The 144,179-nt window shown below is 35.3% G+C and overlaps 3 protein-coding genes and 3 long non-coding RNA genes across 14 annotated transcripts in view; 1 reads left to right on the top strand and 5 right to left on the bottom strand.

Annotated features, from left to right (window-relative positions):
* Nucleotides 1-142: 142 nt before the first annotated feature.
* Nucleotides 143-2,977, bottom strand: LOC108190637 (uncharacterized). The gene is made up of 2 exons (XR_001799847.4): nucleotides 2,906-2,977; nucleotides 143-380 (listed from the first exon to the last, which is right to left on the bottom strand). It is a non-coding gene; the product is annotated as an uncharacterized lncRNA (long non-coding RNA).
* Nucleotides 2,978-27,131: 24,154 nt separating this feature from the next.
* LOC141375317 (uncharacterized) lies at nucleotides 27,132-36,406 on the bottom strand. 2 transcript variants are annotated; one of them, XR_012383178.1, is made up of 3 exons: nucleotides 36,033-36,406; nucleotides 31,341-31,459; nucleotides 27,132-28,429 (listed from the first exon to the last, which is right to left on the bottom strand). It is a non-coding gene; the product is annotated as an uncharacterized lncRNA (long non-coding RNA). The 2 variants fall into 2 exon arrangements; XR_012383177.1 differs by lacking the exon at nucleotides 31,341-31,459.
* An 11,796-nt stretch (nucleotides 36,407-48,202) lies between these two features.
* Nucleotides 48,203-59,179, bottom strand: rhcga (Rh family, C glycoprotein a). The gene is given in 11 exon segments (NM_001089577.1): nucleotides 48,203-48,893; nucleotides 50,269-50,345; nucleotides 50,474-50,547; nucleotides 52,951-53,075; nucleotides 53,645-53,781; nucleotides 53,860-53,997; nucleotides 55,498-55,664; nucleotides 55,759-55,906; nucleotides 57,098-57,248; nucleotides 57,912-58,104; nucleotides 58,933-59,179. Coding segments are annotated over 11 exon segments (1,470 nt in total). The 5' UTR covers nucleotides 59,159-59,179; the 3' UTR covers nucleotides 48,203-48,859.
* Nucleotides 50,313-75,082, top strand: LOC141375316 (uncharacterized). Of its 5 annotated transcripts, none has more exons than XR_012383172.1 (5): nucleotides 50,848-50,917; nucleotides 51,312-51,381; nucleotides 57,684-57,725; nucleotides 59,679-59,733; nucleotides 72,969-75,082. It is a non-coding gene; the product is annotated as an uncharacterized lncRNA (long non-coding RNA). The 5 variants fall into 5 exon arrangements; XR_012383173.1 differs by having other exon boundaries at nucleotides 57,684-58,138; nucleotides 72,969-73,501; XR_012383175.1 differs by lacking the exons at nucleotides 50,848-50,917; nucleotides 51,312-51,381 and adding an exon at nucleotides 50,313-50,373.
* A 6,726-nt stretch (nucleotides 75,083-81,808) lies between these two features.
* On the bottom strand, nucleotides 81,809-136,967 carry fes (FES proto-oncogene, tyrosine kinase). Of its 3 annotated transcripts, none has more exons than XM_005166381.6 (20): nucleotides 136,849-136,967; nucleotides 131,054-131,116; nucleotides 126,615-126,862; nucleotides 119,128-119,301; nucleotides 113,691-113,787; nucleotides 110,382-110,565; nucleotides 107,043-107,180; nucleotides 104,694-104,813; nucleotides 99,711-99,833; nucleotides 98,682-98,871; nucleotides 97,112-97,192; nucleotides 96,791-97,027; nucleotides 93,381-93,503; nucleotides 90,821-90,874; nucleotides 90,605-90,723; nucleotides 89,893-89,987; nucleotides 87,643-87,766; nucleotides 85,796-85,953; nucleotides 84,866-84,997; nucleotides 81,809-82,294 (listed from the first exon to the last, which is right to left on the bottom strand). In XM_005166381.6, exons 3-20 carry the CDS (start codon nucleotides 126,837-126,839, stop codon nucleotides 82,161-82,163), a joined length of 2,508 nt encoding a protein of 835 aa, XP_005166438.1. In that variant the 5' UTR covers nucleotides 126,840-126,862; nucleotides 131,054-131,116; nucleotides 136,849-136,967; the 3' UTR covers nucleotides 81,809-82,160. The 3 variants fall into 3 exon arrangements, with proteins under 3 accessions (XP_005166438.1, XP_005166440.1, NP_001186798.1); XM_005166383.6 differs by having other exon boundaries at nucleotides 96,791-97,000; NM_001199869.1 differs by having other exon boundaries at nucleotides 81,946-82,294; nucleotides 96,791-97,000; nucleotides 104,694-104,805; nucleotides 107,035-107,180; nucleotides 136,849-136,890.
* A 3,897-nt stretch (nucleotides 136,968-140,864) lies between these two features.
* The window catches only part of furina (furin (paired basic amino acid cleaving enzyme) a), a 218,949-nt gene continuing 215,634 nt past the window's right edge, over nucleotides 140,865-144,179 (bottom strand). For both annotated transcript variants that reach the window (XM_073906893.1, XM_073906892.1), the window contains exon 16: nucleotides 140,865-144,179. This exon is cut by the window's right edge and continues 1,506 nt beyond it. The gene's annotated coding sequence lies outside the window, so the exon portion shown is untranslated.

Below are 144,179 nucleotides of genomic sequence, written 5' to 3'. Positions count from 1 at the left end.
GGGAGGGGGAATGTTATATATTATGAACTCTGAAGTAACATCTGTTTGCATTTATTTAGAAAAATAGTATCTTTCAAAAAGTAAGGTTACAAACATACATGCAACCATGAAATCAGTTATATTGAATTGTTAAGACAAGTGCTATGGTGCAAATAATATCATTTAATCTTAAACATTTTTTATTTCTTTACATAAATATTAATCAGTTTGCATTCCAGCAGTCGGAAAAGTGGACCTCATTGATGCTCTTCAGTGTCATATTTGAAGTTGATGTCAACACTGGTCTCTTGAGGACCAGCCATAGATGACACAGGGGTCAGAGGTGATGTGCTGGGTTCAAGTGGTTTGTCCAGTTATTCCCAAAGGGCCAATCCAATGATCTAAGGGGAAAGAGATGACACGATTTTGCCCCGTGTGCCCCACTAATAATTCATTTGACTCAATTCCACTTACAATACAGCATATTTAGTTGAAAGCATGCAGATGTAAATAAGGTTTAGGCCTCTAGATAATCCAGGCTATCGTGGCAAAACGGATTTATTTTCTGTTCTGATGCGCGATTAATGAATGAACAACAATGAAACTAAAGGCGCATCGAAAGCTTAGTGAATTGAATTAAACGTCGATTTACAAAAATAATAATAAATAATAATAATAATAAATAAATAACATTAGAGGACGCGGTTGTGTGAATTCATATGTACATCCTTGCTCAGAATCTCCCTCTTTATTTTTACATTAGATGGAACTACTGTTCTATAATAAATGGAACTAATGTTCTTTATTAAATGGAACGCTTGAGAACGCAAAAATGCCGGAATTGGCCCACCAAAGTGCGCGCGCTAACTGCAGGTGTTAAGTCACGTGGCGCTGTATGATCGTTTGTATTCATTCATTAATTCTGCTCGGATTTTCTGCTTGTCATAAGCAGATAAATAGCAACTATTGTACAAAGGGGCACTGAGGGTTTACCTATTTAAAAAGCACTGAGAAATTAATCTTTAGCTGTGATGTAAAAGGGAAAAAACTAAACTCTTTTTGTTCGTTATAATGGTCAAAGTTAACAAAGAAAAGAGGAGTTTACATTTAACCGATTAGAATCCAGCGAATGAGCACCACTGTCTCTCAAAATATAAGGTAATATGAGGTATACAGGTTTTAAGGGGAAATAAAATAAAATACAATATTAAAAATAAAGGGTATTTTTAGCATCTATGGTTCCGTGAAAAAAAACTTGAACTTTAATGGCTTTTTAATGACGCAAAAGGTTCCTCACAGTGGAAAAAGTTATTTAGATTGTTAGAACGCTTTTCAGATGAAGACACATTTTTATATGGAATTATTGCAAAAACACAGTTTTAAACCATTACTATAAAGAAATTCCTGAACCAAAATTGAGACATACCCACACTATCATTTTTTTGTTGTTGTTGAAATAGCATGATTTGCCTATAAGTTTGTACAAATGTATTTGCTTAGATTTAATGCATTTTACATTTGAAATTTCTAATAGGTAAAAAATAGGGATTGGTAGTGATAAAATAGAAAATTATTCTGATTAACACACCAAATTGTGCAGCGAATGTAAAGCGTCCGTGTTTTAAATTGGACGACACACTTGACGTTAATTATAATAATCGTAGATTTAAAAATGCTGGAATTTTATATCAACGTTTGAAAAACACAAAGCACGAATAAAACGCAGTCACAGATACAGAAAACGTGTTGCAACACCTTTTCTCCTTTACTCGCGGTCTCCAAAACACTGAAGGATTCGCGGATGGGAAAAAGCTCAGTCTTTCATTAACAGCCAGACGAGCAGCAATTAGCAACAGAGCGGCTCAGCAAAGCCAAGAGCGCCGGGATTATTGTCCAATCATTTATATCTTCCAAACCAGTAAGCATTAGACTCTGTATTGTAAGTTAGCATAAGAATAGGAACAGGTCCTGTGAACTTCCCCGACCTTCTGACCCTCTTTTCCCGAGATGAATAGCACCACTTTCAGACACCCCAGCCTCTTCAACAGGCTTGAACCATGCCTAAATTCCCAATCATGGTAATTTAATATATCTTAAACCCCCCCCCGGCTGCTTGAGTCCAGTTTTTCTATAGTTTGACGCAGGCATCTATGTCGCCTCACCCTGTCATTAGGACTCTTATTTGGGGACTAGATTTCCCTCGTTAACCTAAAAAATCATTGTGAATGATGTTCACATCTTTTTGAGTATCAATTTATATAGCTACAATAAGGAACTTCAGGAAAAATACACCCAACAACAGTACACACATAAATCCGATAAGCACTTGCCTTCGGAAAATCGAATTATTTAATGTACTATTATTGTTTGGACGAAATAGGGTAAAGCAACTTAAAATAACTTAAATGCCAAGTTGAAGCTCAGGACTGGTTTTGTCATTGACTGGCACGTTAGAGGCATTAGGCGCGTGCGCAGGACTCTAACAAAATGCCCCTGCCTCTTTGATGAATGGCGAATATCTAATGAGGCAGATGGGCACCTACTGTACTTTTCATTGTTTGCTGATAATGCATCGATTAAAAAGCCCGGACATGTTGGATTTAAATGTTACATAAATGTTTATTAATGGCTTTCCAATAATAATGAGACATTGAGGATGGGAGAGCTCGATTTTTTTCGCCCCCTTTTTTTTTTGCCCGTCAAGCGCGCGCGCCCCACGCGAGCTGCCTATTCTGTAGAACTAAAGGAAAAAGGCGACATCTTTTGGCTGGAATACCAACAATAGCACCCACAAACCCGCCGAATCATTTGAACAAGGCATTGAACAAGCACTTGAATTCACCCTGAAATAGATGCTTGCATGCTATTATGAAGAACTAACAATGAAAATAAACCCTAAATGATCAATAAAGTATTAACAGCCTACCCCACAATGATCTACGCCTCCATCTAGGGGACGTGCGTTGGTGTACGCAGCTGAGTGGATATTAAACTGTGTGAACATCAAGGCATCAACAACATTAATTATCGCGAGTTAATTTATGCATAGGCTAATTGTGTGTGATGTCACGTTGCACCTCGCTGTATCGCGAGAATAAACAGGCCTTTTAGTCTCGGTGCTACTAATCGGGTAGGGTAGTGGTGGACGTCAGCATCCGTTCTCTTATATGAATTTAAAACATATACTATAATAGCCTACATAATTAAAAAAATATTTAGCAGAGATGGAAATTATGCAACAAAACAAACAGAAAAAAAGACTTAAAGAGCTATTTATTAACACGAATGCACACATTGCATTAAAATTAACTAGAATTATTATAACATGAGCTGAAAATATGCGGTTCCACTATTAAAAGAGGGCGTTAACAACGCGTTAATGGCTTATTGTCCAATAACTTTAACATCTTAGAGGAGAAAGGGAGAGGTATTGACGAAAGCAAGGCCTATATAAATACATGCAGCTTTGCGGTTCATGAGGTCTGCTGTTGTAATTCCATTTTGACTTGGCTTTTAGTGCTTGTGGTGCAGTGTTCAGCACACAGAACAGACCCTTTACACATAATTACAGCTAATGTAACACTTGGCAAGAGGAAGGTGCCACATTTGGCGCGTATCCAACACTAAGAGCTCCAGTACAAAAGCCCGTCAAGATGAATGCATATGCCGTTAATGAAAATGCACACATATATGTCTTTTTATTGGCGACAACATCCATAAGTTTTAACAAACAATTATGTAATTGATTAGATCATGCATGTAGAGAGAATATATCCGAAGTGTCCAACTATAAATGGACACAAACCAGACTTGGTTATCAGAAATAAAGAGGGGAATGTGCCTAATAAACATTATAGATCACTCTGAAATATATTACCATACAAGCATCGTTCATCGTTTGATGCTATTTTAATAGAGGGATTAACGTGTAAGATTAGATGAAATAAGCAAATCACAAGGGGAAAATCGAGCATGACTGAACTGACTGTAACTTGACTGAACGCAACAAATATCTATTGATCTATTAAGCACATATTAAATTGCGTCTTTAAAAATCACATCCAGCCCGAACTAAATTACTAAGACTTTTACGAGTGTTTCATTTTTATTTTTGTAAGATGTGCGCAGTGTTTAACACATAGGCCTAGATTGGTATCTGTTCATTAAATATTATTAGAATTATTATTATAAAGTATTAAAGTAAACGCTTTAATGCAGTACTGTGCTTTTCACTAAGATGAACTACTAAGCTGTTTATTAGAGATGAAAACACATCTTTCGTTCTCATTGAAAATCTCCACTGTTCGTGATGCAAATATTCCCCTAATTTGGCGCACTGCCAAATGGGCCTCTAGTTAATTGCACACTTGTGTTATAGTCTGTGAGCCTTTGTTTCACACATGAGATCAGAAATGTAGCTTAAGCTTACACGCATATTTCGTTGAAGCATGTTCCATTCCTAAGAAAACAAAATATGGAGAAATTAATGCCTTAAATCTATCCAATGAACAGTCAATATTAATCTGAAATTTCTATATAATCTCAAAGTGTTTTGAATGAACGAAACAAATATAAAGGTGCGTTTAAAAATACGTTTATGCATTTCGATTTTAATTATAGAATCATTAGGCTGTCAATATTATTAGCTGTTATGATTACTAAAGCTTTTGAATTCGAATACAACATTGTTAAGTCTTCATTATTGTCACATTTCTACTAAATTTGACAGTGCATTATGAGCATATCCACTTAAAATTACTAAAGCTTCAATACAGGTCATATAATGTCTCATTATCGCTTCAGAAAAATCTGTCGTACCTTGAGACTGAATCCGCAGGGACAAAAGAAGCAGACATTCTGTCCAACTGAAAATCTTTTTATCCATAACCTATAGACATATTTGAAGTCGTTCTAGATACGAGATTTTACTCTAATCTCTGAACTTAAACATGTTATAACAACAACAACAACAACAACCAATTTGAATTAGTAGTAGCAGTAATTGTAGTAATAGTATTTATAATAGGTTAGTAGTAGTAGACTGTTGTTGTATTATGCTTATGCATGTATTGTATAGTTTTATTACACAATAATAATAATAATAATAATAATAATAATAATAGTAGTAATAATCTATTATTATTATTAGTAGTAGTAGTAGTAGTAGTAATAGTAGTAGTGGTAAAAGTAGCGGTATTGGTTACGTTTTTATACAAATAGAACAATTAATTAGCCTTTATACTTGATGATGATGATAATGCTATAACTATAATAACAATAAGCAGTAGTGGTAGTAGCAATGTTGTGTAGCCTATACATTTTATATTAAATAAAATCTTATTAGCCTTTTTACTAGATGATGATTAATAAATATTATTGTGATCATAGTGGTATTGTGTAGCCTATACGTGTATTTTAGGGTTAACCAAAATATTAAATTCGTATTTCTAAAATTAAAAAGTTATGATGTAATCATGTCGTGTGTGCACGTATATTTAATAATAAAAACAAAAAGAAAAGCATATAAAGGATTTAAACAAAAACTAAATCTAGTTTCAGTTCAAGTTCATGCAAGTAAACCAGGGGTCTCCAAACTCAGTCCTGGGTCGGTGTCCTGCTGAGTTTAGCTTCAACTTGCTTTACACACCTGCCTGAAAGTTTCTAGTATATCTAAAAGCTTGAGTGGCTGGCTCAGGTGTGTTTGATTGTGGTTGGAGCTAAACCCTCCAGATCACTGGCCCTCCAAGACCGAGTTGGACTCCGATGTGTAACATATAGGCTACAGTATCAAAACGTATGTTTCCGACTTTCTATCGACTCATAACAAACTCGTCACAGACTTCTTTCTTGTGTCTGTATAGCGCAAAAAATGATGAAAACTACTCGTTAGTGCGAAATCAAGTGCCAGTTAGAGGATGACCAGAAAAACAAAATGATAAAACTCTACACCATGAGTACAAACGCGATCAGATATGAGAGACAGCGTGTTAACGAAGACATTTACTTCGAATAATCTACAGTCTTGGCATCTCTCGAGAATATATATTATGTAAAAGGTTTGAAAAAAGTGTCCTTTATTTCCATTCATTTAAGCTTGCTTCATAACTCATTCAAAATGCGAGATGGCGACGACGAGCAAGAGGAAACCTGAAAAGTTCATCCATTTAGGGCAGATTAATTTTGTGTGTGCGTGGCGAGGGAGTTTTTACTTGTCAAAAGAGGGAAGTTAAGAAAGAGGAAGTCACACAGTGGAGTCATTGTCTGTCAGACCACCACACTCATCCAGAGATTCAGCAGGGTCTTTCAGGGCCCAGAAGCCGGTGCAGGACTAACGCAGAATCTTAATGCGCTCGGGCCGTTGTGAGAGCAAGCGCACACTGCTGTGGCTCTTTTCACATGCATAGGGACGTTGTGATTTGTTGACTGTTTTTTTTCTTTTCGTCCTCTTCTTCCTGTGTTGCATTGAGTAAAGTTTAGCCCATTGAAAGAGGGTCTGCAATGAAACGGATTGGGGGGGGGGGGGGGGTGTTTGAGACTCTGGAGACCCCCAAGGAGGTCAGTTAGTGCCACCCAGGTATGGGGTACGCTATGTTTCTATGCTATTTTTGGTTTGTTTTGAAAAAAATATACGGGCTATGAAAACAATTGTTATGGTTCTGATTTTCAAACTTGTAAGGACACAAGATACCCATATAGGTCTTAATAAAATTATATACTATAAAAATGCTGGGTTACACACTTGGGACGCAACCTTGAGACGACAAAGAAATTAAAAGAAATTAAGGCAACTTAGTTTTTACAAAATCAAGTGGATTTGACATAAAACAATAAAGTTGTTCCCTTAAAAACTCAAGATTTGTTTCAGCTCGTTTTAACTAAAAAAAAAATATTTTTCCACTTGAAAATTTTTTTTTTTTTAGTGCAAGTGTTAATAAATGAACTTACATAAACTGCAGAACTGCTCCAGATATGTAATTTGCTAAATGTTGTTATGTCAGATATTTTCTATTATATGTTTTTGTGTGCAGATCTTTTAAGGGAAAGTACACTCAAAAATGAACATTGCCTCATCATTGGTCATCCCTCATTTGGTTTTAAACCTTTATCGAGTTTCCATAAAAATATATATTTTGAAGAATGCTGGTTGCAGGTATTCATTGACATCCTTAAAAATTTTGCCCTACTATGGAATTCAATGGGTGTCACTGTGCCAGCAACTTGCATTCTTCAAAATACGTGCTTGAGTGAAAGGCAAGTAAATGATGGGTGAAAAAACTCTAACTTCTAAAGGCAGAGATTCAGACTGACTTGTATCATGAATTTCATTTATTCACTCATTTTCTTTTCGGCTTAGTCCCTTTATTAATCTGGGGTTGCCACGGCGGAATGAACCGCCAACTTATCCAGCATATGTTTTACACAACGGATGCCCTTCCAGTTGCAACCCAATACTGGAAATACCCATACACACTCATTCGCACACATACACTACAAACAATTTAGCCTACCCTATTCACATAGCACATGTTTTGAACTTGTGGGGAAAACCGGAGCACCAGGAGGAAAAAGCCAACACGGGGAGAACATGCAAACTCATAGAAACGCAAACTGACCCAGCTGAAGCTCGAACCAGCAACCTTCTTGCTGTGAGGCAAACGTACTACCCACTGTGCCACCATGCAGCATGAAATTCATGCGAAAACAAATTGTACAAGGAAAATGTACTCAAACTTTTATGCTTTCTTGTCAAACCATTGCTGTCGATTTGCAGTTATTTTGGAAATAATATTCATAACTTAAACTCTCTAATTGTTTTACACCATATTTTTATCCATTTCTCATTGAATATAGGCAATGTATGTTGGTGCATTAAAACAAAACAGATCTATTAAACAAATTTATTTATTAAAATAAAATTTTCAGTCTACAAATTACTTAGAAATTGAAAGATAATACAATTAAATTCAAGCAAAATATTGCAAAAAAAAATTACAAACTACAAAATTTAAAAAAATTTTTTTAAATGTTTTGCTTCTCTTGATTTTTACTTTTTTTATTAATTTTTATTTAATACTTTTCTATAACAAATACTATTGGATAATATTGGACTATATGTTTTTTCAAGACACTTCTATACAGCTTAAAGTGACATTTAAAGGCTTAACTAGGTTAATTAGGTTAACTAGGCAGGTTAGGGAAATTAGGCAAGTTATTGTATAATGATGATTTGTTCTGTACTATCGAAAAAAAATTGTCCTTAAAATGGTTTTTCAAAAATTAAAAACTTCTTTTATTCTAGCCGAAATAAAACAAAACTTTCTCCAGAAGAAAAAATATTATCAGTCATACTGTGAAAATTCCTTTGCACTGTTAAACATCACTTGGGAAATATTAAAAAAAAAAAAAAAAAAAAGGGGGGCTAATAATTTAGACTTCAACTGCATATGCACAAATATAATATTGCATAGCTTTCTATTAAAAATATGAATTTTTCAGATTCATGAGGGGTGTACTTATATATGCGGAGCACCAAATATATATATATATATATATATATATATATATATATATATATATATATATATATATATATATATATATATATATATATATATATATATATAAATATATACACATTTTCACAGTATGTCTGATAATATTTTTTCTTCTGGAGAAAGTCTTATTGGTTTTATTTTGGCTAGAATAAAATCAGTTTTTAATTTTTTAAAACGCCATTTTAAGGTTTTAAAATATTAAGTACTAATTTTTTTTAATTATTAGCCCCTTTAAGCTTTAGTTCTTTTCAATATTCAACAGAACAAACCATCATCATACAATAACTTGCCTAATTACCCTAACCAGCCTAATTAACTTAATTAACCTAGTTAAGTCTTTAAATGTCACTTTAAGCTCTAGAAGTGTCTTGAAAAATATCTAGTCAAATATTATTTACTGTCATCATTGCAGAGATAAAAATAAATCAGCTATTAGAGATGAGTTATTAAAACTATTATGTTTAGAAATGTGTTGAAAAAATCTTCCCTTAATTAAACAGAAATTGGGGAAAAAATAAACAGGGGGGTTAATTATTCACCCCGAATAATTCAGGGGGGCTAATAATTCTGACTAATATATATGTAATATATATATATATATATACACACACACACACACACACACATACACATTTATTCATTTATTTGTATTTATTATTTTTATATATAGGATAAAATTAATCAGTTATTAGAAATGAGTTATTAAAACTATTATGGTTAGAAATGTGTGTGTGTGTGTGTGTGTGTGTGTGTGTGTGTGTATTAGGACTGTGTATTATATTGAAAAAAATGTAACATCGTTACATTATATATTTTGATATGAATACAATTTCACCAGATGACCTAATATCTCTGTTTGAAATGAATTTATAATGTTAGATGGATTAGGATGATTCTGTAGTGGGATTGCATCTCCATAAATCTAATAAACATTCTTTAAAACTTTGGGTCCCCTAACACGTTTTTGTTGTTGTCTGAGCTTTTTTGCAGCACCTTTCTGTATTTGCATGCGTTGTGATTATTTTCATGCACATGTTTATTGAGAGATTGAATGAATTTACTATTTGCTTCTCTGACCATCTATAAACTTTTTGGGGTCTCCCGGCACGTTTTTGCTGTGCTATTTGCAGTCCATTTCTGTATTTGCATATTTTTTATATTATGTATTTTTATTTTATTATATTATTTGTATATTATGTTCATGCATGATAATCTATAATAAATACAATCAGCAAAAACATACAACTGAAATAAAGTGTATGGTATAGTTTCCCCGAGTCAACTGTATTCAACACAATGAGATATCAATGTACATATATTCCTCTTCAAGAGACACCTAAATAAACCTACCTGTGATGCTACAGATTTTAGGCACTAGTTAAAAATGCTGTGAAATGAGGATGCTTTCTCGAATAAATCAGTCAAGGCAAATGTGAACTGTGGATTAATTTCCATATAAGGATGCCACAAAAGTCAGTATTTTCCACATTGCATTTAAGTGCAGATTGCTTGTGCAAACACCTATTATGAGTTCTTCTTAAAAAAAAACAACAACTTTGCATACAGCAGTGGTGCATGATAAAGCAGGTAAATAACTTCAAATAAAACAGAATAAATGCAACTGCTAGTGCCCATCTCTGCCATCATTGTGGCACCATCTTGTGGCAACAGGGGCAGTCAAGCTAGTAACAGCAATTGCATCATGCCAGTCAGCAATCCTTTTCAAACCTATACGCAACACCCCACAATTCAGAGAGAGCTGACCTGAAAAAGTCTGGAAACGCGTATAACAAGATCTGCACGGTTGGTTTGCAACAACGAATGAATACAAGAAAACAATTAGTAATCAGGAGGCAAAATCATTTCTTTCTTTTTTCGCTGTTCATCCCGAGCAAAGGCCATTGTTTCAAATTATGGCCAAGTCTAACAGCCTTTGAATGAATGAGGTGGACGAGTCTTTTCACAAGCTCTGTCCTGCAGCAGAGAACAAGGCGCCCAGTCAGGAGCCGAGATGCACCTCGCGGCCTGAGCAGCGTTTACCCCCTCGCTTTGTACGCCACCAACAAAACACTCTCCTCGCTTTGCCCATTTGAAGCTCCCAATTAACACTGAATGTCCTTGGAGAGATCAGATGCCCACAATTATCTGCTTGTGCTTTGATGCTGCAGACTCGCCATCACTTCCAGTGGATGCACATTAAAAACAATCTTTGTGGGTCCACACACGGCACAATGAGGCAGGACAGTGCTTCGTGCGGATTCTTCCGCTGGGCAACCCATAAGTAATGAGTGCTCGATTGGAGGTTTGGGTCAGTTCACTCACATTCCAGGGCACAATGCTGCCAGGGCACGGCTAATGCCCGTCAGAGCTTTGCTGCGTTCAGGAGGATGCCGGTACAGGGCATGTTTTGGCATCCTCCAAAATACGATGCTATCCGTGCATGAAGAAATGAGTGTTCAGGCAGTTGAAGGAATGACAATGGGAGAAAGCTCATAAACAAATGCACACAAACTCTGCCTGTCTGTCTGTCTATCTACCTACCTACCTACGTACGTATCTAGCTATCTATCTATCCGTCAATATATCCATTCATCCGTCTGTCTATCTGTCCAAATAAACTCTTACGAACACTATTCACTGGCTTTTATTATAATGCAAAGGCAAACATATATACCTGCAAAATCAGTCAAAGTAATGGATTGGTTTCCATTTAAGGTTCCCTCAATACTGACCCTTAGCTGGGTCAGTTGGCATTTCTGTTTGGAGTTTGCATATTTTCCCCGTGTTTGGTGAGTTTCCTTTGAGTGCTCCGGTGTCGCCCACAGTCCAAAGACATGTGATACAGGTGAATTGGGTAGGCTAAATTGTCCATTGTGTATAAATGTGAATGAGAGTGTATGGGTGTTTTCCGGTGATGGGTTGCAGCTGGAAGGGCATCCACTGCGTAAAACATGCTGGATAAGTTGGTGGTTCATTCCGCCGTGACAACCCCAGATTAATAAAGGGACTAAGCCTAAAAGAAAACGAACGATTGAAGGTTTTACAATAAATCAAAACCCTAATCAAGCCCCAATAACCAAAACTTACCCAGACAGATTTGAGGAATAATAATAATAATAATAATAATAAAAATAATTACAAAAAAAAGAAATCTAATCAAACACCAATTCACATTCACCAACTTTAGACTTTCAAAGCTTCTTCAATATCTCAATTTTTCAAAAACACCTCCCAGATATCCCAAAACTCTTGATTTGTTTCTTATGTGGGCTTTTCAAGAGCCAAACGTGTTATTAGGTTTTTCAACTACAGTCCAATGGATTAACATTTTCCCAACACAAAGTAATACAAGGTCTTGCTTGTATTAAAGATTAATTCCACATCTTCTTGAGAAGAATCAGTAATTAGTCTTAAAAGGAGTGGTACACTAGGATAGCATTTTCAAAACTTTAGTTGATGTCGATGTATCTAATAAAATATCTGTTGAAAGCAGTTGTTTAGAGTTACAATGCCAAATGTTCTCCTTTTATACAAATTTTACATTAAAGAGCCAACTATAGTTGCCACATATTGAAATACGATTATCTAAATAAAAAAAAAATCTAAAACTTGTTCATATTGGAGACTATTATAGGACACTAAACATTTTAAATCTTTTGTTCCCTTGTTTTCTATGTTTTCTAAATTGAATAATTTCATGAATGATTTACAGACCAATGTACTGTATGTTATAGATTAAGTTATAGCTGTTAACAGTTGTGCAAAGCTCTTTTCAAAGGGAGTTTATGTTTGTTGTAAATAAGGGTGTATTAATTCTTTTTGGGTGTATTTTATTCTTTAGATCTGCAAAGAGCAAATGCAGTAAAAATGTAAAACATACATATTCAGTGTCTTGTACTCAGATACCCCAACAAAATGCAGATATGTCTATTTTTACTATAGTTTTAAATAGGCTGTGCAAATGGTATATAGTGCTGTCTTAAGCATTTTCAGGACGTGTCACCAAAATCTGAGACTTTTTTTTGCATTGGAAAACATGTGTAAACTGTCATAATGAAAACACGACAATTTGACTGCCTTGTTCATAAACAATGGTGTCGGGACAAGCGACTGAGCAAAACTATAACAAGGATACATGCATGAAACCATTTAGAACAATTTGGGCACAAATGGGTTAAATGTTCTAACTGAAGTATGGACAATCCTGACTTGGTCTTCCTTGGCTATGAAACCAGGCCTTAAAAGGATAGTTCACCTAAAAGTAAAAATCTCCTACTTACTCTCCCTCAAGTAATTCCAAACCTTTAGGAGCTTCCATAAAGCTTCTTCCTTCCAATAGAAGATATTTTGAAGAAAACAATTAAACTTCGGCACAATCTAAATTTTACCCCTTAGCCCTTCCTCTTACCCCTTGGTTTAAGCGTTCCTGTGAAGGGGTATTCCAATTTTCTTTAGCTTGAAGGCGTAGGGCTAAGGGGAAGGGGTAGACAGCCCTTTGAAAGAAGATTTTTCAGGACCACACTCGAAACCAAGGAGAACATTTCCCAGAATACACCAGCCACAACGACAGTATAGCTGCACCCCCAAGTAAGGAGATCCACAAATAGTAATATTTTTGTCATTATTACGAATTTTTACAACAAACAAGAATGTTATAATATATATTTATAACCGCATTCGTGTTTTACCGTCATGCTTGAAAAAAACCTGCTAAAATAAAAACTGCTAAATTTCGTGATCTATGATTACAAATAATTACTCCTGTATAGCAGTCCCACAACATTCTGACACTCGATGACACACGAATATCTTGTCAGAAAAGTCTAGTGGCAGGGAATGATCTTTTTACAGTGTCTGCTATAATGTTAATGTTGTTTTTGGTGTGTTTACATAGATGAATATGGCCACTGTGTACGTAAAAGCGCAGTCTAGTAACAATCTTGTTGCCACATTAGATCATTATGATAACATGATATATGCCTTCAGTTATTTCCAGAACATAAATACCAAAAAATAACACAACTGGAATAACTACAGCAGTCGCCATCATCTGATATCATATGAAGCAAGAGATCGCGATGACATATGAGGACATGTGCAGGTGCTGTAGTGCTGTCCCATTTCTTAGGGGTAAATTTTAAAGCCCTTCCCCTTCATACTCTGTTTTAAGGGCCAAAGGGAAGAGGAGGGGGTAGGGGTACAAAAATAGAATTGGGATTGGGCTTTAGCTTAACCCTTTAAGTGCCAAGAAAAATTATTTTTGCATTGCATTTCTTAACTCATATGTCAGTTTATGGTAAAAGTACCAGAATTAATACATATACTATGAAAAATCTAAAAATATGAAGTGTAAGACTAATTTATTTAAAAACTATCAAAACAAAACCTTTTGAAAACTAAATCATCTTTAATTTTTTGTATGCCACAAAACATTTCAGATTCTCATTTAACATGTTTTTTTTTTGTTTCTTGTTTTATTTTTACAACAAAACCAAAATCAAGTGTAGTGCAACAGGATTATAATTTTTTGTAAACCAACAATGCTGTAAACCATTATTTAAAACAGTCATTCTTTTTTAATTGCTTTAACCATCATTTTTAAAACAGTCAAAATATGGTAAACCATTTGGTAGAGAAACCAAAATGGTTACAGGTTTTCAAATTTTTTTTTAAATATCTTTTTTTGTTGTTGTTGTCAATAGAAGGAAACTTATAAAGGTTTGAAACAAATAAAGGGTGAATGATGACAAGCTTTTAGACGAACCATCCCTTTAAATGTCTATTGATGAATAACTGATCAGTAAACAGATTAATCTAGTATATTAACATTAGGGATGTCCCGATCAGATTTTTTGCCCTCGAGTCATTTGATTTGAGTATCAACCGATACCGAAACCTGATCCGGTACTTCAATAATGCATAAAAAGTATAAGAGCAAAAAAAAAAAAAAAAACAGGATGTTCCTTATTCTTTATTTAATTCACCTTATTTTAACATTCAACAACTCTGTTAACAAACAGAGCACTTCTGTGAGGTAGCTTGAACAATCAAGTAATAAATAACAAATTCTTCACTTTTGGACTTTAGTGCAACAAATATAAAAAAAAATCTAATATAAAAACAAATATCACCTCAACTTAAAATACCTGTCAGGCAATCCCAAGTTTACATATCTCAAATCAAATCAAATCCCTTTTATTGTCACATCATCAGCAGCATGTGTGCTTTGATGAGTGAAAAGCTTAGGTGCTGGCTCCAGACAGTGCAAAATACAGACAGTGCAAATACAATGACAATGTGAAATTGACAGCGATATGTACAATGAACAGGTGTCCACTTAGTTGTAGGCAGTATTGTTTCAAGTATAGATTGGTTAAAGTGCACTGCATGCAACATATTGATGGTGTGCAGTGAGGGGTATGGATGAGTCTGTGTGGGGTGTGTTAAGTGTTCATCAGCCTGATAGTCTGAGGGAAGAAACTATCCTTCAGCCGGCTGGTGCGTGATCGGATGCTGCAGAACCGTCTGCTGGAGGATAGCAGAGAGAAAAGTCTATGGCTTGGGTGGCTGTAGCGCTGATAATTTTCTTAGCTTTCCTCATGCACCGCCTGGTGTAGATGTCCTGGAAGGAGGGAAGCTCACCTCCTACTACACGTCCCACAGTTCGCACAATCCTATTTGTTTGCTATGGAAATGTTTGCTATGGAAATGTTGCTATGGAAAAACTCACAGTTTGCTATGGAAATGTTGTCGTCATCGACTTTATAATATCTCCAGACTGCAGACATACTCGTGCCTTTGACTTCAAGCTGTTTTCGTGATCTTGTTTGCTGTTTGTTGTTGCTGTTTGAACTTGTTGCATTTAACCAATAGAGTCGCTGCAACAAAGTGATGTCATGCCGCATGCATTGCTGTTTCTGTGTGAAGTCTAGAACGAGGTCTAACTCTGTGCCACCGCATAACTATAGATGTGCTTAATAATAAGGAGAATATTTACCCTTATCCTGTTCGGGAGGTAACATCTAATTCCAATAGAGTCTGAAACTGCGTAATCGGGCTTGATTTCTGAACATGTAATTTGATCTGGACATCCCTATTTAACATGTATCAACCCATCCCCAATCCATTATCAATTGATCCATCCATGCATCTAATTAAATATCTGTCTGTAATATTTAAGAAATCCAAACCCTTACCTCTCAAAAGCAAACACATGGCCTTTTATGTTCACCAAGAGAAGTTTTGCCAGATTTAACCAACTTGTAAGAATCATTGTCCACACACACACACACACACACACACACACACACACACACACACACAGTATCTTTGCCAGCGGCGAGGAGGATCATTCTCGCCCTCTTTTTTGATGTCCCAATACAAGCCTGGAGTTACAGAACTGAGAATATAGTAAATCACAGGGGTACAGTGTCTCTCCGAGGGCAGGGCTGTTTGCATTTGGACATCACTATTTGTGGGCTCCTGACAAGATGTGACAGCCCAACTATAACTCACCAAACCCGGCATTTTGGTGCATTTTCCAGCATTACCCATTTACAATGGTTCAGTGGAGATTTCTTTATTTCAGCACAGACAATGGTCCCTTTCTTTATGGCTGCCTCGTTCGCTCTTTCTCTCTCTCACACACACACGCACATACACTCGCGAGCAGACTCACACACTCTCGCTCGCTGTCGCACGCATTTTGATGGTAATTAATGACATCACTGCAAAGCGAGGGGAAGAAAGGCTGAGGTGCGTTTGTTTGCTGTGCGGACCGTGGGAACCCCGAGCCTCTTGAGAGTGGCGAGTCAGGCGCTGGGACAATACTCACGCTGTCGCCTCTCACCCAAACACCCCCTCACACACACACACACACACACACACTCCCAGACCCTCACGGTGCTCCTCCTGCCTCCTCCTCCACAATGATCGGCCTCTATCCTGCAGCGCTGGGCTAGGAAGCGGCTGCCCTCTTTCTGCCTGGTGCTGCAGCGCAACATTGGCATTCATGCACATGTGATGAGAGAGTTTGAATATGAAGAAACAAGCCTTTAAGCTCACTCTACTAGGACTGGGCTGATAAACATTATTATATCGAATCGCAATAAAATTATATGTTGATAACAATGATAAGCTCTGGACTTTCTTATTCTATATTGGCCGAAGAGCCAATCACACAGCAGAAATGTGCAACAATGAGATCTAGAAGTAGGCATAGGACGATAAACGTTTTCAAGGTTTACTGTGGATTGGAAACGTCAAGGTTGTAATAGCGCCAACATTTGCTGTTATACCATTCCTACGGTGTGTACAAGTTTGTTTTTTGCGGGGGTTTGTATGACTATTTTATTTAGTTTGTTAGGGCAACAGTACCTCCAGCACAAAAGAACCCTCCACATCAAAAGCTACTGTTTCAAAATTGTGTAAATGTTTCTTTATAATAAATAAAATATAATATGCTCAATGGGGGAAATAGTTGTTGTTTTTTTACTCAGAAAGAACATATTTTAGAGAAGTATTTACAATACTATTATATTTACAATATAACAGAGATATTTTTATCCAAGCGAGTTGATATTAGAGATGCGTGTGTATTTGTAAGCATTCAGGCACAATTAATGTACCAATTTTATCTTTATTCATTTTATTTTTAAACTTAGTCCATTTATTAATCAGGGGTCACCCCAGCAGAATGGACCGCCAACTTATCCAGCATATGTTTTATGCAGGAGATGCCCTTCCAGCCTCAACCCAGTACTGAGAAACCCATACACTCTCGCATTCACTCACATACACTACGGTCAATTTAGTTTACTCAATTCACCTATACTGCATTTCTTTGGAATGTGGGGGAAACCAGAGCACCTGGAGGAAACCCATGCAAATTTATATCTTTAACAGATTTTTTTTTTTATTGAATTATTTTTACAATGAAGATACACAGGGTTTTTACATTTTGATTATTCAATTACCGTGCCTGAATATTGTTAGATTACCCAGAGAAGCACAAAGCACTGTCTATTTCACATTTATCTGTGCTTTTATTTTGTTTATATTATATTATGCATGATTCTCTCCTCTACAGAATCATCCAAATCAATCTTACTGAATTCTTTCTGTTCAAGCTGGCTGGTAAAATTGTCCATGTTGCAATATAGCAGAAAAACAGAATATTCACAATGTCATATTTGTCCAATATCATGCAGCCCTAGCTTAAGGTGCAATTTAAAGGCTTAACTAAATTAATTAGGTAAGTTAGGGTAATTAAGTAAGTCAGGGGCTAACAGGGGCTAATAATATTAAGTTTAAAATGTTTTTTTTTTTAATTAAAAACTACTTTTATTCTAGCTGAAGTAACACAAATAAGACTTTCTCCAGAAGAACAAATATTACAGGAAATACTGTGAAAAAAAAATCCTTGCTCTGTAATATAAAAAATTGTAAATAGCTCATTTTAAATGGCAACAACATTAATAATGGCAACACCCTAGCAACTAAACAATTTAGCAACTGCATAGCAATACCCTAACAACCACCTTTCATTTGAACATCCTGAGAACCACTCAGGCCACTAAGATCATTCAATTCAATTAAATTGAATTAGATTTGTCGGCTGCACATCCATGATGTGAATCTCCTGTTTCATTACATCCCAAAGGTGCTCTATTGGATTGAGATCTGGTGACTGTGGAGGTCATAAAGGGATGGACATGGTCAGCAACAATACTTAGGGAGGCCGTGGTATTGACACAATGCTCAATTGGTACAAATTGGCCCAAAGTGTGCCATGATTACATGCCCCACACCCTTACACCGCCACCAGCCTGAACAGTTGATACAAGGCAAGATGTATCCATGCTTTTATGTTGTTGACCCCACATTCTGTTCCTACCATCCGAATGTTGCAGCAGAAATAGAGACTCGTCAGACCAGGCAACTTTTGTCCAATCTTGGTGAGCCTGTGCAATTGTAGCATCAATCTCCTGTTCTCCGCTGATAGGAGTGGCACCCAGTGTGGTCTTCTGCTGCTGTATCTCATTCGCCTCAAGGTTCGACATGTTGTGTGTTCAGAGATGCTCTTCTGCGATAAAAGATTGGATAATAGAAGATTGGAAGAAGTTGCCTGGTCTGATGAGTCTCTCAATTTCTACTGTGACATGCGGATGGTGGGGAAAGCATGGATCCATCCTGCATTGTATCAACAGATCAGGCTGCTGATGGTGGTGTAATGGTGTGGGGGATATTTTCTTGGCACACTTTGGGCCCATTAGTACCAATTGAGCATTGTGTCAACACCACAGCCTGCCTGAGTATTGTTGCAAACCATGTCCATCCTTTTATGACCACAGTGTACCCATCTTCTGATGGCTACTTCACACGCAAAGCGTGAATCATCTCAGACGGGTTTCTTGAACATGACAATGAGTTCACTGTACTCAAATGGCCTCCACAGTCACAAGACCACAATCCAATAAAGCACCTTTGTGATGTGGTGGAACGGGAGATTCACATCATGGATGTGCAGCCGACAAATCTGCAGCAACTGTGTGATGCTATCATGTCAATATGGACCAAAATCTTAGAGGAATATTTCCAGTACCTTGTTGAATCTATGCCTCAAAGGATTAAGGCAGTTCTGGGGGGTCCAACCAGGTACTAGTATAGTGTACCTATTAAAGTGGCCGGTGAGTGTATTTTGACTAACATTTACTAATGGATCATTATTAAGTGTTACCAGATCTTTAACAAGCAGATCACATGACCATTTTTTTTGTAGGTTTTGTACTTATAAAACTAGATGACTAAAACGTTTTTTTTTTTTTTTGGGATTAACTCTCCTCAGTTCCCTCTGTATGGTTCCTTCTCTATGCTCAGCTGTGATGTCCTGCTACATCTGTCAAGGCACACCATGCAAGGTCCCATTTAGTGGGCAACAGTAGGAAAAACTGAGCTGGCTGTCAATCAGCAGCCGACCAGCGGCCAGAGGTTAGTAATCAACCCTCATTTGACGTTAAGGCTGGCAGAGATGAGTGGACACTCTCCATAGGTCATGCTCTTTAATAGTATAGTCTGTGCTCTGCAACATGGCACCTGTGTAATCACCAACTACTACACCCTAATGGGACGTCCTAGTGTTATGTCCATAACCATAATTACACCCTTTCAAATGCTGTGCCACTGAGCTAAGAAAAAAAATATGCCGGAGAGCCATTTTTTATGACAGGATTTTAAAAAGGATCTTTAAAAAGCAGGTTTTAGGCATTTTGGTTTTCTCTGAGCACATGGCTTGGCGGACTCATCAGTAGTGGGGGTATAGGTGATAACAATGACATTTAAAAATGAAGAATACACACATATGATTAAATTGATTAAAAACAGTCAATAAAAAAAGCTATGGGAAAAAATATCTTTAAGGCCCTGGTTGTAAGCCAGTAAAATAGGGAGTAAGTAAATTACAATAACTTTATTTTTTGGATTTTAGGAAATTTAAATAATGGAAAAAATAATTTTGGAAAGGCAGATTGTTTTGCATAAAATAATAATGCATTAAATTCAGCGGTATAAAGTATTGAATTACAAATACTTAAAAAGTAGTTTTAAAACTGTGAACGTTTTTAGTGATGTGTCAGCACTTTTACTCCATTATTTTCCTTCAACCTGCAGTCACTACATTTGTTTAGTAAAATAAAAGTATATTATTTCCTGTACATGGTGATTGTCTAAAAATAATTGGTCCTGGGATTCCAGTCCAATTAAATAGTGCATATTAAAATTTATCAGAAAACCACCTCAAAATGCAAACACTTTATACATTAAATGCAGCAAACATGTACAATGTGGAAGTAGGCTGGTCACAATAATCAATATATTGACTTATCGCACAGCTCATGGACATGATCGTTTTTGGTGATGCAATATATAATCGGCGCATACATAAACACCAACTCCAGCAACATTGTAGCTAATCGCGCAACATCTGATGATTGAAATCGCCAAATGGCCCTAAATAATGTGTTTAAATGTACTACAGAATGTTACGTTTTCAAACACATGAACAAATTGTATGTTTTCTATCAGTGCTTTACGAGCTTGGGTTTTAGTGCCAACTGCAGAAAATTCTTAGCTTGTTAGTACAAATTCCATGACCAAACATGTCAAAGCATGTCATGTCAAACATGTCATATTGTTGCCCCCATTGTTTTAAGATAATTAGGTTTCACAGATTTCACTTAGTATGTAAAATATTTTAGTAGATAATTTCGGAATATATGAATATCTATATCAATATAAATATATATATATATAAGTCCTGCAAGAGTGCTTTCTTTGCCGTTCCAGATGACTTTATAATAAGTTATTTGAGTCATTGCAGAGATGTATGGATGCAGTCCTCCAAGCTCATGGGAGTCAGACACAATATGAACTCTTTTTCCACTGCAGCATGACTTTATGCTATACTGTACATTATTTCTGTTAAGTGACAAGACTTTTGTCTCAGCAAAGTCAGACCTTACTGTCCCAATTAAGTAATTAAAAATCAAGGCATGATCATATTTTATTTTGGTAAAGTAAGCGTAATCTAGAGGCCTTTGCCTTTCATATAAGCCACTTCTAATACCAAATGATCAAATAGAAGTTAAATTGTTCTTAAATATGGATAGGCAACAAGACTTTTGTTAGGTAGTGTATCGCTCAGGAGTACTTTATATGGGCTACTTTTTACTTAAACTTTGAGTACCTACTTTTACTCTACTTGCATTATATTTTGGCAAGTGACAGTACTTTTACTTACTAATTAAATAAGCTTTGCATCACATAAACAATGAACAAAACTAGATTTACCAATGGCCATTCAGTATAGCAAACAACTGTATACAAAATGTCCTTGCAACTTAGTAGCTGCATAGCAACACTCCAACAACCACCCAGAATATACCTTATACATGCATAGGAACATCCCATAATAATAATAATAATAATAATAATAATAATAAAAACAGATAAACCAATGTCTATTCAAAACAAGTGATCTTGCAGTTAGAATAAATTCACAATGCAATGTTCTGGCAACCACCCAGAAAGCCAGAAAATGTATAGCATAGCAACTGTATACAAAATATCCTAGCAACTATTAACTGCATAGCATCACCCTAGAAACCACTTAGAATATCTTACATTTGCATGGGAACATCCCATAACAATAGTAAAAAAAAAAACGGATGAACCAATGTTTTTGATGACACGTTATGTGCTAAAACTTTTAATAAAGGCTGTTACAAACACTTTCAGGTCTTCATTAGTTAAACAAGACCTACTGTAGATAGAAATAAAAAGCATCTTGTGTTTTAAGAAAAGCAAACACTTGAACTCCACAACACTCGCCCTTTCAGAGTTCCTCGTGAAGGTCTGTTGATTATGAAGGGCATGAAAGGCACTTGACTCCATACCGCTGTTCGTGTAGCCACTCTGGAATTTGTTTGGCAGTATATGAGAGCGTCGACGGGGCCAATAATGCTTCCTTGCCTTCGCAATGCAAAGCAATCATTACACCAAATGAGTCCCACAAGTAATCATTACAGACACCTCAACAGCTAGCAATAGTGAATAACAGTGTATCGCAGACGCAAACCATCAGCACGGTAAAAGGTATGAGCAAGGTTAAAACGACTCATTATGCCGTATAGGTTCGTTCCATTGCTCAGGGTCAATGTATTAAGCTTCTTACAGTAGCATGATCCATTTTTACAAAGCCTAAGGATACCAATGATTTTGAAAATCCTTACAGTAGGAAATTGATGTGCTCCCGGGCCCGTCTTAGTGTTTCTGTCACACACTTGTGATGTATAACGTCTGAAGGAGAGATTAAATGCTCTGTCATAGAGAATACAATCGCGCACATGAATTATTGCAATTGCAGCAATGTCAGGAATCTTTAGACACCATAACCTGAAACGCTCGAGGGATTAGACTGTATCGACGGCTTCATTTTGATGGTTTAATTTCAGCCGGCGTGTGAGAATTCCCAAGGATTGAACACAATAGATGGCGCATCTGAAATGCAGTCTAGTCTACGAAAGTGGCAGATTAGTTGCCTCAGACTGACTTTTTGACCTTAGTGTCTGGGAATTGCGTCCTCCAATGGTAGTGGGAGGCAAAAGCATGCATTTCTGAAAATCAAAAATGGTTTAAATCAATGGAGGGCCGTGACTCCACCCCTGGAGCTCCACCCATCCTCGTCTGGTATTCTTGAACTTCAACGTGGCTCAGTCTAAGTCCAGACAAGGCTCTGTCTGGGACGGTGCCTATTAAATGGCTCTCGGGGGGCGTTTCTTCTCATGCGCAACCTATGTAGTGCTGTCATGCTGAAGCAAGACTCTGGGAACCCCAGGACGGCTCCCAGGGGCCCCACGTGCTCTTTGGTTCTCAGCGCCGCATGCAGAGATATGAATATGCATGCTTTAATGGAGTCTGGCTGGGTTGTGATTGTGCATTAGCTGTTCTGCTTTATGTCCTGTAAAGTTAGTATGTAGAGGCCCCGTTGACCATTCTCAGGACCCCAGTTTAGATGCAAGAGACTGTCTGGGGGCCCTCGTTGAGCAGGATATTGTCTGTTTTTACCTGAGAGGCTTAAGATAAATTAGGCGGCAAATTGGACCTATGGAAGCTTGTTTTTTTATGAAAGAAAACAACATATTTTAAAGTATTTGTAACTTTATTTTAATTTTTTTCTCTTTATTACATTTTTTTACATCAGTACAAATTATAACTTTTAAATATGTGCACTTTTTTTCCTTTTAAAGAAAAAGTTGTAATATCATGTGAATAATATATGTATAAAAGAACTAAAAATACTGAAAAAAAAGTGGGGGGAAGAGCACTAAAGGGGGGGATTTGAGGTGTTTCTACTAGGGTTCAATCACTGCTATCTTGTTAAAGTACTCAATGAATTATTTCCATATTACGTGGAAATTCTTAGTTTTGTTTTTAAGGGAAAGTCTGAGCTTCTCAAGTTGCAGGAAGAACATTCCATTTTTTATCAATATTGAGCAGCATGGAGTATCTTTTCATGTCCGACTCAGTAAAATCAATCCACGTGCCAAAGGGTTATAAATCTAAACACTGTATGTTGATTCTTAGATAATTCTGCATCATCACTGACACCAAATATAGCTAAAATAGACACAGGGTATTACTGGGAAATTATAGAAATTCTTTGGGAAAAACTGCAAGCTTGTAGATATTTAAAAAAAGGTACTCAGTAGATAAAATATCTGCTGTAATTGTTGAAATGTTGAAAAACAATTATCAACGACAAGATCATTAAAGGAGTGTATCCCTTTACTTGACTAGACCTGAAATAGAGAGTCAGTTTGAGAAGGGAGAAATGAATGATTCTCTGTCAGTGAGCTTAAGACAGAACATGTTTGCCACAAAGTGTTTTCTAACCTGTTTCCAAATTTTAAATAAATTATAAACCACAGGATTGTTTAATTGAGATGTGGGGAGAGCAATTAATGACTTTTTTTTAGTTCATGTCCAACATTTCTGATTGTGACTCTTTCAATTTTTCTCAGATTTGAAACAAGCAAAATGTAATTGTCACTTTTTAAACTTGTAACTCATCACAATTTTATTTTACCAATTTAGACTTTTGCGTTGCAATTTAGACTTTTTTCTCTCTTAATTCTCATGAGTTCTCATTTTGTAATAAAGATTTTGCAGTGATGACTCAGAAAACCACATTGAAAAATATTATTTATTGGATTTTGATACATTTTTTAGGGTAAGTTGTTGCTAACAATTTATATGGGTTGAATTTAAACTAAAACAATATAGTTAGTAATGTTCAACTTAATTTATTTGTTTAAATTTAGCCCATTGTTTACAATCACTTAGCATAAAAGAATGTAAGTAAATGCAATGCTTTTTTCAGTATATCTGGTTCCTCAAAAAACCTTTAGGTCAACAGTTCTTAAAAATATATTTCGTAGTGTAAAGGTTATTAAAAAAATCGACTGTACTTTAAACAACCTTTAATGGAATTAGGAGTTTCATGGATATTGAATGTTCCCCATGGAACCACTGATGTCAAAAAATAAATATTACTTTTAAGAGTGTCGAATGAATTTGTGCATTATAATTTATATAATTTATAGTAGAAAAAGTTTCTTTAGTTTAAAATCTAAGAAATTTAAGTACTTTATTTAAAGGATCTTTTGGAAGAAACTAAAATTCTTCAATGGTATCACTGTGAAAACCACAGGTTCTTCTGATCTATTTAAAAAAAAATGTAATGTAGTGCAAGTTAAAATTAATTTGATTTTCTCTACTTTTTAAATTGATAACAGCAACGCAACTGGCTAAAACCTCAAATATGGCATTCTAAATGTAATATACAGTGCTCAGCAAAACTCTGTACACCCAATTTTGAAAATAAATATTTTTATCCATTTCTCAGTGAAACAGATTTATTAAACAGATATATTTATGAAAATAACATTTTAGTCACCATATTTAGTCAACATATTAGTCAACATATTTAGAAATTTAAATACAATAAAATTCAAGCTAAATATTGCAAAAACAATTATAACCTACACATTTTTTTGCTTCTCTTGAATTTTCCTCTTTTTTAAACTTGTATTTAATATTTTTTATAACATAAATGTGGGTGTACTAGTTTTTGGATCGCTATTATAAGTTATCTTGTTAGATAAACTCCAGATTTGGCTTCAGTACTGACTAATCTAATGTATATGCACAAATGTAATATTGTATAGCTTTCTATTAAAAATATGAATTTAAAAGACATTTATGAGGGGTGTACTTACTGTACATATGCTGAGCACTGTATAATAGGACAAATTGAATTATATGTATGAATCTCATTATCTTTAACATCCAAACCTTACATTCCACAAAAGCTTCTTCAAAATGGAAATAAGAAAATAAAATATTCTTTTGAGAACTGTTTACAAATAGAATAGCTCTTTCAGGGTTTCTGCAGGTTTCACCAAGTTAAATTTAGGAATTTAAGACATTTTTAAGACTGTTTAGAATGAAATTTATATTAGACTAGGCTTGTCACATAATCAATATATCAACTTATGGACATGACCTCAATAATTTTTGGTGAAGCAATCTATATCACCCATACAAACCAATTATAGCAACATTGTGCTAGCTGCAACATCTCTATCTCTATTGGAGGTGTCAGTGTAAGTATGGTTTAAAAAAAACACTAAAATATTCACTATAAATTACAATAGTATATTTTTATGTGGGTGTCTGGCAGCTGAAAATAGATCAGCAGATATCACAGCCTTTGTTACTTTGTACCTTGCACTTTTTTGTAAACATTTATCATTATTTGTTTAGGTTATGCGCTTTCACATTCTGATTTCAATGCCTGATTATTAAACTGTTAAAATGACTATAATTAAGTGAAACATTCTTAAAGAGAACAATAGGATGTGTTCTTTGGAAGAGTGTACTATTTTGATGCTATTATATTGTCATTCTGGCATTATAATGAATGGCATAAAATTGTCTTACAATGACAATGACATAATTTATTGCAATATATTTTGGTTCAATATCCGCTTGTTAAGTGTGATGTCACGCGAAGCGGCTTTCGGGTTCAAGCAATCTATTCAATATGTATGGGGAAACTCATGAAATGGTAAAAATAAACGTTTACAAAGAGATTTAATACTTTCGAAAATCACAATTGCAATTTATACGTCCATGCCTAATATCCGATGGCCAGAAAGTAATTCATTTTTTTATAAATTGTTAAAATTTTGGTATTTGTGATGCAGCAGCCCAGAGATTGTTGTGTACACTATGACTTTATATAAAAATTTACTTTAATGTGTGATATGAATTAAAAGTGATCATAAACAAATAATTTCTCAACTCAAATGAGTGGCGGCTTGGACCCGGAAACAATATTACATACGTCACCAACACGTCACCACTTAACAAGCGGATATCTTACAACAAAAAATAAATATCGTGACAGGCTTATATTAGACTCATAAAGAGCTAAAGGATTTTTTAAATGGCCATGATAGAAAATATTTTTAATTTTCCCTGTCCAAAAATGCTTAATTTAATGTATTTAATAATACAATAATAAATTAGTTGAAAAAAAATATGTCAGATATTTCTTAGCAAAATATTTCTAATATAGTGTAAAAACAAGCAAGCTCTTTGTCTTCATGCACCTAAAATAAATGGTAAAATACGAACAAATATTTTAAAGTTTTAAAAACTTTAATAAACTAAATCTTTGCACAGCAATCTTTCCAGGTTGGTGTCCTTAGCAGTAAATTCATGGAGCACTTTTAAACAAATGTTATTGCAAGGACAATAATTAAAACATTATGATAAATAGAAGTAAAAATTACCTTTTAAATAAAAAGTTTCAAGTTTTATTGAGATTAATGATTATATGGGTTTTGGCCAGATTGGGTAGCAAAGCATGAACAAAGGAAAGACCTGTTTAAAAAAAAGATTCAAGACCTACAACAAAACATTATTTCAAATTTAGGACATTTTAAGTCGCAGGACAATTACAGGGTCATTTGGTGATTTTCAAAAGTCAAATAAATTTGATTAAACTATTAGAATATTATTATTACTATTTAGACATATTTTAACCATAACCCAAAGAAGATAGAAATAGTAGATTTTAATATTAAAAAACAACATGCAAATGAAAAACTATCAGCCTTTCAATTATTTTTTTTCACAGGAATGGTGCGTTTACATTAGATTAACAACACAGCAATAACAGCAGCAGCAGCAGATTGATTTTACAGCACCAGGTTAAACTTTCGGACCCCTTACCGGCAATCAAATACATAAAAAAATAAAAAATAAATACAGGCCACAACTGAACATTGAGAATGATCTCTGATTGGCAGTCTCTAAAATTAAACTAATAATAGATGTGCTGAAAACATTGTTTCCACCACTCTTATTAGGTGAAGTTTATATTAAATAAACAAATTAATGAATGGCTATAAAAATGAAATGGTTGTTAGACTGTTGCACTTTTTTGTGTTGCCAATATGCTCGGGTTTATATTGTATGTGCAAGAATTGTATATTTATAACCACCTCCAAAAAACTTGGGGGTCGTGAGTTACTGGCATTGTAAATTTAGGGATCGTGGGCTGTAGAGTTTGGGAACCCCTGATTTACAGGTCCATATCACAAACAGTTTTAAAATATGTTTTTTAGGAGGCCTTTTGCCCAAGTAATAATAAAAGGAATCCTCCTCTGTATAGACATACAGTGGAAATCAGCCAGAGAGCAATCAGGGAAATCTGCCCTGCCCATATTCAACCCACTGCATTCAAAGCGATTTTTTCCACGGTACCACCCAGTAAGTCTGGGGTCCCTCCATAAGGAATCAGGTCCCACATGAGGTGTGCGAACCGACCTGTCATTCAGCAGCCATCAGGAGAAAGAGATGTTTCAGCCGAGACAACAATGCTGCCAGACGGCATAGCGTTCACTCCTCCACTTTCTGCCCTGCCTAGCAACCGCTGTCCACTGACAGAGAGGCTTCATCCCCAGCAACAAGAGCGCAAAGATGGAGAGGCCTTCCACCTTAGCAACTGAGAAGGGCGACTGAAAAGACGTCCCTCTCCCCCCGTCGCCCACCTCCTTTTCTGGTGTAAAGTTCATCTGATGGCTCTGAAAAGCAGGCCCTCCCCCTCGCAGACACTTGTCAGATGGAGAAAAGAAAGGGGCAGATACTTGGTGGATAAGATCATGACTAATCTGTTGTTTTTTGCTTCCAAGATCCGACGGGGCCTCTGAAAAAAACACACAAGGACCGCTGGCAGCAGCGCATACAGATGACGCTCGGCCTCTGCCCTAGACCAGGGGGTGGGAAGGAGGATACAAGGGGTTAGCGAAACTTTATTTGGGCGGGAAACAACTTTCTGGCGGGACACAGCTTTTATTTTTTTGCTTGTTTTCTTTGTTTTGCATATATGTTCAATCCGAATATTAAAATCTGAGAAGAAAATATTGTGATTTTTTTTATTTTTAGCTATTGTGATAACTAAAATAATATTTTTTCATTTATTTTTGTGCATCTCAGCTTTGCTAATACTGGAATAAATTACATTAAAAAATAATAAAATAGAAACAGTGCTGTTTTGCACTGTTGAAAATCTTTTTGAATGAAGAACTACTTTCCTCCATCATTCATTTACATCTGCAGCTGACGTCAGAACAGCAGAAATCGTTGCTCATTCACTAACTAGCTCACTTTAGAGCTAGTGTTAGAATGATTCTCTAGCGTAATGTCTAAAGTGATGAGAAAAATAGGTAATTTTACTGACATTTTAAGATTATAAGGCTGAATGGCATGAAATGCCATCAGTCTACAGAGATTTCCCAGTATTTCTCTGTTGCAGTCGGGAGATCACAATAATTAACCTGAAAATGTCAAAGCAAACACTACCAGATTACTGTTGTGTTTGCACTAAGGAAAAATGCTAAACACATGCAGGCATTTCTTCTTTCTTTCCGTTTACTTAACTAGTCTGCAGTAACAAAAACAGGAGACTCATTAGAAACAAACCAAAAAGTAACTCAGGGTTACACAAAGAGTGGCCAACATAAAATACATACATTCATGATATGCAAGTGCCATCTCACACTCAACACACTACAATTATATGGTATAAACACAGCGCAGCAACATACAAAAGACAGAGATCGACTTAGAATTTAATTTACCAGTTTTATAATGATTTGATCAACTGTATAGTTTAAAATTACAAGTTTCAGTTTTTCTCCTTTAAGGGCTTATTATGCTGTCTCTGTCGCCATCTAGTGTATGGACAATGTCAACAGTCTTTGCTCATGCTGATGGATGCCGACGCGCTGTATCTCCGAAATTATAAATATTTAAAATAGACACTATCCTTGTAAATAAACTGCATTGTTGAAATCTCAACAACTATTCTCACCTAAAAAGCACATTTTGTTCAACAGCTGCAATGTTTGTCAAACTGTAGTGAGTTTATTGATCTGCTGTCACTCTATGTGGGTGGAGTAATACACAAGATTAAAGAGGTTGTATAGAGTTCTGATATTGCAGGATATCACATGGCTATTCGCCAATCACATCTAATAACTGAACAGAATGTATAAATATATATACATACCTTTAATTTTTCTGAAAGATTGATGATATATGGTAATGAAAATTTTAACACCTTTCATCACATGAAAGTTGCCCTAAAACTTTTGAATTATTAAACATTAAAGAATCTTATCTTAGGAAAATTGGAAATTTGATCAAACTTTTTTGATGATCTTCCACATAAATATCTTTTAAAATATGTTAGAATTAGTTGATATGATATGATATAAGAGGCGTCATGGTGGCGCAGTGGGTAGAACAATTGTCTCACAGCAAAAAGGTCGCTGGTTCGAGCCTTGGCTGAGTCAGTTTGGAATTTCTGTGTGGAATTTAAATTTAGTTATTTATTAATTTCAAAACACATCTGCACTTTCTTCAGAATCAAAATAATGAAGAATAAAAAAGTATAGCTTTTTTAGTTAGCATTTACTATTGTAGTTTTAGTTTTTGGTTTTAATTTAAAATGTTCTGTTTTCTTCAATTTTGAAGTTTTAACATTTGATCTTTTTTACTTTATTTTTTATTTAGCAAATTCACTTGTAAAATTTTAATACATTTATTTATATGACTTTATTACTTTTTTGTTATTTTCTACAAATTAAAATAAAACACTTGCAGCAAAGAGCATATTTGTATTTGAAAAGACAACTATATTGCTTGACAATATTAGCAGGTCTGGCATTATGTCCCAGGACAGAATCCTAAGGTCGGAGTTAATTGAGCCCAGGGGTCCCGCCTGGTCAATAAGCATATAAGGGGGTAAAAGATCAGATAGGTCTCGAGAGCCGCCACTTGTAAAAGGAGGAAAAAGAGGAGATGGGGTGGAAGGGGGGATTCTTCCAAAATGAAGATAGGCAGTTGGGTAAAATCAGTCTATTTATTGTAGGCTTGGATTAATCTGATTGTATATCTGCAACTCTTGTCAGTTACAGATAAGAGGCCAGCCGCGATCAGTCATATCACATGCTCTCCTGACAATTAGTTTGTTAAACTTCACTTCTTTTTGACCAAACACAACAGTTTTTGTATTTAAATTCTATTCTATATATATGATATGCAGCCATGACGCAAGGCTGCGAGTGTGATATTGCGTTTATACAACAGTTCAACAGCATAATTGTATATATAAAAATAAAATCAAACACGGAGAGTCTAAATGTCCTTTTGTAATAGGAACTACTTTCTTCCGCCATTCATTCACATCTGCAACTGATGTCAGAACAGCAGAAGCTGTTACTAATTCACCAACGTCACTTTACAGATAGCATTTGAATAATTCTCTAGCGCAAAACAGGTTTAAGATTACATTTTAAGATTCTAGGCAAAACGTGACATGAGATGTCATGTAATATGCAATGAGATATCTCCCTGCAGTATTAAAGTCTAAAGTATTTCTCTGTTGAAATCGGATTAATCACAATAATTACCCCCCAAAATAACAGCACAATCACTACCAGATTGTTGTTGTGTTTACAATAAGGAAAAACGGTGAACACATGCGGGCATTTCTTCTTTCTGCCAACACAACACAGATTCCAGATTTGCGAGTCCTATTTCACACTCAATAAACTACAATTATATGGTATAAATACAGCACTACAACATACAAAAGAGAGAGATAACACTTACCGGTATAATAATGATTTGATCCGCTTTAGATGGAAATTACGCTGTTCAATCGTCTAAAAGCTTATTATGAGGTCTCTGTCGCCATCTTGTGGATAGACAACAGCTGATGGCCGCAGACACTGTCTCTCAGAAATGATAAATATTTTAAAATAGGCACTGTCCTTATAAATAAACTGCATAGCTGCAATCTAAACAAATACATTCTCGACTAAAAAATAGAAACTTTACATAAGAAACTTGTAATAATGCATCTAATGACTATACGTTTGTAAATATTTTATATTTTTTTATAAAATTATTATTTTTTTCGCAAGCAATAAAAAAAAATGTTTCAATTCTTTGTCATTTTAAATATTTCAGTTTAAGTAAATCCATTAGTGAAGATTTTTAGTAAATTAATTTATTTGTATAATATTGCTCAATTTGAGTTATTTTACTTTGAATGAAAATACCTTCAATAGAAAACTAGTTACATATGAAATAAAAAACTGCTTGATGTGAACAGGCCTCGACTGTGCTTCTCTTCATTAACACGTTCATCTCACCTTACAATTGGCCAGTCCTCTTTTTCCCAGCTCTCCCATCAGCTGTGCGTCGCTCAATATGGAGTAAGGATGTAATCAATAGACGAACACATCTGCCGTGTTTAAGCAGAGGAAAAAGCCTTTCCCGTTCTCTGTGCTCATCCCGCCCCCAGAGTGACAAGCCTTCTAAATGAGGATCTTAAGCCGTGTCAGCGACTAGAATTACAACTAATTATCAGGTAGAGCCGATGATTATGGTCAGCTCCTTTAAGCCAATGCTCAGGGCCAAAAAGGGGACTAATTGGTCGGAATAAACCGATTGGCTCCTTTGATCGATTCCTGTGTTGAGTGACACAGACAGGGACAGATTATTTTCCCTCAGTAGACATGGAAAAAGGCTTGCTATACCTGACCAAGAAGAAAAGCAAAAGAAAGCCCTAAAGAAGGTGTATTTACAAGGCAAGCTGTCAAACAAAAGGAAACACCTCTCTCTCTGTTCTACCATCTGCTGCTGTTTAACAGGGGTTTAAGCTGATGTGAAATGTAGTCATTGAAGGCATTATTGCAAGTTTCTTATGTAAAGTTTCTATTTGGTTGACATGTTGACTGGAGAACATGATATTTTCTGGGTCAAATTGAGCAGAGTTTTGTTTATAAAGTATATAGTAACTTTTTTTTATACAGTACCAAGGTGATACTACGCTAACGTTAAGGGATTCATCTGGTATATTCATATATATTTGGAGTGCTGGACAATAATAAAAATCATATAAAATAAAAATATAAAATTATTGGGTTTGATCAAATTCTGGATTTATTCAGACAAAAATACAACAGAAAATTGTAAAAGCCATTTAAGTTACTCGTAAAGAAAATAAAATCAAAGTGCATCAGTTTATAGCAAAATAACTAGAGTTGAATAATATTATACTAATAAATTAATTTGTTTAAAATCTTTACTAAAGGATTTGATTTTAAAAAAAGGAAAAACTAAAACATGTGAAATGACAAAAATGATTTAAAAAATATTAAAATTACTAGTAAAGAAAATAAAAACTAAAATCAAATACATTGTATTGCATTTCATTCATAGTACATTGAATGAAAGTTCTCCAAAGGTGGCTCAGTAAACTTAAACATGTCTATGTAATAAAAAAATGACAGCATGTCAACCAATAAAGACGGAAATTTTTCTAAAGAGGTGGAAATTATATTGCAACATATTTAAATATCTACATTTAAAGGTTAATTAACCTATCATCAATGTAATCTGAGGTAATTTCAATGTAAAACAAACGTAACTTGATGTACAAATGTATCTCTTGAAAAGTTTTTATGATGGCAGTACTTTTATTTATTTATTTTTTATTATTTTTCTTATTTTATTTTTACCATCAACTTTATGAATCACCAAAGACTTAAGATTTAATGTTCTACTTTAATGTTCCAACCCACCTACATCTTGTATGGCCTGAGGATGAGTAAATCAACAGTAAATCTTTCTTTATTATGTGAATCTTTTTAAGGAAATCCACACTCAACCCATTATTATTCAACCTAATCTCAAAAATAAAAAGCTAAACCTCTTTTTTGCAGCATAATCCCAAAAAGTTTTTTTTCACCAATCAAGAACAGAGGGTGACAGAAAAGCCAAATAATCAGTTTTCAAAAGAACTGCCATTACATGGACTCGCGCTCCATCCCTCCCACCTCCTTTCACGCGTTTCCCAATGCAGGTGGATCCTCTAATTAGAAGAACGTTTTATTTTGAGCAGCTCGTGCTCCATCTTTATTGTCCCACCACCATCAGTTTCAATCCCGACTCGTTCCCTCTTGTGTCCGAATCAAAGAGCCGGACTGGCGTAAATGAACCACTATATTTATTGTCCATGGGGTCATATTCTCCCAGACCTGACCCCTTGACCCATGCGAACGGATTCATGTCGCACTGAGAAAGCCTGATTGAGTTTTAACGAGGCGTAATGCGCTCGCTAGTAGAAATCCATGAATACGTATAAAGGAACGGCCCGACATGAGAAGCAGTTTGGGAAAACCAACATATGAGAGAAGGAAGGTCCTCTAACAAGGGAACAAAATAATGAAGATTAGCATGACAAGCAGGGCCAGGTTTTGAAGGCTCATGATGCCACAGACTTGCCTCTACACTTAAGAGAAGCTGAACTATGAATGTCTGATTTGCATTCACACGCTTTTTAATGCAACAAGAGAAATGGAGGAGAATAATGCAGAATTTCACATCAGTAATAGTGCAACAGTTGGTGAATGAAAGGTAAAAATTGATTAGCAGATTATAGAGCAACTGAAATGGAAAACTATATTAGAGAGGCAATTATGTATTTATTAGTGAGCTATGTAAAAGTTCAGAAAGAAAGATGGATGAATGGATGTATATACACACAATCAGTGTAGGGGGTAACGCATTACAAGTAACTCAAATTACGCAATGATTTTACTTTCTTCGTAATGAGTAAAGCAATGCACTACTTTGAAAAATTAGGTAATAATATTTAAGTTACTTTTTAGTTTAGTTACTTTGCTTTAAAAAAATGCTGTATTTAAATGAACGTAGTCACGTTAAATCCTGCACACATTGTAGGAACAGACAGAAGTCAAGATGGAATTATTCTCATTATTTCGAACACATTGGAGAAAAGGTAAAGAAGATTGATTATCTGATGAACAGTGATTTTACTTTTTAATAAGGCAAAAAGTACAAAAGTACAAACACGTTGCTTTAAACTTTCATAATCTGTATACAGCATGTAAAGCTCTATAGGGTCAGGAATTTCTCAGAAGATAACATACATGTTTTCTTTGGGTTTTTTTATGGTAAATGAAGGTTAAACAGTGTGGTGTTCATTGCAGAGTTCCTCTATTAAAAAGAAAAAGAAGAAGAAGAAAAAGAAGAAAAAAAACCCTACAAGTTCTGAAAGAGATCAAGCCTCAGCCAGGTCAAAAAAAAGTAACATAAAAGTAACTAAGAGTAACGTAGCAGATTACTTACCATAAAAATAGGGCTGGGCGATACGGCAAAAATTATTTTCCATACTGAATGATAACAATATATATTTATATATGTTGGTAATGCTTACAGATTTAAAAGAGTCCCTCAACAATGACTCAAGCGTCAAAAATTAGAGGGTCCATTAAATGCCATAACATATATTTTGCTGATAAATTTTTGGTGGCCGATAATTCGATACATCTCGAATCTCTACATTGCAGTGGCTGAAAATTCAATATCAACACACTTTTAGATTCCCAATATTGCACATATCTGCTTAGATCAATGTAAAGTAAAACAAAAAAGTCCAGACCTTATCATTGTTATAAATTTTATCACGTTTCAATATTATATAATTTATCTGCCCAGCCCAAAAGAAGAAGAAAAAAAAGGAAAAAATATATATGAGCTACTATATATATATATATATATATATATATATATATATATATATATATATATATATATATATATATATATATATATATTTAGATCACCTGTTTATTTTTTCCCCAAATTTTTGTTTAACAGAGAGCAGATTTGTTTTAACACATTTCTAAACATATTAGTTTTAATAACTCATTTCTATTTTATCTTTGCCATGATGACAGTGAATAATATTTTACTAGATATTTTTCAAGACACTTCTATACAGGCTTAAAGTGACATTTAAAGACTTAACTAGGTTAATTTGGTTAACTAGGCAGGTTAGGGTAATTAGGCAAGTTATTGTGTAACTGTGGTTTGTTCTGTAGACTATTGAAAAAAATATATAGCTTAAAGGGGCTAATAATTTTGACCTTAAAATGGTGTTAAATAAACTGCTTTTATTCTAGCCGAAATAAAACAAATATGACTTTTTCCAGAAGAAAAAATATTATCAGACATACTGTGAAAATGTCCTTGCTCTGTTAAACATCATTTAGGAAATATATATTTTAAAAAAATAAATTCAAAGGTGGGCTAATAATTCTGACTTTAATTGTACACACACACACAAACACATACAAGTACACATACATGTTTACAAAATAAATATCTTAGTTTTGTGGATTAGAGCTGTTTTGGGGGGTTATACAATCAGAAATCTGGCAACCAAAATGACCACAAAATAAAATAAAAATATTAAATGTTATTTCTTACCTCGACAGTCGTGAAGCTCACAGCTGTTTTATGCCACACGACTCCAACAAAATGAGTGGTTCAACTTCTTGCAACAGTGCGCACAGATCGAAATCTGATTAACTCATAGAACACGAATTCATAGACGATGTCGTTCGTATGAAAATGTGAGTTTTCTTTTGGTGAGGGTAATCAAATCATAGTAAACTGTAGGCCTACGAATAAGATCGTACAGTGTATCAAAAACTGATAAAAGTTACCAATTGGCGTGAGCATGCGTTGTAAATGCCGGTTAAAAATTTTCAGAAGGCGCGACGCCATGTCACTGTCACGTGTGGCATCATCAAAGTACCGCGATGTTGATTTAGCCGGTTGTTGCTAGAAGGGATACAGCTGCGGCCGGAAGTAACCGAAAAGTATGTATATGATTCAATAAATTACCCAATAGTTGTATTTTATTACCGTCTGCTTCTAAAACCAACCCTCACAATAATGTAAAAACAGCAATTTTGTGTATTATTCATATGAATAAACAGCAATTTTGTGTTTTAGCCTATTTATACTAATAATTAAATTAGACCCATTAAATTGCATTTTTTACAACCTTGCCTAATCCCAACCTTCACAGTAACACAAAAATAGTAAGTAGTATTATTGTCCAGTGTCCCAAAATTTATGCTATTTTGGTGTGAGTGTGTGTGTGTGTGTGTGTGTGTGTGTGTGTGTGTGTGTGTGTGTGTGTGTGTGTGTGTGTGTGTGTGTGTGTGTGTGTGTGTGTGTGTGTGTGTGTGTGTGTGTGTGTGTGTGTGTGTGTGTCCGGCTGCACAGTGGCGCAGTGGGTATACGTTCGCCTCACAGCATAGTTCGCTGGTTCAAGCCTCGGCTGGGTCAGTTGGCATTTCTGTGTGGAGTTTGCATGTTCTTTCCATGTTCACGTGGGTTTCCTCCAGGTGCTTCGGTTCCCCCACAGTCTATAGGTGAATTGGATAGGCTAAACTATGTAGTGTATGTGTGTGAATGAGAGTGTATGGATGCTTCCCAGTGATGTGTTGCAGCTGGAAGGGCATCCGCTGCGTAAAACATATGATGGATAAGTTAGCAGTTCATCTCGCTGTGGTGACCCCAGATTATCAAAGAGACTAAGCTGTAAAGAAAATAAATGAACGAATGGTGTGTGTGTTCATAGCTGTATCCCTTCTAAATATTTACCAGGATTCATCACCAATGATCATGTGTTATGCGTTTATACAACAACTTTAGAACTACTAATGGGGTATATACACAGCTAGTGTTTTTCAGGATAAACTTCTGGTGAAAGCTTAATATGGTCCCTTTTACAGCATCAATGTTGTAATGTAGGCCTAAAATACAATCAGTTAAATAATCAGCATTTATTCGTTCAAGAATAAAACTAGATGACAGAGTTTAAAATTCAGTTCTGTGGCATTGTTTACATTTTTCTCTCCAATGTGGCAGACTGGTGTACTGTAAATAACAGTACATTGTTGATCTTTTTTAATCTTTTCGGCTTAGCCCCTTTATAAATCAGGGGTCACCACAGCGGAATGAACCTTCAACTTATCTAGCACATATTTTACGCAGCAGATGCCCTTCCAGCCTCAACCCAACACTGGGAAACACCCATAACACAATTTTACCTAATACACTACAGCCAATTTAACTTATTTATTTCACCTATCCTGCATGTATTTGGATTGTGGGGGCAACCGGAGCACCTGTAGGAAACCCAAGCAAACAGGGAGAACATGCAAGCTCCACACAAAAATGTCAACTGACCCAGCCGAGGCTCGAACCAGCGACTTTCTTGCAGTGAGGTGATTGTGCTACCCACTGCACCACCATGACACCCGATCTTTTGCTTTTTCATATATATTTTATCTGGGTTATAGTTGTTGTTTTTTTTAATTTTGTTTACAAAATAACTTAAATGTAAAAACCTAATTCTCACATCTATGAAAAAGGCGAAAAATGCTGAGTATGAATCCTTGCAGTGACATGTTGCAATCCTGGATTAACATCTATGTTGATCCTGGAACATCTTTTTTGTTCGAAAATATAATCCATACCTATTCCCTACCCCTAAACCCAACCATAACTGTGAATTATTCTAAATATCAGAGGGGAACAATACATCACCTTGGAATTAAAAGGTTCTATCTGTGTTATGAATTATCTGGAGATAATGAGCTTTAAAGTTTTTTCATTTAATTTTATTTAATTTGCACATAATGTAAATAGGTTGTCATTTAATAAGAATATGTCAATAACTCAATTTTGACAAAAATATCAGATAGAACCTTATAAATCTAAGGTGACGAATAGTTGGAAAACAATCATGTGGAGATGCATAAACCTAACCATAAGCTAAAGATAACATAAACTGTTCTGATTGGCTTATTAGAATGTTCTTCCAGGATCAACATAGAAGTTAATCTAGGAACATGTCCTACTTGGTAAAATCAGGTTGCTGATAGTGTCTGTATTTGTCTTGTTGTCAGGGCCGGAGCATGATGATCACGCCACCCTCAACCCGAAAGTGAAAACGGAAGTGACCGGTTCAGGAAGTGAAGGGGTTGGCAGTGTCTTCTGGGTCGTCTCAATGGATGTGTCAGCCCTGCTTGCAGTCCATCATTGTTATTTTGGTTGTCAGGTACTCGCTCATGCCTATTGGCTTTATTCTGCGATGCGGAAGTGCGCTGGTTTTTGTGATTATTTTAGAACTTCCAATTCAGTTGTCTTGAATTATATTTAAAAAATTGCCAAAAGCTAGCTCTCTACAACTCTCGCCTGGTCAGTGCCTGAAGACCTGGAAGTACCTGGAAGACCTCATGGAAGCTAGGTTGCTGCCGGAAGTGGCGCTCAACCTCCAGTCTGTGTGGGTCCTAACGCCCCAGTATATTGATAGAGACTCTATACTGCTCAGTGAGTGCTGTCTTTCAGCTGAGATGTTAATTGGAGGTCCTGACTGTCTGTAGTCATTAAAAATCACAGGATGTCCTTTAAAAAAAAGTATAGGGGTATCCTGGCCAAATGTGACCATCAAATTTGTCCATCATGACCTCCTAACCATCCTAACCATATCATAATTGGCTTCATCACTCTGTCTCCTCTCCAACAATCAGCTGGTGTGTGGTGTGCGGTCTGGCACAATATGGCTCCCGTCGCATCATCCAGGTGGATGCTGCACACTGGTGGTGGATGAGAAAGTTCCCCCATTGTGTAAAGCACTTTGAGTGTCTAGAAAAGCTCTGTATAAATGGAAGGAATTTCCACCACAGTCCAAATACATGCACTATAGATGAATTGAATAGACTAAATTCACTGTAGTGTATGTGTTTGAATGAGTGTGTATGGATGTTTCCCAGTACTGGGTTGCAGCTGGAAGGGCAATCGCTGTGTAAAACATATGTTGGATAAGTTGGTGGTTCATTCCTCTGTGGTGACCCCTAATAGATAAAGGGACTAAATTAAAGGACAATAAATGAAATAAAATGAAATAATCACTTTTCAGTTTTTAGGCTGGTCCTAAATCCTCTACAATTCATTGAGAAACCTTTTTCAACCTTTAAACAACACCTTCATCACCGAGACCCCAAGCAAAATAACAGGTTTCTCCCCCTCCCAGCCACAAGTAACGAAGGATTCAGTGACAGATCGTGGCTAAAAAGGTCTATCAGCACAGATGTACCAATCAGCCAGTGCCAATCAGGCCTTAAGAGTGATATAATTATCAGGTCAGGAGGGGAAAGAGCGCTGAATGAAAGACACCACCTTTCCTCCAGCGCACCCCCCCACTCACTGCCCACCATTATACCCAAGCAACAACAGGCCAATTTGTCCATGAGGCCCTTGTACCCACACTCCCTGCCGAGTTATTTAGCTCCTCTCCTGCTCTTCAATGGCAGGTACTGATTAGAGGGGCTGAAATCTCCCTCCCCGCTCCCTTGCAGAAAGAGAAAGAAAAACTAGCCCCCTTCATCCTGGCAATCTTTAATCTGATTACAGGCTTTCAGACGTGCGGGACAATGGCAGGCCAAGTGGTTCCACACACAGCCTCTGAGCTATGTGATCCAAGTGCAGATCTGTGGGCGCTCCAGCTCCTCTGGCAGGTCTTTTCAGAGTAAACTAAGGCCGGGTCGTCCCACCTGCCCGCCTGCGTCCCGCTTGCCTTCACACAGGGGATTAAAGCAGGACATCTCTGTTACAGGAGCGACACCCCGACCCCCCGTCCCATGCAGACTTGTTTGATTAGAGAGGAGAAGGGATTTGACCTCGGCTCTCCTGCTTTCAGACCATTGGCTCAATTGCAATTGTGGTGGTCGGTTCTCAACTCCAGGCTCCACCTCTCGTTTCTCTTCTCTATGGGAAAGTAACAATTTTAATAATTTAAATATTGCATTACAAGATAAGACAACAGTTAATATTTTGGTAACTGAATCAGATTGTTATAAAATACACAGATGAACTCAAAAATACAAATAATAAAAATGTAAAATACAGTAATAGCATACTTGTACACTACCTGATAAATGTCTTGTCACCTATCCAAGTTTTAAAAACAATAAATAATAACTTGACCGTTTAGTTAATCATTAGTATCAGAAGTGGCTTCTATGAAAGGCAAAGGCCTCTAGATTACGCTTATTTTACCCAAATAAAATATGATCATGCCTTGATTTTTAATTATTTAATTGGGACAGCAAGGTCTGACTTTGCTTAGACAAAAGTCTTGTCACTTAACAGAAATAATGTACAGTATAGAATATAAAGACATACTGCAGTGGCAAAATAATTAATATTGTGTATGACTCCCATGAGCTTGGAGGACTGCATCTATAAATCTCTCCAGTGACTCAAATCACTGATTAATAAAGTCATCTGGAATGGCAAAGAAAGCGCTCTTGCAGGACTCTCAGAGTTCATCAAGATTCTTTGAATTCATCTTTAATGCCTCCTCCTTCATCTTACCCCAGACATGCTCAATAATGTTCATGTCTGGTGACTGTGCTGGCCAATCCTGGAGCACCTTCACTTTCTTTGCTTTCAGGAACTTTGATGTGGAGGATGAAGTATGATAAGGAGCGCTATCCTGCTGAAGAATTTGCCCTCTCCTGTGTTTTGTAATGTAATGGGCAGCACAAATGTCTTGATACCTCAGGCTGTTGATGTTGCCATCCACTCTGCAGATCTCTCGCACACCCCCATACTGAATGTAACCCCAAACCATGATTTTTCCTTTATCAAATTTAACTGAGTCTATGCTGGTTCAGGTCTTTTGCAGTATTTGTGATGGTCGGGATGCAGTTCAACAGATGATTCATCTGAAAAATCGACCTTCTGACACTTTTCATTATGATCAACTAGAAGTCAAGGTATTATTTGTTGCTCTTACAACTGACGACGACAGGACTTTTGTTAGGTAGTGTGCAGTGTCCATCAATTCTACAGAAGAGTCACCATTTATACCTGATACCACATGTACATCATGTAGACATCCATTTGAGGTGTGTGTTTACACCTGGAAGTAGTACAGTATTTATTAGAGACTTTTCTAATATTCAAAATATCTAGACATCTATTTTCAGACATTAAATGCAACACAGCAGACCTTTTAAAGAGGATTATAAGATCTTTGAACAGCAGATGTTTTCAAGACACTGTCTAAAAAAGACTATAGATTATGGTTTGTTTTTTATGTTGTTATTATGGGTCATTATTTTTGGGGTGTTGGTTAAAATCGGGTGGCATAGTGTCTCAGTGGTAAGCACTGTCGCCTCAAGCAAGAAGGTTGATGATTGGAATCCTGGCTGAGCCAGTTGGCATTTCTTTGTGGAGTTTGCATGTTCTCCCTGAGTTGGCGTGTGTTTTCTTTGGGTGCTCCTGTTTTCCCCACAGTCCAAAGACATACAGTATAGGTGAATTGAATAAACTAAATTGGCTGTAGAATCTAAATGTCAGAGTGTATGGGTGTTTCCCAGTACTGGGTTGCGGCTGGAAGGGCATCTGCTGCGTATAACATAGGCCGGAATGGTAGCCGGTTCATTCCGCTGTGGCGACCTCTGAAATAGAGACTAATAAGCCGAAGAAAAATTACCAAAGTATTGGTCTTGGATATAATCAGTGGCGCTGCGTGGTCTGAGGATCCCGGGATGAGTATCCTCAGGTGGAAATAGAGAATAAAGAGAATAATTAGTGTAGCTGCTGTTCATAGTGTAAATAAACGAGATGAAGAAACCCGTGTAGGCATGTTCATGCATCATACCGTTAAGTGATGCACTGACTGTATGCTTTACTAAACAGATACTAAACAGGTTTTTAATCTAGTTTTGAACTGCGAGAGTGTGTCTGAGCCTCGGACATTATCAGGAAGGCTATTCTAGAGTTTAGGAGCCATAAATGAGAAGGCTCGACCTCCTTTACTCGACTTTGCTATTCTAGGTACTACCAGAAGCCCTGAGTTTTGAGATCTTAAAGAGTGAGTTGGATTGTAACGAAACAGAAGGTTGGTTAGATAAACAGGAGCTAGATTATTTAAAGCTTTATATGTAAGAACAATATTTTAAATTCAATACGAAACTTAACAGGTAGCCAGTGTAATAGAATAAAATTGGGGTGATATGATCATATTTTCTAGACCTGGTCAGAACTCTGGCAGCTGCATTTTGTACTAATTGAAGTTTGTTAATAGAGGATGTTGGGCAGCCAACAAATAGAGCATTACAGTAATCCAGCTTAGAAGTCATAAAAGCATGGACTAGCTTTTCTGCATCTGAGATGGATAGCATACTTCGTAACTTAGCGATATTTCTGATGAAAGAAGGCAGTTTTTGTGATATGGGATATATTTTAAAAAGTTAAATTGCTGTCTAGTATGACACCCAGACATTTTATAGTAGAGCTAAAGGTAAGTTTTCCTCTAATTGTAGGTCTCATCTCATCCGAAAGATGGCATTCACTGAGTAGTATAGAGTCCTCTTCACTATACTGGGGCATTAGGACCCACACAGACCACAGGTTAAGTGCCGTCTGTTGGCCTCACTAACACCACTTCCGGCAGCAACCTAACTTTCCCATGTGGTCTCCTATCCAGATACTGACCGAGTGCAGCCCTGCTTAGCTTCAGTAGGCGGCCATGTGAGAGTTGCAGTGAGCTAGCTGCCGGCTGACATGCACAGAACACATTTAAAATAGAGTTCCTTACTACCATCGTTTGCAACTTTATTTGGGGGATTTATTGTATTTTAAAATTTACCAATTATAAAATTTCACTGGAATGGAAAAAACACATTTTTCTAAATATAATTTGAAAAAGACACAGGTAACATGGCAATTTCATAACAATACTATAACGCTTATGTTATACACAACATGGTATTACAAGCGAGTAGGTCTACGTTACATTAATAATTTAAATGTTGAATTTCAGGGGCGACGCAGTGGCGCAGTAGGTAGTGCTGTCTCCTCACAGCAAGAAGGTCGCTGGTTTGAGCCTTGGCTGGGTCAGTTGGCGTATCTGTGTGGAGTTTGCATGTTCTCCCTGCGTTCACGTAGATTTCCTCCGGGTGCTCCGGTTTCCCCCACAGTCCAAAGACATGCGGTACAGGTGAATTGGGTATGCTAAATTGTACGTAGTGTATGAGTGTGAATAAGTGTGTGTGGATGTTTTCCAGACATGGGTTGAAAGGGCATCTGCTGCATAAAAACATATGCTGGATAAATTGGCAGTTATTCTGCTGTGGCTACCCCGGATTAATAAAGGGACTAAGCTGAAAAGAAAATGAATGAATGAATGTTGAATTTCACCTGTGTGTCCACATTGAGGAAACTTTCTGTGCACTTTTTAAATTTGTACTGTAATCTTTATCTTTTTATTCATATATGATGAGAGCAATTGTTGTGGTGTGAATCCTGTGTTGTTTTAAAACTGCACATGTGCAGATATTACCAAAGAGCTTAGAATGACCAAGAGGCGACACTCAATAGAACGTTCCATTGCAACAGCAGCGCCCATCAACAGCCCTGGATTCTGCCATTTTGGAGTGAAAGTGATCAGCCGTCCATTGGATCTCATTACTGTCGAGATAGCAAGCAGCTGCTTTGTTTTTTATTTATTTATTTAAAAAGCGCATTAAAGATGAGATACAACCTGAAAGACAACAATACAACACTTATTATCACGATCATCAGCACTTTTAATAGTTTATTTTACAGACTTATAATATGCTGTTGTTCTATTGGAGTTTTCATTCCAAAATGGCCCTAACGCCCTCTAGTGGCTGTTTCCCAAATTACACTAGAGTGTCGCCTCTTGGTCATTCTAAGCTCTTTGATATTACTCCACCTATTGACCAAAATGCAGTACTGCAGAAGCAACACAGCTCCCTTTCATTCATTTTAATTAAGCGAGCTGTTTAAATTTTAAAAATTTACTTTTTACATTTTTTTTCCAACACGACTCTTTTGGTTTTAATAGACAAACATAAGTGAATTGTTTAATTTAAACATAGTTACATTCAGTGCTCTTGACATTGGTGGGGACATACATTCCTAGAGCGCATGCATTGAACAGCACAAATTCTGTTTCGCGCTTTTGAAACCATGAATTAAGTACTTAATTATTTAAAAAAAAAACACTTAATAATACAAATACAATCACAGCCCATGCTGCAAAAGTCAATTTACATGATTTTATTACAGTCTGGCTTTGAGAAGGAATGAATGTGCAGAAATTTAGAGAGCTTTGTGACACAATTTAACTATCCTCATTATTTTTTGTCATATTCATAGAGTCCAAAATCAAAACCAAACTTCGATTAGTTGCACAGTCTTGGTTAATAGTATTATGGTGAACTCGTCGCGAACTTGATTTGAATTGTTTTATTTTGAAGTCGATTAAATTATTCCTAGGGACACTTCAGTAATTGGTGGATACTGGTGGGGACTTTTACCCCCCCCCCCCCCCCCCCCCCCCAATCCATGCCTATTCTACACCCTTGCTTTGGACCAACTAAAGCCATGATACATTTTTTAAGTGAATTTTTTTTTTGGAAATTTGGACTAGAAACAAAACCTTTAAAAACAAAACAAAAACTCTAAGTTAGAAAACATATATATATTTTTCGAAAGGTGAAAATGTCTCAGAACAAATATTGTGCCAAAAAAAGGGGGGTTTAATGCAATTTGTGGTCAGGTGATTTAGTTTGTAGGTCATCTTTTTATGCAATACATTATATGCAACCCACATCAACAATATATACTTCAGAAATGGTATAAGTAAGCTCCTTTTAACACCGAGTCACAGACTATTTTTGTCTTTTGTCAGGTTTGAGTACAGACACTCAGGATTAATAGTGGCCCACCTATTAAACTGATGAAGATGAAATCACACACAAACTGCAGTCATTGACAGAAAAGTGAAATCTCTCAATAGCATCATCGGCGTCTTGCTGTGCTCATTGACAAAAGCTCAGAGTATGTGAAGTTCATTAAACGTCATGCTGATTGATCAGGAAATGACCCAATTGACCCAGTTTGACCCTCTACAAGCAGTGGATTTGCATGAGAATGGAGGAGTTTGGCCTGAGGCTGACCAGAACACACTGAACAGATGACCAGCAGATCCCATTCAACCGTGCTTTTTACCTCATAATCACCAGTTCAACCATTACACACTTCTCCGCCACAATGAGACCAAATTCAGCTTCTCAAGAATGCTTTTAATAAGGGGAAAAGGGGGGAAATGTTGATCCTGCAGAAATCACTGGTTTTACTATTGGTAATGAAACAATTTTCTTTTAAAAATTTTATTTGTTTAATCTTCATTATGCAAAGGATTTCTTTTAAAAATGCAGTTATAGTAACAAAATAATACAATAAAAACGGATTATTATTATTATTTTTTTGTTTATTTAACAACATATATTAGAATCAATATTTTGTCACACTTTACAATGAGGTTCCATTAATTTTTTGCTAAATTATACAGTACTTGCATACAGTGTATAATTGTAGTTAATTTCATCATTTATTAATTATAATAAAATCAGCATTTATTAGGCATTATTAAATCCTGTTGTGCTTGATAACATTAGAAAAAGTATTGCATGGTCCTGCAGAAGTCCCAGGTTTAACTACTGGTAATGAAAGATTTATTCGTGAACAGTGTTATTTGTTTAATCTTCATAATACAAATGATTTCTTTTAAAAATGCAGTTATAGTGAGGGAATAATGCAATAGAAATGCTTTAAGATCCTAGAAATACCTTATTATTATTATTATTAATTTAATTATTTATTAAAATATATTAGAATCAAAAACACTTTACAATGAGGTTCCGTTAGTTTATGTATTTACTAAATTGAACAATACTTGCATACAGTGTATTAATTGTAGTTCATTTCAGTATATGTATATATATATATATATATATATATATATATATATATATATATATATATATATATATATATATATATATGTATGTATGTATATATAGTACACATTGTAAAATTGTGAAATGTTATTGCACTATAAACTGTTCAAGAGTAGTTTATATCATTAGTAAGATTATTATTAATAATGGTAATAGTAATAAAATAATAATGACTGGAATAATAATTTTATTTAAAACTATGTGCAATAAGAAAGCAGTTATTTAAAATTGTAACAAATATTTAACATATTAACTTGTTTTTTTACATTTACAGGGATAAATGCTGCCTTGATAAACAGCATAATTTTCTTAAAAATAATTATGAAAAATACAGACCCCAAACCGGTAGTGTATAAATATATGTGAATATACAGTATGCACCTATTTATCAACTAGAGACGCCTGAAACACTGATCACTTTTACTGACAGTAAAATTAATTTGTTCTGAAAACAAATATACTACTATATAAAAAATACTATTCTTATACAGTCAAAAGATTAACGTTTGCTGTTTGTTCAAACTACTTATATAAAATGAGCAGAAACAATACAATTCTTGAGTTTTTACAACTTAATTATTTCATGTTAAATCGACTTAAATAACAATTTAATTCCGTCATGTTGTCCCAACACAAATTGATTGTGTGGAATCCAGCATTTTTGTGTGTGTTTCAAGAGTTCACACTTAGCTGATTATTAATTAAAAACATGTTTGGCATGCTGTCCTGGGAGAGAGCCCTGAGCTTATAATATCCTTGAGCTTGGGGCTCCCTTCCAGTTGTAGGGCGAGAGGGGAGTTTGAGCTCAGGTAGATCTCGAGAACCCCCCTGCTGTTTATGGCTAATGACAAATTAGGGATTGCTATGAAGAAATATACTGCTGGTTAAGAGCTCATCTGTGGCACCATTTTTAGCTTAGTCAGTTTAGTTATGTCACATGTCTTTGAACGGTAAGAGGAAACCGGGGAACCTGGGGGAAACACAGGAGAACATCTCCACAAAGAAACTCTTCATTTTATTATATCATAATTTTTCTAATTTATTATAAACTTGTTAAAACATATCATGAGATTGATCAGTATTAGGGCTAATACTGATTATTCTCATTACATATTGTTATAAATTGCATACGTATTGCATATAATGGACCCAGCTTACTGAAAACTGTTTAATAATGTAATGAGTCTTCAGGTCAGATGGACCCGGGAGGTGCAAATAGTTAACAGATTGCATTATAAGGCCAAACAAAAGCCCTGTAATATCAAAAAACAAAAGTATTTTAAGAGCATGTCATAACATCTTTATATGTACGTTTATACACAATTAAATAAAAAAAAAGATTTGTTAAAGAATAGATTTAAGGGCTGTTGGCTTCATTTGTATTAGAAAAAAGGTCACACTTTATAATAAGGTTTCATTAGTTAATGTATGAACCAACATAAATGAAGTATTACTTGTAGAGAATTTTTTATCATAATTCAACATTTACTAATGCATTATTAAAATACAAATTCGTGTTTGTTAACATTGGTTAATGCAGTATGAGTTAACACAAACTAACAATGAATCACTTTTTAATTTTACTAACTTTAACTAACATGAACAAATAAATGTGATGCTCATTGTATGTTCATGTTACTTAATGCATTAACTAACAATAACTAATACAACCTTATTGTAAAGTGGTACCAGGAAGAATAAAAGCAACAATTAGTAAAAGTAAAAAACCGAAGCTTGTTTAGGTGTTTAAGTATTTAATATATCTCAACATAAAGTATTGGCTTCAATATGTTTTTTATAACATGGTTCAAACAAACAAAAGATCAAACATATTTTATAATAAAAAAAATGTGTTTAAAGACACATAAGACTCAAAAGTCATCATACAATCCTTCACATATTAAAATAACACATCACTGTACAATAAAATAACTACAGATAAATAATGAACACATTCATAATATTAAAAGTGTAATAATCTACAATCACACAGCATCAAACACAACAGAGAATAATGATAATAATAATTATTATTTCATTCTTTTCCAGAATGATTAAAACTTAACATAATTTAAGTCTAGAACTAGTAGGACAAGTGGATTATAAAATCTATAGAAGTTTTAGAAACCAGATATGCATAAACGTCTTGATTAATTAATTTGAGGACTCTCTATATGAAATTGAAGTAAGAGCTGCAGATCCTTAAAGACTCTACTGAGTCTCTTCTCTGTTTGGCAGGTCAGTACCGCACACAGGGTTTCCAGGGACTATATTGAGCGCAGACTTGGTCTGAACATTCATTCTGTCTCTTCAGTTCTTTTATTGTCTCAAACTGATGTTATTATGAGGCTCATTTTTCGTCATTAAGACATTGTGCTTTGATTCATTCTGGCATTATCTGTGCTCCACTGTGAAGTTTGACTCTGACCTAAATGGTGAAAAAATGAGGAAAATATTAAAGAACAACTCATTGCTTAATTTAAAAGTGTAAATAAATTTTAAATAACTGTAAATAAACATCAAAAAAGGTTGTAAGTTTGTAATAAAAGATGTAATTTGTCATTTATTTCTCTACTAAGATGCAACAAGTATTGATGATCATTATGTTTTTGTGTTGAAGAGCAAGCTAAGCCGTAAATCGAGCCGTAATGTGGTTTTGTACTGCCATCTCATGGTCATCTTCTATAATACAACAAACACTGGATGCTGTTTTGTGGCTTTTACATCACCAGTCAGACAAAACGTGCTATTTTTGTGTCAGCAAAAAAAACTGTATATACATAGAAAACATTAAAAACTAGTGTTTACTTTAATATTTATAAAATAACTTTTGTTAAACTCGGCGATATGGATATATTCCTGAATCAATTTACTTACAAAAAATACATAAGTGATTTAAATTGAGTATTTATTAAGTTAATTAAAACTTCTTGCTGACCCATGGTTTTGAAGGATGCAAGGTCACAAAGTAAAAACAATTATATGACATTTTTAAATGAAAATGAATGTGTATTTGGGGGCTGCACACTGAATTATTAATAGTCTTTTAGTCTTTCATGAAATGCTTATTGTACTATATATGCAAGATTTTTTTGTGGTATGAACTACTGTTACACTGAATCACTTTTTAGTGGTTTCTAATTCACTAAAAACGAATGATAGTCATTATTTTATGCTCAGAAAAATGTAAACAGGACACATTCTGTTTGTTTGAAGTGTTCTATGTTTGGGGTCAGTGTTCTACGTTTACATTTCTATGTTTCTGTTTGTGCAGATGAGTCTTTTATATTGTTATACGTTGTACTTTTTTCTGCAGCCACTAAATATTGAAAGTCTTAATATTTGTTTATTTTTTAACTTTTATTTTCTATTGAATTTATATTTCTCCAAGAATCTTATAATTATTATGTTTGCTATTTGTTGTAATTATTCTAAGGTCACAAGTGGTTGTGAAAGCATTTCACTGCATGTCATACTATGTATGACTTTATTTGTGACAAATACATTTTGAAATTGATTTGATTGTAATGGATACACTATTTGTAATTTTAAAATTATTTTTAATTATTACAATTATTAATATATTACATATTATACATATTATTATTGTTGTTGTTGTTGTTGTTGTATTATTATATTATATTTTAATATTAGCCTATACTTTTTTTAATTAATTGAAAATGTATTAAATACAAGAAAGGTATAACTGCTCAAACGCAATTATATTTTGATAAATAGTCCATTCTACACTTAAAACTTTGAATATTTAACACGTTAAAGAGAATTAAGTAGTAAATACTTACATCATGTCTGGGTTTTTTCCGACCATGTGACTGCTGTACTCTAGAACGGGAGGAATACTCTCTTCATCTTCAGGTACCTGCAGAAGACCATCAAGAACAAACACGGTGAGAAATGTTGTCTGTTGTCTTATTAATGTTTGAGAGTGACTATGTTGTCATTTGATTACTACAGTGCCATCTAGTGGCAAAACATACGGAAACTCACCTCCCAATAAACCTCGTCGTCAAAGCAATTCTCATCAGACGGATCTCCCCATATCGGAAGTCTCAGGATACAACCTACAGCAAACACACACATATATTTTAACTTCACTAAACTAGGATTTATTTAATTAATTAGGATGTAACTTCAGATTCTTACATCCTAACCAAGGTGCGAATTACAAGGGGGTTTGGTAGGATTGACCCCTGTAATTAATGCTTAATTTCCCATGATGGACGTCAAAACAAGATGTATGTGGGGGGCCAGGTCTTTAATTGTGAGAAATAGTTTTATCTAATAATAATAATAATTAAAATAACAGATAATATAAAAATACATTTGACCACCCCTATAAAGGCTCGTACCATTGTGAAATCATAATCAGGGTATGTGAGGGAGGGGAAACATTCAGCAGTCTGAAAGCGGCAGATCTAGAACACCGACATCGTAAGTGTTCACAAGACACTTTTCTAATAAAATTGGTGTTTGTGTTTACATATAGCCAAAAAAGTAAAGTCAAATTAGACACATGATTTTTATAGTTTGACCTAAAGTTACATCTGAATAACCATTCAGTTGTTTAAAGTCTCTAAAAACGTAAATTCGTTTTATCAATTGTTTAGTTACATAAATATGATTCACTGAAGCATGTATTACAAGAACTAACATTACCGAAAAAGCTCATTAATGTACAGTATATTCTCACCCTGATCTCAACGTGAATCAATTTTTGTGCAAAAAACAGAGTGGCTAACTGGAATAACGTTATTTCTATAGTAACCAACTGTAAACAAGTCAAGTGCGTTATAACCTTACCACTCTTTCTTAACTAACGTTACAGAACAAGATTCAAGCCAAGAAATCAGTCTATCTGCACCACATGGCAGAAATATTTGCACTCCAACGAAAGGGTAAGGTTTATAATAAACATTAAACCTTCAACATCAATAAATGTAGGCCTATGCTGAGTGACTGACCTTAGGTGATTGTTTTTTTTAGTAGTTTATGCTGTTGTTCAGCTGCGACGTCGCAGAAATAGAAACCGTTTCTAAACTAGACATTTCATGTGTCATGTAATGGATGGTCAAGACACAAAAACTCCTTTAACATGTAAAAGATGGGAATGTGGTTTGCATGTATTTATTAACCTACATGGTGTTATGCCTATAGTGTACGCTGTAACAAAAGCAAATGCGTTTTCAATTCCCATTATCCGCATCAACCCTTTTTCCAGACGTACAAAATCACCTTAAAGCAAGCGTAAAACTTTTTTTGTTGTTAAAAAAGCGATTTTAAATCGAAATTTGGCATTTCCATCACTTATTTCTCATGCGATAGTTTAAAATGTGCATTAATACAGTGTAATGGAATCCCAGATAATGATGATACTATCTTAATTGTTGTTTTAACAGTGTATGAGTTGACACTTTTCATTATGTCACTCACTTTACAAAGAAAACTAACAAAGACATGAATTTGGTATGTGTAATGAATCTAATTATTAGTGTAATAACATACTGTAGACCTTTTCAACATGGTGATGTCATTAGCCCATGAAAATTTCCTGCTTGTTGTCAAACTATTTCATAACTGTAACAAAAGGCAGTACAATGATAAATGTATGTTAAAACACCTGTCATATAGGATTATTAATCAATATTTGGACTTTTTTAGATTCTCTGAGGCTATGGTGATTAAAACAGTAAAACAGGAAATACGTCAGGACCATTGTTTTTGTTTACATCCCTCAAAATGGCCTATAATTAAAATGATGGGTTTTTATTTTTAGGATATGATATAGTGAACTAATATCCCACGTTTCATGCATCATTCGCAAATGTGATGCTGATTTTGTACTATAACAAAGTATATAACTGTACTATATACTATAACAAAGTATAGATGATTTTGAGGGATTTAAACAAAAACAATGGCCCCAACGTATTTCCTTTTTTACATTTTTTATTTCTATAGCTTCCGAGAATCCAAAAAGAGCTACATGTTGATAAATAATGTTATGATAGCTGTTTTAACATTAAGTTTGTTATGACTGAATTGCCTCTGGTTACAGTTATGAAATAGTTTGATAACAAGCAGGAAATGTTCATGGGCCAATCATATGACCACATTGAAATGGTTTATAATATTATGAGTTACAATCTAACCACAAAATTGGCCAAATTTAGTCTTTCATTATTAAAAATAGTTTTAAAATAAACTAATACAAATCAGAGCAGAATATTTTTGCATATTAAAAAAACTCTGTGGCATTTTATTACTGAACAACTCATTTTTGAATGACGCGATGCAGTGATTTTTTCATAAAAACAGACACTAAACAACAGACCTAAATCAACCATGGTACCAGCACAAAAATGCACTCAGGAAATTTAGTTGTAAAAATCCCCTGTTTATAAAATCGCATGACAGACCAACACAAGAATGCACCCATGAAAATAACTTTTTTTTTGGATGCTCACCAACAATAATTCCACCAACGATTCCAAAAGCGAGAGCGACAGCGATTCCAGCAGCCTGGTATCCTCCCTGTGTAGCAGGAGACCTGTTAGCGTAATCCCCTGTAAAACCAAACAAGTTCACCAGCCTGTGGAAAGACAAAGATTTGCATTAGCAACATTTACAAACCTTTATTACTCCAAAAGGAAAATAAGCTTTAATAGCAAATATTATGTTTATATTTTAGTATTTCATAATATATTAACTAAATATATAAATCAATAAATATCTGAAAATAAAAAGTCACTTTTTTAATTGTTAATATTTTAATTTGTCTTTATATGTGACTTTTTATTTTTAGTTGTTTTACTCTAAACTTTTATAATATACAATTTTGGAAAATCTAATTAATTAACTAAACAAATGTTTTTGTTTCGTTAATTAATTCAATGCAATTATTTATTTATTTGTATAATGTTTTTATTTTGTTTCTCCAAAAACAATTTATAGTTTATAAATGTATTTTAGTTGATTAATTAAATTAAGCCATTTATTACTATTATTATTAAACTATTCATTAATTACTTAAGTTACATTTAAAACCCAGTTTAAAAACCCTATATATTAATAAATGCGACTTGACTTTCACAAATTAAACACTTTGTGTGAACTCAAACTCAAACTTAAGTGTCACACTAATACAGTTGTCAGACTCACCCCTCCTGCCCATAAACAGTCGGGCTGGCAGCAGCAGCTGTTATTGCACCCACGATTCCTCCGATGAGACCGGGCATCGCATGCAGATTGTGGACGCCACACGTGTCTTGAATCTTCAGGTACTTTTCCATAAAGGGCTGCATGGAAAAACCCACAGAAATGAATGTATTTATCTTCACAAATGCTTATCTTGTGCTGATGGATCATTCACTCACAGTGATCACCACGTAGCCGAATGTGGAGATTATCCCGCAGCAGAAGCCCACGATCAGAGAGCCATAAGGGGAGATCATGAATTCGGCTGCGGTTCCCATCGCCACTCCTCCAGCCAGAGTTGCATTCTGGATGTGCACCTAAATGCACAAAACACATGCAACATTATTATGATTTTATCTCAATATGTATATAATATCACTGAGAGGTTCACTGAGGTTTAATTAAAAGTGTTCACATTATAACCCTGCACAGGCCTGAAATCTAAGCCTTAGCCCGGCCCTGGCCAGAGATGCACAGGCTGTCGCCCTGCCCTTGTCCAACAGCTTATCAAAAAATTTGGCCTGAGTCTGACCCAAAGCCCAGCTTATACACCTAAAGCCAAAAATAAATCAGATTTGTATTAAATAGATGGTTTATGTTTGTTCTTTTTTTTTATCCAAATAATTTAGAAAAATCTTTTAAGGCTTTTTTTTTTTAAAGGTAAGTTTTATTTAGTGACATTGATATCCAAGCGGTATGTGGTCCACAGTGAGTTTACTCAACAAGTTGTGCATTGTGCATAACCAGTTGGCTCATCATTTTAAGTTGTCACTATTTGAAAAGTTGACCAGAAGTTTGCCTTTCCTCTTGCATTATTCACAGCTTTAAGTTTGCCATTGGCAATTTTTCTCTTTATGTTCTTCATTGTATGTGGCTGGAAATCTCCATACCCAAGGCATCACTGGCGATTCCAGACTGCACGCATTAGATTTCATAAAACTAAAAAAAAAAAAAAGTTAAAAAAAAGGGTCCGAAGCCCAATATGCGTGCTACCTACAGTATGACGTGAAAATGGGCCCCCTAGCCAAAAAAAGTCGGGTCGACGGGGTTGAGCTGAAATGCAGGGCTCTAGTTTACATTTTCTGTTTTTATTTAAAATTTTGTTCACTCTTTGTGGTGTGATTATGTTATATTTTAGTGTTTTTTCAAATTTAATGTTTGCTAATTACCTGCATTTATTCAAGAATCTATCATTTTTAAACAGTTAAATTTCAAGTTAAAGTGTTACAACCAAAAACTTAATGTAAACACAAAAAACTAATGTAATTACAAATAAATATTAATAAATGTAATAAGTATTAATAATGTAGTATTAACAGTGTTGGGTAAAGCTCATTTTAAAAGTAATATATTACAATCTTAAGTTTATTTAAAAAAGGTAACTAAATGTGTTAAAATAACTTTACCCAGCACTAACTATTAGTATTATTATTTTTTCTCATTTTAATATTTTAAGATAAACAACAAAATTGTATATATCATCCAGTTTATTCCAGTTTAAGTCGTTTTAAAACTATGAGTTAAACCAAAAGAAAATAAGAAATGATTCCTGGGTAAAAATTAAATAAAAATAAAGTAAATTTATTAATAATACATAATTTAAAAAATAATTAGTTACAGTAACCACCAATGCATTATTAGCACTGAGTTTTTATTTTATTATTATTATTATTATTATTATTTTTACAAAATTTTAGCTTTCATTTTTAAATTTTAGTATTACTCTTTAACTGAAAACCAACAGTTTTAGCAAGTCTGGAGCTTATCTATATTACATATAATTAATCACGTTTTTAAAAATTTTTGCAGTGACTTACCATGTCCACCTTCCCCTTCTTGGCCGACATGCTTGATATGGCGAATGTGGTCAGGACCGAAGCGGCCAGAGAGAGATATGTGTTTATGGCCGCTCTGTGTTGTCCATCTCCATGATTTGAAATGGCAGAGTTAAAACTGGGCCAGAACATCCAGAGGAAGAGAGTCCCTGAAGGAGAAAACATATTTAGCTAAATGAGCAGCTCATAAAAGATTTGATCACATGTTTGCATGTAATATATAAGGTCCCTTTCATAGCATACCAATCATAGCAAAGACATCGGAGTGGTAGACAGAGCCGTTCAGATGCTTGGCTTGGTCCAGTTTGGGTCGATAAAGAATCCATGATATTGTGAGGCCGTAATATGCCCCAAAAGTATGGATAACCATGGATCCGCCAGCATCCCGAACCTGACGAAGACAAAAACAATTAATTGATTGATTTTAGACAGAAATATGAATTTGGGAATAGTGACATAACATTTTATACGGATGTTTGGAATACTTGTTTCAGATGGATAAATCATTACATTTCAACCAGATAAAACTAACCAAACTGAAACTAATAACAGGCTCATATATTTCACGCCATGGTTCTCGACTTTTTGGCATCATCATGCGACTGAATAATAAGTATATAATTGTAGGCTGCATACAGACATTTTTGTTTCTGTCAGCTTTGAGTTTAATTAAATAGTTATTAATTAGATTCTGATTGATTTGGTCAATCAAAACACTCTTAAGTATGGTATGTTAGGAGTAAAATACCTCCAGCAGGCTGTTATTGAGGAATATGCGTGACGGGCTTATCGACAGCCCGTTTGTTTCTGCGAAAACAACCTCCTGGATGTACTTTATACCACTTATTATGCCGCTATGTCCCACAAAATGTAAAAATTAGACACAAAACATTGTTCTGACCTGTAATAGTTTATTAATTCTTTTATTAAACACAAAGCTGACAGAAACGAAAACAGCTCATTGGAGTATACACTAAACTATGCATTATTTAGTCACAAGATGGCGCCAAACAGTCAAAAACACAAAGCTGACAGAAACGAAACTGGCTGAATAAAGCATATTCTAACCTAGGTATTATTCATTCTCAAGATAGCACCAAACTGTTAAAAACTGCAGTGTATGCGACAAACAAGCAGATGCATATGCGTGAACATATTTATTGGCGATCAAGGTGATTCAAAGTTCCCGGATGAGCCTGCATTAAATAACGGTTGTTATCTTGGAATAACAAACTTTGGAATTTCACAACTGACCAATCAGAATTGAATATTTCAGACAACAGTGTAATATTGCCAATTAACAAAACAAAACAAAACAAAAAAAAAAATAATAATAAAAATAATAATAATAACCATTAATGAGTATACTCGTATTCATATGCTTATCTTTTATGCTGCTGAACTGTTATTTATTTATTTACTTATTGTTACTTCGTTAACATATACCCAAACCAAAACATTTAACTAAAATGGATAATATAATGTAAAATGTAATTAAATGAAACGCTATTAATAAATAAATTGAGCTGTACATACACTGCAACAGTGTACAGATTAAAGTAAAACTAATGCTGCTACTCACATGAAGAAGATTAAGAATGATGTATTCCTCGACCGCATAGAGAGTGATGCCAAACAATGTCATAACCATCAGCTGCACAGGACTGACTTTTCCCAGCAGAGCTCCGTAAGCAATGAGACATCCGGCCACACAGAAGTCAGCATTGATTAAACTGATAAAAACAAAACAGGAAACTGTTTTAATTTCTCTACAAATACTTTCACTTCAGGTGAATGAGGTAAAAAGGTTATTGCCATATACTTCCCTATACTTGATTGATTACGTTAAGAAGTAAAAACAATCTGTCTAAAATGCTGTTTAAATATGCAAATAAGGCATTGTTTAATTAAACATGCTTATTTGCACGCATTTCTTCTTTCTTTATTTAAATTACTGTATATTGATATTTTTAAATATGTTTTCAACCTATTTTATTGTTCATGGAAAGCTGTGAAATGCATGTACAGAAAATGTGTATTTTATTTATTATTTATTTAAATTATGTATCTAAATTTTAACAATTTACTTTCCATCTTTTTATTGTTCTTTTGATTGATGGTGTTTTAATGTATCAGAATAAGTTTGTAATTTCCCCCCTTTGTTTTAGGTACTCAACCCTGTTCCTGGAGATACCTTCCTGCAGAGGAAGGTAAGTAGGACTAAAGTAGGTTCTAAAGAACTAAGTAGGATCTAAAGAAGCACTTGGTGGTGCATTTGATTAAGACTGCAGCTAATCTCTGCAGAAAGGTATCTTTAGGAACAGAGTTGGGCTCGCCTGCCCTACACCTTCAAATAATAATGAAAAAAACCTAGGGATGTGAAATGGATATCATACCTCTCAACTCCAATCTTGATGGTGCCGTCGACCGGGTCCAGAGAGTGAAACCAGCCCTGCATGAGGAGAGCCCACTGCAGACCAAACGCAGCCACCAGAAAGTTGAAGCCCACTGCGCCAAAGCTATAGCGCTTCAGGAAGGTCATGAGAAAACCGAAACCCACAAAGATCATTACATGAACGTCCTGAAAACCTGCAGAGCAAGTAGAAGAGGAAATGATGAACATGTATGTAACAGAACCAACAGCTTGCCCAAAAATGGTTCAAGTTCACCCTCAAGTGGTTACAAACCATTATGAGTTTTGGTTTATATTCACAAAAGAAGGTATTTAGGGGATTTCTGGAACCCTGCATCCATTGACATTTATTGTAGGAAATGAAAATGGAAGCCAATGGCTACAGGTTTACAATATTCTACAAAATATCTTCTTTTGTTTTCAGGTTAAACTCATACTGTAGGTTTGGAACCAGTGAAGATTGAGTAAATGTAAATGTTGAGTAAAGTCACGTTAACAATTATTACAATGTTTATTTTTAAGGAAACGTTTTATTTATTTATTTATACATTATTATTATTATTTTAAAGATTTAAAAGCATATTTCACCTAAAACTAAACATTTGCTCACTATTTGCCCTCCTTCAAGAGGTGCCAAAAGTTTCTTTATTTTGTTGAAAAGAAAAGAAGATATTTTAAAGAAAGCTGAAAATCTGTAACCATAGACTTTCATATGTAGGAAGAACAAATACTATGGAAGTCAATGGTTACAGGTTTCCAGATTTTTTCAAAATATCCTTTTTTGTGTCCAACAGAAGAAAAGAAAGTCAAACAAGTTTGGAACAAGCAACGGGTAAAGAAATAATGATAGAATTTTCAATTTTGGCTAAACTATCCCTTTAAGATTGACATATATTACTTTTAAAAGTACCTTTATCCAACGCTGGTAAATGATGACAACATTATCTCACATTTATGGAACTATCCCTTATGTTAATTCAAACTTTAATAGCATAAATACTTACTGGGATATCTAAAATAGAAGTCATTCTCGATGTCGCTGGTGATGTTCTCATGTTTTTTGTGCTCAGCCCAGTGCGCATCTGACTCGATATCGTAACGCACAAACAGTCCGAATAAGATGATCATGGCTATCTGCCAGATAAAGCAGACGATGGGCAGACTAACCCGCACATTAGGGTTTTTAGGTCCGCACCAGAAGCCTCGGCAGCACTCAATGAAGTTCCCCATGCTGTGAAGTGTGAAGTTCAGAGATGAGATGATCTGCTGGATGTTGTAATTTGTGTGTGGACTGTAGCTGTATTTATAGTTGGAGATGTGGAGGTGTGTCTGTGCTCACCTGGTACACATGTACCTACTGGAAGTGAAATCAGGGTGACTCTCACATGACAAGATCAATATCTCAGTTTGCTGTCTGATGTTTTTTTTTCTTTACTTTTTTTTTGAGAAGAGGTCACACTAGTCTTACAAGACGTAATTATAATTGCATTTGAACTAAAGACTATGCAGGACTGCTTTGACAGGTGAAAGTCGTCTTTAGGTTTGTTTTTCTCTTTTTTTTTTGTATTGTATATTTGAACGGATTTTGATTTCTTTGCTAATTCAAATCTTTAAAATCATTGTTAATGATTAAGAATGGGGAACTGTCAGTGTACACATTGTACTAAGTGTTTTTTTAACTTACCTTACCTTTAGTTTTTGTCATTTAGCATAATGAAAATGTAATTATTAGATTTCCTTCATTCTACAGGGGACAAACGGCGCTATTCTGGAGGCATCCGCAGTGATTTCCTGATCATCTGACTGTAAGTAATACCTTGTAGAAAATTCAGTGTACTTTCATTTGAAATCATGCCTCATTTGCAAATGAACTATTAAAAAAATACATTTATTCACCGATTAGAGATCATTACACATGTGTACTATTATTCCAAAATCCATAGATAGATCTATCTATCTATCTATCTATCTATCTATCTATCTATCTATCTATCTATCTATCTATCTATCTATCTATCTATCTATCTTTGTGTGTGTTTGTGTGTGTGTGTGTGTGTATACATACATTATATATACTATTTAAATAAAACATATATAATTTTGTTCCACACAAAATTGCCATTAAAAGGGTGAAATTATCATTTTTAAATGTAAACTTATTTTAAAACTATAAAACTTTTTTTTATCCTAAAACATTAAACTGATGGTAATTTAACTACTTTAACAAACAGAATCTGCAGACATTTTTCACTATTTATGTGCAGAATTTTGTAAAACATCTGCAGATTTATGCAGAATAATTTTGAGACTATAAAAACTAAATACATAATAATAATAACAAATAATATATTTTTTACAATGCAAATCCAATTACAATCACTTATCTGATAAACAAAATCAGTCCAATATATCTACTAAAAGACAGAAAACATTACTACATACATACAAACCATATTTAACCTACATAAAACACTTACATATTATTACTGAAATTAATATAGAAATGGAATATATATATATTATGTACAAGCCTATATATAACTCATATTTTTTTTCGATTTATTGTAAGTTTATTAATTTAAAGTTAAATTAGCGTCAGTTTATCTTTTTATCTCTTCAGGATCAAAGTGCACATATATACTGCTATAATTGCTATATATAATGTATAGCATATATAATATATATAGCAATTATAACCATATAAATGTACAATTTATTTGATCCTAAAGAGATAAACAGGTGAGCATGACTAGTACAATAGTTATTATCAAGCTTCTTTCTGCAGGCATTCCACTCATAAGTCATAAGATACGTTGAAACAGTCAATATCTGAGTGATTGGCATTGTTCTGCATTGAGTACATACCAGATGTTATCGGTGTGTTCTGAAGTATCTGTACAGCAGTTACATAACCATATCACTCAAATCAGCTCTATTCGTTATGCAAAACGTTGAAGCTATACATAAAAAAAAATCCTTAGTAAACATATTATTCACAATGTTAACGTGTTGTATTTCTTGGTGCGTCAGTGATCAAAGAAACTGCAATATTTCATGTTAAACATCCGCTTTTGTTTTTTGCACTATTTACAGGATAGTTCGTTTTCTCTTTTATTTTTTGGATACTGCAATAGTTGTATTTTTGCGATTTGTCCATCTCTTTATCTTGTCATTTTTGCATTAAAAAATTAGCTTTTTACTTAAAGCACATTTTGATTTTGGGAAATACTTTTTGCAATTTGCTATTCTCATGTCATTACACATCAAAATGTTATAGATTATAATAAAAAAACACTAAAATTATATATTTTTTATACTTAAAATATTGTAATAATTGCTGTACTTGTGCAACTGGGGATACTATAACCTAACAAAACTGTTTAATTAATCTAAACGGCTAGCAGGGTGCTAGCATTTATGGCAAATAACTTTACACACCAGAACACACCACACGACCCTGAGGGTCTCTGATGTCAGCAATTTAACAGAATAAGCAGGTATTATTCAGAACATCACAACAGCCCTTACAGGATCATATGTTCTTCATTTACACACCACCCTTGATGGTGGTGATGGCCAATATTTTATAAAACAAGGAAAGATTTAGTTTAAACCACAGAAACCAATCAAACATAAACACACATAACTTTAAAAACAAAGCATACCAACTATTTAGCTAGTATAATAATAAGTCCTTACATTTATATAGGGTTTTTCTGGACACTTAAACCGCTTTACACATTATTTGGCGGTGATCTCCTCATCCATCACTAGCGTGCAGCATTAACCTGGACGATGATGGTAGCCATATTGCACCAGACCGTACACCAGCTCATTGATGGAGAGGAGGCAGAGTGATGAAGCTGATTATGATATGGGGATGGTTTGGAAGCCATGATGGACAGAGGCCAGTGGGCAAATTTGGCCAGGATGCTGGGTTTATTAACCCCTACTCTTTTTCGGAGGTCATCCTGGGATTTTTAACAACCACAGAGAGTCAGGAGCTTGGTTTAACATCTCATCTGAAAGACGATGCTCACTGAGCAGTATAGAGTCCCCTTCACTATACTGGGGCATCAGGACTCACTCTCACTAACACCACTTTTCACAGCAACCTAGCTTTCCCATTTGTTCTAATTGCAGACTAAAGAGTGGGGGCATGTGTTGTAGTCGACGATCCGGAGGTGTAGATTGTACCAAAAAGCAGAGGATCATTGAAATTATTGTGAAATTTTCCGGGAGAGTTTTCCGGGAGAATTAACAGAACGGGGTATGGGTCTGAAATACGGGAGACTCCGGGGAAAAATGGGAGTGTTAGCAGGTATGGCTTAGCTTTAGTGAGAGTTGCAAAGAGCTAGCTGCCAGCAACACATATAATCAACTCTAAGCCCTTTACCATAATGCACCTGGCTATCAGCGTTGTGGACCAGGTCATTACATTATATATTAAAAATAATGTTTATTGTTCTGAAAACAAACTTTATTTCAGATTAGATTTGACTTGAATTGACTTTATTATTAAACCATATGGACCTGATTAAAATGACAATATTTCAGTTTATTTATACAATAGGGTCTCATTACGTTTACATTAGCATGAAACAGCAATGAATATTGTAGGATATTCTTGCAGCATTTATTAACCTTTTTTAATGCTTTTATTAGTAGAACGACCCATTTAGTAGAACTAATCATGCACAGTGCATTAATAAAATTAATTTTACACTACATGCTGTTGAAGTATTGCTCATTGTTAAGTCATTGACTAGTGTTGTTAACTAATAAAAACAAAATAGAACTTAACACTGTTGGAAATACTGTATGTAAAAATTTTAGTCTTTAAAATTCATGTGTAATCGTTTTTCTGGAATGCAAAATGTTTAATATAACAAACCACTAAATTATCAAATAATTAAGTAATCAAATAAGTGAGAATAAATCAAACCGGTCTCATATCTTAAAGCCCGCCTCATGTCTAGACAATAAAAGGGGTGTGTGCATTGCTTTATGCTTGGCTAGAGAGCATGTGTCTATTGCAGCACTTCTGGAGGTGTGTTTCACAAAAAAAAAACAAAAAAAAAAGCAGGTTGAGAGAGCATGTGACTGTAAGCGTGGCCCTCAGATCCCTATCAGAGCTGCATTCTTAGGATAACTGGAATCACATGACCATGCCTGACCTTAGCAATCTAGCACATTCCATCATTGGAGACAAAAGAAAAATCACATGATCCACTGTCAATCTGACACAAGTCAAGCCTTTAATAACGTACTGCTGATTCGGCATTTGATTGGCTTCATTTTAATATCACAGCAGTTTAATTGATGTATATACAAAAAAGTTCAATAAAGGTTTAATGGCTGGAACTACTAATATGGCTGTTACAGAAATTGTTCATTTACCCCTTAAAAAGTGCACTATTTGAGGCAGTAGCAATTTCTAGAGGACAATCTGAAGTGCACTCAATCAATCTCACAATGCACCGCTACAAGTGCACACTCAATGGCTAGAAAAGTACTAGAGCTGCGTCCCAAATCGCATACTTATGCACTATTCTACGCCATTTTGTAGTATAAATAGTGTAAGTAGTGCGTTCACACTGAAAACTCTAAAAATAATAAGTGCACTTTAATTATCCGGATGATGCACTCATTCAGCCGCTAAAATGAAGTGTGTAATGATGGACACTTCACGCACTCAACGACCGCAGGTTTGCTTACGTAGCGGAAGAAGCGGAGCTATCGGGCACACATGTTGAATAACTTTATTTATTTTGGATGGTGAAAGCAAAATTCTCCTACGAGAGTGATTATAGCGCCTCCCGATGGTGAATGCGGTTATGCTCACGGCAGGTATTATTTGATAATTCGGTCATTTATTTCACTGATTTGGCAACCGTCAAACGTCATCAGGGAAACGGTTTGAATTGCCGCTTAGTAAAAAAATCTTAGTGTGCTATTTGGGACGCCACTACATACATGTACTATCCTGTTGAGTGTGTAAGTGCATAAGTACATAGTGCATGAGTGCATAGTGTGCCATTTGGGACGCAGCTTGTCACTCTAGTATCAGTGACATTCTCAATAGGTTTCTGAAGAGCGCAAATGAAGCTACAAGTGGGTGTGGCCAACCATCATCATTTTCTTTGCGTGTCATCGCACTGACCGGGGGTAACCAAAAATGGGCAAAGAAGAGGAGCTACAGATGCCTGCTAGGATTTTGCTTAGATGAGATTTTCTTTGGGAGAAACGCTTAATATATCAGTACCTGCGACTCGTTTGTGTTCTGATCACATGTGCTTGGCTGTATACCATATTAATAAAGGATTTTGTAGGTCTTTTAAAGACACTGCTGTAACACACTGAGCCACTAAGCATTGTTCTTTCTACAGGAGGAAAATGCAAATTACTTCCTCATACTTTAAATCAGCTGAGGTGACGTGATGGCGACCAGACACATAGCTGTCACTCAAGTGGCCTGCACTTAATTGTGCAGACCTAATATAATTGAAACGAATGAGTTATAAAAGAGAGAGTGGGATGTTGCCACTTGGAAAATACCCATAATGCACTGTGTGCTCCAAATTAATTTGCGCAAGATTGCATCCACAGCACAATCTTATCGGTGGAAGTTTCTAAACCAGCTATTATTTCTATAAAGTCATGTTTGTTTACATGACAGAAATCAAAATGCTGTGTTTCAATACTAACAGACCGCTTGCTAAGTGTTAAATACTGTATGCATCACCAAATTGAAAATCATTGTTTTTCTTCACTCTTTAAAGTGGACTATTAGATACAGCATATACAGATACAGCATATACACTCAGATACAGCTATATATATATATATATATATATATATATATATATATATATATATATATATATATATATATATATATATATTAAGGGTGTCACGATCCTCCAAATTCTCGATTCGATTACATTTTCGATTCTAAAGGCACGATTCGATTCAATTTTCGATTATGAATAATTAATTAATTAATGACCAATTAATTATTTGTAGCCTACCGTTTAAACTACCTGACCTGCATGGTCTTTGTTTTACCCATAAACAAATCATACAGTAAATGAATAAATGCAAGATACACACATAATTACCACCTGTCAATCACTTTTTCTACGGGACTCGTGAATAGGCAGTGATCTGTGTCGTTATAATGGCGTCGGTAAAAAAGAGGCACAACCAACAGGAACCAGCCAACAGTATCTGAGGTGTTCGCTAAAATGACTAAGTACAAGTGAGTGAAAGATTGAAGCAGTCCTCTGACTGCCTGGACCTGCTGTCTGGAGCGCCTGTGTCTGTGTGGTCACTTGATGTGCATTTTCAGAGGTAGAGAGGAAGGAGGGCTGCTAAGAAATGCTACACGCCACTGTGTATGTCAAATCGTTGTCATTCTAAAATGCCATTTAAAAACAAAGACAGTGTAAACAGGGCCTGAGTGTGTATTTTTTGCGAGCGGATTTGCAACGGGGGCGGGCGGAGGATCGCGATGCCGGTGTTGTTTATTGGATGAACCGTACGTAATACGTACATAGCAGAGCTTGCAGAACAGTGTTTTTTTTTGTCGACAACACGAACGTTGTCAACATAACTCACTGGAAATCCAAAATGCTTACACACCGGCGACTTCATTGAAAGAGGAGAGGGTTTAAGTTCTGTCGACAGGTCTCCTGCAGTTTAACAAGCACTTCAACAAGCCTGTTTTTTCCTGCTTGGCAAGCCAAGCTGATGTGACATGGGGGTGTGGCAGCATCGACGATTCTATTTTTTGATTCGATAATTGAAATTGAGCATAAATTTCGATCGATTTAGATTAAAAATCAAAATCCTGACACCCCTAATATATATATATATATATATATATATATATATATATATATATATATATATATATATATATTAAGGGTGTAATGATACGCGTATTCGCATTGAACCGTTCTGTACGAGACTTTCGGTTCGGTACGCATTACAAACCGAACGATTCGATTGAGACTAAAAGAGATTAAGTACGAAATACAATGTTTTCGGTGCAGCAACCCTCAACATGGCATCCCAAATGACGTGGCAGGCAACATGCTGCCTCCCTCGCTGTCCTATTGAACAGTACAACATCGCTTTTGGACTCAAAATATCACTTTATTAAAGCATGCACTCATTAGCAATCTTGCTGCCTTCTGTGTCAGCATGCTCGTGCTGGCTCTGCCCACGTTACCCCAGCAACCCTGGACCCCGACACAAAACAGACAATCTCAATAACCTGTTCACATATCACCACACCCGCCCACCTCCATACACTACTCCAGTCAGGCACGCGCTACACTAGCTCGCCAAATGGCTAGTAACGTTAATGTAATCCCAGACATCCCAAGTCTCCTAGAAGTTTCGGCAGTCTCTGGCAAATGCATAGAGACTCCTGGATGCCTGCAAACGAATGATAATGTTCCAGAAATCTTAAATCAGAGAAATCCTTCGGCTTTTTTCTTTTTTTGCTGAATCGAAAATATACCGAACCGTGACACCACTGTGTCGCATCAAACCGAAACAAGCCGTTACACCTATATATATATTATTATAGGTGTAACGGCTCGGTTCGATTTGATATATATGTATATATACTGTACACACACACACACAACATAGTGGTTCTGTGTGTAATGTACTGTAAGACTGTGCCGAATTGAATTTCTGTTTCAGCATATTTATATCCAAAGCTTCTATTGAGATTTTAGAATTCATTTTGATATCTGTCATCATATTTTAGGAAGTCATCATAACCCTAAGAAAACAAATTATAACATACTGTAGCCTATAATTTTGTACGAATTACTAGACTACCCTGAAGGTGTGTAAACCTCACTGTTCTTGCAAGCTGGAGACCAAAGATTTTCAAAGCAAAAAGCAAAGAAAAGAAAGGTTGTTTTTACTATCGGTGAGTTGTTTTTGTTAGCGGAAAGTTGACTATACAGACCAAGTAGCATAATATAATAAGAAAATATTAAATTGCAACATCAAGCAGCGTAACGAGCAGTTGTTAACGTCAAAAAATGAATGGAAGTGAATGTGACCGGAAGTCGCGAGACAAAAAGATTCAAATGGCAGCCACCGCTCGACAGCTGAGAATAAGGTGAATACAGCATTTATAAATCATAATTGAACATTTACTAATGCATTATTAACATCTAAGTCCATGCTTATTAACATTAGTTAATGCACCATCAGTTAACATGAACTAACAATGAACTTTTACTAACGTTAACTAACATGAACAAATACAGCAGTAAATGTATTGTTCACTGTTTGTTCATGTTAGTAAATGCATTATTAACATTAGCTAATGAACCTTATTATAAAGTGTGACAAATTTTTTTAATTTTTCCAAGTGCTGTTTAATGGAGAAAAGTATTTTTCAACACATTTTAGTAATAATTATCGTAATTCCTTACATTTATTTAGCACTTTTCTCGATACTCAAGGCGCTTTACGCATTTTTTGGAGGAAAATCTCCATATCCACCTCCAGTGTGCAGCATGCACCTGCATGACGTGACGGCAGCCATTTTGCGCCAGACCACACACCAGCTGATAGGTGGAGAGGAGACAGAGGCTGTATCTGAAATCGCATACTTCTATACTATATAGTACGCTTAAATCCATATGCAAGCAGAGTAGTTTGTTCGAATTTACAGAATTCCAAAATCAGTATGCGAGAAGTACCTGGATGACCTACTACTTCCGGTGAGATTCTTGAGTGCGCATTGTACTGATCCCATGATGGACCACGAGAGAATTCATGAATGGGAGTGAAGTGACGCAAGTCACATGGGTAGGTCACATGATCATGACAAAATGGCGCATGTAATACGTTTTCCAGTTCCATTCATACTACTCACATTCATACTGTATAGAACGTACTTTTCTAACGGTCGAATATTCCATTTATATTCAAATGCAGTATCTACTGAGTAGGAGGACAGGATGGACAGAGGCCAGTGGGCAAATATTTTCGTAGGACCTCCTGGGATTTTTAAGGACCACAGAGAGTCAGGACCTCGGTTTAACGTCTCATCCGAAAGACGGCACTCACTGAGCAGTATATAGTCCCATAAATATACTGGGGCGTTAGGACCCACACAAATTGTAGGTTGAGCGCCCCCTGTTGGTCCCACTAACACCACTTCTGGCAGCAGCCTGGCTTTCCCATGTGGTCTCCCATCGAGATACTGACCAGGCGCAGCGATGCTTAGCTTAAGTGAGTGACCATGATTATTAGTATATATTCTAAACCATAAATAAACAAAAATGCTTTTGTACTGTCCACGATGACAGTAAATACTATTTTACTATTTATTTTGCAAGATACTATTCAGCTTAAAGTGCAATCTAAAGGCTTAATACAAGCAAAGAAAAAAAAGACTTTCTCCAGACAAAAAAAACCCTCAAATATGAAATACATAATAAATACAGTGAAAATGTTCTTGCCTTGTTGAACATCAAAAGAATAAAGATTTCATTGAGAGATAATAAGTGTGCCTTTGTATATATTTATACAGCAAAGTGTAATGATATTGCTTTGTAGCTCAAGAGAAGTTTAGATAAAAAATGAATCACTTAAGGTCACTGTAGTTCATATCACAACCGCATGTAACCCAGATATGAAAGTAAAAGCATCTCCCAAAACCATCATATGCTACAGCAATTGAGAAATCAAGGCATTATAATTCATCTCAGTGACAAGTGGCATCAGGCGCATTCGCCAGAGAAGCACACCCTCAGACTGGGAAGAGAGGCTTGGAGGAAATAGGCATGGCTGGATTACAATCGCATCTCGAAGATCTCTACTTGTCAGCTGGCTAAACGGTTTGGAGAATTCTAGCTTTCACAATGTGTTTCTCTGTAGGCGAGTCAGGTATGTGCAGCCATGAAGGTGAATCGTTGATGAAGCGCAAGAATTTCAGCAAGTCATTTATCTCACTCTAAACGAGCACTACTAGTCAGAAAGACCAGGAGACTCTGATTGTCATGCTGATAGTAACTGCAGCAGTTTATGTAATATGCCGCGTGCCTGAGCATGTGATGCCACTCACTGCCAAATAATAATAAAAAAAAACATATTAATACAAAATGCATAAGTACAATGTAGACAAAAAAGCCACAGTTCCACACAATTCATTCGTGTCGTCCCGACACAAATCGATCAAGTCACTGTAAGAAATTTCAGCGGAATGAACAAAGGAATATATATATATATATAATAAAAAAAAAATTGTTACATCACAATGGTAAGTTTTTAAATGGTCACTCAGTTGTATTTAAAGAAAAGTTTTGCTGAATATAAAGTATATGTATACAAGTATGTTTAGCTTTTGCGACCAAATTTAAAATATGTGTCTATACAGCTTTTATAAGGCTTTCTATAAGGCTTTTTTTTTGGGTGGGGTCAATGAAAATCGAGCCAATCAGGCCAGTAGAAAGAAAATCCTTACCGTTGAACTCTGCACAGTATAAAGAAGCAAAACTCTTAGCCCATTGGTAAGTCAGCAATATTGAATAGTTTTCTTTAAAAAAATTTTAACATGCACTGTAAAAAAATCCAACTTACACTCTCAGAAATAAAAGTACGAGAGCTGTTACTGGGGTGGTACCTTTTTAAAAGTACACATTTGTACTTGAGGGGTCCATATTGGTACCTCAGAAGTATAAATTAGTACCTACAAATTTTAAGTAGAACTGTTTTGTACTTTTTATGTACCCTTGAGGTATTAAAATGGACCTTTTAGGTACAAATTTGTCCCTTTTGAAAAGGTACCACACAAGTGACAGATCGTGTACCTTTATTTCTGAGAGTGTATAAATTGTTAATTAAGTTTAAAATTGTAAGTTTGGTGGACATATTTTTGAGCTCAGAGCTGAATTTACCTATAAAAACTATTTAACTGCATGTTTGCTCAATGAAAGAACAAATTTTGACTTCTTTATTTGAGCATTTACTACTGTGAAAAAAAAGTTGAGTTAACATAAATTTTTAAAGCAATTGGCTGCAAAGAAATTTTGAGTTTATTAAGCTTCAGTGTTGAAGTGTTGCCAAATTATTTTATAAAGTATACATGACTTAAAACAGCCTTTTCAGTCGACTTAAAAAAATTTGGCACAACTTCAACCACTAAAGCTTAATAAACTCAAAATTTCTTTGCAGCAGATGCTTTAAATTTAAGTCAACTCAACTATTTATTTTTTACAGTGCACTAGCTTAGTTTCCAAATATTAAAAACCTATTTATAACCATCATCAAGTTGAAAAGCATTTCTCATGAATAGTAAGTTTAAAACAACATCATTTATTTACAATCTTTAGTTAATAAATTACAAATCATTTACTGTCTCTTAAATCAATTGAATGCATCACTATTGATAAAATAAACACATTTACAGCCACAGCCATGTCACCCTGCAGCCCAAGACCGGTTACTCACTGAAGCTAAGCAGGGCTGAGCCTGGTCAGTACCTGGATAGGAGACCACTAGGGCACACTAGGTTACTATTGGAAGTGGTTTCAGTGGGCGCCGTCTTTCGGATGAGACGTTAAACCGAGGTCCTGACTCTCTGTGGTCATTAAAAATCCCAAAGAGAAAGAGCAGGGGTGTAACCCTGGTGTCCTGGCCAAAGTCCCTCTATCGGCCCATACGATCATGGCCACCCAATCATCCCTTTCCACCGAATTGGCTCTATCACTGTCTCTCCACTCCACCAATAGCTGGTGTGTGATGAGCGCACTTGCGCCGTTGTCCTGTGGCAACCGTCGCATCATCCAAGTGGATGCTGCACACTGGTGGTGGTGTGGAGAGACCCCCCTCATGATTGTAAAGCGCTTTGGGTGTATGGCCATACACAATAAATGCGCTATATAAATACACATTACATTACATTAAACTTTTATTTAAAAAGATTTTACTCTAAACATTTCAATAGTCGTGTGACAACTTCCCCCAAAAATATTAAGCTGCTCAACTGTTTTCTGCCTCAATGATAATGAGTTCTTGAACATTAAATCAGCATATCAGATTGACGCAGTAGATGCTTGCTGATCTACAATGGGATGTTAGGTATGGGGAAAAAAGGATGCACCATAAAAATTTCTAGTGGGAAAATGTCCGTACAGTATGTAAACAAGTGCTCAGCCCAACCCCCAAAAAAAAAAAAAAAGTGAAGTGAAGCGAAGCAAAGTAATAAAAACATATTAAATAAATGAAAATATAAAACAAAAGCCTACGCACAAATGAGTATATACCAAAGTCTGCTTTTGCTAACCGTAGGATGCTTGCTGACTTGGTAAACAAGTAACTCCTTTTTAATAAACCGCGCTACGGCCCCTACCCCGAGAGCCATTAAAAGGTTAGTTCTCTCAAGAATAAAAACTCTGTTATTAATTACTCACCATCATGTCAATCCAAACCCCTGAGACCTTTGTTCATCTTATCATCTTAGAATTCATCTCATCCCCTCATCTTACAATTCAAATGAAGATATTTTAGATGAAATGCTGGAGCTCTCTCATCCTCCATAGACAGCAATAATGCCAAGATGTTCAAAAACAAAAACAAAAACTCAACTCAGTCATTTAATGTGACTTCAGTGGTTCAACTGTATCAATGTTTTGTCTTTCTCATCAGGGTGCATGTTAGTCATATTAAATGCACACCAGAACCTGTCTGATGTGGCTTAAAATAGGACATAAGCTAGCAAAGTTGCTTTTACTGGGGGTTTTTTGCATGCAAAAGTGTTTTTGGAGCTTTGTACGATTGCAGTTACAGCACCACTGAAGTCACAATAAATGTTTTTGGTTCCTTTTCTGAACATCTTGAGACCATTGCTGTCTATAGAGGATGACGGACTCTCGCATTACCTCTAAAATATCTTCATTTGAGCTCTGAGGACATTCTGTCTTTGTGACATAGCATGTGTTGAAGGTTAAAGCACTTTTCCTCCATTACAACACTATTTCTACGTGCTGTTTCACACACCCACTCGGTACAGGACAGTCTTTGTTTAAAATAAACCTGTGGTAAACAATACTATGCATTATACATCTACATGTTGATAACTTAAAGATCCAATGTAATACCTAGAGAATTCTAAGGTATACTAGTGTTCTAGTGGAGTGGTTCTCAAAGTGGGGGTCGGGACCCCCCGAGGGGTCGCGGGGCAATGAAGGGGGGTCGCCTGGTGATTTCCAAAAATCTATTTATTTTTATTAAACCATAAGAATTAACATATTTTATCCATAACTATACTGAAAATAAAAATAGTCGTTTATAGTTACTATATACTATATAGTTACTATAGTAGCTTATAGTTACAAGTTCTATTGGATTGCGACCCCTGGGGTAATTACATTATATTAAAGGCAGCAATAGCGTCAGATGCCTTTTGATTTTATAAAATCAGGTTATACTTTCTGGCACATTTAAAGCACTGACACAAATTTAATTGGTGTGTCTGCGTCATTGCATGCAAGGTTTCTGTTTTTATAACCACCTCAGAGGATATGGGGGGTCGCGAGTCACTGGCATTGTTATTTTGGGGAAAATTTGAAAAGTTTGGGAACCCCTGTTCTAGTGTGTACCTTAAAGATATCAATATGGACCTTTTAGGTTCAAATGTTTACGTTTTTGAAAAAGAACTGCCCCAGTGACAGCCTTTCTGAGAGTGTACACTGCTAAAGCTACTCATTTGCTAATTTTCACACAATCTGTGTACTTAAAGGCTCTTGCATTGCAAGCTGTGCTTTGTGATAAGTTTATGAACTGCTTACACAACAAAGGTGCTTTCTGCACTTTCAGCACAAATTGATTGTGTGGAAGTTAACATTTTAGAATTTCTCAAAAATACATTGCATGATCGATTTTAATGTCAGAAATATTTGGAAACATGACTTAAAGATCATGTTCCATGAAGACATTTTGTAAATGCACTCTAAATATAGCAAAACTCACTCATTCATTCATTTTCTTTTCTGTTTAGTCCCTTTATTAATCTGGTGTCGCCACAGCGGAATGAACCGCCAACTTATCCAGCATATGTTTTACACAGCAGATGCCCTTTCAGCTGCAACGCATCTCTGGGAAACATCCATACACACTCATACACTACCGATAATTTAGCTTACCCAATTCACCTGTACCGCATGTCTTTGGACTGTTGGGGAAACCGAAGCACCCGGAGGAAACCCACGCGAATGCAGGGGGAACATGCAAACTCCACAGAGATACGCCAACTGAGCCAGCCAAGGCTCCAACCAGCGACCTTCTTGCTGTGAGGAGACAGCAATGCCTACTGCGCCACTCTGTCGCATATCAAAACTCAATTTTGATTAATAATATGCATTCCTTAGAACTTTAATGTAAAGGCAATTTTCTCAAAATGTACATTTAGTTTTCAACTCTGTAGATTCCATATTTTCAAACATTTGTATCTCGACCAAATATTATCCTATCAAACCATTTACAACAATGGAGATTCTAAACCTCAATTGAATAAAATTGACCCTCATGACTAAAAACCAGTACTAAACCTTCTTCTAAACGAGAAATGCTTTTTTACTAGAGGACAATCGCAGGGCTTAGATGGATAAAGACATGGCCCTGTTAACTCCAACTAATTTGTGAATCTGAACTAGTATGCACAGTTAACAGCATGTGAAATACTGTAAAAACAGCAAGCTACGTAAAGGTGTTATTTGCCACAGATATCTCAAAAACACTGAGAGAATTCGCCACTGGCTTTTCCACCCAATGCTTTAAAACCTGTTGTGTGCGTGAGTTGCTAAAAATGTCTGAACTTCCCCAAGGCTGAACATTCTGTCAAGATGATCAAGCACGTGCAATATCTTAACAAAACCGGCAACTTCTGCATGAAAAAACTGGGCCTATTTTATGAATAAAATGTTAAGGTGCATGAGCGCAAACCCTGCGGGCTGCAGGCATTTCAGAGAGTATCTGGTGTGATGCGTTGCTGCGTCAAAAGACACTCAACATGTCACACAGGCATGCTGTTCAACACATGGGGACCATCAGTGTCATGATCTCAGAACACGGGTGACGTCTGTACCGCTCCATAAATACAAGTTCAAGGTCAAGTTTTTTGCAGAGCAGTTTTGAAATGCAAAAAAAAGAGGGAAAGCTAAATTCATGAAAATAGTTTTTTATATTTTCCAAGATGGATTACCCTGAGAAGCGAAATGATTTCAGACGAGATCTGAGAATTGCATTGAAATTGGGTTGCTGATCTGGCAGAAATTATGCACTTTTTTCCCCAAGAAAAAAAACAGACTTTCCTTGAATAAAAAAAAATGTAATGACAAAAAGTCAAGACAACAAATGTGTTTATGTTGCTTTAACTTATTTTAACAAAGTTCTAAACACAAACTTTAACTTAATGTCTTTAGTCAGTTTGATTGATGTAATGTCAGGAATCTTTCCAGACCGTCAGATTCATTCACTGCACCTGCACAGCCCCAATCATCAGATTCTAATCACCTTCACCTGTTGCTCATCACACGCTCACGCTACATAAAGCCGCAGTCACACTAGAGTTTGTGCGTGCGAAATTCTGTCATACGGTGCTGCCAAAAGATTGAACAAGATGATTAGATATTAAAAAAGGCAAGCAATTGCTCCATATTTTACATTTCTGTCCAGAGAGGTTCCTTGATTGGTCTCACGCCAGGCCCGGATTGGCTAATCGGGAGAACCGGGAGAATTCCCGGTGGGCCGATTCGTTTTTTGGCCACGAGGGCCGGTGTCCCTAGCTGCTTGCATTCTCAGCAGTTGCACTTTTTTCATTTATTTATTTATTTGACCATAGCCTCACTCTTTTTATTCATTATTTTGCCGCAGCTCCGCTCTTTTTATTTTTTTTCTCGCAGCCCCGTAAACAAAATGCAGCCTGCAAATTATTAATGATGTAACTATCATCATTCGACTCTAAACAGCGGCACCTTAGTGAATGTAAGAATTCGAATAATTAATATTGATTAATAATACACCTGCTCAATGAAAATCAGATGATTCACTACATTAATAAATCTGACATAACTTGATCAGAAATCTAAAAAGGAGAGAAAAAGATTAAGCCATCAATAAAAGTCTTGCAGGTCATAGTGCCATTTTCCAACCACATATTATCACCAGCGCCTCTGTGGTCCAGTGGTCAGCACGTTAAAATATGACACGGCCGACCCGTGTTCGAACCTCATCTGAAAAATTGTTATTATTTTTTTTTCATTTTTATTGTTAAGACATATAATACTGTTAGGGTTGTTGGAAATTTGAAGTTCTAAAGCAGCTGTTTTCTTGAAAAATTATGTGAAAGTGTCCTTAGAAACTGAATTGGAAATGACCTTATTTTAATAGTCAGTCGTGAACTGAGATGGGCCGGTCCAAGGCTTGAAACTCCAGGGCTGAAAAGGAGTCCCACTCCGGCCCTGTCTCACGCAGTCAAGTAATGCGATTTCGGAGGTCAGAGTTCACCAAGCTTGAATTTTCCAATGCGTTTCCGGTCTGACGCATTCAGTCTTTGGGGACAAAAGTCCAGTGTGACCACAGCTTAAGCCTGGAACATTCACTGTCTGACTTTACCTGGACTCTTTTCTTTTTAGCTTGATAGCCTTTACTCGTCATTGTATCCTGCCTGCCTGTCTGCTCACCAGTTTGATAGTTTAAAAACACTTTAAGGTCAAAATTTTTAACACCTTTAAGCTATATATTTTCCGATATTTGCCCGATATTTGATACTTGCCTAATAACCCTAACCTTCCGAGTTCACCTAATTAACCTAGTTAAGCCTTTAAATGTCACTTTAAGCTGTATAGTCTTCTAATAAACATCTAATAAAATGTATTGTCATCATCGTTATTTGAAATGAGTTATTAAAAGTATTATGTTTAGAAATGTGTTGAGAATTTTCACTCCATTAAACTGAAATTGTGGAAAAACAAACAGGGGCGCTAAACATTTTGACTTCAACTGTATATTTCAATTAATAGGGAAAACGAGTGAATGTTTTTACCAAAACTAATAATGGATTTTTTTTTAGATGCGTGCGAAACAATATAATTTGCACAAAAAAATTATGTTCTTTTTTTTTCTCAATAGAAGTTGGTACTCCACCCCGTTTAGAGCGTAATATAAGAGTTTTACGTTATAACTAAAGATGGATCTGCGACTATGGTTTTGGGTAACACTCGTCACTACATCGTTCTTTTCCCAAACTATGCATCGAACTATGATAGTTCAGCCACAGTTATGTTGTTTTTGAGATACGCACCCCAGTGTGGTAAGTAAAATAATCTTATTCAAATTAAAAAAAAAAAAAAAGTATATTTTTTATACCCCATTAAACAAGTGTATCTTACCCCATTAAAACATTATTTAGCTTGCTTTAAGGGAAAACTCACTTAACTTTAACAATATTTCTGAAAACAAAACAACCTTTTTGCTGGTCTAGAAAATGTAACACTTTAGAATAAAGATCCTTAATGCATTTCCTAACATTAACCAAGTATAACTTATCTTTTAAAGCATTTACTGTATTATTTATAGTTCAACATGAACTATTGCATTATAAAAGAACAAAGTTGTGTAAGTGAACATGAGAATGCAACATGAGTTAATATGAACGTTATTTATAACTTGATGATTAAAATATCATAAAAATGCATTACTAATAGTTTGCTCATGTTAGTAAATACATTAACTAATAGACCACTATTCTAAAGTGTTACCAGTGCTTCTTGATTTAAGAATTTGTTGACATTTCAACTAGAAACATGGCAAAAGTAGAAAAGTTTGTGTGAAAATGGAGTGTAATATTAATATTGTAAAACTGCAAATCTAGTCTCCGTACACTAATCCACGAGTCTTTAACAATCACATACTCGATCTTCATTCCTCTCTTCAGCTCAAGCATTGACTTTTCTCTGTAGAGAATCCCTGATATAGATCAGAACACATTTATTCTTACCCTCTAACACGTGGAAATAATTTCATTTAACATGCTGGAACATTTTTGTTCATGCACTAGTGCACCGCTGTCTCCAAATGTGCCACAGACAGTAAATGTAGAGGCATTTACATACACTGTATTTGCTACATATCTGTCTTCTAAATTAAATCCCATAAAATATAAATCCAGGCTCATTACCAGGTCTAGACAATATGAGCATATCACGCCAATTTTATCCTCCTTACACACTGGCTGCCTGTTAAGTTTCGTATTGATTTTAAAATATTACTTCTCACATATAACACTTTTAATAATCTAGCTCCTGTTTATCTAACCAACTTTCTGTCTTGCTACAATCCAACTCGCTCTTTAAGATCTCAAAACTCAGGTCTTCTCGTAGTACCCTTAAAAGCAAAGTCGAGTAAAGGAGGTCGAGCCTTCTCATTTATGGCTCCTAAACTCTGGAATAGCCTTCCTGATAACGTCCGAGGCTCAGACACACTCTCTCAGTTCAAAACTAGATTAAAAACCTATCTTTTTAGCAAAGCATACTCAGTGCATCACCTAACAGTATGATGCATGAATGTGCCCCACGCAGGTTTCTACATCTCATTTATATACACTATGAGCAGCAGCTATGCTAATTATTCTCATTATCCTCTATTTCTACCTGGGGATACTCATCCCGAGGCCTTCAGAGACTATGCAGTGCCACTGATGTGATCCAAGATCCGCGACAATCCCTGGGTTTCCATAAGCCTGGACCAGGCCGCATCCTGAGCAGCTACTGTGGTGGTCATGGAGGAGTGGAGAGCATGAGACGCTCCAGGGACAGACGAGTCTTTGCTGAGGTCCATCTTCCTGCCTCCAGCGCCTTGACTGCAGCTCTGCACTAGACGCTTGGCCAGTGGAGAAAAGGTCATGCCCAACTGAGCCTGCTTTCTATTAAGGTTTTTTAATTCTTCACTTTTACCAATTCTCCGATCACTGCCTTCCCTTAACCCAACCAACAGTGTTTTCAAAAGCAATCCAGAAAAAGATACGCCCTCACAGCTGTCTGATTTTTACCATGTTTTCGGATCTTACCACATTCTCACCCTGTTATTTACTTGTTTGTTTTGTTTTTTGCCTTTTGTTTTAGCTGCTTTGTGGTACCGTTCTTTGCCAGATTTGAACTAGTAACAGTGGAAAAGCCATCCACACAGATGTAAACGGTCAGCTAGTAACACAAAAAGAAACAGAAGCTGTTAGCGGCGTCATACCGCCCAATAGAGTTTGTATTAAAGACGAAATGCAGCCTAACGTAGCTCTGGCTACATAATTTGCATTCTCCAGAAATGTATACAGTAGGTTTTCACAATGAGCCTGTGTTGTGAAATATACACCCGTCACAAAAAATTTAGTACTTAAACAATAAATGCACAATTAATGCAAAAACGTCACTGCAAATGCACAATCATGCACAAGCTTACTCAGAACTAGCAATTTATGAATAGACTTATCCTAAAATGGTGTAAAGATGGAGTTCTTGACCTTCTTTGGGAAATTAAAAGTTTTAAATTCAGTTTTAGTTTAAGCTGTGGCCGTAGGCCTTTTTTCACACAGATCTACCAACTTGTAGCGTTATTTCAATGACAAATGTCGTGAGAGCAGTATTACAAGTCCGGATCGCATTTATGTAATAGCCTACAGCATGCGAATCTCTTGTCTTGTGCGCCGATTTCCTCTGCTTGTGCACAAAACTTCTTGCACGCCCCCTCAAATATACGCTGCTCAAGCGCAGATCTTCTTGTGCGCTCTCAAATAAATGCTGCTGAAGTGCGTTTTAGTGCGGTTATGTAGTGAGTATGTCTCCAACATTTATTAGATTTGGTAAGAATATTTATGAATGTCTCCAATAAACCTACAGAGCGGCATTAATGCGGTCTGAAGTAAAGTGAAACGGCTATACGTCGTGTTTGCTGGCCTCACGTATCACGCACCTGTCAGTCAGTCAGTCGGCACGTAACCTTAAAGAGTTAAACAAATTACGCACAGCACTACTACGATTACAGAAAAGTTTGCGCTGTTATACTTCACTTACCTTTTAAAATGTAGCCGTGGCGGGAACAATTCAGGCGTGGCGCCCCGCCATGGAAAAATGAATGTAGCGGAAACCATGAGCTAGTTTGGCACACTGTCCCGGGAGAGAGCCCTGAGCTCATGAGATCCTCCAGGGGCTCCCTCCCGTTGCAGGGCGAGAGGGGAGTTTGAGCTCAGGTAGACCTCGAGATGTTTTAACGTAAAGTTACGTTAAAACCAAGCACACCATTGTTTTTCTTGTGAAATTCCCAATAAGTTTGATGTGTCAAATCCTCTTCCTATTGAAAAAACAAAAGTTGGATCCAAGAAAGCCGACTTTAAAATGGTCACCACCCATCTTGAAAAGTTTGCCCCCTCACATATACTAATGTGGCACAAACAAGACGTCAATATCACCAACCATTCCCATTTTATTAAAGTGAATCCAAATAAATGGCCCACCCTGTAGTGTAAATATCTATGGTTAGGTTAATTAGGCAATACATTGTCATTGGACAACAGTACTTTTTTTCTGTAGCCAATGGACAACTAATAATAGTGACTTTAAAATTTGTTTAAAATGTTAAGGCCTGCTCAATAATATATGAAATACTTAGAATGTTCCCTTTCCCTGTTTAATAGCACTCTGGAAATTTCACAATAGTGAAATTAATGATTCTGTCTTCAATCGAATGTCAAAAGATCAAGCAAATGTGAACCGCTCAGCTGATCATGACCTCATCAACCGAATGTGCACTCAGATGATACACTTATCAGATATTGCTCGATAAAGCCTGCATAGAGCTTGGACTTAATGTGACTTGACCTAATAACTGCTATCATTTTTCAAAGCAAAGGTAATCCTGGAACGGGAGAAATGAAAGAAGTGTCATATGATAGTCCTGCATGAGCCCAAAATATCATGCAATCAAGTTATGCACATGGTTTGTGCACAATGTGTCACCTGTTATATCTTATGATTTGTATTGTTCGTCCCCGAGGCAGATGAGATCCATGAACCGATACGCACCTTTTCACACCTGTGTGTCTCACACTTCTGCAGATAGCTTTATGTAATTTATTTGAACGTTTTATGTAACAGCAATGGAGGAAATACATTGAGCATATGACGGATTCCTGAGCTGCTCAATAAAAACAGCCAAATGAATTTTTGCTGGAGTAAATAACTGAGTCTGCCGTGAGAAGATGATGACATACCGTACATGTCAAGGAGTTTTGTTACATTTGTTTGATTTTCTGAACAATTAAAAAAAATGAATTTAATATTCTTTCATTCATTCATTTTCTTGTCGGCTTAGTCCCTTTATTAATCCGGGGTCGCCACAGCGGAATGAACCGCCAACTTATCCAGCAAGTTTTTACGCAGCAGATGCCCTTCCAGCTGCAACCCATCTCTGGGAAACATCCATACACACATTCACACACACACACAATTAGCCTACCCAATTCACCTGTACCGAATGTCTTTGGACTGTGGGGGAAACCGGAGCACCCGGAGGAAACCCACGCGAAGACAGGGAGAACATGCAAACTCCACACAGAAACACCAACTGAGCCGAGGTTCAAACCAGCAACCCAGCGACCTTCTTGCTATGAGGCGACAGCACTACCTACTGCGCCACTGCCTCGCCTTTTATTTTAATAGTATTAGTATAATAGTAATAGTATTATATCTGTGTTCTGTTTTTAATATGAATCCAATTTATTAATAATAGTAGTAGTAAATATTTGTGTTCGGTTTTAATATGAATCTAATTTAATATCAAGTATATTTACAGTTGAAGTCAGAATTATTAGCCCTCCCTTTGAATTTTTTTTCTTTTTCAAGTATTTCCCAAATGAAGTTTAACAGAGCAAGGAAATTTTCACAGTATGTCTGATAATATTTTTTCTTCTGGAGAAAATCTTATTTGTTTTATTTCGGCTAGAATAAAAGCAGTTATTAATTTTTTATTAATCATTTTAAGGTCAAAATTATTAGCTATTTTTTTTTCGATAGTCTACAGCACAAACCATCGTTATACAATAACATGCCTAATTACCCTAACCTGCCTAGTTAACTTGATTAACCTAGTTAAGTAAATGTCCCTTTAATCTGTATAGAAGTGTCTTGGAAAAATATGCAGTAAAATCTTATTTACTGTCATCATGGCATAGATAAAATAAATGAGTTATTAGAAATGAGTTATTAAACTATTATGTTTAGAAATGTGTTGAAAAAATCTGCTCTCCGTTAAACAGAAATTGGGGAAAAAAATAAACAGAAGGGCTAATTATTCTGACTTCAGCTGTATATACATATATATTTCCTTTTCTTAAATTTTATTACAATTTTTATTTTATTTTCTAAAATATTTTATTTCATTTTAAAGCACTTTGGATCAACTACGGTTGTGTAAAATGATGCTCTATAAATAAAGTTTGCCTTGCCTTGCCTACTTGTTCTATTTTATAATAATGATATTTTTATAGACAATATTCTGCAATGTAAAACATGTTCATTTACAAATAGTATCATACTTATGCTCATTAAATACTTGCTTATTATAGCCATGGTGAAAATAAATGTTTTATTTGCAAAATTAGTAATTATTAAGATAATCATTTCTCAAAGTCATCCAACCCAACCATTATAATATTTGACTTTTGGTCCAGAAATATGTTTATGGCTGTCCATTTCAAATACAATTCTTTCGAGAGATTACGCTTATATATCTGCTTCCACATTTGATCAATTTAAGTGCGCCCCTGCTGAATAAAAGCAGTTACTATCAATAATTACGAATCAGATTTATTCACAGTACTTTCATACATTAACAGGTGTATGTACAGACTTAGCTTCATGTGATCACATGTGCAAAACAATAATAATTTATACTTCATTGAAATACCTCTAATAAAGCCTCGTAGGAAACAAGCTTCCAGAACACTGAATATGTTTATAAAATGATGTAATAATTAATTATAATCTCTTTTCTGTAAGATGGCACTGATGGTGCACACTTACTGTAGATTTGCATGATGTACAAATAATAATATTAATAAAATATCCCTTGATTTGGCCTCAATAAAACACAAACTGCCTTTACTGTACATGTGAGCCTGAGTGTGTGTGAGTGTGTGTGTGTGTTACTGACATAAAGCACCGAGATCTGCCTTTAGTTTGAGAAATGAGGGTCTTTTTCTTGGGTCGTACTGCCAGCACTGACACATGAGGGTGTAGATTTCATCCGGACAGTTATTTGGGGCCGGCATCCGATATCCTAAACACAGAAACAACACTTCAGTTATATTGGAAAATGTATTAAATTTGAACAAAGGCTGCTATTAAAAAAGTCTTCATTGAGTAAACCTTTTGATCTTTTGCTTAAGCTGTTATCAGCTAACTCTGCTTTTACTGCAAACAAATGATTGCAATCACAGCACAGTAGTATCCGCGTAAACCAGAAGTTGCTGCAGACTTTTATTTCAGTATGCATTTCCTGCTGAAACAAAATACCTGCTTGTTTAGTCGTGATGTATCGGTGACGTGTGGAATACTGTTCCCTGGTCTAAAGCCTGGTTTATACTTCTGAGTCGAGTAATTGGCGTGACCCACAGTGCATGCCTTGTGCGTTGTCGTGCATTTATACTTCTGTGTGTATACTTTCAAAACGCTAGCTGGCAGTAAGTGTCTATGATCGTCTGTGTTGAGTTTCTTTGCTGGTGTTTTGTTTTTTCTGAACGCTACCTTATTGTAGAAGTAGCTCAAACTCACTCATTTTGAGGTGGGAACCAGTGGACGTGCAACAACTTTAATAATAAGGTAAACACAAAGCAAAAGTTTCCATCCTTGTCCCGTGAAGGAGGTCCAGGTGTAAACACTCGCTCCAACGGGTTAGTGCGGCCAGTGGTGGTTCTAGTTTAAATGGCACCCTGGGAGAAACCACCCCAAACATACCCCCTTCCTCATCCCCCAAGAAATAAGGACACTAAGTGGTTGATATATATATATATATATATATATATATATATATATATATATATATATATATATATATATATATATATATATATATATATGTTTTATAAAATATTTAAATCTATATTTTAACTATATACATTTAAAATAATTACTAATAAATTTAAATATATTTGTTTATTTTCAATAAATATAAAAATTTGTTTATTATTATTATTATTATTGTGCATTAATTATTATAAATAAATAACAAAAATCAATTCTACAGGGAACTGAAAAACAATGTAAAGACACAACTGGAGTAATATTCTAAGACTTTTGCATGAATATTAATTATGACAGTTCTATAGAATAAAAAAAAATACATGTTTTATAGAATTATCTGTTGTTTTAGACCTGACTCATGGCCTAGTATTATGTTTTTGAAGTCTTAGTTACCTCCCTGACTCATTCCTCCTTTCTGCTTCATAGCCATGCATCAAAGTAACATCATCATCATCATCATCATCATCATATAATATCAACTATAGCTTTGTCGACTTGCGTGTTGACGCATATTGGCGTGCATGTCCAGTAAACAACCAGGATCAGGGGGCTGCGCATATGAGGCGCGCGGAAATGGCTTTCTGCGCACGTGCGTCAATTTGTTTTTACCTGCGGTGTTTCGGTTGCACCATTGCACATAAAGTTATTTGAGTTACTGTTGCCTTTCTGTCGCTGGAACCAGTCTGGCCATTCTCCTCTGACCTCTGGCATCAACAAGAAATTTGTGCCCACAGAACTGCCGCTCACTGGATATTTTCTCTTTTTCTGACCATTCTCTGTAAACCCTAGAGATGGTTGTGCCTGAAAATCCTAGTAGATTAGCAGTTCCTGAAATACTCATACTAGCCAGTCTGGCACCAACAATCATGCCAAGTTCAAAGTCACTTAAATCCCCTTTCTTCCTCATTCTCATGCTCGGTTTGAACTGCAGCAGATCATCTTGACCATGTCTGTATGCCTAAATGCATTGTGCTGCTGCCATGTGATTGGCTGATTAGAAATTTGAGTTAGCAAGTAGTTGGACAATTGTACCTAATAAAGTGGCCGGTGAGTTTATATTTACATAACAAAATAACTAAAATATACACAGTACACAAAAACTTTTATTTTAGATGTGGTTAATTTTTTTCCCAGCACTAATATATATTTAATATGAGCATTTTTCTCAGGCTCCTGTAGGTTCAGTCATTTGGCAAAGAATAGATTATTTTTATGGCCTTTAAAGTGAAATAACTGAGAAAAATGCTCATTTCAGACCAACATTGTCAGATGGCTCTTAGAGGTTTTTTTATCTGCCAATCCAAATTCAAAAGCAAATGGCAAGTCTTTGATCGAAGATTGCCAAAACAAACTTTTTTCAGTGGATTAACTTGCAAGGATTATTTATTTACGTATAACAAAGTATAACAACGTGAGCTAGCAAAATACACATAGTAATTTTTTTATTTCAAGCAGACTTTAACTTGTAGCACATTTGAGCTCTCTCAGCTGTAAAAAAAACATTCAAAATGCACAATTCTTGCAGTCAACTGGAAGTGTTATGAATCACACTAAAAGTGTCTGTCTGTTAGTTTGGATGATCATTCAACAGGCTAAAAATCTCTAAGAATCACAGATGGAGAACCGCAGAAGCTAACTGAGGTCTTGAGTTCAGAAAGTCTCTAAAAAAGGTCTAGAAAATAAAAAGTTTCTACTCTCATCCAAAAACAAACCCAAGCATCTCCTGATTTTTTTGGTTAATCTGAGCAAAATGATCAAAGGGTAAATCAACAAAAGCATTTCCTCCAATCTTCTTTGCTAATGTTTGTCCAGTGTCAGAGTGTTTTACCTCTCTCCACCTCGTCTCTGGTCTGCTGGTTGCTCATGACAGTTGGGATGGTGTATGGCGTGACTCCTCTGGAAAATGTCTCCCAAAGCAGCACTCCAAAACTCCAGACGTCACTTTCTGTGGTGTACCGCCCTGGTGAACCAGCAGAGAGCAGTGCTAACACTTCATTCACCAGCAGGACACATAATGCAGATCTCTCAGCTCTGTTTGACCTCTTATCTTCTCATTTTAATCAATACGTTCAGTGTCTCAGTATAACAATATATCTGTTTAAACTGTTGATACATTTGTTGTCAGTGGTTATCTACTACAGGGTTTCATACATACTATAATTGAGGGCCTCTGGAGCCATCCATTTATTATTCTAATTCTAATATTTAAAGATGTTTACAAATAAAGATATTTTATACATACATGCACACAAACACACATCATTTTTTACAGTTAAATATTTTATAATTTATTAAATGTAAAAATGACAATAATAATAAAAATAATACTCTATTATAAATGAGAAGTATCACATGAGTAGCAGTGCAATGTGGCTGTATATCAGCACTGGTGGGATGAATGCGTCGCCTTAGTTTCCCACCAGAGACAATATACAGCCACATCGCACTGCTACAAGTGTGATATTGTGCTTATACAACAGTTCAACGACATAATCGTTTATATAAAAAAGACAATCAAACACAGGGAGTCTTAAAACTCTTTTGGAAGAGGAACTACTTTCTTTCACCATTCATTCACATCTGCAGCTGACGTCAGAACAGCAAGAGCCGTTACTAATTCACCAACGTCATTTTAGGGTTTGAATGATTCTCTCTCTTAATGTCTAAATTAAGCTGATTCTGCTGACATTTTTTGATTATAAGGCTGAACACTCTAATAGTATTTTGTACATTTCTAAAACCCCTGGACTAGTTTTACCATAGTTGAGGGCCTCTGGTGCTGTCCACTTGACTGGGATCTGCTTCATTCCTCCAGTAGCAGAATAAACGCCATCCTGCTCCTCACGGGACATCCCGAAATCACTGATCTTCACCACACTCTCCTCTCCGACAAGACAGTTACGGGCCGCTACATCTCTGGACAGAGACACACACGCACATGACAGCTCAAGAGATTGATAAAAAGAGCTGCCATCATGATTTACCATCCCAAAAGTAGACTGTTAGTGTGGATTTTGACTGAAACAATGATCTATTTTTTCTTGTCTGTAATATTACTCCATTTTAACACGCATTTATGTGATAAAAAAACATTTACTCGCTTGACACTGTAATACAGCATGTTTGGTCATTTTCATTGTAGACCGTTTTGAAATTGTCATGTAAACATTAACCTTTTTTAAAACACATTGGAAAAACTTCTCAGTTTTTCCTCTGTCGTTGTCATGTAAACGTAGACTTGCGGCTATTCACATATCATTTTGCATGCGCAAGTTCATTATTTCAAATGGAGATGTGCTGCATGCATGCGCAAATAGGGAGCAACATGGTTGTGATGTGCACATGGTGCAAAACATTCTCCTTTTCCAGGCGCACCTTCAGCGCATTGAGTTGAAAACATCTCTTTTCAGAATGCCGCAAATGCACCATGGGTCAAGTTACAAGAACCAACCAATACAATACAATATTTATTTATAAAGCACATTTAAAAACAACCAAAGTTGAGCGGAGTACTAAAGACAGAGAAGAAAACAGAAACATTCAGCAAATAAAGAAAAAACAGTGATCAAGGATTATTAAAAGTGAGAGAAAATTGACAGTTCTTTAAAACGGACTTAAACACAGAAATGCAGGGGGAAAGTCTTATGTGAATTGGCAGAGTGTTCCAGAGTTTAGGACCAGCAACTGCAAACCCTCGATTACCTCATTTTTTAAGTCGTGTTCTGGGCACAGTAAATTGAGATCATAAGATCTCAATGATCGAGAGGGGGTGTACAGACAGAGCAAGTCAGCAAGATTATTAATGGCTTTGTAAACAAATAATAAAACTTCATTAAAGCTTCAAGCAGCAATGAAAGGGACCTCGCACCTGGGCTCACCACCGTCCGGTGGCGTTAGGATGACAGAGAACAGTGGACTAAATCACATTAAGCTTAAATATACGAAAAACCTGAGAAAATCACAGATCTGAATAGTAATTTTATCAACCATGTGAAGTTTTAGGCAGATCGGACATTGTGTGGTTGAGTTAAAAGTACTTGCTCTTCCATGGCGAAACACTGAGGTTTGTCAGGCCGCCACTTCACAATATATCATCGCTAGAGCTTTCGTATAACACCACCCAAATTTGGTGCTGATACGATAAAATTTGTGGTAGGAGGTTGTTACAGTGTAAAACATTTAATTTCCTGTTGCCAGCAGGTGGCGCTATAACTGTGTCTGGATATCGGCAGGTAAACGTGTTCAGGTCAGGACTGTTATCAAATGTGTGAATTTTGAGGCAGATCGAACAATGCATGTCTGAGTTATAACAACTTCTTGTTTCGTGTTGAAACATCAAAGTTTGTAAGGCCGCCACGGACAGGTCCTTTGACGAAAACTCTAGATCTTTGAGGGAAGCAGTCACGATTAAATGGAGAAGGGAGCTTTCATTTCCTAATGATCAGCCAAACCTTCCCATCAAAGAGCTGGTAAAGAGAGAAATAGCCGGAGTCTCCTTACTGGATTCAATAAAAGGCCGCTGTGAGCTCTTTATGAGGTCTGCCAGTGCTTTATGGATCCACTAAAGTGCCTGAGTGTTAATACATCACCATATTTCCCTCTCACCGGTGAATGCACTTTTTGCTTTCCAGATACGCCAAGCCTGACGCCACGTTCTCTGCCATCCTGATCAACATGCTGGACTTCAGGTTGTGGCCTTCTGTGCGCAGAAACGTCAGAAAGTCTCCTCCTGCCAGAAGAAAATGCCATTAAAAGATTTGCTTGTAAAGGAATAGTTCTATTCTATTCTATTCAACAGTTAAAATAGTTTATTATATAGAAAATAATACAGTATGCTTAGTAATTAAAAAATAATGTATTTAATAAGTATTTTTTGAAACAAAATCATTATATACATCAATAAAAGGCAAAAAGCTGTGACGAAAGTTGTTACTAAATAAGCTTTTTCATATTACATAAAATATTAAAATAAAACATATATAAATATGATGTAGTTATTTCATTTCATTTCATAATTGATCTTTAATTTAACAATACAATTACTGTGTTAAATGATTATAAAAAGCAAAAACATTAAATACTTTTGTGACAAAAAGCATTATTTATGATTTTATTCTACTTCAAATCTTTGTAATCTAGTCTTATCTTTGTAATTTCTTCATTCATTTTCTTGTCGGCTTAGTCCCTTTATTAATCCGGAGTCGCCACAGCGGAATGAACCGACAACTTATCCAGCAAGTTTTTATGCAGCGAATGCCCTTCCAGCTGCAACCCATCTCTGGGAAACATCCACACACACACTCATACATTACGGACAATTCTGCCTACCCAATTCACCTGTACCACATGTCTTTTGACTGTGGGGGAAACCGGAGCACCCGGAGGAAATCCACGCGAAGGCAGGGATAACATGAGCCGAGGTTCGAACCAACAACCTTCTTGCTGTGAGGTGACAGCACTACCTACTGCGCCACTGCGTCGCCTTGTAATTTCCTATTTTATTTAATATAATTAACAAACAGGCAAGCTGATAAAAAACTACAGATGTAACAAAATTAGAACCTTTTTTCGCAGAAAAATTATATTATAACTAATTAATAAATAAAATTTAATGAATTTTTTTTATATAAATTTTAAAAGTAATCATTAAAAAATACAATTAATAAACAAAAAACAAAGCAATGGTGATTCGAAGAAAAATAGTTCCTTAAGAATTTCTGTCCACATTAAATAGAATTGCATATAAAGTATAATGCATAATATTACTAATACATTATTCATAAAATAAAAAAATATTATTAATAAAATAAACAAAATGCTCTTTGTAACAATTAAGGAGTTCCTTTAAGAACTTTTCAGTAAATACTAAATAAAAACAATATTTAATGATTTCATAATTTAATTATTAATTTAATATACGATGAAAAACTGATTAAATTAAAAATATCAAATTATAAAATGTGTATTATAATTACACATATTAAGTGTGTATTAATAAAAACATATAACAAGTATGTATATATTCATTCATTTTCTTGTCGGCTTAGTCCCTTTATTAATCCAGGGTCGCCACAGCAGAATGAACCGCCAACTTATCCAGCAACCCATCTCTGGGAAACATCCACACACACACACTCATACATTACAGACAATTTAGCCAACCCAATTCACCTGTACCGCATGTCTTTGGACTGTGGGGGAAACTGGAGCACCCGAAGGAAAACCACACAAACGCAGGGAGAACATGCTAACTCCACACAGAAACGGCAACTGAGCCAAGGCTCGAACCAGCGACCTTCTTGCTGTGAGGCAACAGCACTACCTACTGCGCCACTGCTTCGCCCAGTATTTATATATATATAGCCAAAGGCTAAATGTAATATATTAAAACATTACATAATAATAACAATATCATAATTCAATAAGAGATAATACAAAAAATACATAAACAGAAACAAAACATTTTACATAAAAAATATTAGTTATGATTTTTCAGTTCAGTATATGATACACAACTTTATATTTATATTTATTATATATTTATATATATAACATTTACATATTTACTTATAATAATTATTAGATATAATAATTATAATTATTACTTAATTTAAAATTATTCCTGGGGATATATTTCTAAAAAGTTCCATTAAACATGCTCTCAGTACAGAAACCATGTCCAGTAGTCCTTCAAATTTCACAGTAAAATAAAATATGTTTTGTGGTGAGGGAAGCTTGACAGTGGCTTCGTGTTGATGGTAAAAAAATAAAATATATAAACAATAATTAAATAAAACATGATGACAGAATCTTCGCCTTTTTTTTAAAGTGATGTTTAACAAAGCTGTGATGTACCTTGCACCAGCTCCATGATGATGTAAATAGGCTGTTTTTGAGTGCAGACGCCGATAAGCTTCACTATGTTTGGATGGTCGTACTGTTTCAGGATCCTGGCGCAGAAACACAGAGATGTTCAGTTGAATGAGAAGGTGTGTGACCATATACTCTGTAAAATATCCTTAAAATAGCAGTTTTCAGTATTTTGTGATTCATCTTTTAATTTTTCCAAGTTTATTTAGGCTTTTGAGTTGCATTATGGGATGATCTATTATGATCTTTCTTTCAACAACTTTTAATCTTGAACAGATTGAGAAATTGACTTTAATTGACATTTTAATAGTTTAAAGTGATATATTGTCTGGTTTGGGGTTGTATATTATAGTACAAAAACCTGTAATAAACTGCCAGTTCATTTGCTGTCATTTTACAGGCTTATTCCTCTATACATTATTTCTTATACGTTATATTATTTCAAACTACTAAAATGTCAATAAAAGTCACTTTGTTAAACTGTAGAGTTGAATTTTCAACATCAAAAGTCGCAGGGCAGAGATCAACATCCCAGAATGCAATTTACAACCATAAATAAATGGAAAAGACAAAATACAGAAACTGAATTTTTAAAAAAAAATTTTTACAGTGTACAGGTGTGTGTGTGTGTGTGTGTGTGTGTGTGTGTGTGTGTGTGTGTGTGTGTGTGTGTGCGTGTGCGTGTATGTATATAAACCTGGCCTCCATGAGGAACTTGTTCTTGTGTTCTGCAGGCAGGTTTTCTCTGCAGGCTTTCACAGCCACTGGAGTGTTGTCTGAGCGCAGGCGGCCGCTGAACACTTCACCAAAGTTACCCTGATAACATTATAAACCAAACAACATCATTAAACTGCTTTGGCCAGTTATTAGTTAAACATTGTATAAAACTTCAGTCCTTTTATTTAATTCTTACTCGACCAATGCTCTGTCCAAGAATGACATCATCATGTTCCAAGACCCACTTATCCTAAAAAAAGCCATAAAATGTATCTCTGTCAAAAATCTCTGCAAGTGTACAAGATATACAGCAGTAGACCTAGCAGCTAAAAAAACAAAGTCAAACGTCAAATATAGTATATTAATGTCCTTGTGAAATCAACATTAGGTCTTTTGTAGATGTTAGTAATAATTTAGTGTTATTAAATAATGCTATTATATAATAATAACATAAATAATAAAAATGAATAATAATAATAATAAAGATGTTTGAATTGTGAATTTTTCAATAGTTTTAAATAATTTTTGTAAAACATATTACTACTTGTACAACCACTCATTATAAAAAAATTATATAATATAATATAATATAATAAATATAATATAATATAATATAATATAATATATAATATAATATAATATAATATAATATAATATAATATAATATAATATAATAAATATAATCTAATATAATTTAATATAATATAATAATAAAACAAATTTTGGTTTGAGGTTTAAAATAAATAAAATAACAAAATAAAATAAATTAATTAATTAAAATAAATAAATAAATACATACAGAAATTAACTACTAAATAAGCTTAATATTATTATATTATTATTATATTTTCTTTTATTAAAATATTTTAATATTGCTATTATTATTATTAATATTAATTTAAAAAGTATTAAGTACTTTGCTATGGTAAATATTAATAATAATATATTTTATATATAAATCATATAATAATAATAATAAGAATAAGAATAATAAAAAATAATAATAAAGATTTTGATTGTGGATTTTTCAATATTTTCAAACAATGTTTATAAAATATATTACTACTACTACAACCACTCATTATAAAAAATATAATAATAACACAATTTTTGGTATAAAGGTTAAAATATTAAAAAATAATAATAAAATTAACTATTTAAAGAGAAAATAATAAATACATACATTAATTAATTAATTACCAATTAAGATTGTTAAAATTATATTATTATTAAAATAGCTTATTGTTATTATGGTCACACTTTACAATAAGGTTCATTAGTTAATGTTAGTTAATGCATTTACTAACATGAACAAACAATAAACAATACATTTACTACTGTATTTATTCATGTTAGTTAACAATAGTTAATGAAAATACAGTAGTTCATTGTTAGTTCATGTTAACTCATGGTGCATTAACTAATGTTAACAAGCATGGACTTGGATGTTAATAATGCATTTGTAAATGTTCAATTATGATTAATAAATGCTGTACAAGTGTTGTTCATGATTAGTTCATGTTAGTAAATGCATTAACTAATGAACCTTATTGTAAAGTGTTACCGTTATTATTATTATTAATTTGATAATTATTACGTAATTTACTATGGCAAATAATAATAAAAATATATTTTATATTTAAATAAAATAATAATAATAAAGATGTTTGGATTGTGGATTTTTCAATAATTTGAAATAACGTTCGTAAAAAATACTACTGCTTCTACAACTACTCATTATAAAAAATACAATAATAACACTATTTTTGGTTTAAGGGTTGAAAAAAATAAATGAAATAATATACATAAATTAAAATTAAAATAATAAATACATACAGAAACGAAATAAATAATTATTAAATAAGCTTACTATTATTTTATTGTTATTATATTATAATTATTATTCATTATTGTTATAATTATTATTAATATTAATTTAACAATAAAGGAATTCACTTTGGTAAATATTAAAAATATATATATTTTATATCTAAATAAAAAAAAAAAAATAATAAAGATGTTTGTATTGTGGAATTTTCAATAGTTTCAAGTAATGTTTGTAAAAAATATTACAACTTCTACAACCACTCATTATAAAAAATATAATAATGAAATTAAATAACAAAATAAACTTAATTAATTAATTAAAATAAAAAATAAATACATACAGAAATTCATTAATTTATGACTAAATAAGATTAGTATTACATTATTGTTTTTATTATATTAGTATTATTATTTTCAAATAGATTATTATTATTGTTGTCGTTATTATTATTATTATTATTATTAAGTTAAAAATTAAGTAATTTACTATGGCTAATAATAATAATAATAATTATGATTTTATAGATTGTTTAATACAAAGGTTTTTGTATTGCTGGATTATGAATGTTTTTAAATAATAGTAATAAGAACAATAGTTTAGTTACTATTACAAATACTTTTATGAAGCAATTATTTGAAAATATTTATAAACCTACAATTTAAACGTCTTTAAAAAAAATCTAACTAGGGTCAATCAAATAAACATGATTAGTTTTTTAATTGTAATTACAGTAGTTTGTGGAGTATAGTGATGACTAGTGTATTTTAAAGTGGACACAAAGGGGCGCTAAAACCTCTCTGAACAGCTCAACAGGACAGTGATGTTGAAGAAATTACTAAATATTTTTTTCAATTCTAATCTTGGCAATCATATATCAGCTACACATCAGTAACAATTCATTTAGAGCTGTAGTAGATCAGAGACCAACCTTCGGGATGGGTTTCTTCAGTACAATCTCTGTCCTCTTTGTGACCGTTTGATGGGAATTAAAGAGATGATTCACTAGCAGCGGGACAGAGATGAATCCCTCACCGTCCAGACGATACACTCCCTAAAACACACACACAAATATAATGACTTCAAATAATAAAGAAAATAATCTGAAGCAGCACACAATCTACCAGACTGAGTAAAAGCTTTTAGTTGACTTTACTTTGAATAAATCCATTGCATTAATTTTGTTAGCTAAATTACCTATGTGCATAGTTATGTTCAGTCAACTTAACAGCTTCCACCAACAATGAGTTTAAATTAACTTTATGTAAGATCAACTTGTTGCTTTTTATTCAATGCGTTTACTCACATTTGAAAGTGAAGTAACTAATCGCTTTTTAAACAGCAGACAGAAAATGATTTCGTCACAAATATTTTTGTAATAGCAATGTTACTTTAAAGTTTAAAGTCATAGTTTACCTGGAAATAAATATTTGTTATTATTATACTTACCTTCGGACAATGGAAGATGGATATTTTTCTTTCAGTAGAGCATTAAAGAATATTTTTTTCAGCTCAAAACATGATCTTTAGTGATTTATAATATGTAAATCAATGGCTACACATTATAATATGCCTAAAAAGACTAAACAAAAAAAACACCGAGGTCTTATGAAGCAAAACAACTCATTTGTGCAAGAAACTGAACATTAGTTTCAACATTATTACATTATGATTAAGTAAAAAAGCCCCTACTGTACATCTTATATGACCTAAGTGAGAGTAAATAAACAGCATATTTGTAGATTAATTTGAAATTGATTCATTCAATTTATTTTTTTTTTTATACATAATTTCACTTCACAAAAACAGTCTGCAGAAACACTTTGGGCTCTATCATTCACTCAGCGCAATAAGGTGCAAGACATGTTTGGCGCGATTTGTTGCTATTTTCAGACCAGCGCAACCCTAATATTCACATTTTGCACCATGCTGTTTAAATGGCAAATCCATTTGCACCACTTTGTGGACTCAGGGGCGTGCTGGTCTGAAAATAGGGTGCGTTAGGGGCATTGTTAGCGTGTTGCTATTTTGAGGAACTGAAATAAACTGCGCAATTTGACCAACTGAAAGCTGGTCTAAAGTCCAGCTTAGAGTGCGTTAATTATGTGCCTATGTGGGTACAAATGCTAACATATTGCTTAACAAACACAGGATGTACAGCAATACACAAATATCTTTACATATAAAAGAAATTAAGGATTAAAATATTACAAAAATGATTATTTTCTAGATAATTATTAAAACCACTGCCTCCATGGCTTCTTCATGTCGGGGGCTTTTTTCAGTTCATTCATGACCATTTGCATTTGTATAATGTTATTATCATTAGTATTATTTATTATATGCATATTTATATTTGCTTTGATACATTTTCGGGTTTTGGAGATGTATGCATCACCATATGGGGCATAAGAATAGGACGTGTGTTTGGATATGACCAGCATTTTGCAGGAAAGTAGAACGGAATTGAGAAATAGTTTTGAAACAAATCTTTGTGCTTAACAAATGAAATAAAAAATGTAGGCTAATGGATGTCTTCAAAAGAGTGCGTACAACACCATTTCCTTATCCACGAAAGTAAATTAGTAAAGTAACGAGTAAAAGTAAAGAGGGCGAATGGAGGAGGCTCGTTCTTTATCCTTGTGCTGCAGATGGTTTGTTTACCTGTTTTCTCACCAGTGAATCATTCAGTTTTTCCTCTTACAAAGTGCACCTTGTAAATAGCAAATGCGCCTTTGGGCAAAGCAACTGACTCTTAAAGGGAAAGGGAGATGAGACTCTGATTGGTTTATTATTAATTTTTAATGATTATTGGTTAATTATTAACTTATTAAGGCCCCTTTTACACTGTCTGGTCTTGAAGCCCAATTCCGATTTGTTGTCTATATCTGTCCGTTTACACATTCTTTTAATTGTGACACATATCCGATTTATGAGTTTACATTTGCTATGCCATTCACGACAGGGCTCACCAATCTCAGTCCTGGAGGGCCGATGTCCCTGCAGAGTTTAGCTCCAACTTGCCTCAACACACCTGCCTGGATGTTTCAAATATACCTAGTAAGACCTTGATTAGCTTGTTCAGGTATGTTTGATTAGAGTTGGAGCTAAAATCTGCAGGACACCGGCCCTCCAGGAACAAGTTTGGTGACCACTGATTTACAATGTCGCACATACATAAAGGCGGGTTCTAGCATCTGTGCCACACTACCAACGATGGAAGAATTTGTCTTCTTTTTAGCTCTGTAAAATATGCAAATATATAGAATTATATATATATATATAATATGTAAATATATATAAGTTCGCCCAATGTTAAAATGATTTTGAGGCGGAGGAGGAGTGAAAGTGCTGTCATCGCAGCTTGCGCCTGTGGTTTATGTATGGTTTCCTTCACCTTTCAGAGAAATTTGTGGGTACGAGAGAGATCTCAGGTCTGGTGGGAGCAAATTGTGGCCACTGACCACTTTTCTCCTCCATGTTTCCTCTGTTGTTGTTGTTGTTTACCGCATCAGCGTCACCACACATGCTCTTCCTTCTATGTCATTAAATTGCGGAGAAGCACCACATTGTCGCAAGTTTAATGACGTACAAAACTTAATGACTCAATAAATCCGATCTGGCTGGTTACATGACAGTCGCATTGTCACATATCCAATTTATATCCACATATGAAGGAGGCCTGAAACAGATCTCTGAATATCTGAATGTATGCATTTTTTTTCGTGTTTACATTGCCATAGAACAGATCTGATCTGTGTCACATATGAGCAAAGAAATTTGGAACTGGGTCACATTTAACTGGCAGTGTAAATGGGGCCTAAAAGAATAAGCACAACCCTGTTAGACCATGCTCTGGGGCGCAAAGCATATTTTTCAATCCTTAAAATAGCAAAAGTGGATTTGGACATGTCCTTAACCCTTTGGGCCATACACTTTAGACTTTGCGCCTAGATCATTAAAATAGAGCCCTTGGATTGACATTCTGCCTTTGTATGTGTCATCTAAGGGAAAAGCCCCACCCATTGGAGTTTTTGAATCTGCCACAATGAGGCATTCATAGACCCGCCCCCTTTTGAAAAGAGCATTTCTCATTTGAATTTAAAGCGACAGTCACCAAAACAGGACCATTAGCATCAAAGCCTAAAAGGAGCAGTTTCAAAGAGTTATAACAAATTTCTTGTGTGGTATTTTGAGCTGAAATGTCACATATTTACTCTAGGGACATCAGAGACTCATTTTACATTTTGTTAAAAGAGGCATAATAGGGCCGCTTTAAACCAAACATTCCACCACCCATGATAACACACAGTGAACTCATTTGCAGTATGGTAAACTCACGTCTGTACTCTGAATGAGGAAGTGTCGGCACTGACCGCCCCAGTGCACAGAAAGCACATATTCCTGTTTTCCCTGACTTTCTCGAACCAGAAAGTCTCCATCATTTTTCAGCAGCTCCTGCACCTCCATACGTGGGATGGCACCATGATACCAGACCTGCTGCGTCAGGGGCTTCTCCACGTCGGGCACTGGTGTCAAGGCTGGGGGAACCTGTTGAGGTGTATAAAACACACTACTCTACAGACACAAGTTGCACATACAGATATGAGCGCTGAGCAGGGAGGAGCTGAGAGAGAAAGACAGACGTGAAGCACTACTGACCGTGTATTTGGGCTTGAACAGGCTGCTCAGGTGATTCCTGATTACATCAATGTTCAGGTGCTTGTGGTCTTTGTCACGCTCCTGCATGATATGATATAAGGATGAACTACATGATAGATAAGGTGTGCAAATGTAATGATGCATATATTAAAGCCTCTCCTAATACTATAATTACATTATATTTTTTGTATTTACATATATTGTCATTCACTCATGCATGTAGTTTTTCTATACATAACAAATTTAACATTCGAATGAACCGGAAGATGCAACCATTTTCTTTATCGTATTGTGACGCAGATCCTAAAGAAACGTAATATTAAATGAGAAAACAGTGGGCGTGGCTTGTTATTTCTACTGCGAGCTGATTGGATGTTGTAAAGTAGGCATCTCATTCAGAAAAATCTGGAAAAATGTTTCAGGAGAGTTATTACAACCTAACAGACTCCTCCTCTTGTTTTTTTGTCATAGCACTGTCTAAACTGACGGTCGGAATCTGAGAATCTGACTGAAAACAAACAGGTTTCAGATTTAAATGCAACGATAGTGAAATAATATTTAAAGGAAATAAACATGATAAAACACTGGCAGTCATGAAATGACCTCCACAGAGTCCAGACCTGAACGTTATAGAGGTAGTATGAGATCAACTGAAAAGAAATTTTCCATATTTATGATTAATTTCTGTTTATATCTTAATTAAGAGACAAAGAAATACCCAAACATTATACAGTACTGTGCAAAAGCCTTTGTATAAACGTCAGTCTTAATAACTCAATTCTAATAACTGGTTTATTTTATCTTTGTATGATGACGGTAAATAATATTAGACTAGATATTTTTCAAGACACTTCTACACAGATTAAAATGACATTTAAAGGCTTAACTAGTTTAATTAGGTTAACTAGGCAGGTTAGGGTAATTAGGCAAGTTATTGTATAAAGATTTGTTCTGTATAAAATATAGCTTAAACGGGCTAATAATTTTGACCTTAAAATGGTTTTTAAAAAATTAAAAACTGCTTTTATTCTAGCCGAAATAAAACAAATAGGACTTTAACTAGAAGAAAAAATACTATCAGACATACAGTGAAAATTTCCTTGCTCTGTTAAACATTATTTGGGAAATATAAAAAAAAAATCTTTGTCTTGTTATGGGTGTTCACAGGGAAAAAGCCATATTCGGAAAGGTCAAAGAGCATGAGAGAGAGAGCCCTGGTAGTTCAGAGTATAGATAGTTGTGCAATTCTCGTATTTCAAAATCAACTTTACAACATGTTACAACAAGCATGACTGTCATTTAAAGTAGACCTTCTGCTTTTTACAGTTTTGATGAAGCTACTAGATTGTTTACAGGGGCCATTTTATGATTTCATTGTACTTTCAGTCAAGTTGATGTTTTATAAAGTTACAAAGGTTTTAATTCATATGTAGCTGCGTGAATTTGACTTAGTATTGCAGAATGGTAAATCCAAAGTTTAAAACCTTTCCAAATCAATTCAAGTACAGCTGAAGAAAGCAAAGTGAGTGTAGGATGTAGGAAAGACTGAATAAGTTGCAAGTTAACTAACTGAATTGCTGGAGGTCAGAGATATCCGATCATCATCCAGGCCTAAAGAAGGAAGCTCATTAGTGCCAAGACACTGAAGTTTATCTGCCAGAAGCCTCCGCTGGGCCTCCAGACGAGCTCGAACCACCATAGACAGAACCACCTGCTGCCTGCTGTCCTCCAGAGCGTTACGTTTACTGAACTGATAAACCCTGAAAAACAAAAGATCGCATTCATAGTTAAACAAAATCAACATCATGCAATTCTGAGTGTGCTTCAGACGTCTTCTTATACGACACACTCCAAACTACTTGATAACATTGTGCAATTCTGAGAGTGCTTAATGCAGGTGAGTGGACTTGACAAACCACCTGTTGGTAAATCTTTTTCTGTTCATATGCACCAGACACATTCTCATAAGCACCTCATACTTCGTGAAAACATTGTGCAATTCCGAGTGTGCCTTACGCAGGTGAGTGGGCTTGAGAAACCACCTGTAGGTGACACTCGTTTCCTCTCCATATGCACCAGACACCTTCTTATTATGCACTTCTAATAAGCATCCCATACTTCTTGAAAACACTGTGCAGTTCTGAGTGTGCTGCAGTTAGTCGAGTGGGTTTGACAAACCACATGTAGGAAAAAATTTCTCCATTCTGTAAGCTTGCTCGGAGAAAAAAAAAGAAACTAACTCAGACTTGTCATAGCATCTGTACACGTGGCTTGTTGTATAGATCAAACCACTGACCTAAACTCTTCCTTTAACCCAATTGTTTTTAAAAGCAAACGTAAGAGAAAAGTGCACTGCGCCTTGGCAACCACAGACTGACTTTATGCAAATATGACTCATTTCATGCAGTTCAGAAGCACTTCTTTCTTGTGGTCATCATAAGCTTCCTTCATTGTGAACTTTGCAGTCCGTTTACCTTCACAAACAGCCATTTTACTACATGAAAGGTGATAAAAGCATAGTAGGGACACTGTAAAACTCTATTTGGTAATTATACTGCTGAGGCGTTTAGTTTTGTGTGCAAAGACCTTGCAGGCTCACCTTTGCCCTATGTTCGCAGATCTCTCCTCATCCTGCAGATCCAACTCCAGCTGGTTTACAGTGGCCTGCTGCGAACTCAGAGTACTGGCCAGACCCAAGAGCTCCTCCTCCACAGCCGTGAGCCTTAAAGGGTCACGAAACACCAAAGCACATTTTTTGAGATGATGGCATTCATATGTGTGTCCCATGCTGCTAAAAACACTATTAGGACAAACATGTTTCACAAAAAAAAAGAGTAAAATATTATTATTATTTATTTATTTATTTTTTTTGGTTATTTCGCAAATTCATTCTTTCGGTTTGAAAAGAAATTTTGATGCTGCGTCACGGCCATGAGATTCTTGTGTAAAAGCAAGCATTGAGACTGGATGTCTGTATCGGCGGGTACAACGAGACGTCTTTGAGTTTTCAGCATTAATTCATGAGAAAGACTTGGTTTAAAGCAATCAGTAAGCTCTATTGTAAATGAGGTTCAGACGTAATTAAAAAAAGTGAAAGAGGAAGAATTGTTCGGAGACATGGGTCATCAGTGTTTCGTTTATAAATGTGCTGCAACAAATGTTTTGTTTTCATTTCCCACTTACAGAGAGCAGCTGGCGTGTGGCCTCACATCTGTGGATGACAGTGGTCTGCTAACATGCGGCAGCAATATGTTTGTAAGCAACATTTTTTTACCTGAGAGCTTTTCGCAACGGGTGAAATCCGGATTGCCGCTCGTCTTCTTTTAAAAAAAAGACACGTTTCCAGTTCGTGTAGATTGTCCTTTCTCTACGGATTAGGTAAGTGTGTGATCAGTGTTCTTTGTTACTGAGTTAGGTAGTATTGTCAGCAGTACGCTCCGTTTTTAAAGACATACCATGATCAAAATGCTTTAGTAACCAAGTGTACAGTACGTTAATATCAAAATAACATTATGGACTAAAAGATCTGCTGTAAATGCTGCTCTCCCAATGTAAACAAGTAAACACCTTAATCAAACTATTACCGTCATGTAGGATTTTCAATGGAAATGATTTTCGCCGCATTTTGTGACAGGATAGTCTTTACACACTGTTTGACGCTATTCTCTGCACCTAACGAGTCTCTGCAACTACCGAGAAATGTGGAGGTTTTTTTTTCTCCCATACGGCGTGCGGTATCAAATTCCATTAACACTAGACTCTTACTGTAGTTCCTTCCATCTAATACATCTCGTTTGTCACGGGGGGCATGCATGAAAAATTCCTGAATGAAAGTGAAAGTGCCAAACTGCGTTTAAAGTCGACAAATTAAGAACGAAACACCCAAAATTACATGAAACACCGGAGGAAATGTGGATAGCGCGGCAATGATGCAATGATGTTAATCGTATTATGTGCTATAACATTTAAAACAGGATCATGATAATTTAAACACCGTGATCATAATATTGTTTAATTTAGACGCAGGCTACTAATTTGATTACTGATGTCCATGTAAACGTAGTCACTGTCTATCTCTGCGTCTGTGTTTGCTGTGAAAATCAGGGCGTGCAAGTACTGAAACTCCCCTTTTCATGCAAACCCTTCCCTCTTTTACCACTCGACACTCCCCCTAAACAAAGCTGGACTCACCCACTTTCCTGACTTTTTTCAAACTAGAGGTGTGAAAACACCCTGCTGAGACAGGGGGGTTTCATGGACCTTTAAAGAACAGCAAAAAGAGAAGCAGTGATGAGACTGCAAAATGAGGTATGATGCTACTGAAAATAGTGAAAATACTGCAGCCAGCCAGTCATGCAAGCAAATTTTTGTGAAGTGTGTATATATATATATATATATATATATATATATATATATATATATATATATATATATATATATATATATATATATATATATATATATATATCAGGAAGTGTGAACGTTTTCAGCACTGGTGTTTTTTGCTGCATTTAAAAGGGCAGTTCACCCAAAACTAAAAGAAATTCAATTACTCACCCTTCACTTGTCACAAACCTGTTGAGTTTATGTCTTCTGTTAAACATAAAAGCTTTTTTGAAAAATGTTAAATGAAAAATAATTTAAGGGAAACTGGTAACCATTAAATTTCATAGTAATTGTTTTTCCTAATACGGATGTCAGTGGTTACTTACAAAGTCCCTTTAAGGCAAGTCATTACACTTAGCGGCCATTTTTCAAATGCCTCTCGGGCAATCTACACTAGGCATTCTGTCTAAATGAGGAAACATCAAATTCTCCAAGACTGTTTGTCAAGCTAACTGTACGATTATCTTCTTCTGGATAATGCTTCGTCTGATCGCGCTGGTCTTCTGAAGTAATTAACAACTTGGTCTTGCAGGCGAATCTCCTCCAGAAATGACAGCAAATCTTTGTTTGCAGGTTTGTGGGCGTTTGAGTGGTTGCTGTCATGTAATGTGTGTTTGACACAGCGGATTGTACCTCACATTCATTTCATACAGATTACAATCCGGAAAACTGTTGTTTTCAAGAATAGTTGGTTCATTTAAAAGTACAGATTTCAAACTTTATGTGGATATATTTCTTATGTATGTAAGGCAAGTATTCGTTGAGATTTCAGTGTGCTTGTTGACCACATTAACCGTCATAAAAGCACATGTCTGCTCCGAGCTTCTCACCCAGAGATTCGTCAGTTATTAGCGATCACTGATTGGTGCTTTTACTAGTAGGCGGGGCTTCAGTCATCATATTGACTATTACACATGTTCCCATGCAAAACCATATCAGTGACATGTCTTGTGTCTTCTATAGTCTTTGTTGCTGGCTTCTAACATTCTTCCAAATATCTTTTGTGTTCAGCAGAAAAAAGAAACTTAGGGTGAACTGTCCCGTTAAAAACGACAATATTGTGAAATAGTATTAAAATTTTTAATTAACATTTTGTAAATATAATTTTTATTATATTTATTATATAGTTTTTAAAATGTAATTTAACATTTTTGATGACAGAGCTGAAATTTTAAGCAGCAATTACTAGTTCTTAAGTCATTAATGAGCATTTTAATGCATCCTAGTTGAATAAAATTATTTATTTAAAAAAAAAAAAAACTTACTGTATCCAAACATATAAATGCTTTTACAAATGTTACAGTACTTTTTCTTTTTATTTAGTCAATAAAACTATAAACAATTAAAATATTTCTTGAGTATGCAAACATTTTTCTTTTGAATGGGTTGTGAATTTGACATTATTATTATTAATATTATCAGGGCTTGACATTAACTTTTTTGATCACCAGCCACTGTTGCAAGTAGCTTTCCAATGTAACTAGCCAATCAACATTTACATTAGCCACAATTTTGTATTTGTAAAAATATATTTTATATGCATAAATTTGACTTTGGCATGCAAAAATTGCCTTAGATTTTGTGATTTGTCCACATGCCTAATCGTTCATTTAAGTTTTTTGTGTGTTGTGTATAAGCTTGCTCAATGAGCATGAGCAAATGGGCTGTGGTTTCATAGTTTGGCATTGCAATTAGTTTTTTTCTATGACTTTTCAGGGCTTAACACTAAAGGTTTACCTTTTTTTTCTCTGGCCAAGTAGAAAGTGTGTTGTGGGGAGGTCATGAGTGTAAAATCAGATCATCAGTTAACTATACGTACATGGAGAGTTAATCTCCAATTGAAACTTAATTTTTTTTTTTTTAAATTTCCCAGGATACAGCAGCCACAACGGCAGGATAGCAGCACCTGGAGGTCACTAAATCCACAAATTAGTATTTTTTGTCATTATTACGAATTTTTACAACAAACAAGCACATGTATTAATACATTCATCACCACGTTCGTGTTTTACCGCCATGCTTTAAAAACAAATGCTAAAATAAAAACGGCTATAAAAACTATAATCCCTAATAATAACTTCTGTACAGCAGTCCCACAACATTCCGACACTTGAATACCCTGTCAGAAAAGTCTAGTGGCTGGGATTGGGCTTTTTACAGTGTCTGCTATAATGTTAATGTTGTTTTTGGTGTGTTTACATAGATGAATATGGCCACAGTGTATGTAAATGTGCAGTATAGTAACAATCTTATTGCCACATTATATCTTTATGATAACATGATATATGCATTCAGTGATTTCCTGAAGCTAAATACTGGAAAAAATAACAGCTGGAATAATTTGCGATCTTCAATCTCATATGAAGCAAGAGATTGCGATGACATATGATGACGTGTATAGGTGCTGTAGTGCTGTCCCAATTCTTAGGGGTACATTTTGAAGCCCTTCCCCTTAACCCTAGGTTTTAAGGGCAGGGGTTTAAGGGTTAGGGGTAAAAAACTAGAATTGGGATTAGGTCTAACAGTCTACTCTTTAGTGACGAGCCAGCATTAGCAATTTAAAAATTATTTTCAACCAGCCAAAGTGGCTAGTGAGAGCAGCTGTTTAACCCACCACAGCTGAAATCTACCTGCATTTGGTATGTGTTAATGTGAAGCCCTGATTATAATAAAATTTATATGAACACACAACCAATTACCAGGTTTGTGCTTTTTGGCACAAAAAAAGTGTTTTTTAGCACATTTTGCAGATTATAGAAAAAACCTTTTGCTGTAAAAAAACCCCCTGCGTAATGGGTTGTGATGTCCTGCTTAGAGAATAGATTTTAGTGTGCAAATAAAAAAACTAATTATCTGGTTTCTAATTAGCTTAAAATGGTGCCTGTTATCCAAAACAAACACACACACACTCACACACACAAACAATAACAAACAACAACAAACACACACACACGCGCATATATATATATATATATATATATATATATATATATATATATATATATATATATATATATATATATATATATATATATATATATATATAAATCCATAAAACCTGTTAGAGTGTTCAATTGTTCATCACAGTTTTAGAAACAACAACAGCGATTTCACTTCTTCCTTTCTGGCATTTGCGCTTTCACTGCCAGCACTGTTGCTCCACAGTGGTGGTCAGAAAAAAGAAGCAGCAGCTCACCGATGCTGGATTCCCTCTACTGTGAGCTCATTGAGCTGCAGATCTTCAGGCTCCAGAGCGTCAGCCTCTTCCAGCAGACTGCAGTCAAACTCCACACATGCAGGAACCTCTCCTCGTGACCTGCACAAATGAAATGGAGATAATGCTCGCTATGACTTGATTAATCAGGATTTGATTATTAAACCTAAACTGGGCTGTGATGTTATTAGTTGAATTTATTTTTTAGTCATGTTGTAGTCAAAGCAACTTTCCCTCCCACTTCAACAACATGTTTTCTTAGTGAAAAATATCTATCTATCTATCTATCTATCTATCTATCTATCTATCTATCTATCTATCTATCTATCTATCTATCTATCTATCTATCTATCTATCTATCTATCTATCTATCTATCTATCTATCTATCTATCTATCTATCTATCTATCTATCTATCCATCCATCCATCCATCCATCCATCCATCCATCCATCCATCCCTTCCTCCTTCCATCCATCCATCCATCTAACAAATTATCCATCCATTCTTATCCATCTATCCATCCATCCATCAGTTTAACAATGAATAAATCCAATATTAAATGAATCTATTTATCCATTTAACCATCAATGAATATCCATCAATCTTTGTATCTATTTAACAATGAATCCATCCATTAATCTATCCGTCCATCCATCCATTAGTAAATCCAATGCTTTAATCTAAAAATCTATTTTTCTATCTTTCTATCCATCTGTCTGTCTATTCGTTCATCCATCCATTCATCCATCCTTATATCAGATAAATTATCATTAAATCCAATCCATCCATCTTACAATCAATGAATCCATCCATCCATCCATCTAATGATTGATGACTCTATCTATCCATCGTCCATTTGTTCATCCATGCATCCATCCATCCATCTTTATATCTGTTTAACAATCAATAAATCCATCCATGCATACATTTAACAATCAATAAATACATTCATCCATCTAATAATCAATGAATCTATCTATCCATCATTCATGTTCGTTCATGCATCCATTCATCCATCTTTATATCCGTTTATCAGTAAATTCATCCATTCATTTAACAATCAATAAATCAATCCATCCATCCATCTAATGATCAATTAATCTATCTATCCACCATTCATCTGTTCGTCCATGCATCAATTCATACATCCATCTTAATATCTGTTTATCAATAAATCCATCCATCCATATATTTTAACAATCAATAAATCAATCCATCTAACAATTGATTAATCTATCTACCCATCCATCTTTATGTTTAACAAGCTATGAATCCATCCATCTGTTTAACAATCAATGACTATACATCTTTACATCTGTTTGACAATCATTGAATCCATCCATACGTTTAACAATCTATCCATTCATCTTCATAACCATCTTTTCAACAATACTTCTATCAATCCATCCATTCATCCATTCATTTAGCAATCATTTAATATATCCATGCATCCATCTTTATATCTGTTTAACAATCCTTCTATCAATCCATCCATCCATTTAACAATCAATCTATCCATCTTTATATCTGTTTAACAATACTTCTATCAATCCATCCATTCATTTAGCAATCATTTAATATATCCATGCATCCATCTTTATATCTGTTTAACAATCCTTCTATCAACCCATCCATCCTTCCATCCATTTAACAATCAATTAATCTATCCATGCATATATCTTTATATGTGTTTAACAATCCTTTTAATCCATCTATCCATCCATTTAACAATCAATCTATCCATGCATCCATCTTTATATCTTTTTAACAATCCTTCTATCAACCCATCCATCCATTTAACAATCATCATATCTATTTATCCATGAATCTGTCTTTATATCTGTTTAACAATCCTTTTATCAATCTATCCATCCATCCACCCATTCATTCATCCATCCATCCATCCATCCATCCATCCATCCATCCATCCATCCATCCATTTAACAATCAATTAATCCATTCATGCATCCATCTTTATATCTGTTCAACAATCCTTCTGTCAATCCATTAGTTTATCTATCCATCCATTTAGGATTTTTAAAAGCTTAAGTTTAAGCTTTGTTAGTACAGCAGAATAGTTGCTAAGGAATCAGCTTTGACCAACCGTTTGATCCAGTTAATTATAATGTGCAATCTTGAATAATGAGCAAAAAAGGAACATATACAATTAAAGTTAACAGGGTCGACTTTGATGTTATGTTGACTTTAGGACACGACACACAGTTCAATATAGAAAGTAGGCAGCTGTGTGCTACATCCTTTGTTCATCTAATATGGGATCTCTTTGCATTTAGCAAAGCCTGGGGAACAAAAGGGAAATACTTATATACCTGTTTTGCTGAATGAAGTTGTCGTACTCTTTGTGCGGCTGGATGGCCTTCAGGGCATTGGCCATTTCAGTGTGAACACTCACTACCTCATCCTGAATCAAACTCGACAGATCAAAATACTCCTGCAGAATCTCTTTCCTGAGGACAAAAACAGGTCACATTACACACACACACCATAAACAGATACCCTACTTCTGCTTTTCCACTAACTGTATCTATATCTGCAGTATATTGTACATTCGGGGAAAAAAGCAGAAGTCTATAACTGTCGCCTGTTCTAAAAAAGGTAATGATTACGCATACTGCTGACCAGTAGTCAATGACACCATACACAAAAAACAATGCTGGGTTGTTGGGTCAAATACGAACACGCCCAATGTAGTTTTTTTTTTAAAGGACACCTATGATGCAAAACCAACTTCAGGATGCTGTTTGAACAGAACTGTGTGTAGGTGTAGTGTGTCCACAGTCATACTGAAATGATATAAACACAACAAATTAATTTTTTTAAATTCCTGACGTTAAAATAATATCCAAATACCTGTGATTTTGAGGCCTACCGCAAAGTGATGTAGTAATGTGGTTTTCCCCACCCACCAATATGATTGACAGGTGTATATTAACATGTCTTCATAGTAATCCATATAAACATGTCCACAGGACAGGATTTGCATAAAAACTGGGATTAAAAGATCTGTTCCAACTCTCTGTGATCAGCTGCACATGCAGAATGAGTTTTAAAAGTTTAAATGTTTATAAAACAGTGCATATAGTATTAAGAAAAGTAAAATCACAATGTAATTCATAACTGCTGGAATCGCCACTGCTGCGTCACTACAATTATAAGTGAAAATGTTTCAAGCACACAACAGGAGTCCCAGTTTGTAGATGTTAAATCCGGTTTACTTTGTACAGTAGTATAACATATCCATGCAGCAGTGTCTACTAGGGTTGGGCGATTCGGCATCATACGATGTCTAATATAAAACATCGCGATGGACGATGACATTGTCGTTATGTGAAAAGCGGGGAAGGAGGTGTTTGATAGAGTGCGTGCGACGTGTCTGAAGAGCGAGGAGTGATCCGGTGGTGAGGGTTGAGAAGGGTGTTCGACTTATTTGAGGACTGGGAGGGAGGCGCGCAATTTCCGGGAGATTATCACTCATCTGCGGGCATCTGGGAGGCTCTATGCATTTGCGGGAGACTTGGGATGTCTGAATATCACGTTTAACAACTATAGTGAGACGCAATCCAGCAATACATCCTTATTAAACTGTCCAATGTGCACTGCTCACTGGAGCTCAGATGGACGCATGACAGTGTGTGTGGCTGTGTGTGTGTGTGTGGTCATGTGGTGTGCTTTTTCAGAGGACTTTTCAGAAATGCTAGGTAAAACACGGTGTGGAAAGGGATCATCTTTATTCTGAAATGCCATTTTAAAACTAAGACGTGCTCGTGTAAACGGGACCTAAATGTGTGTTTTTCGCAAGCGGGTTTCCAACTGGGGCGGAGGATCGGCATCGTGTTGTCTATTGGCCATCAATTGCTTTAAGTAGAAATGCATAAATAGTGCAAAGTTAAAACAAGTTGTGCATGTATTGGGTACTTTTTAACGGCAACCGTGTGTCACTCGTCGTTTTAGAAAATCTTGAATAAACTCCACAACAAATACATCAAATAATCTTACTTGGTATTTTGACTCTGAACAGAATCTCTGCTTCATTCACATACATCTGTCACTGACTGCTGTTTATCTGATGTGACGCAACAGGAGAAACAGACACATGTGGGAACAGTGGGCAGGGAGAACCAGCTCATTTGCATTTGAAGGCACAGACAGCCACAACAGCTACAATGTCCTCTAACCCCAAAATTCACATATATTAATGAGAGTATAAAAATGATCTAATGAGTACTTTGAGCTGAAACTTTACAGACACATTCTGGAGACACCAAAGACTTATCTTAAATCTTGTCAAATGTGTAAAACAGGAGCCCTTTAAATTAGAATTTAATTACATTTTTTGTACCCAATGGTGTCTTTTTACCTAGCATTGAGTTAAAACAACCCAGAGCTTTTTAAAATTGTATCTATTGCATGCCAATCAACAAGCATTCAACACGTTTTTTTTTACACGGCTGTCTGGAATACATCATTTTGATTGGTCAGTTGTTACATTCCAAGATATGGTATTCTGACTAACACAGGCTCATGTGAGAACTTCAAACTTTCGCCATAAGTGAATACGCTGACGTCTATACAATTTCTAGGGTCAGACTGAATCTGCGGACATTTTTTGCTATTTCTGCAGAGAATTTTGGTAAAAATCTACGGATTTCTGCGGAATTATTTTGGAAGTATCATAACTAAAACATTAATATGTGAAATAAAAAATATTTATTTTAACCTTTATTTAATGTTTAAAATGCAAATCCAATTAGATTCACTTTATTTGGTAAATCTACTAAAATCTTAATCTACTAAAAGACAGAAAATATGACTTTACAAACTGCATTGTACATAAATCTGATGAACATTTTCATATTAGTCAATAATATCACTGTAATTAATAAAAAAAACTGAATAAACTTAGATTTACTCAAGTAAATAAAAATAATTAATGATGGGCTAAAAATTTGCGGAAATCTGTGGAAAATCTGCGGAATTCTGTGGAAAATCTGCGGAATTCTGCGGAAAATCTGTGGAATTCTGCGGAAAATCTGCGGAATTCTGCTCGCGCAGATTCCATGTGGGCCTAATAATTGCTTATATGTCACACTGCTATTTTTGACAATTTAGCACCATCTTGTGACTGAATAATACGTAGGTTAGTGCAGTCAGTGTTACCCAACCCTGTTCCTGAATTCACGCCGACAGTACACAATTTCAACCTTTTCCTAGGCAAACACACCTGAATCAACTTATCAGAACATAAGAGACTCCAAAACCTGAGGTTAATGGGTCAGATAAGGGAGACATACAGAATATGTACTGTTGGTGTGCCTCTAGGAACAGGGCTGGAAAACACTAAGTTAGTGTATGCTCCATTCATCCATTTTTGTTTCTGACAGCTTTGCCTACATGGAAAATAATGTAGTAAATCCAATAAATATTTTTTTTCAGTGGATAATCAAAGTATTAACAAACTTTCGTGGCTCAGAACAATGTTTTGTGTCACATATTACTGTTTAGTGGCTATGTAATAAATGGGCTAAAGTACATCCAGGTGGTTGTTTTCGCAGAATACAGTACTTTAAGTCATATGCAACAGTGCTCTGCTTCAATTCAGGCTGTCAATAGACCTGTCCGGCTTTATTTTGTGATGAAAGTTGACTCACAGAATTAGCACCATTTCCTCCTGCAGTGTCTGTAAGGCTCCGAGCAGCGCAGGCTGTGATTGGCCGTAGTGGAGCTGGTGATGAACCTGCGCAGCTTTCACTGACAGCACATACTCATTGTGGTGTTCATGCAGTTTCAGGGTGGCTTTGATGAAGCGCTCCTTCGCTTTGTCACGTTCTCTGTCTGTACAAAGGAACATCCACACGCTTGTCATGCATCAACATGTGAAACTTAACATAACACCTAATTACCAGACAATTACCAGACACTGCTATTCATATACAGCTATGGGGGGCCAGTTTCAGTAAAATGTTAGTATTTGTTTTGTTCTATAAAGTTCGGCTAAACTTTATTTTGTTTGTTTAATTAACCTTTTTTTTCCAGAAAATGACAATTTGTCGCAATAACAGTTTTTTTTTTTTAATTTGTTGCGATTGAAATTCATGATTAATCCACCAAACATTATTTTTTTTTATGTCTTCAGATGTTAAACATTAGTATTGCTGTTTAGTAAAAACTAAATACACTCATGTTTACATTTTTTTTTGTTATTTATTCAAGAATAAAATTGAAAGAAATGTCATCAGTAGTTTACAGAATTGAACAAAATTTTGTTTTACTTAAATACAAAAATATAAATCACAAACCCAGAATGATCTTCAAGTGGTCAATTGACTGCTTTGCAGTATATTTTCATTTATTAATACAATAAAACACGCACGCACACATATATATGTATAAGTCAAAAATATTGAGCAAGGAAATTTTCACAGAAAGTCTAATACTATTGTTTTCTTCAGGAGAAAGTCTTATTTGTTTGATTTATTTTGGCTTTTTAATGATCATTTTAACGTCAAAATTATTAGCCCCTTTGAGCTATAGATATTTTTCTCGATAGTCTACAGAACAAACCATCATTATACAATGACTTGCCTAATTACCCTGACCTGCCTATTTTATTATAAAAATCACAATAATATCTTGTTTTTTTGTTTTTGTTTTTGTACATGAATATTGATATAAGGTAGAAAGTGTTTATACTGTAATTCACTGTTTAGCAATCCTATACATTTACAGCTACTGTATGGAAAAGGGAAAAAGTTTTTCAGGATTTAGTGAGTAAAGTGTTAATGTTTGTTTTGTTTCATAAAGGTTTGCTTACATTTATTTGTTTCTTTGTTTTTTAAATAAATTTAACAAATTCATTTGTTGTGATTGAAATTCAGGATTATTTCACCAAAAATGTTAAAATGTTAAAACATTTAAAAAAAAAAAATGAATACAAACATGTCTAAAAACACAACATTCTGTTTCACTCCAATGCAAAACTATAAATCACAGACCCAGAGTGATCTTCAAGCGATCAATTAATTTTTTTGTATTGTTGTATATTTTCATTCATATAAACAAAAAATATATAAAGCTGTACACTAATCCTACTTAAAATAAAAACATTACATTTATTTTATGTTATATACGGTACCATCTTCAAGATTTTAAGATCAAGATATGCAATGTAACTATTAATATATATAAGCAATATTACAGAAGTGTAGATGTGTGATATGACTGTATGTCTGCACTGATGGGAGGTGTGGGTTGGCTCAAGGCCGCAGGCAGAGTGTTTTAGTGTCCCACCAGGGATCATATACATACTTCCATATTGCACTACTACAAGTGTGATATTGTGTTTATACAACAGTTTGAAGTCATAATCGTGTATATAAAAAAGAAAATCAAACACAGAGCCTCAAAAACTCTTTTTTAAAGAGGAACTACTTTCTTCTGCCGTTCACTCACATCTGCAGCTGATCATCAGAACAGCAGGAACCGTTGCTACTTCACAAATGTCACTTTAGAGCTAGTGTTTGAATGATTCTCTAGCGTAATGTCTAAAGTGATGACAAAACAGCTGATTTTGCTCACATTTTAAGATTATAAGGCTGAATGGCATGAAATGCCATCAGTCTACAGAGATTTCCCAGTATTTCTCTGTTGCAGTCGGGACATCACAATAATAAACCCAGAAAAAAACGAAGCAAAGCAAACACTAGCAGATTACTATGGTATAAATACAGCATTACAAAATGTTAACAAGAGAGAGATTGACTTAGAATGTCAATTACTTGTTTTATAATTATTTGATCAGCCCTAGCTTGAAAGGTACGTGTAGAAAATACTGTTGAAAATGCTCTGCTAAAGACTTATTGTGTGGTTTCTGTTGCCATCTTGTGGCGGAACGTCAACCATCTTTGCTCTGCTCAGTATGACTGAACGCACTGAATCTCCAAAAGTATGAATAGTTAAATCAGGCACTGCCCTTATAAATAAACTGCATAGTTGCAATCTAAACATCTACATTCTCGCATAAAAGCCTCAAAAGTATATGTATATGCTGTCATAAGTATATAGATATGCTGTCACTCCATGTGAGCGGAGTAATACACAAGGGTGAAGAGGCTGTACTAGTGCCTAATTTGAGAACCAGACAGAACCGAGATAATAATATAATGTTGCTTTCCTAAAATCCAAAATTTTTGGATCAGATTTAAATTGATCAAAAATGTTCCAGTGTACACTGAAAGAAATAAAATGCTAAACTATATTCAAACATTAGACCGTCAATTTTAAATTGAAATATTTCACAATATTTCTGTTTATATAAATACACCATACAGTATTTTTGACTGCAAACAATAAATCTCACTGACCCTGAATTTCTGATCTGCTGAGTGTGTTTATAATTACAACAGTAGATTTGCTCATTTAAATGTGCTCAGCCAGCAAAACCACAGAACTGTCCACATATCTTGCATTGCTTTAAACGCTACAAAAAACCATTGCAGTATATTTAAAAAAACATGTACTCCAGTAGTAGCTATGCACTGCATGATGCAAATACATATCTATAGTTACTTCTCATATCAGTCGCTGGTATATGTATTTGCTGCTGCATTCACTGCGGCCCACCTAAATGCTGCAAACAGTGCAGTGCTAAACATTGACACTTTGGTCACTGGAGAAACCCCATTTAGTTTGTCTCGTTTCCTCTGCAATTTGAAACTTTGTGACATCTTTGTGTCACTTCTCATGCCTTGGTCTAAAAACAGGTTTTTCTACTTGAACCCAAACAGACGGACACCTTGCTTACAGACAACATCCGAAAACCGCCCAGTGTTTAAACATTAAACAGTCTCTCTCTTGGTGTTTATTGTGTGCTTCTTTTTCAGCACAAAGTGCGCTATTCAAAATGAAAGAAAGCTCATGCTTTTTTAGAGAACTGGGCAAAAGCGGAGACGACTTCTTACCTTTGCTTGCTTCCTGGTATTTTTTTTTGGCATAGGTCGCGTCCCGTACCAGCTGTCTGTAACTGGATTTGAGCCTGTCCAGCTCGGTTTGGGTGACCTAACCTTCCACAACAGCACACAAAAAAACACACAAATCAAAATTCAGATCCCTGCAGCAAAATGAGTCGCATGTGTTAATTCAGGCATTTTACATTTACATTTTGCAGATATTATTATGATATTTGACTCACAAATGAAGATAAAGGAAGCGCTTTTTTATATTGTGAACATGAAAGGATGAGAAGTGGCTACATTTTTGTAATTTAGCTGCTGGCCTGGGCTCATATTTATAAAACATCTTTAAAAAGAAAGTAGCTAAATGCTGATTTACAGTAGGAAAAAGATTTTAAAGATAATTTAGGACTCCAACATTTTTGCTCTTAAAGCATTTTAACAAGCATTTTAGTGCTATAGCTAAAACATGGCTAACTAAACATGGCTGCTGTTTAAAAACATTGGACCACAATGGGCGAGGCAGTGGTGCAGTGGGTAGCACGTTCGCCTCACAGCAAGAAGGTCGCTGGTTCGAACCTTGGCTCAGTTGGCGTTTTTGTGTGGAGTTTGCATGTTCTCCCTGCCTTCGCGTGGGTTTCCTCCGGGTGCTCCGGTTTCCCCCCCACAGTCCAAAGACATGTGGTACAGGTGAATTGGGTAAGCTAAATTGTCCGTAGTGTATGAGTGTGTGTGTGAATGTTTCCCAGATGGGTTGCGGCTGGAAGGGCATCCGCTGTGTAAAAAAACTTGCTGGATGGGTTGGCGGTTCATTCCGCTGTGGCGACCCCGGATTGGTAAAGGGACTAAGCCGACAAGAAAATGAATGAAATGAATGAATGATTGGACCACAATGAGATTTTATCATCTTAATCACAGGTATATTCATTCCAATATGGGAAGTAATGTTTTCAGATATATTTTCATAATAAATAAATATGTATATTTTCAAATATGTATTGAGTACTTTTTTAGTGCTGTATTGGTACTTTTACTCCACAACTTTCCTTCAACCTGCAACCTGCTTTATTTTTTCTTGTCTATGAGGATTAGAAAAATCAGTGCTGTGATTTCTGTCCAATCCAATCGCACATAGAAGGTATATCGCATCATAATGAACGACCTAAAGACATGGGCGATTTATAATTGCAGCATAATTGTTTTGATGCATTGAAAGTGTCCAAGAAGATGTCCAGAATTTTCACACGCAATGACCCAGAGACTTTATGCATGCCACTGATTTGAAGATGACGAATGTTTACTGTATGAAGACCGAAATGGCCTTAAACACCCAGCAGGCACAAGATATCAACGCGACAGTAGATTGACGTTGTACAGCAAGGTCATGGGGACATTGCATTTTGCTTGGAAAATGAAAATCGGGTTGACGTCAATATATCGCCAAATATCAACATCTAATGATGTAACAGCTTGACGTTGTGTGGACGTTACCACTATGACGTCTATCAGATGTTGAGTTTTGGTTGCCATGCCTGAATAAATGTCAGTATTTGACGTCAATATGACGTTGGTTGACGTTGATTTTGGTTACTTTCCAACACAACCTAAAATCAACCAAATATCAGCATCATTTGAAGTTGTTATTGGACATCAAAATAATGTTGTCCTTAGACGCTGACTAGACATTGGATTTTGGTCACTTGAGATCACAACCTAAATCTAAACTAATATTATCGTCTCATGACGTTTTGTGCTTGCTGGACAATGCACTACAGAATATTACGTTTACAAACATTCACAAATTATATGTAAATGCCTCAGCTTTTTACGACGTAATACGCACTACTCTTTAAAGGGCTAGATTTTACTGATACTTTAAGTAATATTTACAACGGATACTTTTACTCTACTTGCACTACATTTTTAGGCAAGCAATGGTACTTTTACTTAAGTATGATTTTTCAGTACTCTTTTCACCACTGCTCCCTATATATACTGTAATGCTGTTGTACATTCAATAAAACTGCAGAAATGCATGATTTTGGTGCAAAATCATGCATTACTCCATAGAAGATCAATCAGGCAGATAAACTATGCTGTAAACAATTACTGAAGTTAATGAAGTTGTTACTCAAGCTGCACGCATCTTCACATTGGGTTAACACTTATTTCTCATATTTACCAATTCTGAGACCTAAAGCAGTCACAGTAGGTGTTCTTTTCACGTGTAATGTTACAACACAATCTGATAAGGTGTTGCTGATCCTAAAGAAACAATCATCTGCCTTTTTTCCACTTTACACTGCGTTTCTGCAAACATTTGCAGTATTAAACCATTCAACAGCTTACAGACATGGTCTAAATATAAACAGACAATGATGATTCGGCTGCAGCTTCACAATCACTTTATGATTTTTAACATTTCCTTCTATGTCAAGCATTTAAACAACAGTGGTTCCTTACAACAACGTCTGGTAGTGGTTATGATATTCTGGTTCCCAATTATGGATTAAGTTTGTTCAGATAGCCTAACAGTAAAAACTTGTCTAAGGTCATTTACATGTAGCATACAGTGTCCAAAGTATGAACTGGATTAATACACAAATGAGCAAAATTCTGAAAGAGCCACTCTGTATAACAATGCTAATGTCAAATTCTGGAAACTTTGTAAAGTGCAATATTATGTCGGCATATTCACTGTTCCAAAAAAAAAGTGCCAAAAATGAAGATTTTAAAATGTTCTTTGTTTTTAATGTTTGAAATATTAAAATGAAGATTTTCTTCCAGTGTTAAAAGTTAATGTATTTTGTGTACATTTAAGCATATATATTAAAAACTATTTACAATGTTTTTATTTATTTGGCAAATTTGTATTTATAGAATAAATATTTGCTTGAATTATAAATTATTGTATTTTAAAATAAATGTATATATATATATTGAAAACTAATTTCTTACAGTATAGGAAGAAATAAAAGCTCAAATTGGTCAAATGTTTTTTTAAGTGCATGCAATTGACATTTTAGGATTACACTGAATTAATAGCTAGACTTATTGCTAAAATGCTAATAAATAAATGCTAATGCCCTAACATTTCACTGATTTAATAGCTAGATTTATTGCTAAAATGCTACTAAATGAACGCTAATACTTTTAACATTTCGCTGATTAAGGTACTGTAGCTATAGGTTTAATGCTAAAACGCTAATAAATAAATGCTAATACTCTAATGTTTCACTAATTTAGTAGCTAGATTTAAAGGGCACCTATGGTGAAAAATCTACTTTTCAAGCTGTTTGGACAGACATATGTGTAGGTATAGTGTATAGAGCATCATAGTGGGGTGAAATAAACACACCCAGTCCTTTTTTTTCAATTTAACAACATAAAAACGGTGGACCAGTTGGAGTGGTTTTCAGACTGACCGCAACTTGACGTAAGAGTGCGTTCCCCCTGCCCACCGAATTGATTGACAGCTGCATATTAACATGTCGTGGTAGTCACACATATAATCATATCAACAAGACAGGATGTGCGCAAAGCAACTGGGAATAAAAGGTCTGTTCAGTTTTCAAGGATCATCATTCATCATCAAATGTGATCAAGAGTGAGTTTCACATGTTTAAAGTGTTTTAAAAATGTTTTACAGCGATTTACTTCAGCTTTACTTCATCACCATAGCCGCATGTCAGAACAATTATAAAAGTAGATGCTTCAATCCCGGTTTGTGGACATTAAATTAATTCAATTCAATTTAATTCAATTCAATTAGGTTTGGTTTGTACATAAACATAACAGATATCCATACAGCAGTGGAGATTAACCTGTATCCTGTCCACATATGCGTGGAAAAAGAGTGTATAGCTAAACGCGCGCTGTCTTTGTGTGTGTGTGTGCATGAACTTTGTAACGACATTGTGTGTAACTCATCGTTGCAACTCAACACAACAAATGCATCAAATACTCAGTGGTTAAGTTCTTACTGTTGTATTTCTCACAAACGCTACGTGAGGTCTTCTTTTTGTTGTCTGAGGCCGCCGAGGGAGAAGATTAAGGCACGTTGAAAGGCACTTAGAAACGGTGGGCGGGGAGGACTAGCCTTAAAGACGCAGTACAACAAAACTGCTACCTGATGCTACAATGTATAAATTAGATGCTTATAAAAGGTATAATAAAAAATCTGATGAGAGTTCTGAGCTGAAACTTTACAGACAAATTCTGGAGACACAAAAGACTCTTTTAAAGGTGCCCTTTAACACTAAAATGCAATTTAAAAAATGCTAATACTCTAACATTTCACTAATGTAGTAGCAAGGCTTACTGCTAAAATGCTACTAAATAACAGCTAAAGCTCTAATGCTTCACTTATTGAGTAACTAGAATTAACGCTAAAACACTAATAAATAAATGCTAATACTCTAACATTTCACTGATGTAGTAGCAAGGCTTATTGCAAAATTGCTACTAAATAACAGCTAAGGCTTTAATGTTTCACTTATTTAGTAGCTAGAATTAATCCTAAAATGCTAATAAAAAATGGTAATTCTTTAACATTTTACTGATTAAGTGGCTAGATTTAACACTATAATGCTACTAAGTAAATGGTAATACTTTAGCACTTCACTGATTTAGTAGCTAGATTTAATGCTAATACGCTAATAAATAAATGCTAATACACTAATGTTTCTCTGACTTAGCAGGCAGATTTAATGCTAAAACGCTAATAAATGCTAATACCCTAAAGTTTCACAGATTTAGTAGCTATATTTAGTGCTAAAATGCTAATAAATAAATAGTAATACTCTTAACGTTTCAGTGAATTAATAGCTTGAATAAACGCTAAAATGCTAACAAAAAATGATAATACTCTAATGTTTCACTGATTTAGCAGCCGGATTAGCTCTGAAATGCTTATAAATGTAAAATGCTTGTAAAACAAAAAACACAAATGAATTGTTCATCTAAAGCAGGGGTGCCCAAAGTCGGTCCGGGAGGGCCCCACAGTTTAGCTCCAACTTCCTTCAACACAGCTGCCTGGAAGTTTCAAGAACCTAGGAAGAGCTGGATTAGCTGCTTCAGGTATGTTTAATTGGAGTTGGAACTAAAATATGCAGGACACGGGCCCACCAGGACCGAGTTTGGACACCCCTGATCTAAAGAATAACAACATGTACTAGCAAAGTGAACATTGCAACTTTTAATTTCACACTAATTTTAATTTTCAATGACTGCGCTCTCTTCTAAATGCAAAAAAGGAGTGGCTAGAGAACCGTTTACGCAATGCAAAGATTCCAAACAATTAAAGGAACCATATATATATATATATATATATATATATATATATATATATATATATATATATATATATATATATATATATATATATATATATATAAAGAGTGTAACTTGAATGTGCAGCTGTGTGTAAAAGTGATATGGCGCTGACCCTGCACATGTCCTGGTTGAGAAGCGTCCACTGTTCCCCGTAAGTCTTCCTCAGCTGCTGTTTGTCCCGGATGAGGAGGGTGAGTTTACTGAGGGGTCCCACCATCAGATCGTCTGAATGTTTGCGCATAATACGACTGAGGCTCTCCGTCTGACTGACCAGCACGTTCCACGACTGTGAAAGTTAGAAAATTAATCAACATTTAGGATTTAGAGTTTGAAAATATAATTGCGTGATTCCATTTTAATTTTAGTGCATTTACCTCTTCTCATGACACCAGCAATCAAGAAATTTATTAAAAAACATTTTTATTAAAAATTATTTTTAAAAAATAGACTAGCATTCTAAATATTGAAATAAAATGAAAGCTACAGTTTTTTTCTGGGCTAACCAATCTGTTTCAGACTTTGTATGGAATATACACATTTCAGTAATAACAGCAGACTTATTACCTCAGACAAACACAGCACACCCAAACACTGCAGCGCTTTTTACTTTTCTCTATAAACTTGCATTGAAGCTGCAGCAATGATTTGTCCGTTTTCATCCTCTGAGAAAACGGTAGATGGTCGCTTATTTCCGAGAAATGCCAGGGGAGCATGAGCGCAAACCGCATTGAAAATAGTGAAGGAAACCACACGATCATGCTTGTCACTTTAGATCAGAATAACAACACATGTGAAAATGAGTGCCGTATAGTAGAGATCAACACGGGACTAAATTTTGAATTCTGCTTCCGCCCACTCCCGCAGGTTGTAGTTCAAACCCATCCGCTCCCGCTTATGTTCAGCATTCGTTGTCCCGCTGCCCCACCCACCCAGTTTTCGTAATGTTTGTAAATTAAATTAAATTAAATTAAATTAAATTAAATTAAATTAAATTAAATTAAATTAAATTAAATTAAATTCAATTTAATTCAATTTAATTCAATCAAATCCTAATATTTCTAAATGTATTGTTAAAAATATTCAATAATTATCAATACCGAATGATTTGAAACATGATATCGTGACTATTTTTTTTTCAATATCACCAAGCCCTAAATCTCTCTCCCCTTTTGTGATGTTTATCATAGTCAAATGTAGATCAGGAGTGGATTTTGTGTATAGGAGATTGATTGGATGATAGTGGTTTGCTATTGGTTGATCTCATGTGATTGACAGGTTCATACTGCCCCCATGCTATAGTAAATATGTCAGAGAAAACATAGAGGGGAAGTTATTTTGATTAAAGCCCATGAATCAGAAGTTGCTGAGACTTAGTATGTTGATGTGCTCCCAACTGAAATGGAATATTAAGTAAGGGGTGGGGCTTTATTTTTGTGTCATTCTCTCATAGCAAACTAACGGTTAGAGGGGTGTGGTTAATAATATTTTAGCTAAAGCCATCAAACTGACATCAATAGAGAAAGACATCTACTCTAAATACAGAAGCAAATGTGTTGGATTTGATTGAAGATACCTAAACAAACTTTCTATTTCCTTTTTTTTTCGGTGGATTAACTTGTACGGATTAAAAAATAACAATGTGCGCTAGCAAACTAAACATTGAGAATTTTGGTTTTACATGGACTTCAAAGAACACTATCTAGAATATAAGAAAAGGCCTGAAGGCTTTTGGCAGAAGGTTTTGAATTGCCTGCATGTTTCAACAGTGCACTTACTATTTTAGCTATTCTATTTCAACTCTTTAAATGGCATCATAATATCTAAATATCTTAACACCATCCACACAATAAAAATTCTGCAGAACTTTGAGACTATTTTTACTATGAACTCCTTTTCATACCAAGAAAGATATATATAAGATGTCTCGCTAAAACTCGTTCATAGCAGACTCCACACCACAAACTATAACGCCAGAGAAAGACAATGTGGTCTGAGTCATCTTTAGACTATTTTTATTTAATAGTATAATATTGAAATTAGGACTCCTGTAAAACCATACGCCTGGGTGCAGAGTGTATTTTTCCGTCCTCAAAATAACAAAAGTGATTCGGACACACCCTTCATGCCATGCGCTTCAGACTCTGCGTCTAGACCAGGGGTCACCAATCTCAGTCCTGGAGGGCCGGTGTCCCTGCAGGGTTTAGCTCCAACTTGCTTCAACACACCTGCCTGGGTGTTTTAAGTATACCAAGTAAGACCTTGATTATCTTGTTCAGGTGTGTTTGATTAGGGCTGGAGCTAAAATCTGCAGGACACCGGCCCTCCAGGAACAAGTTTGGTGACCACTGGTCTAGACCATAAAATAGAGCCCCTAGTTTAAAGCAAATTTGCGAGTAGGATTGATCTCCATCTGCTTTCCTGGTGAGGCACACATCAGTTGAGATTTAACTCTCAGGCAAATATTAGTTATTATGGTTACTACTAAAGTTGAATAGTAGCACATTTATTTACAAAATGTTATCAAAACTGACTAGAACTAGCTGTGTGCATTAAAGTATTTTTTGCTTACCCTCCAGCCAATCAAAATGCAGAATATCAATACCATGAAAAAAAATAAAATAGGACACAGGATTATGTTTATAATTAACTGTAATCATTTGAATCCTGTTCTATATGTCGCACATCTGTTCACCATGTTTTCTGAACTTGTGTGCTTCCTCTGGATGACTCAATGTGAACTGCTGTACTTTTAGTTTCATGTAAGTTCACAAAAACTAACATCACTGTCAGGAACTTTGTTAAACACTTGGGATGGACTGACAAGATTTTATTTTGGCCAGAATATTTCAACTTCAATCCCAAATCTGATGTTAGTAAATACACTTTGTGTACTGCATATATAGTACAATAATAGCGAGTTTTTTTTTTCTACATTAAATAATTTTAACTGAATATGGATTGTTTACAGGGTTTCTGCAGGTTTAACAAAGTCAAATTTACAAGTGGTGTTTGCTGCAGAGCCATTTGGGCGAGCTGAGCTCCAGCGAGGGGTAACTTGAGCTTGAGCTCCACCTTTTTTGCACTTCTTCTACGAGTGATGTCACTGGGGGTAGGGTTAGGGGTGGGGTTGGTGTACGCATTAAAACAGCTTACAGGAGGCAGAACGAGAGCTCATGCTCCCCCTCGCTGGAGCTCAGCTCTGCTCAAATGGCTCTGCAGCGAGCACCCTCTCCAAATTTATGGCTGTTTCTCAATTCCAAGAATGCAGAGAACGGACTTGTGTTCTTGTGGAGACCGGTCTTGCCAGGTGTCCTCGGAAGAACGAACTCAGGAGACTGCGAGGGCAGAGAACGCGTCCTTTGAGAAATGGGATGCTGCGTTCTTCCTGATGGTCATGTGACCTTCAGGCGCTTTAAATGGAAATTATTTAAACATTAAAGCATTCATACAACGATTTATTGTTTTTCCCCTCTTAAAAATATATACGTTTGCATAAAAACATTATAAATATACTCTGCACAATATAAATAAAACAGATTTTAATACAAATTTCAGCAAACAAACACCCTTAATGTGTTTATTCCTTTATTAAGATGTTCATGGTAATGTTTACTTTCACTGTTTCCTTTACGGAAACTCCTGAGGTAAATAAATGATATCTCTGAGCTTTAATAATACATCTAAATAAAATGCAGCGCTTCCCACCTCCAGTCGCAATGACTTCTGGGACTTCCAGAGCGAGTTCGGTGCTCAAGTCTGCATCAGTGCGTCCTCGATATCAAGATCACATCCGGGAAGTTTCACGCGTCCTCTGTACTTGCGATCTTGAGTATTGGAACTGAACTTAGGCAACTGATGATGACGTTGCACGAGAACACGAGGACGCAAGACATATTGAGAAACAGCCAATGCCTTTTTAAAACCGTTATAAGTAAAATTTCAGACTTATACATGGCTAAACACTAAGGGCTCTAATTTGACGATCCATGCCCAAAGCGCAGAGCGCAGGGCGCAAATGCTTACAGGGCGTGTCAGAATCCATTTGTGCTAATATAAGGATGGGAAAATCCGCTTTGCACCGTGGCGCATGGTCTAAAAGGGTTGAGTTTATTTTCTCAATGAGTTATAGGTGTTTTTTTGAAAATAAACTAATCAGAGTCTCATCTCCCCTTCCCTTAAAGAGCCAGCTGCGTCGCGCCATAAGCGCATTTGCTATTTACATGACGTAAAGTAAGTGTAGGTGGAAAAACTAAGCATTTCACTAGCAAGAAAACAGTTAAACAGAGCATCTACCGCGCGAGAATGAGAGATAAGGCATCTCATAATCTAGTTTCACTTTCACGCTCGTGGATAGGGAAACCTTGTACGCACAGACATCAATTAGTCTATAAATAATTAATTTTGTTTGTCAAGCGCTAAGATTAGTTTCAGAACTGTTTCTAAATTCAGTTCTAATCTCCAGCAAACAAATAAATGAACAATAATAACAGAGTGTGGTCAAAAAACTGAGTTACACCCTAATAATCATGCTGTGCCCTATATGGTCTAAAACCTGACAGGTGGACAAATTTAAGCTTGTTTCTAATAAAACAAATATAAATATGGATATAATAAATAATACTGCTAATAATAATAACATTATACGAAAGCAAATTGAATGAACTGAAAAAGCCTACCGAGATGAAGAAAGTATGAAGGCAGTGGTTTTTAAATTCATGCAGGGTAGAAAATAATGTTTTGTAATATTTTAATCCTTTATATTTATATACTATATATATTCTTATTATATCCTATACATATCCTTAATATTTTATATATTTTTCATTTGTAAAGACATTTGCGTTTTGCTCTACATCTTGTGTGTATTAGGCAGTGTGTAAGCCAGGCGCACTCTGCGCCAGACAATAGACCGGCTTTATTCTGGTCTAAAGAACAGACTATTATAGTTTCTCAAAATAGCAACGCACCAGCAACGCGCCAAAACACGCCTGCTTTTTTAGACCAGAACGCCTATGGGCGCACATATGAGCGCAAATGCATTTGCTATTTAAACAGCGTGGCGCAACACCTCAAAACGACTCTTGCGCAGAGCTGAAAATAGCAAATAACAATTGCGTCGCGCCAAGTGTATAATAGGGCCCTAAGAATTTTTTTTTTTCAGTTGGTCATGTGGAAAAGAGGTTTACTAGCCTCATCCAAAAAACTAAATCTAATTAGGTATGTCTTTACCACGTATTTTAAATAATGTATCAATACAAACAAAGTTAAAAATAGTTTTATACATGCTCCTTTTTAAACGTAGCATATTAGTATTTAGAGTTTGGTTGAAGGGTTTTTGAGATGGACTGTTGGTGATTGGAGACATGGACAGATGAAAATTAAAACTTGTTTATAAGGATTTAGGACCTAAACATCAATATTTTAGTGAATTTAGGACTTTAAGGCCTAAAATTTAGTTTTTAAAATTTAAGACATTTTAAAACCCAGCGGAAACCCTGTATTTAACATATGGATAATCTATTTTCTTTTGTGGCGAGGGGGCGTGGCCGAGCGCCGTGGGAACGGAGTGAGGCCACCGCGTAAGTGGATACACCTGCGGTGCGCACATGCCTCAGATCCCACGGAAGGAGCTCTGGATCATAAAAGGAGGAATGAGGGCAGAGGAAGCCGAGAGAGGACCGGACCCGGACATATTTTACTTTTGCTTTCAGTTTGACGGCAGTCTCCGTGAGGAGCTGCCGTCCGTTTGTTTTGGTTTAGACGGAGCTGCCGTCACTGTCATTAATAAATCACTTTAAAACTGCTTCGGTTCTCCGCCTCCTTCTTCCCGGCGGCCAAAGGGCCGTGAACTTCATTACAGCTTTGAATCGGGGGGGGTCTCAGAAACCGACCCATTGTATTAGCAGGCATATACCTGTATTGGCGGGCTTGCCAAACAGAAGCGAATTCACTGCTATGGCCTTCTGGGTTTTCTTATATTTGACGTATTTTTTTTTTTTTTTTGCTTTGTTTAATTAAAACGTTTAAATATAATAAAAAATACAAATAATAATTAAACTTAATAATTATATTTTTATTATATTATATTTTTTTCCCGCGCCTCCCCTGACATGCTCTGGCGCCCCCCAGGGGAGGCGCGCCTCACACTTTGAAAACCCCTGATCTATACAAAATAATGTTTGTTTTGGTAATCTTCGATCAAAGTCTGAATATTTGCTTTCAAGTTTATAGTGGCGGTCCTTCTCCGTTAACGTCAGTTTAACAGCTACAATATTCTTAAAGTCCCCATTAAATCAAAATTTACCGTGTGACTTTGTAAGTTCACATTGCCAGTTTTGTTGGGAACAATTCATCTGTGCATGCCATTAGGAAAATAAATAGTTTGCGCTTGTAAACTTTAATTGAAGAATCTGAAATCGCACTTCCTGTTTGTTTTCAGTAAAATTCTCAGATTACATCTGTCTGAGGTGTTGGGCGTGGCTAACATATTTAATCACACCCCTCCAACTGTCAGCTTTGATATCAAACAGAAATGATGAGGAGGAGGAGTCTGTTAGGTTGTAGGAACTCTCCCCAAACCCTTTTCCTGATCTTTTGAAATGCCTACTTTACTACATCCAATCAGCTTGCAGTAGAAAAAACAAGCCACGCCCACTGTTTTCTCATTTTAATTCAGTTTCTCTAGGAATTGAATCACAATACGGAAATAAACAGTCGCGGCTTCTTATTCATGTTGACAGTAACCACATGCTTCTTGCCGTTAGTTTGCTATGAGGGAATGATGTGCAAAAATAAAGCCCTGCCATATACTCAGTATTCCATTTCAGTTTGAAGCACATCAACATACTGAGTTTTCAGTTCACAATAACTTTAAATCAATTTAAAATATAATTTTAATTACATTTTATAAAATATTTTTTAATAAAAATACTTTTATTTGCATCTTACTACATGTGGATCACTAAAAACTGTCATTATATGGATATTTTTGCCAATTTCTTATTTTGTTGTACTGTAAAAAAAAGTAGAGCAGTGTATAAATGAACAATGGCAGTAAACTCCACATAAACCTGGAGCTGCGACCGTTTTTGTACGTATAATGATGTAGTTCCTTGAGAAACAGAATATTAAATGCGAAAACAGTGGGTGTGGCTTATTTTTTTTCACTGCAAGCTGATTGGATGTTGAAAGGTAGGCAATTTATTCAGAAAGATCGGGAAAAGAGTTTCGTGAGAGTTATTACAACCTAACAGACTCCTCCTCCTCACCTTTTCTGTTTGTTTTGAAAACTGACAGTTGGAGAGGCGTGGTTAAGCATGTTAGCCACACCCAAAACCCAATCTGGGCATCATCTGAGAATTCAACTGAAAACAAACAGGAAGTGCATTTTCAGATTTTAATGTTAGATTACAGGGGCAAACTATAGTTTTTTTTCTTAATGACTTGATGAATGAACACAGATGAATGGTTCACCACAAAACTGGTAACAAGCTAACAAAATCAAATGGTTAGTTTTAATTTCATAAAAGTCAAACATAAAATGAATGATGGGAACGTGGCAGTAAAAAACTACACTTGCGTAAAGAGAAACGCTCCCACCTTGTTGAACTGGCTGATGTAGTTGAGTCCTCCTCCAGGCTGAGTTCCCTCCATCTTCTCCACCATGGCTGACATCTGGTGCAGCTGCATGGAGAACTCGCGGTCGCTCTTGGCTCTCTGCATCATCCACTTCTTCATGACCTCCATCAGACGCAGCTCAGAGTCTTGTAGCTTCATGAGGGCTGCGTGACCCTGAGGACACCATAGGTCCTCCGCAAAGCCCATTTCTGAACAACCCAATCAGAAGTCTGAAAAACATGCACATTGTATAATCATCTGAGCATCAAGTTGCTTTAACATTTTCATAATATACACACACTCACTGGCCATTTTATTAGGTACACCTGTCCCACTGCTAAAGCAAATCAGTCAATCACAAGGCAGCAACTCAATGCATTAATGCATGTAAACATGGTCAAGACGATCTGCAACAGTTTAAACCGAGCATCAAATGAGGATGAAAGGGGATTTAAGTGACTTTAAGCATGGCATGGTTGTTGGTGCCAGACGAGCTGGTCTGAGTATTTTAGAAACTGCTGATGTACTGGAATCAGCTACTCGCTATTAGTTTTACTCGATCTCAGTGCAGCATTTGACACCATTGACCACAATATCCTTATAAATTGCTACAGGTGATTTATGTCAACAGGTGTCCAGGGACATGCTCTACAATGGTGTAAGTCCTTAAGTACTTAACTGATCGTTACCACAGGGCTCGAAATAGCGACCATTTTGGTCGCATATGCGCCTGAAATTTGAGCTTTGCGACCTCATAATATCTATTGGGAGCATTCGTGCGAATGAATATTTAGGTTGGAGTGCGACCAGTTTTTTTTAAACATGGTAAAAGCGCTCTTCCCTGCCGCTATATTGGTTCATATTAGCTGTCAATCACTCAAGACTTTCCGCTGTCAGATGATAGGGAGGGAGCTTCTGTGACCGCGGGGAATGCAAACTGCTGAAGAGTGAAAAGTACACTGAATCTCGATGCGTTGCATGCACTGCGTGTGCTGCCAACACAATCTCACGGCAATTCGTAACTTTTTCATACGCAAATGTCCGCTAAAACACCATCGCCAATGAAGCTTGCCTTTACTGCGTTTAAACTGATGCGGGTTATAACAAAGAACAGTATAGCGCCAGTGGTCATTGGGAGAATCCTGCTCTGCCCCCCTCATATATTGGGTCGGCTGACTCGCATGCTTTTCCACAAACACAGAAAAATGTAATTCAGCGCGTAACGAAGCTGAGCATTAAAACGACACAAACCGAAACCAAAACTTTTAAAAGTGAGACTTTTCTTACTTTCTTTTGTCCGTTCTTTCTTGAGGTGTATATTATTTTTCCATTTAATTACTGAGGACTGCTTTGCAGCTTTCAGCATTGAATTTAATAGATTTATTATATTATATTGCTAAATAGGCTATTATTTTTTTAAATTGACATGCATATAAACATAATAGTACAAAACAAATATTTCTTACTACAATGCTTCATTTGTGTTTGATGCAAACTATAAATTAATTTTTTCATAAAGTAACAGTAGGACTTTATATAGCAGATAACTTACATTAAAGCACATTCAAGGCAGCATGATGATGAAAAATATATTTCATTATTAGTATTATTGTCATCATTGTCATCATTAATATTTTATAATTATTCAACATTCATTTTAGAATTATTTCACAAATATTAAATCATCACAGCATTAGTTAGATAGTTGTTTCTGTATTTTGTTAGTCCCAATTGATGTTGTTTTCAAATACAATAAATCCTTTAATATACAACTTGTCAATATTATACATTTTTTCTGGTGCTCCTAAATATTTCATGTTGGGAGCACCGGTGCTACCAAGTAAGAAAGTTAATTTCGAGCCCTGTTACCAGTTTGTGAATATTAATGAACAGCCTTCACAAGTCAGCCCGGTAAAGTATGGGGTGCCTCAAGGATCAGTTTTAGGCCCTTTGCTGTTTACAATGTACATGCTACCTCTGGGAGACATTATTAGAAGACATGGGATCAGCTTTCACTGCTATGCAGATGACGATCATTTATACATTTCAACTAAACCTGATGAGATGTCTGAACTGTCTAAGCTAACTGAGTGTATTAAAGATGTTAAAGACTGAATGACCAACAATTTTCTTCTTTTAAACTCAGACAAAACAGAATTATTACTTATTGGGCCTAAATCCCGTACTCAAAAGATCTCGCAACTCAACCTACAATTAAAAGGATACAAAGTTAGTGTTAGCGCTACTATAAAAGATCTGGGTGTCATATTAGACAGCAATTAAACTTTTGAAAACCATATATCCCATGTCTCAAAAACTGCTTTCTTTCATCTGAGAAATATCTTTAAATTACGACGTATGCTGTATATCTCAGATGCAGAAAAGCTAGTCCATGCTTTTATGACTTCTAGGCTGGATTACTGTAACACTCAGCATCCTCTATTAACAAACTTTGATTAGTACAAAATGCAGCTGCCAGAGTTCTTACCAGGTCTAGAAAATATGATCATATCACCCCAATTTTATCCTTCTCACACTGGCTGTCTGTTAAGTTTCGTATTAAATTTAAAATATTACTTCTCACATTTAAAGCTCTAAATAATCTAGCTCCTGTTTATCTAACCAACCTTCTGTCTCGCTACAATCCAACTCGCTCTCTAAGATCTCAAAACTCAGGGCTTCTCGTAGTACCTAGAATACCAAAGTCGAGTAAAGGAGGTCGAGCCTTCTCATTTATGGCTCCTAAACTCTGGAATAGCCTTCCTGATAACGTCCGAGGCTCAGATACCTTCTCCCATTTCAAAGCTAGATTAAAGACCTATCTGTTTGGTAAAGCATACACTCAGTGCATTACTTAGCGGGTTTCCAAACAGGTTTCTACATCTTGTTTATATACACTCTAGCTTGCATGGTTTGGGATCGGTAGAGCTACGCATCAATGAATTTGCTCTTTAGTGTTTGGACTTTCAGTAGTGATTTTAAACCACACTGACTGAACTGAGCTAAACTGAACTGAACTTAAACACTAAAAACTGAACTACACTGTTCCAATTTACTATGACCATTTATGTAAAGCTGCTTTAACACAATCTACATGTAAAAGCGCCATACAAATAAAGCTGAATTGAATTTAATTAGGATTTTCACGGTTTTTCTTGGGTTTACATCATAGTACTGTATAATGCATAGAAATACTGTGAAAAATGCCTTGCTCATTAACATCATTTGGGAAATATTTAAAAAAGAAAACAAAAATCCCAAGAGGGATAACAATCTTGACTTTAACTGTATATTTATATTTTTAATCAATTAATATTAATTTCTAATAACTCATAATTTCTTATGACTTTTGTCTTTGCCATGATGACAGTACATAATATTTTGTTAGTTCTTTTGCAAGATGCTGTACCAGTCAACTTAAAGTGCAGTTTAAAGGCTTAACTAGGTTAATTAGGCTAACAAGGCAAGTTAATTAGGCAAGTTATTGTATAGCAGTGTTAATTAAAAGTAGACAAGTGCAAATTAAAAGTAGACAAGACTTTCTAAAGAAAAATATTATTATAAAATATAAAACATATTAAATATTAAAATATTATAGGAAAAACTGTAAAAAAAAATGTCCTCGGTTTCCTGGTCTGTTAAACGTTACTATCACTTGGGAAACATTTTTATTTTTTTATAAACTTTATTTATTGAACACAAGTGGATAGCAATCGTTGTATACATATGTCCAATTTCTGCTTTTTTCCTTTTTGAACACTTTTGTAAACATTTAACCCCAAAACCCCCCACCCATCCCAGCCATACATACACATAGCCACTTTTCTTGTAAAACATAATGGAAGACGGAGTAATAGAAAAATAAAAATAAGAAATGAACAATAAAACAAATATAATGATAATAGTACATTTTGAGATAAATATATAAATAACTTCAAATAAATAAATAAATAAAATAAAATACATACATTAGCTAGTTATACTAACAATAATGTGCTACCCACTTCTTGGTTATTATGGTTTTAGTTGTGCTTAGGCTGGACTAATGCGTGTAGTTTAGGGCATGACAGTTCTAGTCAGTTCTAGACAGTTCTAGACAGTGCTAGTCTAAAAAAATATAATAATTCCCACCATAAAATGATTTCTTAAATAATCACTTCCAGAGGTGTTAAATCATCAAAATAATTTAGTAGTGGCCTCCAATGAGTATAAAACTTGTGAGACGAGCCTCTGAAAAAACTTAATCTTTTCCAATTTCAAAAGACTTAAGATGTCATGTAACCAAACTTTGATTTTGGATACATTTTTAAGCAAAATATTCACAGGAGGGCTTATAATATTGACCTCAACTGTATATATAACGTCATAAAAAAAGCCAGCAAATAAAGTCAACCATCAAGCAAATAAATTGTTACTACTACCTGTCTGCAGCAGTATGTTGGAAGCTTCCAGTCAGGTCAGTGAGAAACACCCCAAATCAACGTCTACAGAGAGAGAGGAAGAGCACCATAGATGTTTAAAATCCTCCACATACACACTTCATCGCATCTCTGAAGCTTTTCTGTTGTCTGCCTGCTTTAAAATGTGTTTTTTCAAACGTGGGAGTTTTCAAACACTTTCATTTCCTCACAATTTAAGACAAAAAAGGATGTTGTCTACACCGACCACTTCCCATATCTCAACAGTGTATCAAATGCGAAAGAATATTCATAGCGAGCCGCTCGGCCATAAGGAAACATGCTGAAATTCAGAAAGTTAATGATTTACAGTTCATAAGATCTACTTTGTCTATAGACGAAACTATATTAAAACAATTCTGTCGCCGCCTGCATCATTTTTTTAAATAGTAAATACCTTCTACTTTTGAGCTATACTATAGTAAGGTACTTGAATTAATCTGTTGTTGCTAGGGTAACATAACAACTATAGAAATATAGAAACAAATACTCAATACTGTACTTTTCTATACTAACTATAGCGCATGTTATACTAATATACACCACAGTTTACTATACTACAGTAATTACTACAGATGACAGTTCACTATGGCTAAAACTACATTATGTTGGATACTTACATTAGATGTCGCCTACGCTATTGATGTCTATTTGAAGGAATGCATCAATATTTTGTGAGTTCTTTTGCTTCTTTGGCTTAACTAGGTTAATTAGGCTAACAAGGCAAGTTAATTAGGCAAGTCATTGTATAACAGTGTTAGACAATCATAAACAAATCTAGTAATATTGGCCTTAAAATGTTTATTAAATGTAAAAATTGCTCTTATTCCAGCAAAATTAAAAAGTAAACAAGACTTTCTTAAGAAAAATATTATTATAAAATATAAAACATATTAAATATTAAAATATTATAGGAAAAACTGTAAAAATGTCCTCAGTTTCATGGTCTGTTAAACTTTACTATCACTTGGGGATGTAGTATTAGCCATAGTGAACTGTCATCTGTAATAAGTACTGTATTATAGTAAACTGAAACATAGATACTTACATTAGATGTCGCCTACGCTATTGATGTCTATTTGAAGGAATGCATCACTATTATAGTACAGGGTAGCGCTCCTTTGAAATGAATTTGAGACCAAGGTGTAGTGGAGGACTGGCCATCTGGAGCACAAGATGTGTAAACATTTATACATACATTCATCATTGTCTGATGCATGAGACATGGGCTGGGCCTGGAGTTCCCTTGGCTCAGGTGCTGATGAGACTGAGGTATTCACCCCGTGTGGGGAAGCAATATTTGTCGTATTAGTTTTAGGCCTTTTGGCAAATGTCTCAATGAAGTTTAGCTGTTTTAAATAGAGTTAATTCATTTTGAACCTTGTTTTAAACTAGTAACTAGTTTAAGATAGCGGGGAAACCGCCAGCAAAACTAAAGCCAATAGATTTCTTTACCCAGGGTTTCGCACTACAGGGTCTTAAAAAGTCTTAAATTTAAAAATCTAAATTTTAGGCCTTAAAAAGTCTTAAATTCACTGTTCAGGGTCTTAAATATTTTTGCACAGGTCTTATTTTTCTGATGTCCACCTAATACTCATTTAAACATACACACACACACACACACACACATATATATATATATATATATATATATATATATATATATATATATATATATATATATATATATATATATATATATATATACATATACAGTTGAATTATTAGAATTATTAGCCCCCCTTTAAATTTCTTATTCTTTTTTTGAATATTTCCTAAATGAGGATAAACAGAGCAAGGAAATTTTCACAGTATGTCTGATAATATTTTTTTCTTCTGGAAAGAGCTTTATTTGTTTTATTTCAGCTAGAATAAAAGCAGTTTTTAAATTTTTAAGAACCATTTTAGAGACAAAATTATTAGCCCCTTTAAGCTATTTTTTTTCTCGATAGTCTACAGAACAAACCATCTTTATACAATAACTTGCCTAATTACTCTAACCTGCCAAGCTAACCTAATTAACCTAGTTAAGCCTTTAAATGTCACTTTCGACTGTATAAAAGTGTCTTGAAAAATATCTAGTCAAATATTATTTACTGTCATCATGGCAAAGATAGAATAAATCAGTTATTAGAAATGAGTTTTTAAAAATATTATGTTCAGAAATGTGTTGAAAAAATCTGCTCTCCATTAAACAGAAATTGGGGAAGAAATTAAACAGGGTGGCAAATAATTCAGGGGGCTAATAATTCTGACTTCAACTGTATATATATATATATATATATATATATATATATATATATATATATATATATATATATATATATATATATATATATATATATATATATATATAAATAATATTTTTACTAAGAACTTTAAAAATAACTTATTTTACTGTGTTACCATGATATTTTAATCCAAGGTTATCATACCATCAGAAACTTATACCTGTCCATTTCCAAGTTAGTGTAACTCAAAGTTGGGTCAAATATGGACAGAATTATTTTTTAATTATTATTACTTTAAATTACACATTTTATGATTGGAATTTTCTACATATTTGACCCAGCATTGGGTTACGATGACCCTTTTTTAGAATGTGGTAATTTTGTTTACAAATTTATTAACAACTTAATACATAAATTAAAGTGATAGTTTACCCAAAAATGAAAATTTGCTCCCCCACATGTGGTTTCAAACACTAAAGAGGACATTGTGAAAAAAAAAAACTGAAAAACTATACTGTTGACTTCCATAGCAGGAAAAACTAATTTAAAATTACAAAGTCAATGGTTACCGGTCTGCAGCTTTCTTCAAAATATCATCTTCGGCGTTTAACAGATGAAATAAAGCCAAAGAAGTAAAGAGCGTGACAGCCTAAATGATGGCACAGAATATTCATTTTTGAGTGAACTATCCCTTTAAGATCTTATTTTGTTTAAGTTGATCAAACAGGATGTAAAAGTTGATTTCCATAGCAGGAGAACAAATACTACAGTAAGTCAATGGTTACAGATCTGCAGCTTTCTTCAAATTATCGTCTTCAGTGTTTAACAGAAGAAATAAAGGCAAACAAGTTGAGGGTGTAAGTAAATGATGACAGAATATTTATTTTTATGTGAACTATCCCTTTAAGGTCTTCTTTTGTTTAATTTGATCAAACATGATGTGCTGACTCCCATAGCAGGAAAACAAATACTACAGTAAGTCAATGGTTACAGGTCTGCAGCTTTCTTCAAAATATCTTCTTCAGTGTTTAACAGAAGAAATAAAGCCAACAAGTAAAGGGGGTCAGTGAATAATGGCAGAATTTTTTTTTCGTGTGAACTATCCCTTTAAGGTCTTATTTTAATTAATTTGATCAAACATGATGTAACGGTTGACTTTCATAGCAGGAGAACAAATACTACAGTACGTTAAGTCTATGGTTACAGGTCTCTAACGATGGATTTCTTTAAAATATCGTCTTCAGTGTTTAACAGAAGTAATAAAGCCAAGAAAGTAAGGGGGGGGGGGGGGGGTGGTGATAGCCTAAATGATGACAGATTATTTATTTTTGTGTGAACTATCTCTTTATGTTCTTATTTTGTGTAATTTGGTAAAACGTAAACAGCACAATCTTTTCAGATGTGTAAAACTGTAAACCTTTCTTGACAATGAAAAATAAATGGAGTTTAAAACAAATAATGAAAAGTTGCTCCTCACATGTGGTTTCAAACACTAAAGAGGATAGTGGCTGTTTCTCAATTCCAAGAACGCAGAGAACGGACTTTCTTGTGGAGACCGGTCTTGCCAGGTGTCCTCGGAAGAACGAACTCAGGAGAGCGCGAGGGCAGAGCAGAGAACGTGTCCTTTGAGAAATGGGATGCTGCGATCTTCCTGATGGTCACATGACCTTCACGCGCTTTAAATGGAAATTATTCCAACATTAAAGCATTCATACAACGATTTATTGTTTTTCCCCTCTTAAAAATATATACGTTTGCATAAAAACATTATAAATATACTCTGCACAATATAAATAAAACAGATTTTAATACAAATTTCAGCAAACAAACACCCTTAATGTGTTTATTCCTTTATTAAGATGTTCATGGTAATGTTTACTTTCACTGTTTCCTTTACGGAAACTCCTGAGGTAAATAAATGATATCTCTGAGCTTTAATAATACATCTAAATAAAATGCTGCGCTTCCCACCTCCAGTCGCAATGACTTCTGGGACTTCCAGAGCGAGTTCGCTGCTCAAGTCTGCATAAGTGCGTCCTCGATATCAAGATCACATCCGGGAAGTTTCACGCGTCCTCTGTACTTGCGATCTTGAGTATTGGAACTGAACTTAGGCAACTGATGATGACGTTGCACGAGAACACGAGGACGCAAGACCGCTGAAGAACGCATATTGAGAAACAGCCATTGTGAAAACAAAAACTAAAAAACTAAACCGTTGACTTCCATAGCAGGAAAAAACTAATTTAAAAGTCAATGGTTACAGGTCTGCAGCTTTCTTCAAAATATCGTCTTTGATGTTTAACAGATTAAATGAAGCCAAACAAGTAAATAGGGTGATAGCCTAAATGATGGCACAGAATATTAATTTTTGTGTGAACTATCCCTTTAAGATCTTATTTTGTTTAACTTGATCAAACATGATGTAACAGTTGACTTTTATAGCAGGAAAACAAATAAAGTCAATGGTAACAGGTCTGTAACGATGGATTTCTTCAAAATATCGTCTTCAGCGTTTAACAGAAGTAATAAAGCTAAGAAAGTAAAGGGGGGTGAGTGGCCTAAATGATGACAGATTATTAATTTGTGTGAACTATCTCTTTAAGTTCGTATTTTGTGTAATTTGGTAAAATATAAAATTTATACAAATATAAATCAGATGTGTAAAACTGTAAACCTTTCTTGACAATGAAAAATAAATGGAGTTTAAAACAAATAATGAAAATTTGCTCCCCCACATGTGGTTTCAAACACTAAAGAGGATATTGTGAAAACAAAAACTGAAAAACTAAACTATTGACTTCCAAAGCAGGAAAAACTAATTTAAAAGTCAATGGTTACAGGTCTGCAGCTTTCTTAAAAATATCTTCTTCAGTGTTTAACAGATGAAATAAAGCCAAACAAGTAAAGGGGTGAGTGAATAATGACACAATACTTATTTTAGCGTGAACTATCGATCTTATTTTGTTTAACTTGTTTAAACATGATGAACAATTGACTTTCATGGCAGGAAACAAATACTACAGTAGGCTAGGTTAAGTGGTAACAGGTCTTCGATGGATTTCTTCAAAATATCGTCTTCAGCGTTTAACAAAAGTAATAAAGCCAAGAAAGTAAAGTGGCCTAAATGATGACAGATTATTAATTTGTGTGAACTATCTCTTTAAGATCTTATTTTGTGTAATTTAAAAAAACATAAACAGCACAATATCCGCTCAAAAAATATCAGATGTTCAAAACTGTAAACATTTCATGACATGTAAAAATAAATGGAGTGTAAAACAAAAAAGCGAATTGTTGTTAGGAGATGGCGCCGTGCTGTCACTGAGTGTTATATCTTCTAACGTTACCGAACTCGAGTCGTCAACGGTAGAAGATTCAACCGCCTTTTCTTAAAACTACGTGTCAAACCCAACAAGAATAGCCTAACTTAGCCTATATTGTTCATATGGCTTAGGCTATCTTTTATAGGCTATAGATCGACTAGCGCTCCGAGTTGTTGTAGCCTACTGTACTGTATATCCTTACCTCAGGTTTGCCTGCGGCAGAGACTATCGCGGTCAGCAGGACAAGCGGAAGATAAAATTATCCATAATCATCATGCAGAACAGAACGTCCGAATGCTGAGACGAACAGGGCGAAGTGTTGACAGAATGAAGCTGCAGGCGGCAGCTGTTGAGTTAAAACCAGGAAGACATGAAGCAGGACGCAGACTCACTGTGAACAGGATTAAACCGCTAATGCACCTCAACACCTGAGCTACACACCAGCAATACTATTGCAGAACCCATCTGCTGGCTATTGTTATTGTGACCACTGACCACAAAAGTGTGATATCGTTTGGTAGCTAATTTAGATTTATATAGCCTGCAGTTGCAGTCAGAATTATTAGCCCCCGATCCTGAATTATTAGCCCCCCTGTACTTTTTGTCACCAAATTTTTATTTAACAAAGTTTTTTTTAACACAAAACTTAATAGTTTTAGTAACCAATTTAATCATTTTAAATGAACTATTTCTTTCTTTTATCTTTGCCATGATGACAGTACATTTGAGATATTTGTCAACATACTCTGTTTAAAATGCAACTTAAACCCTACTGAAAAACTGCTTAAACCAGCCTAGGCTGGTTGGCTGGTTTTAGCTGGTTGACCAGGCTGGTTTTAGAGGGGTTTTGGCCATTTCCAGGCTAGTTTCCAGCCTGGTCTTAGCAGGTCAGGCTGGAAGATGACCAGCTAAAACCAGCTTAAATCAGGCTGGTCAAGCTGGTTTTAGCTCGTCATTTTCCAGCCTGACCAGCCTGGAAATGGCCAAAAACCCCTCTAAAACCAGTCTGGTCAACCAGCTAAAACCAGCTTAGGTTGGTTTAAGCTGGATTATTCAACAGGGAAGGCTCAACTAAGTAGACAAATCATTAGCAACTAAAGACATGTATGTCAGACAGAAACTGCCGCCTTTTTTTTTTTGCCGTTACTGCACAGAATAATAATAATAATAAAATCTATATACCAACTAAAAGTTTAATCTGTGTTGGTAAACAAATGTACAATAAATATTACATTTTAGTTTCATAGTTAAAGTAAGAAATAACCAATGACAGACCATTGAATTATTTGAAAATTATGCACAGCCAAGGTGGTGCTATTACACCTCAGGTGTGCTTTGTTTTCTAATAATTCAACAAACAAGAGTCAATTATTCTATGGTTAACATAAATATAGCCCTCCTGATTTATTCACCCCTTTGTACATTTTTGTCCCCAATTTGTTTAATGGAGAGAACTTTTTTTCAACACATTTCTAAACATAATCGTTTTAATAACTCATTTCTAATATTCATTTTAATCACTCATTTAATAACTGAAACTGAAATTTAATCATTTAAATTTTATCTTTGCCATGATGACAGCACATAATTGTTTACTACATATCACAAGACACTTCTATACAGCTTAAAGTGACATTTAAAGGCTTAACTAGGTTAATAGGCAAATCATTAGCAACTAAACAGTCAGAGAAATTTCAGCACAGAATTTTGTTTAGAAAAATGTATATAGACTAAAAACTTAAGTTTTACCTTTTTAACTAATTTAACACAAGTAGAATTAGAACCTGTTTGATAAACAGTAAATGTTAGCTTTAAGTTTTATAGATTAAGTAAGAAATAAATGACATTGAGCCATTGAGTTATTAGAAAATAAGGCAAAGCCGAGGTACTGCTACCTCAGGTGTGCACAAACTAGAGATGATTATTCTGCTTACCACACCTAAAGACTGTTCAGTTGTTGTGTTTCAAGACATTTATCAGTAATTTTACCCTCAAACAGCTGAAACTAGCAGTAGTTTCTCACACATCTCATCTAAAGCTATTTGTTTTGACTTTATTGTTGACTGTTGTAGCTGTGAAATACAGCTGAAATCATTCGGTGTAGTGATAAATGAAACAGTACTGTGCTCTACTGAAACTACTTTAGCTGTGTTTATCTGAAAATAACGGCATGATAACCTTCATGCATGTTCCTTTGCCTTAGTCCCTTATTTATCAAGGGTCGCCACAGCAGAATGAACAACCAACTATTCCAGCAAATGTTTTGGGCACAGTGGATGCCCTTCCAGCTGCATCCCAGTACTGGGAAACACCCATACACACTCACATTCACACACTCATAGACTACGGCCAATTTAGCTTATTCAATACACCTATAGTGCAAGTCTTTGGACTGTAGGGGAGGAAACCCACGCCAACATGGGGAGAACATGCAAACTCCACACAAAAATGCCAACTGACCCAGCTGTCGCGCGTCTGTTAGGATGAATTATTTTATAAATGACACTTGATATGGTCTCATGTGAGAATGTTTTGCTGAGGTTTGCTCATCATTTGTGGTGCACTGATGTAACGCTGTACAAACTGAGGGAAGTTGTCTGGAAGTTCACACTTGTTGCAAAATTGGCAAAGCCGAGATCGTTTCATTTTCATTTCATTATCACAGTGTTTCCCAGTCACGGTTTTAAATAAACAGCAGACGCACCAACCAGTAGGTAAACAGTTTGATAGATTGGATTCTACAAACACACACATTTAATAATAAATAAATAAAAAACACTCAAAAGGTTTTCTGTTAGTTGTGGTGTACTGGCCACATTATTGGGTACAACCGGGTTGGACCCTCTTAGCCTTCAGAACTCTCTTTATCCGTTGTGGCGTAGATTTAACAAGGTGCTGAAAATATTCCTCAGAGATTTTGCTCCATATTGACATGAAAGCATCACACAGTTGCTGCAGATTTGTCAGCTGCACATCCATGATGTGAATCTCCCGTTCCACCACATCCTAAAGGTGCTCTATTGGATTGAGATCTGGAGACTTTGGAGGCCATTTGAGTACAGTGAACTACTTGTCATGTTAAAGAAACCAGTCTGAGATGATTTACGCTTTATGACATGGCGCGTTATCCAAAGTGTGCCAAGAAAATATCCTCCACACCATTACTCCACCACCACCACCAGCCTGAACTGTTGATACAAGGCAGGATGGATCCATGCTTTCATGTTGTTGATGCCGAATTCTGACCCTGACCAGGCAACATTTCTCTAGTCTTCTATTGTCCATTTTTGGTGAGTCTCTGCGAACGGTAGCCTCAGTTTTCTCTTCTTAGCTGACAGGAGTGGCACCCGATTTGGTCTTCTGCTGCTGTAGCCCATCCGGCTCAAGGTTGAACATGTTGTGCATTCAGAGATGCTCTTCTGCAGACCTCGGTTGTAACGAGTGGTTATTTGAGTTACTGTTGCCTTTCTATCAGCTCAAACCAGTCTGGCCATTCTCCTCTGACCTTTGGCATCAACAAGTCATTTGCACCCATAGAACTGCCGCTCAGTGGATATTTTGTTTTTCTGATCATTCTCTGTGAACACTAGAGATGGTTGTGTGTGAAAATCCCAGTAGATCAGCAGTTTCTGAAATACTCAGACCAGCACGTCTGGCACCAGCAACCAAGCCACATACAAAGTCACTTAAATCCCCTTTCTTCCCCATTCTGATGCTCGGTTTGAACTTCAGCAGATTGTCTTGACCAAGTCTACATGCCTAAATGCATTGAGTTGCTGCCATGTGATTGGCTGATTAGAAATTTGCGTTAACAAGCAGTTGGACAGGTGTACCTAATAAAGTGGCCGGTGAGTGTATATAAAATGAGCTGAAACACAATTTTGTATTTTTTTTTTCTTTGAGGGAGGATAACGGAGTTGTTTTATATGCAATCCACATAATTGTGACTTATTTCGTTCATGTTGTCCTCACACAAATCCATTGTGCAGAACCCAACATGTTTGTACAGTGTAACAACCTTTTTTGTAGCGTATGGTCAAAAATGACTTGTGAATTCATCGCTCGCAACACTTCAACCACAACAGGATGCCATTTATTTTTACCTCAACATTTTCCTTTCTCTTGTCAGAGCATTTCAGCCACCCACTTTCAGCGCAGACCCAACATTATTCTGACTACCCATCAATAACACAACACACAGCTCATAAGACAAAATGCTTACGTTTGCATAGATCTTTATTTTTTGTATAATCTATAATTCGCATATTGACATCAATTAAATAAAAAGAAAAAAGAAGAGCAAAGTAATCTTTAAATTACATGTAAATGACAATGCACCATATATATAGTACAAAAATAGGCCTTATTTCTTATATAGTCGTCCCGTCTCAGGTAGTCATACAAATGATTGGTGTTTTCTACTGGGGGATCTACAAGCATCAGTTGACTCTTCAAATAAAAGTGAAAATAATCCTATGACTACAGAAGGTTGTCCTTGAGCACACGCGCGCACACACACACACACACACACACACACACACACACACACACACACACACACACACACACACACACACAATGCGATCATTGCACCATCAGGGTGAAAACATATCAAGCGTGGCTTACTGTAATTAAAAACTGCTTTGCTACAGCAGTGTTCAGACCACAACCACCAGCTAAACTAGTCATTCGACAGCACCTTCGAAGCATTTTCTCGGAGACAATGCGTATAGCCACACTGCAACAGCACAACTCAACATAGCAAAGAGAGAAAACAATCCACCACAATATTATCTAGATGTGTTTTTCAGGTCAGGCGTCACTCTAAGGCAAGCAGATTTTCATCTTGTGGTCTTTGGTCGTGCCTTTTGTACACTTTAAGGCTTTCCAAAACACAGCTGTAATAGCAGATGGGTTCCGCAGGGGGGCGGAAGAGCTCAGCGTGGGCCAACTTTCACTCTGAGCTTAAAAGAATCGAGTGGGAGAGGTAAATGTATACAAAAATGCTCCAAAAAAAAAAAAAGGGAAAAAAAATACAATTTGGCCCAGCATACCCTAATTAATATGATATGAATGAATGGACTATCTCGAGTTTAGTAATTGGCTGTAAAAAATTATGATAATAATAATAATTTTAAAAAAAGGAAAACAAGAACCCATGCATGCAAAAAAGTGAAAAAGAAAACTTTTAAATTAAAAAATATATATTTAAAATAATGTTGATATGCAAAATCAAATAGAAGTGAAAAAAAAATTAATATATTCCTATTTATTTTTGACTAATATGCCCAATGTTCAACACAAGGACAGTGAAAAAGTGATTATCTTATCATATATCGAGATTGAGCCTTTTGATGACTGTGGAATGGGGAGTGAACGGTGCCAAAACCCAAACATTATTAAGTCATTTGATGTGCAATAGCTGTGAAAATCTAGTGTGCCACAAATTAATATCTACTGTTGGTTTATGGACCTTGCGATTGAAAAAGTGTCAATGAACAGATCACACTTCACATTTAATAATAATGATAATAACTCCTGTTGACACCCTGATAAAAAAAAAAAAAAAAACAAACATCCAAGCTAAACTAAGGGAAGGATGAGTATGGTGCAAGTAGTTTATCCTTATCCATTTCGTTTCACCAATAATTATATGATAAGATAATACTAGTCGCACAGATTTAATGGAAATTATTGTAAAGATACGGCATTTGTTGACCGTGAATATGTGATTCGGATAAATAAAGAAGAAAAAAATATTAATATATTCTGGTTGAAGCGTACTACTACTACTACTACAGTAGTAAGCAAAAGAAAAGGAGGTGATGAGCAGATAGAAGAGCTCGTCTGGATCATCAAAGCCCTATTTTTTATTATTTTGATCTCAAGTAGAGCTCTTTTACACCCTATAATAAATGGATTAGGAAGCCTGGAGCCTTCATTGCGTTTTAAACCCTTGACTGGAGGACAGAGTTCGATATAACAGTTGAACGATGCTGCCGTTAATATTTTCAAGATTTTTTCTTCATATACAGTCAGCTGTTGTCAAATATGAAAACACAAACTGTTTTCATTTACTCGAGTTATTTCAAACCTGTATGAGATCTCACTTTTAAAAGCATAGTTCACCTAGGAATGAAGATTTGCTGTTAATTTATTCTCTCAGGTCTTATGAGAGTAAAAAAAACAACAACATACAGGTAAAACTAAATGAGTACCTTTAGTTCCTGACAATACTTATTCTTAGATTCGATTCATTACTGCCCTCTTTAAAGTACATTTCATTGCACAGACCAGTTTTTCAGATAGTTGTACTTTTCTATTTATTCTTTTTTACTCATTACTATTTTTTACTCTGAAAAGGTTGTAGATTTAGAGCAGGGGTGTCCAAACTCAGTCCTGGAGGGCCAGTGTCCTGCAAAGTTTAGTTCTAACCCTAATCACACCCGGGCTAGCTAATCAAGCTCTTACTAGGCTATCTAGAAGCATCCTTGCGGGTGTGTTGAGGCAAGTTGGTGCTAAAATCTGCAGGACACCGGCACTCCAGGAGGAGTTTGAACACCACTGATTTAGATTAATGTTTCATAAATCACCAAAAGTGACTTTAACTAAACGTCAATCAGATTGTGAATAAATGAACAGCAAGTTTTCAGTCAATCCTTTTACAACTAGAGACTAAATGAGGACGGAAGTGTGTCAACATCCAAAATGAAACTTGTGCAAGATTTGTGCAAGGTAAACATTGCTATTTAAGTCTATGTTTGCAAATAACCATTAATCCATCTTTTCAAATGCCAGATTTAATTAAAATGATGCAGTAAAAGTTTCATTTTGATATTTTTTTGACATTTACGAAACGAGTGTCGACGTGTAGCTGTAAACATTTGCAAACTATATTTATGGAGCTTTTTAAAATCATTTTACACATCTCTCTCACAGTTCCCTCTTCTATTTATGCTCAAAGAAGTTTGATTTATGAAATATTGCAGTTATGCGCATTAAATTCACTCTAGATGATATAAATAAGAAAAAATTTGCTTTGCCGTCGTGATTTTGCCAGTGACGAATGACAATGATCCATCCCCATTTATGTTTGCGATATCATACATATTTTGCAGTCATACAGGTCTGAAAAGTCACAAGAGTGAGCGAATGACAATTCATCTTTTTGGAGAATTATTCCTTTATCCAGCTTACATGAGTTTGCTAAAACAAAATCCTAAATTCAGCAATTTCAATGCTCTAGAGGGAGCAGTGAGCTCTACTAGCAGCACAGCGCTCTCCTCTCCATGTCTGACCATGTGCTATGGAAATATAGTGATATGTTCTTCTGGAAGGCTCCCTGCGCAAAGCCAGTGGATCTGAGACACTGCAGCCCTGACCCACATCATACAAACACACTTTCACACTCATTCACTCATCTAAAAAAAAAAAAAAAAAAATAGTTTTGATTTTCTCACACTCAATCATTTAAATCTTGAAATATTTCCCTTAAAGAAACACTTTTCTTTGCAAATAGGCTCATTTTACAGC

This window comes from Danio rerio, chromosome 7 (genome assembly GCF_049306965.1).
Source record: "Danio rerio strain Tuebingen ecotype United States chromosome 7, GRCz12tu, whole genome shotgun sequence".
NCBI classification, from domain to species: domain Eukaryota; kingdom Metazoa; phylum Chordata; class Actinopteri; order Cypriniformes; family Danionidae; genus Danio; species Danio rerio.
This window is presented reverse-complemented; position numbering and strand designations above follow the sequence as displayed.

What these genes read in the sequence shown, in the direction of transcription:
- fes (XM_005166381.6), bottom strand. Translation starts at nt 126,839, where the DNA reads ATGGGCTTTGCGGAGGACCTATGGTGTCCTCAGGGTCACGCAGCCCTC. An exon ending in ACATCAGCCAGTTCAACAAG is followed by an intron (nt 119,302 to 126,614) that starts GTGGGAGCGTTT and finishes TAACTTTCACAG; the next exon opens with TCGTGGAACGTGCTGGTCAG. An exon ending in TCTGCGAACATAGGGCAAAG is followed by an intron (nt 98,872 to 99,710) that starts GTGAGCCTGCAA and finishes TTTGTTTTTCAG; the next exon opens with GGTTTATCAGTTCAGTAAAC.